A 144,179-nucleotide genomic window follows, 5' to 3' on the forward strand; every position below is an offset into this window, starting at 1 on the left:
TTCATTGGGATGGTTTTCGTTGCTGCCTCCTGTATAATGTTACGAGCCTCCATCCATAGTTCTTCAGGCACTCTGTCCACCAAATCTAAATCCTTAAACCTGTTCCTCACTTCCACTGTGTATTCATAAGGGATTTGACTTAGATTGTATCTTACCGGCCCAGTGGTTTTTCCTACTTTCTTCAGTTTAAGCTTGAATTTTGCTATAAGAAGCTGATGATCTGAGCCACAATCAGCTCCAGGTCTTGTTTTTGCTGACTGTATAGAGCTTCTCCATCTTTGGCTGCAGAGAATATAATCAATCTGATTTCGATGCTGCCCATCTGGTGATGTCCATGTGTAGAGTCGTCTCTTGTGTTGTTGGAAAAGCGTGTTTGTGATGACCAGCTTGTTCTCTTGACAGAACTCTATTAGCCTTTGCCCTGCTTTGTTTTGCTCTCCAAGGCCAAACTTGCCAGTCGTTCCTTTTATCTCTTGACTCCCTACTTTAGCATTCCAATCCCCTATAATGAGAAGAACATCCTTCTTTGGTGTCACTTCTATAAGGTGTTGTAAGTCTTCATAGAATTGGTCAATTTCAGTTTCTTCAGCACCAGTAGTTGGTGCATAAACTTGGATTACTGTGATGTTAAAAGGTCTGCCTTGGATTCGTATCGAGATCATTCTATCATTTTTGAGATTGCATCCCAGTACAGCTTTTGCCACTCTTTTGTTGACTATGAGGGCCACTCCATTTCTTTTACGGGTTTCTTGCCCACAGTAGTAGATATGATGGTCATCCGAACTGAATTCACCCATTCCCGTCCATTTTAGTTCACTGATGCCCAGGATGTCAATATTTATTCTTGCCATCTCATTTTTGACCACCTCCAACTTACCCATGTTCATGGTTCTTACATTTCAGGTTCCTATGCAATATTTTTCTTTACAGCATTGGACTTTCCTTTCGCTTACCTGCATTACTTTCAGTTAAATGCATGCTTGCAGATGTGCATCTTTGCCCCACGGCTATTCTCCGCATTCTGTTTCCCTGACTTGTGATTTGGATGACAAGCCGAAGTTGTTTAAGAATGAAAGCATGAACAGTACATTGCATTTATCCAATCTGAGCATGGGGTCTTATTATGCCCCCACACCCACCCTTCTTTACTGCATTACTATCAAATAAGAGTGGCGGCGGGCGGGAGGGGAAAGAGACATTTTGCGACTTAATGTTTTTAGTCATCTTTTCCGGGATAACTGTCAAGGAACTGACAATTCAGTCAAAGCTGTCAGATGAGTAATTGGATGAGCAGGGAGAGTGCAGGTGTCGGTACTAATTTGGTGATTTATTTACTTTTTATGAAGCCAGAGAATGGCATGACATAATCCTTAACACATGCATGACGTGCTTTATTTTCAAGAAAGGAAATTAGGTTGATTTCATAACGTTAAAGTCGTTAACTGTTGAGCAGCCTCTGTGAATGAGTTCAGGGAAGGAACACATTTCTTTTCTTTTCTTTTACAAGGAATGCATCCACTCAGAGTTCAAATCACAGTGTTTATCTCTTTGTTTGACTGAGTAGATTTCAGAGACTCCTAATAAAGCACATTCTCTAAGAGAAAGTAAGCTTAATGATAACACAACGGTACCATATAAATCCACAGTGAGATTAAAGATCTAACCAGCATAAATTTCATATCATAACCCAGAGGCAAGGAACCTGTGGCTCTACAAGTCTTCTGGTACTCAAAGTCACTGTTAGAATTCCTGCTCCATGATTGCAGTCATGGGATTGTTGTCTAGCACATGACGGTATATGTTTTGACTCCACAGAGAAGTAGAGGGAAGTGACGGAGACAGGATGTTTGTGTTACTGTGTTCCGTGAAGTGGGACTATTGTCCTTTGTTCTTTTTTTCTTTGCTGTCTGATGCTAGAGAGAGAGGGAGCCATATTGCAGTGCTCCATATATGTTTATATGTAAATAGAGTAGATTAGCCAAAATGCTGAGTTGCTGAGGTCTGTTACACAAGCTGTGAAGACTCTGCGGATCCCTAAGTGTGCCAGTGTCTGTTGGCATCAGTTGCTTTGATGTTTGGGCTGAAGAAAGCTTTTGAAGCTCCCGAATGATTGACCAGGAGGGAAAGAACATGCCAGTTGGGCATGTGTCTCTGCCAGGGTCCTACTCGAGTGTAGGACAAGCTCCTGACAGTCACATCAACCCCAGCCAGCATGACCTATGGCCAGAGATTATGGGCAGCGTAGTCTAACAACAACAACTAATCTGGAGGATACCACAACCACTGAGCCTCCATCATGTTTAGCAGAGAAGAAGAGTTTGGCAGTTGTGAAGTAGCCAGAAAGGAACACACCTGACTTTTTACTGTCGGTCACGAATTGTGCCTTGTGTATGCTGCTTTGCTTTGGAGGAAACCGCTGCTATTTTGAACAGTCACTCTGTTCCAGCTCAGCTTCTACGTTGTATAAATATGTAGCAATCACACAACACCGTCGGACTCTGGGACACAGTTGTGTTGCGTTAGGTACGGCTGATGGGAGCTGTAGTCCCGGTTAGCAAAGACTGTTGTATCAGCAGTTGTGGTGCTGAGGACTTTGGCGCTGCCACCAGTGGGGAAATTTGGACAGAATTGCTTTCTTTAAAAATAATATTTATTACTTTTAAAGCTTACAAAAAAGAAAAGGAAGAAAGAAGACAAAAGAACAAAAAGAACAAAAAAGAGAAAAAAACAATGCAATACATAAACAATACAAAACACAACCTTAACACATTAAACTAACACAATAAACTAAACCAAACAAAACAAAAACAATTTAAAAACATACATCATACCTTTTCCATATTCTATCTTTCATTCCCTTGCATCATTGACCTCCTCTCACCTCCCTCTTTGTATTCCACTTCCATTAATTGTTTCAGCAATTCCTTTCCATCTTTCTCTATTTTCTATCATATAAATGTCTTAACATATTTTTAATCTTACAGTGGTGCCTCGCAAGACGAAATTAATCCGTTCCGTGAGGCTCTTCGTATAGCGGTTTTTTCGTCTTGCGAAGCAAGCCCATTGACAGCTTAGCGGATTAGCACTATTAGCGGTTTAGTGGCTTTTAGCAATCAGCTGTTAAGCGGCTTATCAGCGTATCAGCTGATAAGCCGCTTAGCAGCTTAGGAAAAGGGGGGGGGCAGGAACTCGCAAGACATTTCGTCTTGCGAAGCAAGCCCATAGGGAAATTCGTTTTGCGAAGCGCCTCCAAAACGGAAAACCCTTTCGTCTAGCGGGTTTTCCGTCTTGCGAGGCGTTCGTCTTGCGGGGCACCACTGTATTTCCATTAAAATTAGTATACTTATTTAAGCTTAACTCCTTATAGCATTTCAGCTAAAGCCATAAAATTTCCTTCCAACATTTTTCTATCACTCATTAATTTTACAATATTTCTATATATAGACTTTAAATTTCCAATCTTCTTCCACCATCTCCTCTCCCCAGTCTCGGACCCTACCAGCCACCTCCGTCAACTCCATATAGTCCATCAACCTGGAGATCTTATGTCCGAGGCTCTTAACTCTTTTCCACGTCCCTTCTGCCAGTCTTCTTCATATTCTTTGATGCTGAAGAGCAGATCTCGGGGAAACTCCAATCCAACGATACTTTTATTCCTTCTTGACAGGTCAGCCAGATTTCCATAATTAAAACTAGGATCCATAAAGTATTTTCGGGCATGTTTCAAAATTCCTCCAAATCCAAAGGCCCCCAGAACTCCAATCTCCTCCTGACCCAAGTCCATATTCCAAAAATCAGTTAATCCCTGCATAGAGGGATCTTTCCAACTTTCCTTTTCTAGTCCAGGCCAGGCTCCGATCTTCAAAATCTGACTTTTTCTAGTCTCAATCATAAAGGGCCTCAACTTGTAGTCCTCAATTTGCCTCTGTAAGGCTAAGGCTCCCCCTTGTATTACTTTAGGTTTGACAACAGCAACTTTCTCCTCTTTTTCAGCAATTTGTCCTGTTGAAATGGATTCCTGTGCCAAATCCTGAATAATTTTTGTATTGGTGCTCACTTTTGGTTCCAAAATGTCAATTTTAGTAGTCATAGCATCCATCTTTTTAAGTGGCTTATCTTAGAAAATGCAGCCCATAAGGCTTCTCCTGTCGACATTCTTGAATATCCAAGGTCAATCTCTAGTTCTCACAGTTCTTATCAAGCAGCTGGAGATTTCCCAGCTCCACTCTTGTAACAGTTTCAAAAGCTCCCTCTAGAGGGGAACAGTCTCCACTTGTATCAATCTTTTCCAACACAGATCAAAAAGTAAAGATAGTTTCAATTTTCAGATACTTTCCCTCCCTTTTAAACGCAGAAGCGGACAATGGAAACAATATATTTCTCTTATTTAACTGACTGTCAACATCCGTTCTCTTCGCTGTCAATGAACTCTCCCAAAATGTCAATCACTGGGAGCCCGTTCCCAGGTTCAGAGCAGTGGTAATTTAATTTTAATCACTCTCTCCTGCAGGATACACAGTCCAAAATTCCCCCCCTCTCCTCCTGCTTCCAAGGGGGGTCTAATAATTTCAATCGATGGAAGTTTAATCCTTTACATAAGGCTTTCTGAGACCTTAACTTATAAGCTCTTTGCTTCAGTCTATTTACAAAAGGGGAAGGCGGACTTCCTGTTTTGCACCTTCCCTGTTTGATGCCAAATTAAGATATTTAAAGATCCAATTTTCCGTTTTACTCACGGGTTGTTGTTTAAAATCCAATTGTCCACAAGAAAAAGTCAGCGCTCTCCAGCAACAGCAATGCGGCTTCACTCCGTTAAAGAAGCGGTCAATTCAAAGCACCGCGCCGCTCACCCCACGTCACTCTGGATCCACAAAACAGGGTTTCCCTGCAAGTAGGGGAGGCACAAAAGGTGCCAGCCGAATCCCAGGTTCACAAGCTTCTTCTGCCTGTGATTTCAATGGGTCTCCGCCTTCGCCGTGGCGGTTCAGACCCAACTTTCCACAGAGCAAGTTCCTCCCGATCGGAGGAGCTCCGCCATTGCCAGGGGCACCAACCCGAAAGTCCAATTTGGACAGAATTGCTTAAACAAATAGCCATTATGTGTGACTCTTGTGGGAAAGGCAAATGTTATGTGAGGAATCATTAGGAAAGGAACTGAGAACAAAACTGTCAATATCATCATGCCACTATACAAATTCAGGCTTAGAATACTGCGAGGTACAATTCTGGTCACCTCCCTCAAAAAGTGGTGTTGCAGAGCCAAAAGAGGTTCAGAAAAAAAGCAGGTAAAAATGATCCGAGGGGATGGAGCAACTCCCCTGTGAAGAAACATTTGGAGCTGTTGGGTTTAGAGAAAATTTGGATAGGAGAGGACTTGATAGAGGTGTGCAAGAGATAGCTTGGTGTGGAGAAAGTGGATAGAGAATAGCTATTATCCCTCTCTCCTAACACTTGAACTCATGCACATCTGATGACGACCCCCAAGGGTCATCTAGTCCAAACCCCTGCAATGCAGGAATCTCAGCTAAAGTACCCATGACAGATGGCCATCCAACCTCTGCTTCAAAACATTGAAGGATGGAGAAGAGTTTGGAAGAAGAGTTTGGATTTGATATCCCGCTTTATCACTACCCTAAAGGTAAAGGGACCCCTGACCATTAGGTCCAGTCGTGACCGACTCTGGGGTTGCGGCGCTCATCTTGATTTATTGGCCAAGGGAGCTGGCATACAGCTTCTGGGTCATGTGGCCAGCATGACTAAGCCGCTTCTGGTGAACCAAAGCAGCGCACAAAAACGCCGTTTACCTTCCCGCCAGAGCGGTACCTATTTATCTACTTGCACTTCGTGCTTTCGAACTGCTAGGTTGGCAGGAGCTGGGACCAAAAGACGGGAGCTCACCCCGCTGCGGGGATTCAAACTGCTGACCTTCTGATTGGCAAGCCCTAGGCTCTGTGGCTTAACCCACAGCACCACCTGCGTCCCTAGGGAGTCTCAAAGCAGCTAACAATCTCCTTTCCCTTCCTCCCCCACAACAAACATTCTGTGAGGTGAGTGAAAAGTGAGAGACTTCAGAGAAGTGTGACTGGCCCAAGGTCACCCAGCACCTGCATGTGGAGGAGCAGGGAAGCAAACCTGGTTCACCAGATTACAAGTCTACTGCTCTTAACCACTACACCAATTCTGGGATAGTCCACAACTACCCAAAGGAATCCAGTCCACTGTCGAACAGCTCTTACCCTCTGAAAGTTTTTTCCGTATATTAAGTTGGGATCTCCTTTCTTTTCACTTGAAGGCATTGGTTTGAACCCTACCCTCCAGAGCAGGAGAAAACAAGCATGTTCACTCCTCTGTGTGCCCTTGAGATAGTTGAAGGTGGCTATTATATCTCCTCTCAGTCTCTACTTTTCCAGGCTAAACATGGAAGAAACTGCTTCACACAGCAGCGCATTGAGCGGTTGGGATTTCTTCCCACAAGAGATGGCCACCCATTTGGATGACTTTAGAAAAGGGTTAGACAAATTCACAAAAGGATAAATCAGTGCCACTAGTGACTGTGTACAGATAGGTAGCCGTGTTGTTCTGCCATAGTCAAAACAAAATAAAAAAATTCCTTCCAGTAGCACCTTAAATACCAACTAAGTTAGTTCTTGGTATGAGCTTTCGTGTGCATGCACACTTCTTCAGATACACCGAAACAGAAGTGAAATAGAAGGGTCTGATGACTTCTGTTTCAGTGTATCTGAAGAAGTGTGCATGCACACGAAAGCTCATACCAAGAACTAACTTAGTTGGTATTTAAGGTGCTACTGGAAGGAATTTTTTTATTTTGTTTTGACTAGTGACTGTGGTTACTCTACCTCCACTTTCAGAGCCTGTATGTCTCCAAATGCCCTTTGCTGGAAATAGCAAATACAAGAGGGCTGTTGCAAATATGAGAGTGTCGTTTCTGCTTGCAGGTTTCACACAGGTGTCAGGTTGGCCATTAGACAAGATGGACCTTTGGCCTGATCCAGAAGGCTCTTATGCTCCTATGTAAGGCTATGGCAGCTTGCTGTTTTGCAGTTCTGCCCTACATTTATTGACTGTTAACAGATCTGTTGGGTGCCATATGTATTGTGAATTCTTTCTGCAGCTCTTTGCTTAACAGTGAAAAAGCTTTTTATTTAATTGCCAGATCTGACAATCCAAACAAGAGTTTCAATGTCATGCTGATCCTTTTCCTGCCTTCTGCCTCATATAAATCATCAGTATTATGCAGTTCAGTTTGTGGATGCTTTTTAAACAATGTACATGGCTAAACAAGCTGCATTAATAATGAAGCTGCTGTAGATTAAAAAAAAAATATGTCAGGATTGGGGAAAAGAATCTCCGTGGTTTGAAGTGAGTTTGCAAACCATGGTTTGGAGGTTTGCACTAACTTCAGAAGCCTGATTTTGAAGTCACAGGAAACTATGGTCACTGCAAACAGGAAATAGAGGGTGGAATTTGAGTGAGAGGAGGGAGGGAAAGGATGAATGCGATTCTCCAAACAATGGTCTGTAAAAGAGCCTCTGAAGTGAACCAGAGAGGGAGAGAGCAAGAACAGAATAAAGAATGTGTATTAATGCCAGAAGCCTGCATAACAGAGGTCATATGCTTTAGTAAGTCCCTGGAGTGCTAGCATTGTCACTGTAGCAACCTGTAGACACTGCCCTATGAAGCACAGACATACCTTATTTGACCTTTCCATGGCCCTTGTGCATCTTCATCCCCAACCAGGGACAGCAATAACTGATGATACCTTTTTGCATGCAGTTACTGTTGCCTGCTTCACGCTAAACAGCATCCCTAAGTGCTCATGCACCGTGACATGTGAGGAAATAAGCATCATCCTTTGTCACAGGCTTTGTCTCATCAGTGCTTATTTGTCCCTAGATCCTGCAGCCAGAATAGCACAGCTCACATAAATCATAAATCATTGTAGGGTTTGAAGAGACCCCGAGGGTCATCTAGTCCAACCAGTGGCGTAGCGTGGGTTGTCAGCACCCGGGGCAAGGCAAGTAATTTGCGCCCCCTAACCCGTGGATTTTAGCACTCGAGTCTCTTCCACTAGAGAGCTGTGAGTGGGAGCGCCCCCCCCCCCGATGTTGCGCCCGGTGTGGCCGCCCCCCCCCCCCGCACCCCCCATGCTACGCCACTGAGTCCAACCATCTACAATGCAGGAATCTCAGCTAAAGCACCCATGACAGATGGTCATCCAATCTTTGCTTAAAAACTTCCAAGAAAGGAGAGTTTGCAACCTCCTGTAGCAGACCGTTCCATTGTCGAACGGTCAGAAAGTGCTCCCTGATGTTTAGTCGGAATCTCCTTTCTTGTAACTTGAAGCCAACAAATTCACCTAAACCCTGCTCACACAGCTTTTGTGGCTAGGAAAGTGATGTGAAAATGCACCAAAACGTGTGTCGTTGAGCTAACGGTTAACAGGAAGGCATATAACCACCTAGCAGAACAAAAGCTCAAAAGACATTGTCTAACCTCCGCAGAAGCATTGCGCAAGTAAGCAGTGGCGTAGCGTGGGGGGTGCAGGGGGGGGCCGGCCGCACCGGGTGCAACATCTGGGGGTTAGGGTTAGGGGGCGCAAATTACTTGCCTTGCCCTGGGTGCTGACAACCCACGCTACGCCACTGCAAGTAAGTCAGGCCGAATGCTTCAAAAGCAGGTCATCTGAGGGAGCCCAGAGTGAAGTTAATAAAGGCTATTGGCCTTCCTCATCCTCATCCGCCTTGCCTTTTTGTCTAGAATGGGTAACTTCATGATTAGCTTTTGCCTACAAATGAGAAGACCTGAGTTCAAATCCTGTTTCAGCCATGAAGCTCACAGGGCTGGTGTTGTGTGAATAAAAGGAATGTGAGTCACATTTACACCAGTCTGAGCTCCTTGAAGGGGAAGGATGAGCTATCAGAGCCATAAATGTATTATTTTAAATCATCCCTATTGCGCACTTGCTGTTGCCTGATTCTAAACTAATGTACTTTGAAGGAAGTTTAGCTGGCTTGATGGGATGTGCTCCTTGCTGCACATGGCAAGAAGCACAACTGACATCAGTGGGATTTATTTTCTAGTAAACATGAAGAGAACCAGGCTGCACATCCCATAAGGATTGGCAGGGGGTTGGACTCGATGGCCCTTGTGGTCTCTTCCAACTCTATGATTCTATGATTCTACCTGAGCCTGCCCTTCCGTGGGTTGGACTAGATGACCCTCACAGTCCCTTCCAGCTCTACAATCCTATGACCCTAGGCTGAATCAACAGAAGTCAAGGGAAATAACAGACCATTGGTCAGGCCACAACTGGAGTACTGTGTCCAGTTCTGTGCGCCACAATTTAAAAAGGATATTGACAAGCTGGAACGTGTGCAGAGGAGGGCGACCAGGATAATCAAGGGTGTGGAAACCAAGCCTTATGAGGAATGGTTGAGGGAGCTGGGCATGTTTAGCCTGGGGGAAAAGGAGATCCAGAATTGATATGATAGCCATGTCAAATACAGTGGTACCTCGGGTTAAGAACTTAATTCGTTCCGGAGGTCCGTTCTTAACCTGAAACTGTTCTTAACCTGAGGTACCACTTTAGCTAATGGGGCCTCCCGCTGCTGCCACGCCGCCGGAACACAATTTCTGTTCCCATCCTGAAGCAAAGTTCTTAACCCGAGGTACTATTTCTGGGTTAGCTGAGTCCGTAACCTGAAGCGTCTGTAACCTGAGATACCACTGTAGCTAAACAGGGAAGATGGGGAGCAAGTTTGTTTTCTCCTGCTCCGGAGGCCAGGATCCCAACCAATGGATTCAAGTTACAAGTGGGAAGAATTATATATATAAGTTCAATAAACAACAACAAGAGGGAAGATTCCAAGTCAATCTCGGGAAGAACTTTCTGACAGTAAAGCTCCGAAGGTGATGGACTCTCTTCCCTTGGAGATGTCTAAGCAGAAGTCGGATGGCCACCTGTCGTGTACAATCTGGCTGAGATGCCAGCCTCGCAGGGGGTTGGACTAGATGACCCTCGGGCAGTGGCGTAGCATGGGTTGTCAGCACCCGGGGCAAGGCAAGTAATTTGCGCCCCCTAACCCGTGGATTTGCACTCCCTAACCCGTGGATTTGCGCCCCCTAACCCTACCCCTAACCCTAACCCCCAGATGTTGCGCCCGGTGCGGCCGGCCCCCCCCTGCACCCCCCACGCTACGCCACTGCCCTCGGGACCCCTCTACTAGTCTGTGACAGCAAGAAAAGCGTGATCCAAACTGGAGAAAGACAAGCATGATCCAGAATGCAGAAAGACAAGTGTGATCCAGAATGCAGAAAGACGAGCTTGATCCAAAATGTGATCCACCGCGGCGGAGGCAGCAGCCGCAGCAGCCGTGGGCTCGTCCTGCCGCCCTCCGCTTTGGCGGGGGCTCCTCCGGCAGCGCGGCGTGGGGCTGCACAGTGGCGTAGCGTGGGGGGTTGCAGGGGGGGGCCGGCCGCACCGGGCGCAACATCTGGGGGTTAGGGTTAGGGGGCGCAAATCCACGGGTTAGGGGGCGCAAATTACTTGCCTTGCCCCGGGTGCTGACAACCCACGCTACGCCACTGGCACCGGGCGCAACATCTGGGGGTTAGGGTTAGGGGGCGCAAATCCACAGGTTAGGGGGCGCAAATCCATGGGTTAGGGGTGCAAATTACTTGCCTTGCCCCGGGAGCTGACAACCCACGCTACGCCACTGGCACCGGGCGCAACATCTGGGGGTTAGGGTTAGGGGGCGCAAATCCACGGGTTAGGGGGCGCAAATTACTTGCCTTGCCCCGGGTGCTGACAACCCACGCTACGCCACTGGCACCGGGCGCAACATCTGGGGGTTAGGGTTAGGGGGCGCAAATCCACGGGTTAGGGGGCGCAAATCCATGGGTTAGGGGCGCAAATTACTTGCCTTGCCCCGGGAGCTGACAACCCACGCTACGCCACTGGCACCGGGCGCAACATCTGGGGGTTAGGGTTAGGGGGCGCAAATCCACGGGTTAGGGGGCGCAAATTACTTGCCTTGCCCCGGGTGCTGACAACCCACGCTACGCCACTGGCACCGGGCGCAACATCTGGGGGTTAGGGTTAGGGGGCGCAAATCCACGGGTTAGGGGGCGCAAATCCATGGGTTAGGGGCGCAAATTACTTGCCTTGCCCCGGGAGCTGACAACCCACGCTACGCCACTGGCACCGGGCGCAACATCTGGGGGTTAGGGTTAGGGGGCGCAAATCCACGGGTTAGGGGGCGCAAATTACTTGCCTTGCCCCGGGTGCTGACAACCCACGCTACGCCACTGGGGCTGCACGTGGCTCCCCTTCCACTACTCCGGCGGCACATGCTTCTTCCGCGCCGGGCGCCCGGGCTCCTCCTCCTCCTCCCCCTCCCCGCTGCTTCGGCGGCTCCACGCGTTACGCGCCGGCTCACTCCCCGCTCGGCACGCCTCGCCCGGCGGACGCGGGGCAGTTTCCCCGCCCGTAGAGAGAGCTATCCCTAACTGTGTGTGTGTGTGGAGGAGAAGAGGAGGAGGAGGGCAGAGGAGGAGGAGGAGGAGGAAGGCGGGGGAGGCGGGCAGCCTTTTTGGGGGAGGCGGCGAGGAGCTCCCCCACTTGCGAATAAGACCCGATCCGCGCCGCCGGGCAGGAATGGCCAAGCCGGAGAAGGTGAAATAAACAAGCGGCTCCCCAGACGGAGGCTTTTCCAACATGATTCCGCCCAGCGACGCGACACGAGTCAGCCCGGAGGACGTGGAGAAGGAGCGCGACCCGGAGAGCCCCGAGCAGCCGCCGCCTTCGCCTGCCTCCACCACCAGCCAGGAATCCAAGGTCGGTCCCGCTCGCTCCATCCGTGGATCCCGATTCGGAGAGGGGATCGATCTCTCTCCATGGCTAGGCGCGCTTACGTGCCCGTCCTCCTTTTGCGCCTGCAAAAATGTCTTTAAGGTGGGATCTCGCCATTCACCTGGCGGAGCTGCCTGGGAAAGAGCGGGGGGGGGGGGCTGGGTTTTGGAATTAGTTTGTTTATTGCATTTATTTTCTGGAGGGAGAGGTTTCAAAGCACTCTGGCAGACCATTCCTCTGGTTGGCACTCCGGTTGCTCTGGCATCACGTGTTGATCCTCATGAAATAGGCTGTGACAGATTTATTATAGGAAAGTTGCCTGTGTGTGTGTATGTTAAAAAATGTCTTTCCAGGAACTTTGCCATTCAGCTGATAAATAGGTCAGGAGCTGAAGTCTAGCTGAAGAGCTGCTATTGTAGGGGAAGAACTGCCATCCATAATAATAATAATAATAATTTTATTGTCTGGTACCCCGCCCATCTGAGTGGGTTGCCCCAGCCACTCTGGGCGGCTTCCAACATATATAAAGAGCATGATAAACAGGACCACCCCCCTCTTGCCTCCCCAAAAATTATATTTTATTGGCCTGGTTTGGCTTACCTGATTGAGGAAAATGATGCTTCTGTTCTGCATTCCGTCCCTCAAAATTAAGTGATATAATAGGTGAGAAGTTTCTGAGTGGATTACCTGAATTAGAAACAAAGATCTGTAAGTGAGCAGAAGGAAGAGCAGATGAGCAGAACAACGGTGCTCTTTAACGGGAGCATGACGTAAGGGGCAGGAGTTACCTAAAACAACTTGTTAGCTATTAGTGTAGCTGCTGATAAACTCAATTTCTCATAGACCTTGTGCCCTGGTATTCAACAGAAGACCGACCCGCACATTTGCCATTTAGTGATCACATCACATTTAGTGATGTGACGTGCCACAATTCTCTGGCACGCCCTTTGAAAAGGATTGCAGCATCTTCCGAAATGCGCACCTTGCCATTTTACAGTCATCCCCTCCTGTTGAAAGTGGAATAGATTTGGAACGCTCCTCCAGAATAGTATTAGTAGGGTAAAATGGATAATAGTCGCTGTAGCCGCCTTGACAGGCCTTGGGCATCCTCGTGGAAGTTGATATGATCCTAACTGGCACTTCAAAGGTGGTACTCAGCAGGATGGAAGTTTGTGCTTTGAATGAGGAGGTCATGTGGACAAATGGACTTGCCACCATGCTGTCAAAGAGGGATTGTGCATTGCTTGTGGCTACAGCACCATACAGTCTTGATTATAGCTATTGATGTGTTACTTCCTTCCAAATCTATGGGAGATATATATGAGTCAGTGGCAAATGATGACAGGATTGCAGCCTAAACTCAGGAAATATAAATAGGGTTTCATTTTCTCCTTACCTTTTATAGTAACTAACTATGACAGGCATGAACAAAGTCCGTTTCAGGGACCTAATTCAGCTCGCTGGTCAGTTTAATCTGGCCCCTGTGGCAGTTTTTTCCCTGGGGTAAAATCCTTAAAAAACCTCAACAACTTCAATCCCAAAAAAAGCTCAACAACTTTTGGGGTAAAATAATTAAAAAGCTCAAGAACTTCAATCACTTCATCAAATCTGGCCCTCTTTGAAAAAAGTTTGGACACCACTGAACTATGATTTGATGTGGAGGGGTGTTCTGGAGTTTGTTTGTTATCAGGTGGGAAACCATGGCCTTTCTGAAATATCCATACTAGTTTTGCTTTTGGTAATTGGCTCAAACAAGCACACGTTGGGGTTGTACTATTAGTACACATCTGCAGCCATTGATGGCGAAGCTTTATATATGTTCATTTTATTAAAAATATTAAAGGGTGGCAGCCAGTCCCAGACTGGTGTCCTTTGATGTTATATCAATCAATCAATTTATTTATTATGGTCGTAGACCAGGCAGCCGGCACGGATGTCCCTTTTCACGGGAGAAGGCAAGCATGTTGCAAACGCTTGCACTCCACTCTGGCTTTCTGTGCCTTCGGGCAGCCCCCTTGCTCCTCACCTGCAGACCCTAGCACAGTAGGGGAAGGTTTCAGGAGAAGAGGAAAGGGAAAATGTGTCCTTTTTCTTCATCCATCCTGAAACTTTATCCACTCCATTGTGAACCCCAGAATGCTCTCCAAAGGCCCCTGTTCTATCTTGGCCAGGGGCATTCGTGTTAGAGGGTTGGAGATCAGAAACACGCCCCCCCCCAAAAAAAAATAATGTTTCAGATCCCTGCTGGTTACTGCTTAATCTGAAATTGCTTTATACTCCCGCTTTGTAGATAAATAATTAGGGCAGGGAAGAACAGTACACTGCTCCCTCTTCCCTACCCACAAGTGTAACAGGCAGATATCATAACTGGATGTTTTGTTTCCATGGGTGCAACACTCATGTGGCAGCTTTTGTTTCTGGAGTACAGATCCCAGGTTTAAGGGCAAAGTCAGGCAGTTTTTATACTGGTGCACTTTGTAAACACAGCACTAAGGTGGCGGCTCTTGCAATTCCGTGGCTGCCTTTTGGCCTTAACTCTGAGACCTGCCCTCCAGGGCAGCTGCTCCTACAGGTCCTTTACATGTGTGGTCCTAGCTCTGATTCATGGAAACATGTGAAAGCAACTGTTCTTGCAGATCTTCTTACTTCCTTCTGGCCTTAGAAAGAAGGCCGGGAGAGAGCCAAGAACACAGTGGGCACTTTTTCACTTTCTGAGAAAAGTTCTTTGAAATAAATGAGGCTTATTGCCAAGTACCTGTCATTTGAGAAGGGATTGCAAGTGATCCTTGGTGCAATTATTTTCAAATTACTGTTTAATGGATAGTTGCAATTGGACACTTTTTCATAACTCTTCCCTCACTCCTGCCCCATTCAGCTTACATCATTTATAATTAGATTTTCTGGATGTCTCTTGCGGGATCTAATCCCTCTCGAAGTCTGTGGACTTTCACTGTTGCATAGATTTGATCCTGGCCTAGTCAGGTATTCTAACCACTATACCATGCATAAGTAATGTGTGGCCCTTCAGATACGGTAGGACTACAACTATCAAACCTGACCATTGGTCACGCTGACTGGGGCTGATGGGAATTGAAGACCAACACATCTGCAGGGCTTCAGGTTCCCCATGCCTCCACTAAAAGGTAAAGGGTAAAGGACCCCTGGACAGTTAAGTCCAGCCAAAGGCAACTACGGGGTACAGTGGTCATCTCGCTTTCAGGCCAAGGGAGCCAGCATTTGTCCATAGACAGCTTTCTGGGTCATGTGGCCAGCATGATTAAACCGCTTCTGGCGCAACAGAACACCATGACGGAAACCAAAGCATACGGAAACGCCGTTTACCTTTCCATCACATTGGTACCTATTTATCTACTTGCACTGGTGTGCTTTCGAACTGCTAGGTTGGCAGGAGCTGGGACAGAGCAACAGGAGCTCATCCCATCACGCAGATTAGAACCACCACCCTTTCAATCGGCAAGCCCAAAAGACTCAGTGGTTTAGACCTCTATCCCTGCACTAAACCATAACAGAATGCCAATCAGCAGAATCAATGTATCGTAGAATTGTAGAGTTGGAAGGGTCATTTAGTCCAACCCTCTGCAGTGTAGGAATCTTTTGCCCAACATGGGGTTTGAACCCATGAGCCTGAGATTAAGAGTCTCAGGCTCTACCAATTTAGCTACCAAGTTTTTCACCAGATGAATCACGTCTAGCTGCAGTTAGAGGGTTTTAAGGTGGGTTAATACATCGATGCATTCAAACTCAAAGAGCATGCTGGCAAGAAACGTAAACTGGCCTCTCCTTTGCATTCCAGTTTTATTTTGTATAGTAAGATTTCCCCACTCCCTTCCAAACATGCACTCTCCAACTGTCAGTCTGCAGTCGAGATGAAGTGTTACTGCGTGATGCTGCTGGTTGTGAGAAATGGCTGTGAGTTACAGATCAGCTTGAACTGGGGTGGGAGGTGGGACTGAGTTGTGCTAATTGCACCAATCTGTTTAAAACTCGTTTTGAATACTGTATTTTTAAATTGCTGTAACTCACCCTAGTGAGTTTGGCCACTGCACTCCAGAAGTTTGCAAAGCTGAAGAGCCCAAGGCAAGGGCTGATGGGACACAAAGAAAGCTGGGGAGAATCAATGTGGCTTGCTTGCTCATCTGCAAGTTGTCTAAAACAAACCGTGGCTTAGGGTTACTTGCAAATGAAACCTATTGACGTTTGTTTTAAAACACTTGCAGCCTGCCTAGTTAAACTTGATCCTTTAAGGAAGCAATCCTAACCACACATACTTGGTCATTCTCCATCACCCTAAGCAAATGTGTCTTGGATTTAGGTATGAGTCTCCCAAAAATTACAGGCCAGATTCTACTACCCTTATTCAAATTACTGGTACTGTTTCGACATCTGATTAGCATTTCACACAACACGCCACCTGCTTCATTCTGAGTGCATTTATTAGTATTGACTCCAGCCCATAAAACTGCCAAGGGTCACACAACTTGATCTGCCTTAATTGGTTGAATGAAGTCTAACTTGCACTTCAGTGGAACAAGCAGTAACAGACACCCCTGAGGTTGCATGGTTGTACTCTGTTTACTATCACATCGTACCTTACTGCTGTATGTGATATATACCTGGCACACAAAACCTAAACCTAAAAAGCTGTGGTTTGCAGAAGCTAGGGAGGTGTTTGCCAATGGACACTTACTATATTAGAACTTGGTCAGCAGCCTTCACCACGGCAACTGTTGCATCGTAGCATAAAACCTGATCCTATGGAGACAGCATATTGGGCCATTTATATATCTGATCCCATTGCTAGCAACAATCCTGAATTATTTCTTTTAATTACTTTTATCTATTTCTTTGTCTGCCTGTCTGCTTCAGCTTATTATATAGGTGGTGGACTGGTCTTATCTATGTTCTATTGTATATAGGCATTTCTGCTATTTGACACGAATTCTTAACCTTTATAATATACAGTACTTGGGATATTTTTGTTGAGTTACTATTTGAAATGCAGTGTTGATCTTGGATAATATTTGCTTGCTGCTTGCTTGTTCCCTTTTTTAGTTTTCTCATGATAGTTTATTACATGATAGATTATAGATTTTACGGCTTGGTTTTGTGATTCTTCTAAATATTCTTCTATACATACAGTCCATGCTTTCGTAGAGTTTGATGGGTCCAGTTTGTATGTTTACCAAAATTCTTAGGGATGGAGCAAATCCTGACTTCTGGAAGAGTTTTCAACTTTGCTCTTTCAGGAGAGATTGGCCAGTTAATGCTTTCTCCTATAACATCTCATTCAAATCTTTCTACTTTTCTCTTCTGACTCCTGTCTCTTAAGCTTCAATATAAAAATTATAACCCAAGGAATCATAGAAATGAATTTATCTTGGCATTGTAATTATTGGAATGTAATGATCTGTTCACAATTGCAATTTAAAGCGGTTTCTGTAGAATCCTACTACATTCATGTCAAATTTATCAGTGCTTTACTATGATTCAGTCATCCTTTACTATGAGAAGGGAAAGGGGTATTTTATTCTAAGTGAAGTCATACTAGGCTCCATGTCTGTTGCTGGTATCTGTCTGTCTTGAGAGAGAATAGACCTCCAGGGTGAAGTCAAACCGCTGCTTTAGCAGCACAGAAGTGATCTCCCCGGGGCACAATCCTGGGCAGAGTGCATGGAAGTCCTGGGCTCCACTCTCGGCCTCACTGATGTCATCCAAAGGAAAGCAGAGCAATACGTTTAGCACCAGCTACAGGAGAAGGAGGTGTACAAAGCACCATCCAACCGTCTTAGGGACTGCACTCCCTAGCCTTTTCTTCTCTCAAAGATGACATACAAGGCAGGACCTGAATTTTCCTTCTCCTTGATGAGCTACCTTCTCGGGTTGATGAGCCCCATTTGCCCTCACTTCCCTCTTCCAGTGGCGTAGCGTGGGGGTGCAGGGGGGGCCAGCCGCACCGGGCGCAACATTTTAGGGGGGCGCGCTCACACTCACAGCTCTCTGCCCCTACTTGGCTCATTCACTCTCTCTCACTGCAGTGCTGGCTGTGCGAATCTGATCCGAGCTGCCGGGTCGCCGCCCACTGTGGAGGGGGAGGGTGCCAGGCATGCGTTGCGGTGCGGAGCGGAGCGGAGAGAGAGCGAGGGAGGGACTATCTGGGGGAGGGACAGTGCAGCGGCCGCCCAGCGCAGCGCTGAGCGCGGGAGAGAACCACACCCGACCAGCCCAGGCAGCAGCAAGAAGAAGCTGGCAGCGGCCGCAGGTTAGGGGTTAGGGGCGCAAATTACTTGCCTTGCCCCGGGTTAGGGGGCGCAAATTACTTGCCTTGCCCCGGGTGCTGACAACCCACGCTACGCCACTGCCCTCTTCAACCCATTCAGAAACCACCTTCTTGACCACTGGACCCACTCTTGGTCTTGTCCACTCCATCTGCCAGAGGCTGTCTTCACATGCAGGGGAAGTCTCTAACTCACAGAGAGTTTGAGACCCATCAGCCACCTTCACATGGTTTAGCTGGCCAGTCAAAGCTGTTCCCGAGGTGTGGCCGCTGTCGTATGCTGACAAGCAGGGGGCCTTCTCAGTTGTGGCGCCCGTCCTGTGGAACACCCTCCCGTCAGATGTCAAGGAAATAAACAACTATCTGACTTTTAGAAGAAGACATCTGAAGGCAGCCCCATTTAGGGAAGTTTTTTAATGTCTGATGTTTTATTGTATTTTTAATATTTTGTTGGAAGCCATCCAGAGCGGCTGGGGAAACCCAGCCAGATGGGCAGGGTATACATAATAAATTATTATTACAGTGGTACCTCGGGTTACATACACTTCAGGTTACATACGCTTCAGGTTACAGACTCCGCTAACCCAGAAATAGTACCTCAGGTTAAGAACTTTGCTTTAGGATGAGAACAGAAATTGTGCTCCGACGGCAGCGGGAGGCCCCATTAGCTAAAGTGGTGCTTCAGGTTAAGAAGAGTTTCAGCTTAAGAACTGACCTCCAAAACAAATTAAGTACTTAACCCGAGGTACCACTGTATTATTGACAGCTTCTGGGAGCTACAGGTGAGAGTTGAGTGCAGAGTCTTTAGAAAAATTCTAATCAAACTCTAACCAAGTGTTCTGTTTTGAGCTTCTAATATGGTGATGGGGAGCCTCCAGTGACCCTCAGGATATTGCTGGACTCCAGCTCCCATCAGCCCCAGTCATTGTGGCTAAAGACCAGAGATTATGGGAGTTGGAGTCCAGCAACATCTGGAAAGTTGCAGATTCCCTGCTTACATTTTAATGCTTCTCCTATTGCATAATATCAGGGTCTCCTTTCACAACATTTGCCTCTTCCTACCCCCTTGTGCAAAATCCTAAAGCTGGCTGCTGTGAACATTTGTGCACTACAGCATGTTCTGGTTTTTGTTATTTGCAAAGCAATAAAAGTGTCTGAGTTCCTCACTTGACTAGGTCCAATTCAAAAAACAGCATTGGAATGCCCTATGACTTCACTGCACCCTATATAACACCCACATAGCTCCCTCAGCAGGACACTTTCAGAGAGCAACTCCTGGAACGAGGGTTCAAGAATCATGCACTGACAGCAGCTCACTGCACACAGCCCTTTGGGAAGGATCACAGCTCAGTGGTAGAGCATCACTTTCCACACAGAATGTCCCACGTTCAGTCCCTGGAATCTCCAGGTCGACCCTGCGTGAGACCCCTGGACAAGACTACCCCTGGGTCAATCACCTGATGTCATACTGATGCCAGGTGATTGGCACCTGTCAAAGATTTGCGCAAAGCTTCCTAAAGCCCTATGCTCAGCACCTCCCAAGTGCAGCACTTCTGAAGGGCCTGGGCGTCAGCTGCTTGTTGAGCTCTTGGAAAGCAGAACACCAGAGGCTCTGCAGGCACCACCAACCAGCAGGACCTGCAAACCTGCTTTCAGTTGAGCCCCAGCCTTTCCTACCCCACAAGTGGGTGTGTAGAGCAGGTGGGTGGAGCTTGGCTGAAACAACCTTGCAGGCCAAAATTTGGTCCACCGGCTGGAAGTTGCCCATCATCGTGTTGGAGCAATTGAATTCAGACAAGGTGCAGTATTCATATACAGTGGTACCTCGGGTTACAGATGCTTCGGGTTACAGACGCTTCAGATTACAGACTCCGCTAAATCAGGAATAGTACCTCAGGTTAAGAACTTTGCCCCAGGATGAGAACAGAAATCGTGCGGTAGAAGCGGGAGGCCCCGTTAGCTAAAGTGGTAAGTAAAGGTAAAGGGACCCCTGACCATTTGGTCCAGTCGTGACCGACTCTGGGGTTGCGGCGCTCATCTCGCTTTGTTGGCCGAGGGAGCTGGCGTACAGCTTCCGGGTCATGTGGCCAGCATGACTAAGCCGCTTCTGGAGAACCAGAGCAACGCACGGAAACACCATTTACCTTCCCACCAGAGTGGTACCTATTTATCTACTTGCACTGGTGTGCTTTAGAACTTCTAGGTTGGCAGGAGCAGGGACCGAGCAACGGGAGCTCACTCCATCGCGGGGATTCGAAACGCCGACCTTCTGATCGGCAAGTCCTAGGCTCTGTGGTTTAAGCCACAGCGCCACCCGCGTCCCATCAGCTAAAGTGATACCTCAGGTTAAGAACAGTTCCAGGTTAAGTGCGGGCCTCCAGAACAAATTAAGTTCTTAATCTGAGGTATCACTGTATAAGCAAAGGGTGTTGAGGAGACATGGGAGAGAATCACCGCCATTACCCTTCGTAGCATTACCCTTCATAGCCCTTGCGCTGACCCATTACGAAGGGAGGGTCACTATTGTCTGTTCAGTTTCCTTAAACCTCAGAGGAAGTGCCAGGTCAACACAATCCTGTCCCTGCCAGCAAGCATGCGGATTTCTAAAGGATGAGCTGTTCCTGAGCCAAAGGGGATTCCATGAAAAAGCAGCTATAACTTAGCAGCTCAGCACACTTCCAATGAAAGTATGAGAAAGGTTCATTTACAGCCTATTGTAAACACTGACTTTCCCTAGACTGCTATGCATTTGTAGGCACACCCACCCACAAACCCATCCCCCCATACGCTTAATGGATAGTAAATACAGCCTAATAAAATTAAGTTTCCAATGTGCAGAGAAGACCCAGCCCTTGAGCTAGATTATCCAGCTTGCAATCCTATTGAAGCTAATTGGTTTTAAGTCATGGTGTGTTTGACCGATAGAGTTGCATGGAGATTTCCCCTGCATAATAGAATTAATACCTTTTGAGTCTCTATTGGTGACGGATAGGTTACCAGCTACTGAATATTTTAAAAGGGCAAGGAAATGGCATGCAGACTATGTTCATCCATCCTTCAGTCCGCTGAGTAAACATTCAGCATGCAAACTTCACTTTCAAGGAGGGAAGCTCTTTAAAAAATATTCCCAAAGAGGATTTGAAAACAGCCAGCTCTTCCAAAGCTGTTTTCCATACGTCTGCATAAAATGGTGAGTACACATTGTGCATAAATGAGACTTCTTATGCAGAGGAGGGGGTGAATTAGATACTAAACTGGACATACACACTGTGAACTTTTCAAGGTGTATCCATTCACCAAGCAAGGAAGAGCTGGTATTTATCTATGAATAACTGATTTTAAACTTCTGTCTTGATTGAGGTACCAGCGTGTAATGTATCTCCCCCTCTTTACTTGTACATATTGCCTAGATTCAAATATTGTCTCACTAGCGAATGTTTCCATTTTATTTTATTTAAATATATTTTCATTGATTACCAATATATAACAATTACAAGAAAAAGATGCAAAATCCCAACTAACCCTCCTCCAGGACAGATAAATCTTGTTAAGTTTGCCAAAGTTCAGTCTGTGGTTATACATCTTCGCATTAATCAGTTCTTAGTGCATTTCCCCATTCCTTTCGTCACTTGACAAAGTCTGTTTTTTTAAAAAAGAGAGAGAGAGTAGAAGTGTTTTACCAAAATACTTTAATCTACTTTAATGCACAAAGCCGAATTTTCAATATGCAATTGAATCCTTCCTACAAAATGCTGTAGTGAACCCATGTTTATAAGCTTCACACCTCTAGCAGATCTTGGTAGCAGCAAGGCAATGCCGTTGCGTTCATGGCTTTTTTGTCAGCTTCCTAGAGGCTGACAGCTGTTTGCAGCAAAATGTTGGATTAGATGAATGGGTACTCACAGGAGGGGGAGCAAGAGGAGGCAACCAGTGAACCTCCAGATGAACCATTATCACCAGAGTCCCAGATTTCTTACAAAATAAAAGTTTCTAGCATTTGTAGAACCTGAGATATGATGGAGGGGGGGGGGATGTACAGACACTATTCTTCTCAATTTTTGTGAGAAATCAGCCTGCTCCCCCTAGCTTCCCTATCCTTGTAATTAGAAACTCTAGTGCAGTAAAGCAAGTACAGTGGTTCGTTCTGGAGTTCCGTTCTCAACCTGGAACTGTTCTTAACCTGAAGCACCACATTAGCTAATAGGGCCTCCCGCTGCTGCCGCATGATTTCTGTTCTCATCCTGAAGCAAAGTGCTTAACCCGAGGTGCTATTTCTGGGTTAGCGGAGTCTGTAACCTGAAGCATCTGTGACCTGAAGCGTCTGTAACCTGAGGTACAACTGTACCTATTTTCACACAGGTGAACGTCCATTGGCAAGCCAAGCACTAATACATTGTGAGGGCACCAGATGTGCCGTGATACAAAATTTGTATCAATCATTCTCAAAGGGTTACTGTGGCTCAGATATTAAGATGCCCTTCAATGGTGCAGATACATAATTTTAAACTCTGGACTACATGGTCTTATGCTCCTCCACTCTTGCACGCCCCAACACTCAGACACACACAGTGTGCTTGGGGTTGCATTTGAACCCAGGCTCCTAGATAGCAATTTGAGGACAATTTTTCATGACTGAACACCCCTATATATTGTGTTATCCTCTGCAGCAGAAACCTATGCTGGCTCCTCCACCATGAGACAGTAGAACCCCAAAGCTCTTGGTGCCCGTTTTAATTTCTTTGGCATCACCACTGCTGCCAAATTCTCAGGGATCTTGAGGGCTATAGGAAATTCCTTGAGTTGAATCAGGCCCCCAGGCCAGGGTTTAGTCACCCCCCCGTACTGCTTTACAAAACTGTTTCTAAGTTCAAAGCTATTGTGTTCCAATGCAGTTGCCCCACTTGCCATCTTAAAGCAGAGCTGTGCCAGAATTTATCAGAATAAAAATTTGGGTAGGGGTAGGATGAAGTTATTCTGGCTATTGAAGTCCATTTTTGCTCACCCTTTGGATAGGTTGTGAATTTTAGCTATGACAGGTTAAACTGGGGGTGGGGGGCATGCATGTGAGGTGTGGTGTAGTGGTTAAGAGCTGTAGTCTTGTAATCTGGTGAACTGGGTTCGTGTCTCCGCTCCTCCACATGCAGCTGCTGGGTGACCTTGGGCCAGTCACACTTCTCTGAAGTCTCAGCCCCACTCACCTCACAGAGTGTTTGTTGTGGGGGAGGAAGGGAAAGGAGAATGTTAGCCGCTTTGAGACTCCTTCGGGTAGTGATAAAGCGGGATATCAAATCCAAACTCTCTTCTTCTCTTTTTTGAATGTGCTTAGAAACAGCCCTAATGTTAGGAAATCTTGATAAACAAAGATGCTCTCTCATGGGGAGGTTTCAAGATGTTTCCACTTCCAAAGTGTCACTATTTTGTGGGTGAGGTTCAAACACATGTCGGCTAATTCTGGTTGTGCAAGTGGTTCTGATGCTCTTGTGCAGTAAAACCACACACCCCCCCTCAAAAAAGGACATTTTGTGGTAAGGGAAATGATAGAGAAAGACACTGGATGGTGTGGGATTGCAGTTCCTTGATACTGCATAGCCTCCACACAAACAAATCAGAATGAAAGCTGAATAAACTGCGGACATTGGATAACGCCCCTCAAATATTGTGCAAACGGATCTGAATGAATGCTCAGTAAACAGTGGGTATTCTATAGCATCTCTGCAAACTCTGTGGATGAATGCCCAATATACAGGTTGTAAGTGCATTCAGTTGAATGCACATTAAAATCCCCTTCTGGTTACGCCTGTTACGTTAATTGCCCAAACATCTGAAGAGGAGCAGCTGGTGCAACCTAGGGATGTTGGGGGCAGGGCTTGGGTGACCCCCCCCCCAGTTTAACCCTCTGTGTGTTCATATGAACACCTGCGCACAACTTTTGTCTTAAAGAACCACATCCTAGGCTTCTTTTCTCTTCACAAGGTTGAAAGCGCTTTGCATCTTTCTACTTTGAGTTCCTTGCATGTGCAATAAACAAACTTGACAATGAGGGCTTCCATAGAAAACTAGGGGTTTTCCACCTCTCCTCCCTTGCTATAAACCTGGTCTGTATGCTTGATAAGGTTGACTTCAATGAAATTCAAATGGGTAAGGATTTGAATAGTTACCCAACGAACAGGTAGCGATTTGAAAAAGACTAGGGATAGGTGGAGCAGGAGGCGTCCTTGCTGCAGTCTGGAATTCCCATGGCATTTAAACAAACCTAATGTGAAGTTGTTGATGCAAATTAACAATCTTTCATGCAACCTTGTTATCCCTCGTCATGTAAACAAGCTCTAAAGTAGCTGTTTTATTAACTACTGCCATCAGGTTATTCCACCATCCTCAGGAGCTTTTGAGACACAGTTTGAATTCCTGAGTCAATCCTTTTTTATATATATATATAAAAGGAGTGTCAGCGGCAGCTCAGGAGATATCCTTTGCTTGATGTAGATAAGCTTTTAAATGGCATTGGGAAATGGAGCATTATTCATACCTAACATGCACACTGCTTTATTAATGAGGCCCGTTTCAGTAAAGTCAACCATTCTGAATGGAAAGCAAAATACTGCTGACCTGGTGCACATGCCAATTAGGCACAGACTTCACGGGAGTAAAATGCTCGACTCTGGCTGACGTACTCTTTAAGGCTATTTTTTTTAAATAAAAATAGGAGAACAATCCTTTCGTGCACTGAGGGGTGGGGTGGGTTTGTTATGATAAAGCAAGCCATAACCTCGGTCACAGCAAAATGATGGGGATGCTGTTGAAAATGGTTATGAATCTTATATGTATGACTTTCACACTTCTCCCCCCCCCCTCAATTAATCCATACAACAACCATGTGTGGGGATTTGAACCCTGGTTTCCCAGCTCCTAGTCCATGGGGAGGCAAACTAAGGCCTGGGGGCCATATCCGGCCCAATCGCCTTCTGAATCCGGCCCGTGGACAGTCCGGGAATCAGCATGTTTTTACATGAGTAGAATGTGTCCTTTTATTTAAAATGCATCTCTGGGTTATTTGTGGGGCCTGCCTGGTGTTTTTATATGAGTAGAATGTGTGCTTTTATTTAAAATGCATTTCTGGGTTATTTGTGGGGCATAGGAATTCATTCATTTTTTTTCAAAATATAGTCCGGCCCCCCCACAATGTCTGAGGGACAGTGGACCGGCCCCCTGCTGAAAAAGTTTGCTGACCCCTGTGCTAGTCTCACACTCTAACGCTGCACCATGCAGGTCCAACAATCTGACTCAGTATAAAGCAGCTTGCTATGTACTTAATAAAAAGAGATCAAAGCAATGAAGATTTGGACACTGTTCTAAACACCTTCCTATGAAGATGGAGACCTAATTCATACGTTACCAAAATGGCTTTCTTATGGGCTGGATCCTGTATCATTCAGGTAGTGTAAAGGGACCCCTGACCATTAGGTCCAGTCGCGGACAACTCTAGGGTTGTGGCACTCATCTCGCTTTACTGGCCGAGGGAACTTCTGGGTCATGTTGCCAGCAGGACTAAGCCACTTCTGGCAGACCAGAGCAGCACACGGAAATGCCGTTTATCTTCCTGCCGGAACGGTGCCTATTTATCTACTTGCACTTTGACGTGCTTTCGAACTGCTAGGTGGGCAGGAGCAGGGACCGAGCAATGGGAGCTCACCCCGTCCCGGGGATTCGAACTGCCAACCTTCTGATTGGCAAGCCCTAGGCTCTGTGGTTTAACCCACAGCACCACCCACATCCCATTTGCACTATTAGTTGCCACTTTAAGCTGATGCTTAAAGCTGATACCATGAAGAATTGGTAAGTCACCCCTCACATGCATGTGACAGATACACCCAAACACAACGCAGCTTTCATTTTAAACTAGGTTAGAATTACATGGTCCTCATAGACAAAACAGTGACTCTAAAGTTCATTTGTTTATATTAATTAAATTTGTATACCATCCTTCCTCTGAAGTTCCCAGGGCGATTCACAACAGAAAAAAATACAAAATGAGAATACAAAATATATAATAAAACAGAAACAAACTGATAACCACACACACATTTTAAAAAAAGCCATAGAATGTTAATCAGGAGAATGCCTAACCGAATATAAATGTTTTTCCCTAATGAAGGCACCAGGCAAGCCTCCCTGGAAAGAGCATTCCACAAATGGGGAGCCACCACAGAAAAAGCCTTGTTCTCGTGTTGCCACCCTCCAGATCTTTTGAGGCACACAAAGAAGTGTTTACATAGGGTAACATAGTACCTACTGTTATGTGATCCCATTTATCAGTTGCCATGTATCTCATTAAACCTCTGTTTGTTTGGGCAGTGGTGATCTCGGGTTTTTCTACAGAGCTTTATAGAAAACAGGGATGAGGTTTGCTTGTACGTTTCCCTTCAGCCTTGTTGAAAAGTTTGAAAAAGTGAGCAGGAGGGGAGCTTTGAAACTAGCCAGACTGCCGGGTACTCTTGTGGGCTTTATGCTAAATCACAAAATAGTTTCACAGGACTTAACTGCTGTGCATGTTTTCACTAGCTCACTGCAGTTAAGCTCAATTTTCAGTGTGGTGTTTTGGTTTTTTTCCAAATGACAAGCATACCTACGGTAATTCCCTGGGACCCATGTAGCCAAGTTCTAATCTAGGCAGTGGCAAACTCAGCCCTCCAGATGTTTTGGGACTACAATTTCTATCATCCCTGACCACTGGTCCTGTTAGCTAGGGATGGGAGTTGTAGTCCCAAAACATCTGGAGGGCCGAGTTTGCCTGTGCCTGTTCTAATCTGTCTCTCTTGCCTCCTCACTCTGTAGTCTTTATTCTCTTCTTTTTCTCACGCAGTGGGCATGGATGGATCCCTTGCAGAAAACAAAATTCCAAGTTCATGTCTTGTCAAGTGTCACGTAGCCTATAAAGAAGATGGATAGCCCTTTTTTAAATAGGAGAGGGATGTTTTATATGTGATTCTAGGCCTGCAGAGAACTGCCAGGCACAGTGGATGCCAAAGACTTGGCTGTTCTTTCTTACTTTTTTAAAACTGAGTCACGTATTCACGAAAAACAAATTGATGCTTCTGCCTTGCTATGAGCAAGGGGAAATCTATCTCTGCTAGATGTTTGCTGCCCAGTACTTAATGTTTGACAAAGAAGCAGCTTTTCTTTCTTCAGTTGTAACCTTTCTTTATTTCCCAGACATTCATACTGAAACAATTATACCTATTGTTTTTGTTGGTTGTTGCTTAGTACCAAATACTGAATAGATTAAGCAAGGGACAGGCACTAAAGCAGTATATACCATTCCCATGGAAATTGGATACGGGCAGAGAGAGTTTTAAGCGACCAGCATATAGCAAGGCATGCGATTCCTTTCCAGAGGAGATTGGTGGCAGATCAAAGTCCAATTAATGAATGTTGAGGAAGGGAGCTTATAATTCTTTAATTTGGTATAAAGTAATACAGTGGTACCTCGGGTTAAGTGCTTAATTCGTTCCGGAGATCTGTTCTTAACCTGAAACTGTTCTTAACCTGAAGCACCACTTTAGCTAATGGGGCCTCCTGCTGCCGCCGTGCTGCCGGAGCCCGATTTCTGTTCTTATCCTGAAGCAAAGTTCTTAACCTGAAGCACTATTTCTGGGTTAGCGGAGTCTGTAACCTGAAGCGTATGTAACCCAAGGTACCACTGTATATGCTACATCTATTTTTTCCTATACTTTGTCCCTACCAGCTTCTAAGAGACAATTCATTTAGCTGGGGGTTATTGTTGCTCCAAATCCTACAAAAAGTGAGATTCGTAGATCAGCAAAATTGTTGTTTGAGATGATGGCCCACATTGTCTCTCTGAAGACTGAATGTTTCTTTCCTAACTACTTGACCCAAAGAACAGAATGCAGCCCTGAAAAAAGGATAAGCATGTGGACAAGAGGTGCAATAATAGCAGTGGAGGGATATTCTGAATCAAACCAAAATGCAAAATGCTGCCGCAACAGATACAAAAAGTGTGTCCCTCCTTAAAGGAGAAGAGTTAGACCAGATTATGAAAATTCATCTCCCAACCACCATGATTTTAGTTTTGCGCTTGTAAACATTTCAGATTCAAATCTATAACTTTTTGCCGTTAGGCTTCAATGTAGGATTTGGAGAAACCCAACTGTGCTGTGAGCACGTTAACCTTAGCAGTTTCCAGACATGGGCTTAATACTGGAAATGGGTCGTGCAAATATCACAAACAGGTCATTTGCAACAGGGTTTTGCTTTTAACTTAGCAGCTTTTCCCCAGAAAGAGTAAATCTGGATGGGTAAATGGGTGTGCAGGAATACAGACTGGCACTTTTTATGCCAACAGCCATCATGTGGATGCTACAAAAATTTGTATGCATGAGGAGCACCCAGCACACAACACATGCCTTCATTGTTAGAGATATTTCCCACCCCTCTTCTTCCTGTTTCAATACAGTTGTTACTTTGCTTTACTTGTCCCTGTTCCCTGCGTTTGGTGGAACTCATCCACATCCAAGAAGAAGAAGAAGAAAACCAAGATGCTAGCAAAGACGGAATCGATATAAACAATTCTGTGTTGGTGTGCCATAGTACACATTAACTATACAAAGTGGCTCAGGAACCTGAATTAAGTATCTCAGTCAGTTTCAGTGACTCTTAGCACTAAACTCAGATTTCTGATAACACAAGAGCAAAACGTGCTACCAGGGGCATAAAATTACAGACATATATAAATTAAATCCTGTTCTCCATCCTACTTTACTCCTCCCCTGAAAACCATACTTTGAGGGAATTTCCATAAGTATCCTTAAAAGTTCTGCCTCTCTTTTTAGCAACAGACCCCTTTATAGTAATGACTGCTCTGCTGCTCTGTGTTTTCAAATGATACTCACTTTGGCTTCAGCTCCTGACCTCCATGGGATTGGCAGCAGTGCCAAATAAGCAATCTTGCTCTGCGTAGCTTGTATGAGGATAGGCTCATCCTCACCGCCAGAAACACCAGTTGCAGGATGTACCTGCTCACACTCGGCTCCTTGTTCAGATCTGATTCAGAACTCAGTCTCTTAGCAACTTCACAACAAAAATGCTTGGATTCTAGCCCTCTGCCCAAGTTGCAAGAAAAGGTAAAGGAACTAGAAATGAGTAAACACAAATCAACACTTTCGGAACTATATAAAGAAAGGGCAAATGTGGAAAATAAATGGGTGGTAGGGAAGAAATTTAATTTGGTTGCATTTAATGGTGAATCAATCTAATTTGCATTTTATGAATCAATACACGAACTGAAACAAAATCATCCTTTGACATTTGCACTTCTCCAAATTCTTCAGTGCTGTTCTCCAGACAAGTAATGTGTATAAAAATGCATATATTAGGAGTAATGCCCCAAATGCATATATTTGTGAGAATAAAAATAAGTTATACAGTGGTACCTCGCGTTAAGAACTTAATTCGTTCTGGAGGTCTGTTCTTAACCTGAAACTGTTCTTAACCTGAAGCACCACTTTAGCTAATAGGGCCTCCTGCTGCCGCCGCGCCGCCACTGCATAATTTCTGTTCTCATCCTGGAGCAAAGTTACTAACCCGAGGTAATATTTCTGGGTTTGCGGAGTCTGTAACCTGAAGCGTATGTAACCTGAAGTGTATGTAACCCGAGGTACCACTGTATTAGAGAGAACTGATTTGGAAAAAAATGAGTATGTTAGGCAAAATTGCATACAAAACTGTGTATATTAGGAAAGAGTCACTCTTAACTGCTGGTGAATTTTCATTGGATTAAAAACAATAATGATTCAGAAACTGATCTGAAAAGTGGAGAAATGAACTTAAGACTGGGAGAATAAGAAACTGAGAGAAACCAAAATTGCCTTCAGATATAATGGTATTATTTAGCTTGACTGCATTAGACTACGTTCTTAATCTCACACACTACTGTTGTGTTAATATTAGGGCTTCCCCATCTGTTAGGATATACTGTGGACACATAGGTAGTTAAAACAACACACAGCCCATAGACCAATTCAAATTGTTTTCTTTAGTGTAGTTTTGTGAACTACACCAGTGTACTTGGAATGCTTGAGGGCTAAGCATGCAGTACCAATGGCTGGCTGTTCACATTAGTAATATATAAAAGACCTGTTAACTGCAGTTGAATTGCTTCTGTGAGTTAGATGAAGAAGTCTGTTTTGCTCTTAGAAAGCCTAGCCCACTCTTCCGCCAGCTGGTGCCTCCCAGATGTTTTAGACTACAAATCTCTTCAGCACATGCTTGATCTTACCAAATTTATCTTACGGATGGACATAAGGGCAAGACATGTGTCGATAACAGGGGAGCCAACTTGGGCCCCAGGTTACGGGTGCCCAGTGTGCACAATGTCATGACCTCATGTTGCAACGTGACGTCACGACGTCACATGCCCCCCAGCCTCGGAACCTGTCTTCCAATGGCACTCGCAAGACCTCGGAAAGCACCCCCAAGGTCTTGCAATGCCTTAGAGATGCTTTCTGTGATCTTCCAATACATCAGAGGTGACTCCTGGTGCTTCACAAGGCACCAGAAGTTGCATTGGGGCCCCTGTGATGTGGGTCTGAGCACCCACAACAAAAATTTTGTGGGTGCTCAGACACCCAGACTTCCCTATAGTTGGCACCCCTGATAGTTAAGGAAGCCCTTTAGATAACTTGGTCCGGAATAATTTTGAGCTCCTTTTATCTTAGCTACCTTAGATGAAACGCAAAATGTTATAAAGCACAAACATAAGCCTCAGAAGCTGGGTCATTATTATTATTATTATTATTATTATTATTATTATTATTATTTTAGATAATATTTATTCAAAGTTTGAGAGTTACAAAAAGAAAAAAGAACAATACAAAATACAAAAAGAAAAATACAACAACAGAAAAAACAACAACAAAAATATAGAAAATGAAACATAAGGTAAAGGTAAAGGTACCCCTGCCCGTACGGGCCAGTCTTGACGGACTCTGGGGTTGTGCGCCCATCTCACTTAAGAGGCCAGGGGCCAGCGCTGTCCGGAGACACTTCTGGGTCACGTGGCCAGCGTGACATCGCTGCTCTGGCGAGCCAGAGCCGCACACGGAAACGCCGTTTACCTTCCCGCTGGTAAGCGGTCCCTATTTATCTACTTGCACCCGGAGGTGCTTTCGAACTGCTAGGTTGGCAGGCGCTGGGACCGAGCAGCGGGAGCGCACCCCGCCGCAGGGATTCGAACCGCCGACCTTTCGATCGGCAAGTCCTAGGCACTGAGGCTTTAACCTTTAGCGCCACCTGCGTCCCCTCAAAAATGAAACATACATTCACTTAAAAAATAAAAAGAACTGATTAAACCTTTACATAACTTTCTTCCTTAACTTGTTTCCTTGACCTCCTCTCACCTCCCAATTTTGTATTCTAATTCAAATAATAATAATAATAATAATAATAATAATAATAATAATAATAACCCACCCATCTGGCTGATTTTCCCCAGCCACTCTGGGCGGCTTCCAACTCTGGGCCTGCCCTTTCCTCCCATTTAGCGGGGCAGCACCTGGAGCCAGCAGCCCTGCTTCATGCCACCCAACTGGCAAGGCTCTTCACTTCCTCACTTTCTAGAGTGGAAGTGCCACCTCTAAAGCAGACACAAAAGCAAATTGTAAAGGAGGCATAATTTATACTACAAGTAATCATGAATTTAGGGTTTGTGTTGTTTAATGCAAGCAACAGCAAAAACAAGCACCTTACGGTTCTCTCTGGTCATGCATTTGCTCTCATGTCACATCCTCGAAAAAGCACACAGAGAATGCGAGCTGACCTAAGACAAGGAGTAAAAATGACTCATAAAGGGGATTGTGTACAGAGTATCTTTTTATGCAAACAGTTAGAAAGGAAGTGCTACAGAGTGGAGAATTAACACTCTCCCACTTCAAAGTGCAAGTAAAGGGCAAATGGGAAATAGCCTCATAAGCCCTCCTGGAAACAACAATAGCCACATGCTACAGGGTTATGTGGACGCAGGTGGCGCTGTGGGTTAAAGCCTCAGCGCCTAGGACTTGCCGATTGAAAGGTCGGCGGTTCGAATCCCTGCGGCGGGGTGCGCTCCCGCTGCTCGGTCCCAGCGTCTGCCAACCTAGCAGTTCGAAAGCACCTCCGGGTGCAAGTAGATAAATAGGGACCGCTTACCAGCGGGAAGGTAAACGGCGTTTCCGTGTGCGGCTCTGGCTCGCCAGATGCAGCTTTGTCACGCTGGCCACGTGACCCGGAAGTGTCTCCGGACAGCGCTGGCCCCTGGCCTCTTAAGTGAGATGGGCGCACAACCCCAGAGTCTGTCAAGACTGGCCCGTACGGGCAGGGGTACCTTTACCTTTACCTTTTACAGGGTTATGTACATCCTTGTTGTTTGGCTTAGACTGCAATATCCTCTGACTTACGCACAAGGCCACAAGGAAGAGGAGCCACAGGTTGCAGGGTAGGAAACACTATTGGCTGTCAGGTTTGTAATCTAGATTTCACGATTTGGGTTGGATGCCAAAAGACCTTTTTAATTTATATATCTATATCAGGAGGATTCTAAGGTTTTTCAGGAAGAAGACATTTTGAAAACTGGATTGGATTTGCATGCATCTCCCAGGAGGATCTTTCATTTAGACATTAAGCAAACTAGGATTGTTTTACCTGAAAGGGTATCACACATAGAAAAGAGCTGAGGGGCCACACAGATGCCCACGCCCCTGAGGTCATGTGATTCTTGGCCCAGCCCCTGCATTGCAGGGGGTCAGACTAGATCAGAGCTTTCCAAGCTTTTCACGTTGGTGACACACTTTTTAGACATGCATCATTTTGCAACACAGTAATTTAGTTTTATGGGACGCAGGTGGTGCTGTGGTGTAAACCACCGAGCCTTGGGCTTGCCAGTCAGAAGGTCACGGTTTGAATCCCCGCAACAGGGTGAGCTCCTGTTGCTCGGTCCCTGCTCCTGCCAACCTAGTAGTTCAAAAGCACGTCAAGTGCAAGTAGATAAATAGGTACCGCTCTGGCAGGAAGGTAAATGGCGTTTCCATGCGCTATTCTGGTTTCGCCAGAAGCAGCTTAGTCATGCTGGCCACATGACCCGGAAAAACTGTCTGCGGATAAACGGCGTCTACCTTGGCCTGTAAAGCGAGATGAGCGCCGCAACCCCAGAGTCGTTCGTGACTGCACTTAACTGTCAGGGGTCCTTTACCTTTTTAAATTAAGTTTTACTAGCAAACAGGTTAAACTAACACCTTTCCAGCCCTGGGAGGAGCATGGGGAGCGTTTGTGTGACACACCTAAACACTGCAGCCACACACTAATGTGTTGCGACACGCAATTTGGAAAGCTCTGGACTAGATGATCCTCTGGGTCCTGTCCAACTGTACAATTCTATGATTCAGGCATAGAAGGAACTTTTATTTTACCCTTTTCAAAATTGTTAATTGTCTGTTAAAGTGCTCTTTCCCATGCAATCTCATCCACTACATGAAACACACACCACTTTCCTGCTTACATCTCTTTCTCATGCTCAACAGAAGTGTTGGACTAGCAGGCAAGGAGGTAAGGAGTTTGTGTGCTTAGTGAGCTTAGAGTCTCAGTGCCCTCATTCCTTGCTGCTGCATGTTCTCACGTGCCTGGGCTTGGAGTGGCCAGCAAGATAGGTTAGCAGCAGTGCCAAACCATCTGCACTCCAGCCCAGGCCCAATAGCAGTACAACTGCAACTGAAGGGAATGGCAGAAAAAGTGGTTGGGGGGGGGGGAGGAAGAAATATAGGCTTCTGAGGGTGCACACTTCCTTCTGCTGTTGCTTGTGTTTTCCAGCACCCACCCAAGCACATATTGTTGAAGCTGGGCCTGTTCTGGGTCCTTGAGAGCCAGTGTGGTGTAGTGGTTAAGAGCGGTAGACTCGCAATCTGGTGAACCAGGTTCACATCTCTGCTCCTCCACATTCAGCTGCTGGGTGACCTTGGGCCAGTCACACTTCTCTGAAGTCTCTCAGCCCCACTCACCTCTAAGAGTGTTTGTTGTGGGGGAGGAAGGGAAAGGAGAACGTTAGCTGCTTTGAGACTCCTTCGGGTAGTGATAAAGCGGGATATCAAATCCAAACTCCTCCTCCTCCTCCTCCTCCTCCTCTTCTTCTTCTTCTTTTATTTAAATTTATTTTTGCCCATTACTCCTGTCAGTGCCACTGCTGCACGCAGTAAGCCTACTGGGAAAGGCCCACTGAGGCAGGTTGACCCATTAGGATAGGCCAGTGGGGGCCCATCTTTCAAACCTGTCTTTCCCTCCCTATGCTCCAAACCCGCTAACTGCTGCAATGAGATAGGACCTCCCAGTGATACTGAACTGCAACTCCCATCATCCTTGACACTTGTCCAGTGTCACCTAGAAGGGCAGTGGGTCCTTATCCCTGTTTTGCAGGTGGGTGGCTGTGCTGCAGAGAGTGGGGAAGGGAGAAAGGTTTCCATTAGGTCCTGCAAAGGTTAAAAAAAGGTAAAAGACCCCTGGATGGTTAAGTCAAAGGCGACTATGGACTTGCGGCACTCATCTCACTTTTCAGGCCAAGGGAGCCGGCGTTGGTCCACAGACAGCTTTCCAGGTCTTGTGGCCAGCATGACTAAATCACTTCTGGCACAAGGGAATACCATGACAGAAGCAAGAGCACATGGAAACACCATTTACCTTCCTGCCGCAGCAGTACCTATTTATCTACTTGCGCTGGTATGCTTTCGAACTGCTAGGTTGGCAGAAGCTGGGACAGAGCAACAGGAGCTCACCCCGCCGTGCAGATTAGAACCGCTGACCTTCCAATCAGCAAGCCCAAGAGGCTTAATGGTTTAGACCACAGCGCTACCCGCGTCCCTTAAGGTCCTGCAATGACCTTTCTGGAAGACCTCCTCGCCTCCCTCACTCATGCCTGCCCACTGTCAAGTAGCATGGCTCAGTAGAAGTATTGGTTACAGCTGCAGTGGCCAGCCACAGTGCCTGAGAGTGAACTACCCATCGGAAAAGAACCTGCACCCCCAGAGTAACCCCGCTCTTCCCCTTAGCTGCCCAGCTGCAGCAATTTTGGGAGCTCTGGCTGCTAGTACTGCTGGATCACTTGAGTTCAATCAGCTGTGAGAATGGGATGGAGCTCATCTATCAACCTCTATTTTCAATCTCGGCAGGAAAAAGATCTAGGTTACAAATCACTGCTCTACCTTTCAGGCAAGACCAGAGGTAATAGTAGTTTATATGTCAGTTCTGGAATGCTCTTGCATTTCTTTCCCCCGTATAAAGGAGATTTAGTCCTTGGTGGTGATGACCTGGCATTTTCAATCAGTCCCGATAGCTTAAAATGTGCCCTTCGTATGTATTTCCAGTTCCTGGTCCTTTTTCAGATCAGGAGTTGAGGTCTCCAAATTCTTAAGAAGTGCCCGTTTTTGGAAATTTCCAGGAAGTGAAATTTCTAATCTGGTTATGTTGTATAGTGTAAACACAAAATTTTAAGGAGTACATTGGATACATGCCCTCTTCTTCTGTCAAGAGCCCCTTTCAGTTGTTCAAAATCCACATGTAACAGACATTTATGATGGGAGATGGCAGGCTCCAGCCCTCACCATTGCACACTGAGTAGAACTTTGCACATGGATTAGGGTGGAGCCTCAGTTTCCTCCCCCAGCCTCTCTCTCACACACATGCATCATTATTCACAGATATCGAAGTCAGTGCGATGAACTCAGCGGGATGACTGGGTCTTGGGAGGAACATGAAATCCATAGTTTCCAATTTTATTTCTTTTATTTTTTTTAAAAAACAGCAGATTTTCAGAGCCAGTGCCAACACATTGCTGTTTGCTTGAGCAAAAATGTCAAAGGAGACGCTGCCGTGTTGTGTGTACAAACTAAGCGTACATTTCTGAGCCTTAATGGTCCCTTGGCCTGTGTCTCAGAACAAGCCACCTGGCTAAACATGATCACTTGATGGGCTTTATGCCATCATTTCCCCATTAAATTACTACGACATCAGAGCAAACATGTTTATATGACTTCCTGTTATAACAATTAAAATGTTTTTTTTCTACTTGTGTTCCATGATCCTATATTTGGTCTTAAACATAAAAAATGCTATTATTATTATTATTATTATTATTATTATTTACTTATAACATCTGGCCAGGCCTCCCCAGCCACTCTGGGCAGCTCCCAACAGAATATTAAAAACACGATAAAACATCAAACATTAAAAACTTCCCTAAAAGGGCTGCCTTCAGATGTTTTCTAAAAGTCAGGTAGTTGTTTATTTCCTTGACATATGATGGGAGGGCGTTTCACAGGACGGGTGCCATTACCAAGGTTAAACTTATAGATACCCCCCCTTAAACTGACAATTCAGATCATCAGCTTTCCATATGCAAGCTGTAGATGGTTTCAGGATGCCAACCAGGTGCGGGTATCTAACCGTGTCACTCAAGTGATTGCAACAGCAGAAGGATGAATTACACAAAATGAGAAGGTGGCCTTCTGAGCTACACTAGCAAACTGCAGCTAATCAGAGCACAGTGGGACATCAGCTCTCTTGAGGTTTCCTGAGCTTCATCCTTCTTAAAAAAAATTATTCAACTTCAAGCCAAGGAATCCAGCTCTTTCTCAGATTTCTATTTGGGTTTTTTGCTGAATGGAAGCCAGTGGCATTTAAATGTATTTTGATGTGAGGAAAGTTCTGCTCTGGAATACCCCTACCCAATACAGTGGTACCTCAGGTTAAGTACTTAATTCATTCCAGAGGTCCGTACTTAACCTGAAACTGTTCCTAACCTGAAGCACCACTTTAGCTAATGGGGACTCCCGCTGCTGCTGCGCCGCCGGAGCACGATTTCTGTTCTCATCCTGAAGCAAAGTTCTTAACCTGAGGTAATATTTCTGGGTTAGCAGAGTCTGTAACCTGAAGCGTATGTAACCTGAAGCATATGTAACCCGAGGTACCACTGTACTGGTCCACGTCACATGTAATACTAGGTCAAAGCAGGACTTAGTGCAAATAAGCAAACATGAGGAAAAACCATAGTCACTCCATGGATTCTGCTAATGCCTTTCTTCTGTGAGGTAAGCCATGATTTGGCTTAGCATTACATCCAGATCCAAGCTTCTCCACACAAACCATGAGCAGTGAGCCATAAAACAAGCCTTGGTTCATCTGGAGCAAAATCAATCTTAAGCCCAGATTCAGATATGAAACCGCAGAGCACGTCAGCTGTAAGACAGGACAGAACAAAGCAAGCTGCAGTCTTCTCTCCAGGAATCACATGTTTTCTCATTCCCACTAAACCATGGTTTGATTTAGCACTGGGACACTACAGTGTTTTCCTTATAGTTTTGCTGGCAGATTGGTGGAAGCTACCTCTTTGATCAACAGGTGAACCATAGGTGAGAATGGAATGAGTTTACTGCTTTCCTATTAAAGTAGGGGTGGAGAACATTTGCCCTCCCCAAATGTTGTTGAACTTCCAACTTGAATCTGCCCAGCCTGCAAGGCTAATAGCTCCTGTTATAAAACATCTGTGTGCTTTATTTGATCAACTTCTGTTCCTTGGTTGTTTTGGAAATACACTGCTGTGATCTGCTTTTTGCTCTGGTGTGTGAGTCTGGGGGCAGGGAATGTTTGAAGCTTCCTTATAGCATCTGGCTTCCTCCTGTAGCGTGGCTTGCATCTTTGTACCTGTTTTCCTAAGTGTACTCATTGTCTGATAAGTTGGTTCAGCTTTTGCCTGCTTGGTCTGCACAGTATCAACTGTGTCAAATGAGCTAATATCAGTTAGCAGGTCTAAAGCAGAGGCCTCACAGTGAACTGATCTAGAATGCTATTCAGGCCCGTTCTGTGATTACCTTTAAATCTTACCCATTTTTTCTTCTTTAAAAAAATATCTTATATTTACTTTTAGTTTTACATGAAGCTAATTCTGCTGTCTCCTATGCGTTACTCTCAGGTAGGCAGCACTCAAGGGACGCAGGTGGCGCTGTGGGTTAAAGCCTCAGCGCCTAGGGCTTGCCGATCGAAAGGTCGGCGGTTCGAATCCCTGCGGCGGGGTGCGCTCCCACTGCTCGGTCCCAGCGCCTGCCAACCTAGCAGTTTGAAAGCACCTCCGGGTGCAAGTAGATAAATAGGGACCGCTTACCAGCGGGAAGGTAAACGGCGTTTCCGTGTGCGGCTCTGGCTCTGGCTCTGGCCAGAGCAGCGATGTCACGCTGGCCACGTGACCCGGAAGTGTCTCCGGACAGCGCTGGCCCCTGGCCTCTTAAGTGAGATGGGCGCACAACCCCAGAGTCTGTCAAGACTGGCCCGTACGGGCAGGGGTACCTTTACCTTTACCTTTAGGCAGCACTCAGGAAACCCACCCAGATGGGTGGGGTATAAATTATTATTATTATTATTATTATTATTATTATTATTATTATAGACTGGGGAAAGCAACCTTAAAGTAACTCACATGCTGGCTGGAGCTGATGGGAGTTATAGTTCAAAACTTCTGGAGGGCACCAGATTGGCTTGCATGTATCATACTTTCCATCCATATTTTCATGCAATGCTGTGCAGTGTGACTTACAGCTTGTAAAGTGTGCTTAGGATTACAGCCTAAGATTCTCCTGCCTGGGGCAGGAGAGCTTTGAATGTACCACAGAACCACTGGCTAATTTTGAATGAGCCAGAATGAGCAGCACTGAACCTTGGGTTTGCATGCTCTCCACTCCCCTCACTTTCTCTAGCGTAGCCAAGAAGAGGCATTTGGAATCTCACACTTCCACTTTTGTCCGAACCAGCAAACTATTGTTAACTACAGTTTGGTTGAAACAGATAACTTCAAACCATGGTTTATGCATCTGGCTTGGTTAACCAGACCATAGTTAGCATTAACCGCAGTTTCTTGGTTCAAAAGTCACAACCAGCAAAGATTAAGGAGAAGCAGAAACACGACCCCATACCTTGCTGCAGCTCTTTTCCTAGTCATTCACATCACACTAAACTATAGTTTAAAACAGGCTATGGCCTACAGTTCCCATCTGTCCTGGTCAGCATGGTCAAGAATGATGGAGTTGAGCCCAAAACATATGGAGGGTGCCAGGATGAGGAATCCTGATTTAGAGTGGTGGCCAAACAGGACCTCTGTGTCTCTAAAAGGGATAGGTGAGTTAGAGTAACATTGGTGTATTAACAATTACCGTATTTTTTGTACCATAACACTCACTTTTTTCCTCCTAGAAAGTAAGGGGAAATGTCTGTGCGTGTTATGGAGGAAATGCCTACGGGTGGCATGCCTACGGATTTTCCTCCTCTAAAAACTACGTGCGTGTTATGGCCGGGTGCGTGTTATAGAGCGAAAAATACGGTACTTTAAATTGGAAATGCTTTAGTTTCCATAGTAATAAACTGTTTACCTGACACATTTCAAGCTTGCAGATAAATGTTGGTGTGGATTATTATTATTATTATTATTATTGCAATGCAAGATTCAGATTATTTTGCATGCATCTCAGAAAAGCTTAAAGAAAATAATGTCCTATCACTCAGAGGAGGGTGGACATTTAGCTGGCAATGGCTATAGAAATTTTTCAATGCTGCGTTTTTACTCTAAAAATCCAGTAAACAAAGCTGGCTTCTGGGGGGGGGGGAGAAGGAAAAGAAATGAGTGGGTGAGTGAATCCAATTTTCTTAATACCTTTCATTATTTATAATGCGTGAAATGTTATATCAATTTCATCGGAACAAACAAAATGAGGGGGTTTGACTTTAAATGTATTTGTTTTGAGGATACAGTGGGTGAGAAATTTAGACTGAGTTTGTTTCCTAATGGTTTGATATTTGGACATTTTAAAATCATAACAAGCGGTGGTTCCTGTGAAGATTTATGGAAAAATCTGTTCTGGTTATTTGATTCCAGATGACGGCTTCAAACGTTAGTGGTTGCTTAAACATGAACACTGTGGCCACTGAGCTTTCCCCCAAATAAGTGCTTTCCTCTTATGATTATTATTACTGACACTCTACCCACTAGACCACACTGACTATATATCTCTCTCTCACACACACACACACACACACAGTTATCTATAATGACTTGGATATCTCCACTAGTGTTTTCTTTTAGAGTTCTTTCGCAGTATGAAAATTCTTTCCTCTGTGGGATCTGTACTTTGTCACAAATGTGAGTCAAAACTAAGGTAGGGAGCGGGTGGCACTGTGGCCGAAACCACTGAGCCCCTTGGGCTTGCCGATCAGAAGGTCGGCAGATTGAATCCGCGTGATGGGGTGAGCTCCCGTTGCTCTGTCCAGCTCCTGCCAACCTGACAGTTTGAAAGCATACCAACATGAGTAGATAAATAGGTACCACTACAGCGGGAAGGTAAATGGTGTTTCCATGCACCAAAAGTGGTTTAGCCATTCTGTCCCTCAGACCCAGAAAACTGTACTGCAGCAAATGTTGGCTCCCTCTGTCTGAAGCGAGATGATCGCCACACCCCATAGTCAGGTTTGACCGGACTTAACTGTCCAGGGGTCCTTTGCCTTTACCTTCTTTACCAAGGTAGGGGAAGTTGATGGCAGGCTAGTGTGATGGCTTGGTGTAAGCATGGTGTTCTGCTGTCTGAATTCAGTCCTCTGCAAAGTTGGAAATAGAGTCCTCCCTTGTTTTCTGAAGCATAGGTTGCCTTGCTTACTTGCACATTGTTGAAACAGCACAGCAGGAGGATCCAAAGCCACATCTTTATTCATTGCCTGCCAATAATTCTGCTTGATCGCAGCTTTATCATTCCAAGATTGGTAAGCGACTCACTAGAACCCCACATTTTATTTTGTTAATAATTTAAAAAGGGAAATTTCCGCCTGGGGCACATACCGGTAAGGTCAAAGTGTGACTGATGTGCATCGCAGAGGAAAGCAAACCAGAAGAAAAATGGACAGGAAATATTATGAGCTTTCAAAACTTGATGATTTTTCTAGGATGGCGAGTCACGGGATTTATTTATCTATTTTTAATAGCAACCTCGGTAATAACACTTATTTATTTATTTAAAGCCTTTCCAGCCCATCTCATTCCATGCTGCAGACAGCTTAACAACCAAAACTGAAATCAAAACATTCCCTATTAAGGACAGCAAGTTAGAAAAGGAGAACGAGAACCTGAAGCAAATGTAATTCCCATCTTCGCCGATTTCAGCTTCCGTTTGACCAAAGATCACGCATCCCCTGCTGAATGCATGATCAGAAGTGTGTTTTGCAAAAATCTCCCCTACAAAGCCATTCTACAGCCCCAGAGCCTCTACCAATAAAGGCCTGCTCCTTGCTGGAGCTCAGTTCATACAGCTCTCAAAGTGATGGAACGGAGAGCCAAGACACCCAGTGCGGAATCTTAATCAGTGTGGGAGAATGTATGAGAGGCTGTCCTGAAGTGATTCAGGTACTAGGTTGTGGAGGCTTAAAGGTTATACCAAGGAACTCACTGCAACCCTTCCCCACTCCCGTAAGCTGCAGCAATGCAGGTGTCGAGAGGATGGCTCCACTGCTCTGTCCCACCTTCATCATCATCATCACTTTTAATTTGTGTAAAGGTAAAGGGACCCCTGACCATTAGGACCAGTCGTGGCCGACTCCGGGGTTGCGGCGCTCATCTCACTTTATTGGCCGAGGGAGCCGGCGTACAGCTTCCGGGTCATGTGGCCAGCATCACTAAGCCACTTCTGGCGAACCACAGCAGCGCACAGAAACGCTGTTTACATTCCCGCCGTAGTGGTACCTATTTATCTACTTGCACTTTGACGTGCTTTTGAACTGCTAGGTTGGCAGGAGCAGGGACCGAGCAACGGGAGCTCACCCCGTAGCGGGGATTCGAACCACCGACCTTCTGATCGGCAAGTCCTAGACTCTGTGGTTTAACCCACAGCACCACCCACGTCCCTTTAATTTGCATACCGCCTTTCTATCTTACAATACTCAAGGCGGTTTACAAGCTGAAGAAACAAAGAATGTACACCTTATCAAATACAATACAGAAATGTGATAATAAAACAGCTTTAAAATAAGCAATCTACATCAATTAAAAGTAGCATTCAACAATCATTAGAATAGTATAGAATAATAATATCAGCATATAAAAATTTAACAGAAACCCACTCTTAACAATTACAATAAATAATTTCAAAACTACAATCAATAAAACAATGGCAAGCCACAGTGCATAAAAGAATACAATACAAATTGAGAAGCAGAGACTGGAGGGTGGGGCAAGGCAGGTAGAAGAAGGCCTTGCCTGATGGAGTCTCTCCCCTCACCTTAACAGCAATTACTGGAGATGAAAGTACCTCACCCAGATATGCTTGAAGTTACTCTGACAGTGCAGTCTTTGAAACTTCACCGTGTACTATGTCAGGATTAACAGTTCGCCATTTAAAAAAAATGGCGGATGCTCTTAGCATTCTGCCAGGGGATCGAGGGCCAGGGTAGATCACTGCAGCCAGTTTGCTAGGATCACCTAATGCTTTCAAGTAGGATTTCTCTGTGTTCAATCCCCTCCCCGCCCCCATGATTATTCCTTTCAAATCAAACCCATGAACGGGAATGCCCCCAAATGTATATAACCCTGCTCTGTCACTACAAACAAGAAGCTTTGCTTACACCTGATCCCAGAAGCTTTGCTTGCCTCAAATCAAGCTTAACATTTCATCAGATTTCAAGGAAAGAAACAACAATCTGACTTTTAGAAGACACTCGAAGGCAGCCCTGTTTAGGATAGTTTTTAATGTTCAGTGTTTTATTGTATTTTTAATATTTTGTTGGTAGCCACCTATAATTATTTATTTATTTATTCATTTATTCATTTATTTATACCCCGCCCATCTGGCTGGGCTTCCCCAGCCACTCTGGGCCATTTCCAAAAAAATATTAAAATACTGTAATACATTTCAAACATTAAAAGCTTCCCTAAACAGGGCTGCCTTCAGATGTCTTCTAAAAGTCTGGTAGTTGTTGTTCTCTTTGACATCTGGTGGGAGGGCGTTCCACAGGGAGGGCGCCACTACCGAGAAGGCCCTCTGCCTGGTTCCCTGTAACTTGGCTTCTCGCAGTGAGGGAACCGCCAGAAGGCCCTCGGTGCTGGACCTCAGTGTAGAACAATGGGGGTGGAGACGCTCCTTCACGTATACTGGACTGAGGCCGTTTAGGGCTTTAAAGGTCAGTACCAACACTTTGAATTGTGCTCGGAAACGTACTGGGAGGCAATGTAGGTCGGCAGCTGCTCCCAGTCACCAGTCCGGCTGCCGCGTTCTGGATTAGTTGTAGTTTCCGGGTCACCTTCAAAGGTAGCCCCACATAGAGCGCATTGCAGTAGTCCAAGCGGGAGATAACCAGAGCATGCACCACTCTGGCGAGGCGGTCCGCAGGCAGGTAGGGTCTCAGCCTGCGTACCAGATGGTACCTAGAATGGCGGGGTAGAAATAATAAAGTATTATTATGATTATTATTGCAAGGAAATTTTTTAAAGCCACTCGAGGATCTGCTGTACTCCAATAAACCAATATAGTGGTACTTCTTTGGATACTATTCATCGTAAGTTTCAGGCAAACGAAACTGTATCAAAAGCAACATCCAGCTGGTGTCCTACTTTGAAGAAACTACCTTTTCTGCCTGTAAGAAAAGGAGTTAATTCATTAAACCACTGCACCCTTCAGTTGAATTATTTTTCAGTAACCATTTACTTAAGTGTCAGAAACTGCTCACTTGGGGAGAGACCCAAAGTAGTTAGTGGAAGCTGCCTTATATCCAGTCAAACCAATGGTTCATCTAGCTCAATATCGACTGACAGCAACTTTCCAGATAGAGAGCTTTGAGGCAGAGCCCATGGTTTGCGTGCTCAACATCCCAGGTTAACAGTCCCTGGCATATGCAGATTAAAGGGATCCTGGGCTGCTAGAGATGTGTGGAAGACCCAGGGAAAGACTCTACCATTAGGCAGACTGTGGCAGCCGATTTAGGCTGCCAGGAAGAGGCAGCACAATATTTACTTTACTGTTGTAATTTCACTCCCATGGAGAGGCAGTTGTGGGGTTTTACTGTCTCAGCCTTTCTTCTTCTTTCATTCAAGACTTGCTTCTCTACCTTGATATGGGAACTAGTCGCGCCATCTGCCTCAAGCAGCAAAATGTTTTGCGCTGCCCCTGGAGGTCACTTTCTTCCAGACTCCCCAGAGAGCCCATGCCAGCTAGAGTAGATAATATTGGACTAGGAGGACAATCAGCCTGACCCACTGTAAGGGAGCTTCCTAGGTCCCTCCCAGACTAGGTGTTCGCTCAGTTATCTCTGCACAGTGGAAATATTTGCACATTTCTCCCTTTCATACAAACCCAAGGCTGGCATGTGGAAATGCATGTACCCGAAGGTTTTCGGTTGCACCATGGGTAGACTGATGTACTCTTGATTCCAAAGACAGCTTTCGCTGATCAGGCGATTGCCAGAGCAGGCGGAGGCAAAGGAGGACTTCTACGCTAGGCATGTGCTTCCTGCTGGAAGCACATCACTTCTTGAAAAGAACTCATAAGAGAAAGAAGGGGGAAACCCAACACTAATTAGCAATGGGTCAGTTTTTGAAGTGCAGTGGTTTGGTGTGTTCTGTAGACGGGCTTTCTTGGCCAAGGGTCATTGCTACATAAAAGGGCATTGAGTGGCAACAGGGTCCTTGTTCTCAGGAACAAACTTCTCTGAGGAAGTTCTCTAAGGAAAACCTACTGGTAAATGGGTTCCTCCACCAGTGAGGTCAACCCTGGGCATCGTAATGTTACAGAAGGAAGAAGTGCAAGGCCCTCTGTCTACTGTTTCTCCACATTTCTATCTTGCTTCCACATCTCTCCACCCAGGAGATGTGCAAACTCTCCCTGTATTGGCGGCTTTTGCGTCCTTCAGATTAGTTTCTGACGGGGGGGGGAGTAACAGGAAGACTGGGTCCTTATGCTTCCCATCCTGTCCAAGTCTACAACCTGCTTGCAACTGAAGCAATAACTGACATGGTTGCCTAAAGCAGCCTCACCTGACCTGATGTCCATCAGGTGTTTTGGACTATAAGCCATGACAGATGGGGCTGAAGAGAATTGTAGTCCAAAATAGCTGGAGGGCACCGGTTGGCAAAGGCTGGCCTAAAGTAATGGGAAGGATTACTCTGATAGAAGCTATTGCGAAGATTAATCCATAGTCCATTTGCCCTGGTCCTCCTTTTGTGCCCAGAAACAACCTAGCCTTTTTGTACATTCGGGCAAATGGCTTCTGTGGAATTAATTAGCAAATCATGTTATGTCTGAAACTGAGCTTATAGCATTAAATTAGTTTCTCGGGGCCTATTGCTGAGCCAGCAAGAGGGTTGTTATTTAGAAAAACAAGCACTTAGTTGTACTGCTTAGTTTCGCTCCCTGGTAGAAGAAGAATAATGTTTACCACTTAATTAACCTCATGTGGCATGGTGGGAATGGATGGCAAATCAATAATGAATGTCACCTTGTGCAACTGCAATTCTGGTTTTCAAACGAGGGGGAATGATAATGAGTCTTGATTTCTGCAGGAGCACTTTCAGTGGTAGGCAGGTGATTAGTTATGAAGCTCAGCGCTCCCACTGGAGGAATGAAGAAAGCTGGCTGCAAAACTCTCTGAGAAGACGAGCCAAGGGACTGGAAACACAAGATGGAGGACACTGTTTATTGCCTTGTCCTATTATTTATTTTCATCTCAAAAATCCTTAAATTAAGAACTCAGTGGTGCTTGTGTGTTTAGGAAGGGAGTTAATGGGGTGTGTGATGCAGTAGACAGCATTTTTGAATGTGACCAAAAGTCCCTAGGAATGTGTCTCTTCCCATACTTGTGAACACATATGACACAGGAAGTTGTCTTAACTCAGTAAGACCATTGGTCCTTCTCTTACTCAGGACTGTCCACTCCTTGGCAGCAGATCTTCAAGGTTTCAGTCAAGAGTCTCTCCTAGGAATCAAACCTGGGACCTTCTGAATGCACAGCAATGCTCTACTACTGAACTATGGCCTTTCCCCTGTGACTTCAGAGGTGGCCATCATTACCTGCTTGATGTCATTTTGTCATGGAGAAGCATGACAAAATGGTGCAGGTTCTATTTCTGGCTATGTGTGGCCTCTCCCACAATAGAAAAAAAAAACCCAAATACCGTATTTTTCGCTCTATAGGACGCACTTTTCTCCCTCCAAAAATTAAGGGGAAATGTGTGTGCGTCCTATACAGCGAATGCAGGCTCCTTGGCTTCAGTGATAGCAACGCAAAGCCTCTGAAGTGCAGAGGGAGCGTTCCCTCCGCGCTCCTTGGCTTCGCGTTGCTTTTGCTGAAGCCTGGAGAGCAAGAGGGGTTGGTGCGCACCGACCCTCTCACTCTCCAGGCTTCAGGGATAGCCGCCTGAAGCCTTCAGAGCGCAGCGCGAGTTCCCGCTGCGCTCCGCAGTCTTCACGTTCCTTTTGCTGAAGCTGGGAGAGCAAGAGTCTCCTGGCTTCAGCAGATAGGGAGAGCTGCACAGCGCCCCTTCAGCGAGGCGGGAGGAGAAATGGAAGGGGAAGAATTTTTTTCCCCTTGTTCTCCCCCTCTAAAACAAGGTGCGTCCTGTGGTCGGGTGCGTCCTATAGAGCAAAAAATACGGTAATATAAAGAGCAAAATCCAACAGGAAAATCATCCCATTGAAAAGAATGGGAACTGCACAAGAGGAGACGACTCCCGTGGATTTCACTAAAATTTGCACAGTGAACTTCCCAGTGGAGTGTGTCACTTAAATCATAGTAACCATTTCTAAATTGGCACATATGCAATGCATTGTTGGGGCAATGCAAAGCTGCTCATCAGTCTGGATTGTATTCAAATTCCAGTAACTGGAATTACGTTCATTGTATGCAACTAAGGTCAGCAAGAATTGCATGTCATTAGGAATCTGATCATACTATGAGCTTTGCTATTTGAACAATGTTTTGTCGCATTGCAGCTCCAGAAACTGAAACGATCGCTGTCTTTCAAGACCAAAAGTTTACGGAGTAAAAGTGCAGACAACTTTTTCCAGCGGACAAACAGTGACATGAAGTTGCAGGTAGATTTGCTATCAGAAATCAGCCCCAGAACTGGTCAACTCTCAGCCTCTGAAAGTCAGACATCTACTCCCACCATAGTCCAACACCAACAGGAAAGCAACAAGACTCACGTTTTCCAGGAGCACATATTCAAAAAACCTACGTTCTGTGACATCTGCAACCACATGATTGTAGGTAAGAATTGTTTTGCTTCTTCCCAAGCACCTAATGTACAATGGTATTTTCCAGAATGTGATAAAGAAAACTTGGGCTGATTATTTGAATCTTTTAAAATGTGCATGCAAGACCTCTAGGCTAAATTTTGTCCAAAGGATCCATTTCCTTTTATGTATTTATCATGATAGAAGGGTTTGCTGTCCCTTGAGAATTCTAGAGCTCTGAGTCTTATAAGTGTGCAGAATAATATAAATAGGAATCTAATAACTATGTAAGCTTTTCATTATAATATCACATCTGAGGCTTAAGCAGCAAATGCTATCGGTCTGAAATTATTGCAAGCCTTTGGACCCAATCAAGCAGTTTGCACCAATTAAGATGTCACTTGAAAGCTTAGGCCTGTAGACAATATTTATGCAGTTTAATTTTCAGAAACATTCATGAAATTTAGAAATGAAATTTTTCAGATGCCTGGCTAGCCCACCCTTCTGTGACATCAGAGCATTCTAGACTAATCAGAGGTGTAATATTTATTTATTATGTATTTTACTTGCTAGACATCTCATAAACAAGTTCTTGAGCCATAGGCATGGTGGTTATGATATCTTTGCTGTGCAGATCAGCTGTTCGCCACTGGATGATTCTAATAGTTTCATACCCTAGTGGTTAAGATTTTGCTACAAGATGGCATAAAATATATTCTATTAATCTCCCCCTCGCTGACATGGGAGTCCATTGGACTAGTTAATGCATCTGATCACTCAAAACCATCTTCTGACTTAGATCATTGGCCAATTGTGACAAAGTAGAACCACTGTGCTCTTCCAAGGTGGGTGAGGAGCTGCATGAGACGTTGGATGGAGGTCATAATTGTATAGAGAAGGGGAATTATATAGGAATCATTATGTCATCTGTGCACTATGGTGTATCTGCATGTTAGCCAGAGCTAACCAAACATTTCTCCTGATAAACCTAATGATCTACAAATTCTGAAAATGTATTTCTATAGTCCTAGAACCTAAAGATTGTTAGAAGCTATGCTTCTATAGGAAAAGAATAGTATATGATATGGGAAAGTTTCATAGAGTTGTAATGATGTTGAAAGAGAGATGGAATCCACGAAGTGGTATCTGGCAGGAAGCTGGAAGAGGAACGATAAATATACTCTTGAAGATAACTGATACAAGGTTTCATAAGCAGATACTTCCTTCAGCATATTTTGGAAGTTCTCACACTGATAGGATTCATGTAAACAAATAAGTCTGTTTTCTGTACTGGTTAGGCAAAGATTGTTCTGTGATATGGTCTCACTGAATGGTCTTTTACCCTAACTAGGGAGGCAAAACTTTGCCCACTTATGATTTGTCTGCCAGCGGTAATGTGGAAATCCCAAAGTGCCAAACATCTTATGCAGCACTTATTTCACCAAGCTGTTCGTCAGGTGCTTTTCAAGTTGAGCAAATTAATATCAAGGGAATTCCGATCTTGGAGAGCATTTTGTAGACTTTCGAAAAACAAGAGCTACATGTCCCCCCACAACCCCCCATCCCCAAATATATATTGGGAAATTTGTACTTTTAACATATTTTCTGTATATTTAAGTTAATTTCAGCAACAGTGGAAGCGCATTTGAGTTTGAAATTTACAAAGATAAGAGGGCATACTTTTCCCCTATCCAAGTTTGAATAAAAAATGTATAAAACATATCCTGAATTGAAGTGTGCAATTTAAAAACTTGCAAGAGCTTTGGAAGACAAGGATATTTTCTTAGTATTCTTTTCAACCAAGATTCAGTGAATATCCAGAATATCCTTCTTACTCTTACCAATGTATAAATTTAGCTGGTGTCTTTCGGACTGCCGTTGGATCATTACAACAGTTGTTGGATAAACTGAATGGCAACCATGAGGCCTGGGGACAGAGGAGAAGATGCAACAAAATGCAGTGCTTTGATTAGTGCACTCTAAAAACCTTCAACCCCCCGGACCTTTACATACATGTGTCTGGAGGCATACTCAGCCCTTTCAAAATAAAACGCATGCACAAATATTATGGAAACTGGGGAAGATGTGGTGGAACAATAATGTTTTTGCAGAACCACCCCAAGCAAGCAGACAAACAGTAAAGTTGCACCAGTGGAGGCGAATGCTGGATATTTAACAATAAAGCACTTAAAAGGCTGCAAGTTAACTTCAATACGAAGATATAGGGCTGGATCTGGAGGCTACAGAAAGAAATGTATTACACACATGTAAAACCATGATGTTTGTGTAATTGTGTTTGTGCATGCCAACAAAACATTCTAGATCCCTGAATCAATTCCACAAGTGCTTATCTTTCAAAAAGAGTGAAAGCTTTTTGTTCTGGATTCTGCACAAGCTGTGTTTATTTAGGAATAAATTCTGGGTCTTCGTGCTATTAAATTCTCCATGCAAAATAGGGTATCAACATATCACCTGACCCTGCAGATGTTTTGGGATTCCAACTTTTACAATCCCCACCCAGCATGGCTAATGGCCAGAGATGATGAGAATTCCCCTTGAACATCTGGAGGGCCCTCCATACGTCATGTACTGACAAATATAATTGTGTGAAAAATGCAGTAGTGTAAACCTACCCTTTGTTTCAGAAAAAACTAAGGGTTTTCTTGGTTTTTCACCAGATATGTCCTTGCTGTCTAACCTACCCTAATAAGAGGCAGATACAATGAGAATGCTGTATTTAATATTTCCTGTACAAGATGTTGAGACCCTTGTTATGTACGGATTCAGGATACCACTGAGGCCTACAGATTATGCATGATGGTAACATTCCATGAAGCCGAGAAATATTCTAATTCCTCAGGCCGTTAGAATAGCTCGGTTAACAATAAGTATTCAGATTCTGGTAGTCAGCTGTGTTGGTCCAGTAGCACCTTAGAGACCAACTAAGTTTGTTCTTGGTATAAACTTTTGTGTGCATGCACACTTCTTCAGATACACATATATTTTGAATGAGTACAGTGGTACCTCGGGTTAAATACTTAATTCGTTCCGGAGGTCCGTTCTTAACTTGAAACTGTTCTTAACCTGAAGCACCACTTTAGCTAATGGGGCCTCCTGCTGCCGCTGGAGCACGATTTCTGTTCTCATCCTGAAGCAAAGTTCTTAACCTGAAGCACTATTTCTGGGTTAGCGGAGTCTGTAACCTGAAGCGTATGTAACCTGAGGTACCACTGTATTCAGTTTTTGCAAAGGAAAAAATTGAGAATCAGAGTATTTGCGGATGCAAGGCAGGTTCCAAAGCCCTGAATTTTTATGACCACTTGAGTCTTTTTCTCTTTTTTTCGCTGAAACTAGTTCTGATTTATTATGTGATTTATTTGTCGGCTAATAATATAGAACTTGCAAGGAATATAAAAGAGCAATGCTAATGATCATTCCCAACCACCTAGCCTGCCCTGTCCAACATTAGATCCAGTCTGGTTTGGTTTAGTTTAGTCATATTTTTCCATTCACCCTTGAGATAACATGTTAATGTATTTTCGGGGTGGTGAGGTAGGCAGGAGTCGAGATTCTTCAGGAAGATACAATTTAAGAGCCAGTCTGGGCTGAAACTGCAAAGCCAGCACATCAAAACATCAGGCTGTTACTTTGATGTGCTTCGGCCCCTTTTCTTTCCTTCTTTTTCTGCAGTGTTTTTATGTACAGACAGTTTTCCGCTGAAGAAAACAAGTGCTGAAAAAAATATATCCTTTTTTTAAAAACAAAAAAAACAACCCATGCTATTCCTGAAGTCCATTTCCTGTAGTGACTCGAATGGAAAAAATCTTCACTTTCCACACATTCTTTGCATACTGCGCCTCATCATTTGTGTCAAATCCCTAAAAACATTCCCTCCAATTTATTGTTAGGTTTTGGTGCACATCCGTCTACTCAAAACTGGTTAGAGCAGCAGAATCAGGAAGGAACTCAAAAGCAAAATTACATAATATATCTTGTTGCTTCGGTGAATGTTCTCTTGACACCCCTTAGCTGGAAGAGCAATCATTCACTTTACGTTTTGCAATGTAATCAATTGCAATTTCATTTCACTTTTATGCAATATAAATTAGATCTCCCTCCCCTCAAAATACAACCATCATTGAAAACTATCAGAGATGCATAAACCATTTTTCTCATGAAGACTGCAGGAGCCCTTAAGTATGAATATTTATCTGTGTTTTGAACTTGAACTCTATTCCTAATCCTTCTTCCCCTGCATTAACTGTTTCATGGGTGACCACATAGGCATCCTTGCACACAATCACAGGGCGCCACTGAAGTTTGAGAGCCCAGACTTACTGTGTGTGGCAGTACAGTGGTGCCCCGCAAGACGAATGCCTCGCAAGACGGAAAACCCGCTAGACGAAAGGGTTTTCCGTTTTGGAGGCACTTCGCAAAACGAATTTCCCTATGGGCTTGCTTCGCAAGACGAAAATGTCTTGCGAGTTCCTGCAGGTTTTTTTTCCTCCCCCCCCCCCTTTTTCTAAGCCGCTAAGCCGCTTATCAACTGATCCGATAAGCCGAGAAGCCGCTAAAAGCCGCTAAGCCGCTAATAGCGCTAATCCGCTAAGCCGTCAATGGGCTTGCTTCGCAAGACGAAAAAACCGCTACACAAAGAGAATCGCGGAACGGATTCTTTTCGTCTTGTGAGGCACCACTGTAAATCTCCAGCCCACCTTTGTAATCAGTCAAAAGCACTTTAATCAGTTAACTTAACTTAGTATTGCATTAACTCAGCATTGCATCCCCGAACTTTGAACAGAATAGGTGCTAACTCTACCTTGATGCAGGTGTTCTACTTTTGTCATAGAATTGTAGAGATGGAAGGGACCCGAGGGTCATCTAGTGCAGGGGTCAACAAACTTTTTCAGCAGGGGGCCGGTCCACTCTCCCTCAGACCTTGTGGGGGGCCGGACTATATTTCAACCAAGTATTAAAATACAGTGCTCTGTTTTTTGTTTTTTTAAATACATTTTTATTAATTTTAACATACAAATTATAAAACGTACCACACAAATTATTACAAATACACTTTTTTTGGACTTCCATCAGCACCTCCGATGATCTTCCATCTTAACCTCTTTTTATGCATTACTTAATTTTATATTGTCTTTACCTCTCTTAACTTATCATCTCCCCTTTTCCATTTTTACAATATTTCCAACAATACTCCTCACATAACTTCTTGCAAACCTACAAACGTCGTCTGATCATCACAAATACTTTTCATATAGTTCGTAAATTTACTCTAGTCTTCGGTAAATTTCTGGTCCCACCGGTTTCGAATCCTTCCTGTTAATTTGTCTAATTCTGCATAGTCCATAAAATACAGTGGTCTGTTAAATATTAAAAGCTTTTCTAAACAGGGCTGCCTTCAGATGTCTTCTAAAAATCTGGTAGTTGTTTTTCTCTTTGACATCTGGTGGGAGGGTGTTCCACAGGGCGGGTGCCACTACCGAGAAGGCACTCTGCCTGGTTCCCTGTAACCTCACTTCTCGCAATGAGCGAACCGCCAGAAGGCCCTCGGCACTGGATCATTTAGGGCTTTAAAGGTCGGCACCAACACTTTGAATTGTGCTTGGAAACGTACTGGGAGCCAATGTAGATTTTTCAAGACCAGTGTTATGTGGTCTCAGCAGCCGCTCCCAGTCACCAGTCTAGCTGCCGCATTCTGGATTAGTTGTACTCATTCTACTCATTGTACAGTCTACTCATGTAAAAACACACTGATTCCCGGACCATCCACTGGCCGGATTTAGAAGGTGATTGGGCCGGATCTGGCCCCCGGGCCTTAGGTTCCCTACCCATGATCTAGTGTAACCCCCTGCAATGCTAGAAATAATAATAATAATAATAATAATAATAATAATAATTTATTATTTATATCCCGCCCATCTGGCTGGGCCTTCCCAGCCACTCTGGGCGGCTTCCATAAAAACCAAAAATACAGTAAAATCACATGTTAAAAACTTCCCTGAACAGGGCTGCCTTAAGATGTCTTCTGAATGTCAGGTAGTTGTTTATCGCTTTGACATCTGCTGGAAGGGCGTTCCACAGGGTGGGCGCCACTACCGAGAAGGCCCTCTGCCTGGTTCCCTGTAGCTTTGCTTCTCGCAATGAGGGAACCGCCAGAAGGCCCTCGGCGCTGGACCTCAGCGTCCGGGCAGAATGATGGGGGTGGAGACGCTCCTTCAGGTATACTGGACCGAGGCCGTTTAGGGCTTTAAAGGTCAGCACCAACACTTTGAATGGTGCTCGGAAACAGAAATGTGCAAATGCTACTCTAAGTCTCTCTCCCTGTTTGCTGTCCTAACCCTTTTAGTTCCACATAAATTGATACAGTTCATGCCACTTTTGGCACTTTTTCTGCACTTTCATATTGTGTTTGTGTACGTGTGTGTGGGGGGGCAGTTGCTTACAAGAGCCATCTTCCTGCCTTCTTTAGTTACATGCAAGATAACAGTACACCTACAGTTTCAGATGTGGGGCAACTCTTGTGGGCCGGCTAGAAAGTCTTCTACAGCTGAAACAAGTGAGCTAAGCTATGCTGAAACTGATGGAGAGCAGCATAGGTTAATTGTGGGAAACTATTAGCGTTTGTTGTTGCTGCTGCTTTTTTCTTTCTTTTTTTTTAAGTCTCCAGAGAAGATAGCTCACTCCTAATGCTTCCTTTTTTAATGCTGTTTCCAAAGAAAGATATGTCCCTGGGAAATAAGTTCTAATTTTAAGCTTGTTTTTAGCATGCCTACATGCAAGAACACATTGAGTTGTTTCGACTGGGGATTTTTTTTTTTTTTAATCCATCAGGACCTAGAAGACACATTCTGGATGATAACTAATGATCACAGAATGGGAGAAAAAAACACAAATATGTTAGTTTTGAGAAATTTAATTTATAGGGTCAACTCCTTAGCTCTCCCAAAATGCCATGTCCCAGAAATTCCACCATTCAGAGGGACTGTGAGTTTAAAAAGACATGGCGATCATCCTAGGTGGGGGTTTTTTAAAACCCATGGTGTTATTGACTGTAGGCTCTGGCAGGCACAGCCATTTTCAGTAGATCCCAACTGACATCACCATTAGCCATGAACCCAAGTATCCACCTGGAAAAGCCAAGTGGGGACACCAGACCTACCATTACATTTTGCAATTCAGTGAAATGTGTTGTGTCGCTGTAGACCTGCCTATAATTCTTTATACTTGTTGCAATTGTTTAAATTGTTGAGAGGACTCCAAATCCAATTCTGTGTGTGAATACACACATTTACCTACCCTCTCCCTACAATAAATTTCTCTTAGGCTTGCTGTAAAAGCTTATGCTGCAATGAATCTGTTAGTCTTTTAGTTTGCTAAATTGCTCTTGCTGTTTTTGCTACAGCAGCCTAGCACACAACTTCTCCTGTGAGATGTCAGACTTCTGAGGCACTTGTATACTTTCTTATTGTTAAAAGAATGTGGCTGCACATTTAGAACTAGCTCAAATGATATTATTGAAAGAGCACGAGCTTTATTGATTTTCTCCATACAATTTTCTCCATACCTTGGGTGATTTCGTTCTTCGCTGCCTTAGTGGCACAATAGACTTTCCGTTCCTTGTAAATTTTTACAGCTTGCTTTAAAATCTCCTGCTACAGCTGCCTTAGGAGTCTTCCTCTCTTCCTTCCCTGCTGGATTAACAAAACTGCAGCATGGAATTTGTGCTTCCTGCAACATCACCAGCTAATTTATCTGAAGCCTGCTGTCTGAATCATACTGCTCTTCCCTACTGTCTAAAAATCCCAAAAGATTCACCTTCAACTGTTGCATCCAATTTAATGGCTATGGAACTCCACTTGAAATTCTGGCACTGAAAATTTCTACTGCTAATCTCACAGAGCAAGCAGATTTTCTGCCTTTTATGTCTTTCAAGTGAAATAGCCACAAATAGATGAAGCTCAAGGATGGCAGAAACAGGCCATATGTAGTATCATACAACAGCTATTAATTAACTGACCAATTATTAACAGATTATTATTATTACCCCCAGTGCTTTGGGGAATAAAAAAATGAGGTGACAGTATTCCTCTGTTGGTAAAAGATTCATAGATTGCCAACACAGTGGCTGCCGTAGACAGCAAAAAAGAAGAAGAGGTGAAGTGGTCTGAATGAGTGATTGCTGTCACACACAAAAACCTGTCTCCTATTGTTAGTTTGATTCAAGGAACCAGAAGCAAAGGAAAATAACCATTAGTGATGCTTCATAAGCTATACACACAGCAGATGTGTGTCCAGAATGCAGCAGCTAGACTGGTAACTTGGAGCGGCCGCCAAGACCATATAACACTGGTCTTGAAAGACCTACCCTGGCTCCCAGTACGTTTCCGAGCACAATTCAAAGTGTTGTTGCTGACCTTTAAAGCCCTAAACGACCTCGGTCCAGTATACCTGAAGGAGCGTCTCCATCCCCATCATTCTGCCCGGACACTGAGGTCCAGCTCCGAGGGCCTTCTGGCGGTTCCCTCCTTGCGAGAAGCCAAGTTACAGGGAACCAGGCAGAGTGCCTTCTCAGTAGTGGCACCCGCCCTGTGGAACGCCCTCTCACCTGATGTCAAAGAGAAAAACAACTGCCAGATTCTTAGAAAGACATCTGAAGGCAGCCCTGTTTAATGTTTGATCATGATGATGATCAAAAGCTGAAGGCAGCTTTTAATGTTTAAATAGGTCATTGTATTTTAATATTCCGTTGGAAGCCGCCCAGAGTGGCTGGGGAAACCCAGCCAGATGGATGGGGTATAAATAATATAATTATTATTATCATAGCACATACTCAGTTGGTGGAATTCATTGCCGTAAGAGGCAGCGATGGCCGCAAGCTTAGATGGCTTTGAGAGGGAGAGGTCTAAGGAAGTCTGTGACTGCTAGTCATAATGGCTGCTTGCTTCATCCAGGCAATGAGGAACAGCCGTGGGAGAAGACTGCTGCCTTCATGTCCCGCGCAAAGTTGGCTCAGCTTTTTAGGCAGGGTGAGGCCACTGCCTCAGGTGGGAGGAGCCACCCAAATGGCATGCCTGCGGGCACCCTGCCTGCCACACTGTCTCCGCCAGCAGCCAAGAAGCGATGCCACCAGCAGCACCATTTTGGGGCAACCCAGCCCCCCTGTCTGATACTCTGCTAGCAGCAACTTATGGAAATATATTGAGAAGGCACTCGCTGAATGCTGCAATCTGTCTTGAATCCGAAGGCTGGCAAGGAGTGAAACTATATATATAGCGGCTAGCATTGGTGCTCTGTGTTCCCTCAGGCGAAATGGCACTAAATTGTGGGCGTGTTTTGAACAATGAAAGCCAGTTATTAGCAAGGCCGTTCTCTACTTACGTGTGCAACGTGTATAGTATTTAAAATACATTAATACTAAATGATCATGATCACACAGAGGTAATACTTGGGTATAGGTGGACCAAACATAAAAGCAATAGTTTTCTCTAGCACTCAAGAGAGGAAGCCAGAGCAGAAATTCAGATGCTGGAATTCCATACTGTATAGCTTTGCCTTTAGGTCTAAGGACACTGCCTTGTGTTTGCAGATGGCTGAACTGATATGACTTCTGCTTTCGGTTGTAAGGGCATTGCATGCTTGTGTCGCTGGACTGGCCCTTCCAGCTGTGCTTTATGTTTGCCTTAGAGGGAATTCCACTGACAAGGATTGCAGGCTGCAAACCATCTGACTCTATCTCTAGAGGCTAGAGAAGAAGGTAGCTGACAGAGGGCTACCAGCTGGTGGGAGCTGTAGTTCAAAACACCTGGAAGGTCTCAGTTTGGGAAAAACTGCCCTAAGTCATTACAAATAAAAGGTGTGTCAGAAGTGTTTGCTAGGCACAACATCACGAATATTATAGCTGAATTTGTGTGCTGTGTCTTGGCCTTCTTGTTACATCCATTTTGACTTTCTAAAATTTCATCCCTTGTGGAAATTCAGGGACACTTATAAAGCAGGCACAAATATCAGCTTCTTGATGAGTCTCTTTTAAGTTTTTACTCTCAGGATTGAGATATATAATTGCTCCTAAATGCCTGTTAACACGCACACAAGCACAGCTGCATGACCGCACAGACATACAGAAGCAAGTGCAGACCACTAATTTTTAACCTAAAAACATTTTAATTTAAAATTGGATGGGACATATGATATGCAGGCTGGAAGAAGTTTATTTATTAAATCAAATAAATAAAAAGTACTCCATGATATAGCCAGCAAAACTTCATTATCCAAATTTCAATTAACCTAAATGTTATGCTAATTTTTTTGCAAAGAGCATTCCAGAAAGTCTCAGAATTGGATTGGAAAGGATCTGAGAGTTAAGGCTTGGGGCACATTGAGATTCGTGCTTTGCCTGCTCTCCTTTGACATCATAGAGACGATCTTGCCAAGAGCTGGATGTCAGTATGAAGAGAATCATCTCCAGGACCAAAACAAGTTGTCACATTTATTAATGAGTCACTGTTTGCTGTGGCCTCTCACACAATTTTAGGAACACCTCCAAAACATCCAGCCTCATGCTGAATTTTTAAGCCTTCCATTACAGTATGGGGGGGGGGGACATTTTTCACAGCAAACACCCACACACACAAAATACCCGTCCCTGTCTAACTATGTGCATTGTACCATTATTTGGCTGGCGAACTACATTGCAAAATTCAGAAAAGTGTGGATTTTGAAGGATGGCTTTGATTTGGTTCAATGAATTATTTTGAAAGGTGCGAATTAGGTAAATTCGCCTTTAAATGTGAACTGAGTTGAATTTCTCCCCGACTCTACTTGTGATCCTTCTATTCACATTTATTCAGAAAGAAGCCTCACTGAGTTGTATCTGAGTACGGTCTCAGAATGGACCCATTATAACTAAGCTAGTGATGTCCATTAATGTCAATCAATCTGCTGTGAGTATGATTAACATTGAATACAACCCACTGTGTTCAGTTGGGTTTACACTTGAGCAACTGTGCATTAGAAAGTACTTAGATGTGGATCATTGTCTTTAGAAGTCTTGTCGTCTTCAAAACATGCACCACTTACATTCTTGTAGTGCTTCAATCTTACAAAAGACATTCCATAAATTAAGTCAGGTCACATTTGTACTTATGTAAAATACAAAATAATCTCTTAAAGGTAAAGGGACCCCTGACCATTAGGTCTAGTCGCGGACTCTGGGGTTGTGGCGCTCATCTCACTTTATTGGCCGAGGGAGCCGGCGTACAGCTTCTGGGTCATGTGGCCAGCATGACTAAGCCACTTCTGGCGAACCAGAACAGCGCATGGAAATGCTGTTTACTTATATCTAACCAAAACACAAGTGCCATTGCTAAGTACCTTGAAAAAATAGGTTGCTTCTCTGGATTCCTTAGTGTAGATCAGAATGCCTGTCTTCAGGTCTATACTGGCCTCTGATTGTAGAACAAGCTGTAGGTGGAATGGTAAAGATCAGAAAACAGAACATAAACTGTAATCTGTACTACAATACATGAGACAGAATTTTTAGACATGAAGAAATGACAGTGATATGTAAACTATAGTATGGGGGAGCCAGGCAGACACATGGCAAAGGCTGATCTCAGGCTACATGGCTCGTGCTTCAGCCTGCACAGTTGGATAGGACAAAACCTCAATGGTTCAAGGAAACTCCATTTTAATGTACAAAGCTTGCCTTTGTGCCCCACGGTGCATGTGTGATGACAAGCCTCTCTCTGAAGCTGTTACGAACATATCCTCAGGTAAGAAACGGCAATAAGTAACAGAAATATAAAGAGGTCTGTGCATTTAGAATTCAGCCTGCCGAGGTCCTTGCAGCTTACTTCTTAAACGGATCTCTTTTCCCAAAAGGAAAAGGATGGTTCTGGTTTTGGAAGAAAGATGAGTGTGCACGGGTCTGTAGTGCTGCAGACACAGAGAGTGCAGATGGGTATTCCTCCCTGAAAGCAGTAAACACACAGCATTCTTTTGTTCCGTGATAAATTGCTGCTGCATTTGTGGTTATATGTGCTTCAGTTAGGAGAATAAAAAAGGATTGGCTTCTTCCTGTGATATCATGAACCTGTCATCTCACCCCAATCTCCAAAAGAGTTGGCTATTCCCGCCCCTGCCCCCCGGGGCATGAGTCATAAACACACTTACAAACATAGATGTGCCATTTAAAAACAATACTAAAATAAATGGCGGATAGGCTGCATGACTCACAAGGGGAAGACATGGGGCTGATTCAGCATTTGATTACCTACTGTGCTCATTACAAGTTGAAACTCCGGGGTTGGGGAGCACATACAGCAATCAATGAAGCCTCAGAAAACTTTTTTCTGACCTTCGTCCACTCAATGGTTGTGGGAGGACAAGGGTTGCAGCAGGCCCAGCTTCGACACGCATGCATTCCTTTGAATGTATAACTGTACACGTAGAGTGCTCTCTCCATTCAGAAAAAGCAGAGTTTTGATCACGCAGGGGAAAGCCTGGTGCTCCTAGCAGGGCTGCAAATGAATCCACAGAGGTCAGAAGTGAAGACAGCATTTGCCATCCTGTTTTCACCTCCTCTGTGCTTCAGTGAAGGTCTAAAAGGGGGTGGAGAAAGCTCTTGAAACTATGCCTCAGCCGTCATCTAGAGTTCCTTTTGTTACCTCTTCCTTCTTTTACAACAGTGCTTCTCAACCTGTGGGTCTCCAGATGTTGTTGGACTACAAGTCCCTTCATCCCTGAGCTCTGGCCTTGCTAGCTAGGGGTGATGGGAGTTGTAGTTCAACAACATCTGGGGACCCACAGGTTGAGAAAGACTGCTTTACGACATGGGTAGCAAACTAAGGCCTGGAGCCCAGATCCAGCCCAATTGCCTTCTAAATCCAGCCTGTGGACGGTCTAGGAATCAGCATGTTTTACATGAGTAGAATGTGTCCTTTTATTTAAAATGCATCTCTGGGTTATTTGTGGAGCCTGCCTGGTGTTTTTACATGAGTAGAATGTGTGCTTTTATTTAAAACGCATCTCTGGGTTATTTGTGGGGCATAGGAATTCGTTCATTTTTTCCCCTTCAAAATATAGTCCGGGCCCCCCACAAGGTCTGAGGGCAGTGGTCCAGCCCCCTGCTGAAAAAGTTTGCTGACCCCTGCTTTACGCTTACGTACTCACAGCTCTGGTGACCAGCACGCAGCGAACATACCAGAAGCACTTCTAATGTACACACATCAGAGTTAGTGGCACTGAATTCCACAAAGCATGGACGGGAGAACTGGGTTTCCAACTGTTAGGGGACAGGCAGGGGACACAAGGGAATCATGACTGCCCACACTTCCCTCATACCAGCTTGCTGTGCCTCTTATCAGTTTTGAGGATACCTCTCTCCTTCCTACTTGGCCTCAAGCCTGTCCAGCTGGTGAGCCACCAGCCTGAATTCAATCTGTCAGGCATGGATTGCCATTCCTCCTTTCCCTCCATCTCCAAGGAAGTAAGAGATTTGTCAGAGCCTCGACTGGGCTGCATTAGTCAGCCCCAACTGTGCAGGCCCCACTCTCTGGTGTTTGAGCACAATGCACATCAGTACATCAGAATCAGCACATGACCTCAAAGCATGCTTGCTGCATGAAGTATACCTTGGTTCTAAGACAAGCTTTGTATGGAAACATTTGATGAACAGGATTGGCTTAGATTTCATTTTTGACTTTAGCTCTATTCATTCAAAGCAATTATCAAGAGGTGGCTTTCAAGTAAAAAAGATACACTATTTTAAAAACACAGTTTAATAACAACTGCTCTAATTGTCTCTAGTGTGAGCCCATTCCACCTACTTGAAAGGCAAGGTAACCTCATCCCTGAAAACCATCCTATTAGTGAGGCTACCATTTCTTTAGTTATTTTCTGCTTGATAACCTCCCTCCCCGAAACCCTTAATTAGGTCTCTTATCTAGCTCTCTGAAATCCAGTACAGGTTAAGAGCTGGTTTTACAGCTGGTCAAATTAAAAAAAACCAACAACCAGCATGGTTGAATTTCAGAGGGAGCTTTAATAATCTCGTACAAATCCCTTCCTCCAATCTTGCTCTGTTCATTCAAGTGGGCTCCTTGCATTTCTGCAAGTAAGCGAGGCTGGTAGATTGCCTGAAGTAGCTCTGAGTAAAACCACATCCAAACAACCTCAGTAAGAGGGCGCCCATCAAAAAGCAATGGGGTTTGTATTCATATGTTCAGTCTTTTGATTTCATTACACATATAGAGTGGTTGGGGTGCTAAACCTGTTCCTGGAATATATTGCAAGGGTATAAAGGTAAAGGTAAAGGGACCCCTGACCATTAGGTCCAGTCGTGACCGACTCTGGGGTTGCGGCACTCATCTCGCTTTATTGGCCGAGGGAGCCGGTGTACAGCTTCCGGGTCATGTGGCCAGCATGACTAAGCTTCTTCTGGCGAACCAGAGCAGCGCACAGAAACACCGTTTCCCTTCCCGCCGTAGCGGTACCTATTTATCTGCTTGCACTCTGATGTGCTTTCTAACTGCTAGGTTGGCAGGAGCAGAGACCGAGTAACGGGAGCTCACCCCATCGCGGGGATTTGAACCGCTGATCTTCTGATTGGCAAGTCCTAGGCTCTGTGGTTTAACTCACAGCGCCATCTGCGTCCCTGTATTGCAAGGGTATAGTGCATTTTGAATCAAACCTTTATTGTTACAGTCAGTGACCAGCATAAAAAAGCAAAACAAAAACACATAATCCAGATATGTAATTTAGAGGAAAAGAAAGTAAAGAAAAGAAGCATAGAATAAAGTAACTAATCACCTCTTCTTCCCTAAGTCACCTCTCCTTGTCACATGATCTCTGTCACATGATATCAACAGCTGGCTGCTCTGAGCTATAATGAACTCTTCGACTTCTCAGACGTATGGGAAGGAAGAGGGTGTCTTGTGTGGTGTTAAGAGCACAACACAGATCTGAAGGCAAGTGCCAGAAGAGCCAAAATACTGCTTGCTCCTTCGTGGAAAGGGGCTTCAGAAAATATATTTTCATCGCAGAATTCTGCTTTATTACAGGAAGATTTATATATACAAAAGGATGCCACACCGTGTGTTGCCAGGGCAGCTGTGCCTGAGGGCAGTTCAACAGATGAAGCATCGTTATAAAGTTGAGGGAGCACCACCCAATGGATTTCTGACTTGGCATGCAAACGCTTATTTAGGCAGATCAGTGGGAACAGGGTACACCAGAGCTTCCTAAACTTTTCATGTTGGTGACACACTTTTTAGACCTGCATCATTTCGCGACACACTAATTCAGTTTTACTAGCAAACCAGAGGTTAAACAAACCCCTTTGCAGCCCCTGGAGGAGCGTGGAGAGTGTTTGCGTGACACAACTACACACTGCAGCCAACACACAGTTTGGAAAGCTCTGGGGTACACCTTTGAATACATAAGAAGGGCTCTGCTGGAGCAGACCAATTGCCCACATTCTCAAGCATCCTGTAGCCCACTACAGCCAACCAGACTGTCAGGATCTACGCTCGGCCAAGCTGATAAAGCTCATTTTCCTCCAGCTGAGTCTTTCGGAATCGCCTCCAACGTGATTATCGTATTTTTCGCCCTATGGGACGCACCGACCCATAGGACGCACCTAGATTTTTTTTTGGGGGGGGGGAATAAAGGGGAAAAAAATTATTTTCCCCCCCCAGGCGCGGGGCTGGGGTGGGGGAAGCCCAAGCTTCCCCCTCCCCCAGCCCCCAGAACGGGACCCAGAGCAATGTCGAAGCTGCGTGAAGCTTTGGCATCGCTCTGGGAGCTTGTGGGGCTGGAGGAGGGGGAAGCCCTCCGCCAGCCTTCTAACCAAGTCGGGGGACAGCGGGAAAGGCGCGCTGCGCCTCTCCCACTGTCCCCCCAGTTTGTGGGGCTGGCGGTGGGGCTCTCCTGAAGCCTGGAGAGCGAGAGGGATCGGTGCGCACCGACCCCTCTCGCTCTCCAGGCTTCAGCGAAAGCCTGCATTCGCCCCATAGGACGCACACACATTTCCCCTTCATTTTTGGAGGGGGAAAAGTGCGTCCTATAGGGCGAAAAATACGGTAACGACCTGAGCCTTTGATGAGGCCTCAGGCACATTCCCACCCAGCAGAGAATCAAAGCAGCACACGGAAGTGATGAGATTTATGGCTACATTGCAAAGAGTTTTATTTTCCTAACTACGCAGATGAAAAACACATCCTCTCTCTGTGAGAGCAGAGAGCAACTGAACAACAAAGGAACAAAGGAACAGGAAACCACTAACGTCACATCCGTCTCCTGTCTCCCGTGAGACTTCCAGCAGTATGGAATGTATGGAATGTAAACAGAGTCTTGTGACTCCAAAGCACAGCTCAGTGGCAAACAGAAACTAACACAGACGCCCGTCAGAAGCCCACAAACAGGGCGTGAAAGGCAATAGTCCTGTCATGCTGTTAATCCCCAGCACCTGGCACCGACAAAGGCATACTGTCTCAGAAATCTGGTGGATGCATATAGCCATAATGATTCATAGCCATTGGTGGCTTTTTGCCCACATGAAATTGTCTGATCCCCTTTTAAAAAGCATCTTTTGCCAGCCCTGGCTCTCTAATAACTCTCCCCATTAGTGCAGATGAAAGGTCCCACTTCCATCCATCAGATGCATATTCTCATACGGCAGCAGCTTCTTATGTGGATCCCAGTGGATTACTAATCAAGGGGCATGGCTGTCTTTGGAAAAGGAAAAATGGGAGAGGGAAGCTGCTAGTTGCCAAAGCTTCTTTATTCCATAAATTAAATGTTGGGGAGAACAGCAGTTCAATGGTAGAGCATGTGATTTGCCTGCAGATGATCCTCAGTTTAATCCCTGGCATCTGCAGTTTAAAGGATCAAGCAGCAGCTGCTGGGAAGTACCTCCACCTGAGACCCTGGCAAACACAGCCGGCCCTACCATTAGGCAAAGTGAGATTATCATCCCAGGCAACAAACACCAGGGAGGGGGGAGACAGAAGCAGCCCTCAGCTGTTGCTTCTAAGCCCCCCAGGTATTTCCCTGTTGCCACTTGGCCTGCCCTGCCCCAGGCTGGCCTGCTGTCTCAGGTGCAGCAAAAGGATGCTATAATCTCAAAAGTGTACAGTGCAGTCATCTTCTATATGTGGAATGAGGAGATGCCACCTTTATATCTTTTGCCTCAGGCAGCAAAATGTGTTGGGCTGGCCCTGCTGGAGAACCACTGGCAATCAAAGCATACAGTTCTGGGTTAGATGGAGAAATAATCTGGAACCAGTGTGCCAGGCCTCACCCCCTAAGCAAGACAGAGGGTTTTTGCTGTCCAGCATGTTTACAGGGATCTGGGAGGCTCTTAGGAGGCTCCTTTGGAGCCCAGTAAGCAAGGCAGAGAGCTTAAAAGCTCTTTCCACGCTGGGAAAACCCTGCACAAAAAGAGCTTTTAATCTCTCCACCTTCCATGCATTTAATGTGTGCGATTTCAACTGGCCAGTCCTCAGCTGCATAAAAGTTGAAACTGCACGTGTTAAACGTGTGTACATTGTGAGTTATCCGCACTCTTTGGTCGTGCTGCTAAGAGATACTTAACAGACCTGGCTTGAGGCGTTCCTGGCTGGAAGCATTAAGTTAATGGCATTAACTTTAGGAATCTCTTTTGCTAAAGAACCCCAGCTTAGAGACGTGAAACCACAGGCTCGGGAGGGGGACACCCCAAGGTGGCATCCAGACTGATAGATGTACACCCCAAATCCTGTAGCAAAGCAACCATTCTTCTTCAGGGGCAACAATTGCACAAAGCCACACAAAAGCAAAAGTTTGCCTGGCTGAATTAGTGTATTGACATTCGCCCTGAGGAAGATGATAGCTCAAATCTAAAAGTGCACAGGATTATAGGATCAATAATTTACAGCGCCCAGTGGCTCCCTCCCTGCCCCTCACACCCTCCCCATCCTTCCTGATTCAGAGACAGTCACACAGGACAAAAATATGTGCAAAGAACAATCCTTTGCCATGGCCCCAGAGATGGTATACAGATGTGCTTTTGATGGAGGAGAGCCTTTCTTCTGTACTGTGCAGGAGTGATGAGGATTAGCCATAGATACACCCTGTTCCAACTGAAAGATGTGACTCAAGAAGCACAGTGCATGGAATTTACAGAATCAATACCTGATCATGACCAGATGCTTCCTGTCTCTTTTGTGTCAGTAGACTCTACTGCTAAGAAGCCTTCCCTCTTTTTTCTTCTATTTCTGGATCAGGACCATGATAAATTAGACTGCAGTTCCACACACACTTATTTGGAAGTAAGCCCCATTGAACTCAGGTGGGCTTACCTCTGAATATTTTTATTTTATTTATTATTATTATCATCATCATTATTCCTTTCATTTTTATACTGCCTTATATCTTAAGAAAAAGTCTCAGAGTGGTTTACAACACATTAAAACATCAAATAAATCAACCCTGAACAAAGTCAAATATAAGGTATACATTCAAAACAACATAATTAACGGGAAACTAAAATATTACCTTAAGGATTTCAAAATAAAACATTACAAAGGAGGGCAACCAAAATATGCACGTTTAACGCAGCAAAATCAACAACAGAAAATTATCTTAAAGATTTCAAAAGAAATCATGACCTAAAGAAGTCAAATAGAAATTGCACATTTAAAACAGCATAATTAGCAAGAGAATAAAATATTATCATAGGCATATAATATATCTGCTGCCAATCCTGCCAGTGGTGGTTCACAGTGGCGTAGCGTGGGGGTGCAGGGGGGGCCGGCCGCACTGGGCGCAACATCTGGGGGTTAGGGTTAGGGGGCGCAAATCCACGGGTTAGGGGGCGCAAATTACTTGCCTTGCCCCGGGTGCTGACAACCCACGCTACGCCACTGGTGGTTCATGGCAGGCAACAGCTGCAGAAGCTCAGGCCCAATGACCTGGGTCTGCACTAAGAGACAGCCAAGCTGGTCTCTGACCTTTTCAGCAGCCTGAGCTTTTGTAGCTGGAGTCAGTCTGGGCCCCGCCCACCCAGGCCAGGTAGAAAAAGGCCTGCAGGGCATGGAGCTTATTAACGTTTATTTTTAAAAGTTGCTATCCATTCCTGCCCTTTAAGATACTCTGAATGCAGATATGATAAACTAAGGTATGCTGCCCAAGTACATCCGTTCTTAACATCACATCTGCAGCGACTAGATGTTCTAGGATTGAAGAAAGAGGGACAAAGTTAAAAACTGGATCACTTGGGCTATATTTTTTATAGTATAATCTAATATTGTATTCATTTATTACAACTATGTACAACTATGAAGCCAATTGCAAATCAAATCATGATTACAGCAATGCATATGACACAGGGTTGTGTTTTGAGAGGCAGTTATGATTTGCAAACAAGGAGATCTTTTTCTCAGCTGAGCTGTAGTGTATTCTTTTAGAAAATAAAGAGAAAGTAAACCATCCCATTGGGGGTGGGGGGGGGACCAGGCGTAGGTCTGTGGATTCTGCACAGTTGTATTAAGACTGGAGGTTTGTGAAGTACTGTAAGGCTGAGACCTGTTTGAGCTTTGCGAGAGGTCACTTGGATGCATGGAAACTATTGATATTCTGTAATTAAATTATTTCTGTTCCTCTGACAGGCACAAACGCTAAACATGGACTGCGCTGCAAGGCATGCAAGCTGAGCATTCACCACAGATGTGCAGAGAGCATTGGACAGCAACGCTGCATGGGCAAACTGGTAAGGCAGTAATTGGATAATTATATGTATATATAGAAGGCAGTAATTGGATCAAACACAGCCACAAACCAGACTGGGCAAGAGATATGGCCTAGCAGGTCCCACCTAATGTCTTGGCTGAATTGAAGAAACACACAGTGCTTAGAAAAAGATAATCTATCAAGAAACTTATTCTAGGCACAGATTCAAAAATCATACTCTGAACATGCCAATTCTAAGAAATATAGACTCTTACAGGCTCAGTTAAACAAGAGTTGTTGCTTTTCAGACAGGGCTAAAGCAGGGATGGCTTCAGGACTGGGCATTGTTGGACATTTGCCAAGGCCCATATTATCCCATAGTCTAGGCCCTACTTATCCCATAGTCTCCAGCTGCCCCCCAAATGCTGGGACCCATGCTGAAAACCCTTAAGCCATCATAGCTTCTCACTTTGTCATGCAGAGTCCCAGATTCCCAAATGCAAGCCTTTCCTACCGCCAACGGCCCAAAAAAACCCTCAAATCTTTCTCCACCTTTTCTTTCATTGCTCCTTCCATCTCTTGGCCAGAGAAAGAGCAAAGTAGCAACTTACTTTGGGTTCTCATTTGCACACTCTTGCAAAGCTGCTCAGCAACATTGCGCACAACGGGGATGGTCTGCTCTGTGTCCAAGCCTCTTAGGTCCCTGCCCCTATTTCTTTGCATTGCTCCCTTGCCTTCCATTGCCAGTTTCATTTGGGAACCTGAAGTGTCACCTCTGTGTGTAGCGAGCATCCTCTTTGGCTTCTGCTTTGAGAGAAATGCAGAGATCTGATCCTGTAGCTTGGCTCTCTCTGTGGCTTAAAATGAACTGGACTAGATTCCTAGAGAGGAAGGGGGGTTGAGGAGATGGGGAGGGGTCCTCCAGAGCAAAAACGCCTCCCTTCAAAACCCCTTCCTGCCTGGCTACTCCTGTGGATGGGGAAAATGGCATTTATCTTCCCCATGAGCTAAATTGATTTCGCCTTCTGAAATCCCATTTTGTCTCCCCATTTTGTGCACTTGGGTGCAGCTGATCCATCCAGGATTCACCACACCACAGAGTGGTTTTCGCTGGCAGAAAAGAAACACCTACTGCTTATACAGGGGATCTGCTTTGCATAATTAGTACCTAGTTAGTCAGATCTAATTTATTTGCTTTATAGCCTTAGACACCAAGTGAAGCATTTTTATACACTAGGCTCTTAAATCTTCTAATTCTGGCTGGTCTTTTTTTATTAGCTGTTTTGTATTTCTGGGTTATTAATGATGTTTTATTGGCACAATTGAGCATAAAAGCTTGCCACCCCACCCCACCCCCACAAAAGAGGACATCTACCAGGAAGGGGAAGCCTTCAAAATATTTCCAATTAAAAATGAAACATACTTCCCCTCAGTATGAATGCTAAAGTCCAAAAAATAATTTATATATTCTTATGATCTGGATTAGTGATGTATGGAAGTGAGAGCTGGACCATAAAGAAGGCTGATCGCCGAAGAATTGATGCTTTTGAATTATGGTGCTGGAGGAGACTCTTGAGAGTCCCATGGACTGCAAGAAGATCAAACCTCTCCATTCTGAAGGAAATCAGCCCTGAGTGCTCACTGGAAGGACAGATTGTGAAGCTGAGGCTCCAGTACTTTGGCCACCTCATGAGAAGAGAAGACTCCCTGGAGAAGACCCTGATGTTGGGAAAGATGGAGGGCACAAGGAGAAGGGGGCGACAGAGGACGAGATGGTTAGATAGTGTTTTCGAGGTTACCAGCATGAGTCTGACCAAGCTGCGGGGGGCAGTGGAGGACAGGAGTGCCTGGCGTTCTCTGGTCCATGGGGTCACGAAGAGTCGGACACGACTAAACGACTAAACAACAACAACAACATGATCTGGATCCCATGCAGATCCAGCAACAGGAAGGAACTTACTCTGTTCAGTTTCAGCTTTGCAGTAAAAAGTAAAGTTGCCCCAGTAAAGCAGGAATAGGGAACATGTCATTGCTGTTGAACTCCAACTCCCATCATCATGATTGACTCTGTTGGTTGGGACTGATGGGAATTTGAGTCCAACGACCTTGGGAGGGCCATAGGCTCCTGACTTCTGCACTAAAGAATTAGCGGATACAGTGGTACCTCACATTACAGACGCTTCAGGTTACAGACTCAGCTAACCCAGAAATAGTACCTTGGGTTAAGAACTTTGCTTCAGGATGAGAACAGAAATCGTGCAGTGGCAGCAGGAGGCCCCATTAGCTAAATTGGTACCTCAGGTTAAGAACAGTTTCAGGTTAAGAACGGACCTCCAGAACGAATCATGTTCTTAACCCAAGGTACCACTGTATACCATATTACTGTAGCTTCACTGTACCCCCGCTGAACCTAGCAACCCCATTGAACTGAATGGGTCATGATTGCCTTATATTCATTCTCTCTCTCACTCTCTCGTTTGCTCACTCTCTAGCCCAAAGGCTTTCGCCGCTACTACAGCTCTCCGCTACTCATTCACGAGCAGTTTGGCTGCATCAAAGAAGTAATGCCTATTGGTAAGTTCAGATAGAATCTTGTTTTCTTATTGGTCCCCGCCCCCCAATTCTGCAAGTTGTAGCGTTCATTGATATCGCAAAGGCTTCTGTGCCCTTTCGCAATTGATGCTTAATCACAGCAAGACCTTGACTGAGTCCCTGCCCAGGTAATTCCCTCTGGGAGAACAAAAACCTCACAAGGGTAGCACTAGCAAACATCATTTCTTTCCACAGAGCAAGAGTGGGGAATAATCATTTTCAGTCTCTCCAAGACAAGCTTCATTGGAGGCCACATGCCAGTGGTGGCTGGGGCCAAGGGCCCAAGTAGGCAGAGCAGCAAATGTCAGTTTCACCTTTGTGCAGTAGGCTAGTTTCTACAGACACTCCTCTCTAACCTCCACCTAGAGGCATTACCAGAGTTCACAGGTACATTCCAACCAGGCAAAAAGACACAGAGGTTGCAAGGCTCAGAAATAAACTTAATCAAATTACTGGGTAAGAAGCTCTAAGGTGTGGATTTCAAATGAATACAGAAGTCCCAAACCAAGGTGAGGTCTCAGGTGACAAATCTGGGGTGCCATTCCGAGTAAGAAACAGAACTGACCCTGGAGCACACACAGAATTAGTAGCGTTTCTGTTTTCTGCAAGTCACATTGAAACGAATAAGAGTCTACCAAGTGCACTAGCACTGTGAGCTTCGCAGTGGATTTGGGCCATATTGATCGGTGGGAGCAGTTAGCATTTAGATTTTTCCATCGCAGGCAACAGAATGTCTTGAGTCATCCTTCAATGAACTGAAAGTCAAAGATGAGTAGCAAGATATGGGTTGCCCATACAGTGGTGCCCCGCAAGACGAACGCCTCGCAAGACGGAAAACCCGCTAGACGAAAGGGTTTTCCGTTTTGGAGGCGCTTCGCAAAACGAATTTCCCTATGGGCTTGCTTCGCAAGACGAAAATGTCTTGTGAGTTCCTGCGGGGTTTTTCCCCTTTCCCCCCCCCTTTTCCTAAGCCGCTAAGCCGCTTATCAGCTGATCCGCTGATAAGCCGCTTAACAGCTGATCGCTAAGAGCCGCTAAACCGCTAATAGCGCTAATCCGCTAAGCTGTCAATGGGCTTGCTTCGCAAGACAAAAAAACCGCTATACGAAGAGCCTCACGGAACGGATTAATTTCGTCTTGCGAGGCACCACTGTATCTTGGCAAAATTAAAAGTAGTCACTGCACAAGCCTGGGACCCCCCAAGTCATCCAGTGAGTGCCCATTTGGACATTAGCATCCCTGATCCTATACTGACATTCTGATCGCTTACAACACATTTTGGGTTTGTTGTTATGTTTCTTATTCCCTCCCCCTCCCCCTCTTTCTTTTTTCTTTTCCTTTCTCCTCCTGCGATGAGGCTACATTTTAATATTTTAATGTTTCAATATTTTAATTTTGTTTTTAAGTTGTAGTCATTCAACTTGTTTTTATTATTGCTTGTTAACCGCCCTAAGCCCAGCCTTAGCTGGGGAGGGCGGGGTATAAATAAAAAATTGCTGTTGTTGTTGTTGTTTGTTTGAGCTACTTTGAGCACAGTTTTGCAGAAAACTGGCATACAAATAAAGAGGTGGTGCTGATAATGATCACATTGGCTCTCTTTTCAGTTGTTCGGCAGAGACCTGGTTCCTGGACTTGGACCCTCTGCTGAACATCTGTTTTGGTCCATGGCCCAGGTGGATTACTTAGTTTCCATCTTGAAAGGATAAGCGATGTTTTTCAAGGAGGAAGAAGAACACTGTAACGTCCTATCTTTTCTCCCTGCTTTTCTGCGTTTCAATTCTTTTGCAGCTTGTGGCAACAAGGTTGACCCTGTCTATGAAACGCTTCGCTTTGGAACTTCCTTAGCCCAGAAAATGAAGAAAGGCAGTTCTGGGAGCAGCTCAGATTCACCAAAGAGGAACTCAGTAAGTGTGCTGTTTTGGATTGTTGCCAGTTTTTTTTCTATATTATATCCACCTACTTTCACCAGAAAGGACTTGGGTGCCTGGTTACGTGCCACTTCTTACTATTAGTTACTAAACCTCTTCTGCAGGCACCTGATTTCTTTGGGAATGATATATACTGCTTCACTGCCTGTACCTTGGTTGGTAATTTAACATTCTCTAATAAAAAAATAAAGATCTGAGCATCCCCATTCATAATCACTCTGCCTGACACAGTGCTGATGGTGGTTTTTCAAACAGTGCCACCAATTTATAAGGGGTTCATAGTAGGCAAAAAAAGGAGACAAACCCTTGCCCCAATTTTAAAATATTGAAAAAAAGATGGGCAGCAGAAGAAAGGTACAGACAATGATAGTAAATCATTGAGCCAGCAAGAATGGGAGAGGCAATGGCAAGGAGGTGTTGATGTGAACAAATGCAGCTATTTGCACTCAGGGCTTTGGATTAAAAGGTTTGTGGAAAGGAGGAGGCATATGATAAAGAGAATGAGGTAAAGGTAAAGGGACCCTGGACCATTAGGTCCAGTCGTGGCCGACTCTGGGGTTGCGGTGCTCATCTTGCTTTACTGGCCGAGGGAGCCGGTGTACAGCTTCCGGGTCATGTGGCCAGCATGACTAAGCCGCTTCTGGCGAACCAGAGCAGCGCACGGAAACACCATTTACCTTCCCACCTATTTATCTACTTGCACTTTGATGTGCTTTCGAACTGCTAGGTTGGCAGGAGCAGGGACCGAGCAACGGGAGCTCACCCTGTCGCGGGGATTCGAACCACCGACCTTCTGATTGGCAAGTTCTAGGGTCTGTGGTTTAACCCACAGCGCCACCCGCATCCCAAGAGAATGAGAGGCATCACCATATAGTCACTCCGGGAGAGAATTCCATGCATAAGGGGCAGCAACTGAGAATGGACAGAATAATTTAAGATGTGAGATCTTCAGGTGGGTGAGGATGGTAGAGTTGATGGAACAGCACTGCCATCAGAAACACGAGTGGGCTTTGACGCAAATTCCACAGAATAAAAATCCACCCTCAATAGAATCTGGCTGGCATAGCCAGCAGAATGAAACAAAAGAACAGTCTTTAAATGACTCTGTAAGAGAGAGAGAAACAGAAACAGAACAGATGGGAAATCCCATTTTATGGGTTTGATTTAGAACACTGATAGGAAAACAAGGCCAGAACTATTTTTGATAATTATGGGGAAGCCAACAGTCTCAAAACACTTGAAATGCTTACTTCTGCAAAATGGATTCACTGTGCACTGCACAGGTAGGATTGTGAATGATCACCAGCATTTCTATTTAAAAAAAACCAAAAAACAAAAGCTTGGACCTACTATAGGATCACAGTGCTGGGGTCATGCAAAGCAGATGACTGCTTTAAAAATATTATTTCAGCAAACCTACCTTTGCATGTAATTTTGTTATGTACACTTATTTTTTAATTCTGTTGATTTTATGTCTATTTTAGTAATTTTTATGTGTATACTTATTTTTAGACCTTACTAATTTTATTGTGTTTTAATAAATATTTTATTGAACATTTTGTTAAATAAATGAAATAAAACTGGCTTGTCTAATAATCACCTAGCAGAGGATCTCTCAGTTGTCATCCCACTCTTCTGCCTGTGCTGAACTTCTCTTCTGTTCTTGAAATTTGGCATCAAATTTGGTGTGGCATGGGAACCACATACCTACGGGGCTGCCTCTCCTGGTATGCCCTGCGGAGGCCCTTAAGGTCCACAAATGACAACACTTTGGAGGTCCCAGGTCGCAAGGTGGTTAGATTGGTCTCAACTAGGGCCAGGGCCCTTTCAGTACTGGCCCCGACTTGGTGGAACGCTCTGTCACAAAAGACTAGACATCTTTCCGCAGGGCCTGCAAGACAGAGCTGTTCTGCCTGGCCTTTAGTTCAGACTCAGTCTGACCCTTAGGTTTCCCTCACCTTATGGTTTTGATCTATGGGCTACTATTAAAATGAGGCTGCATTTTAAATTGCATTTTAACCTGTATTTTAAATTGGTTTCCACACACCCCCCCTTATGTTTTTATTTTAATTTTACTGGTGTTAGCCGCCCTGAGCCCAGCTCTGGCCAGGGAGGGCAGGGTATAAATAAAAATAAAGTATTTTATTATTATTATTATTATTATTATTATTATTAAACATGCGTAGACTCCCTGGGGCTGGAACAGCATTAGCCCCTGAAAGCTCCTGAGGAACCAAACCCCTGAGCCAGCCCTTCCGTGGGTAGCCCACTGCCTCTAGCACCAGTGGAGAAGTGGCTCCAGCACTGGAACCTATTTCAGGCCAGATATTGCAGAGTGGACAAGAGCTGACCCAAAATCTGCAAGATCTGACCCAAAATTGGCACCAGTGCTGGGAGCAGAGGCAACGGTGCAGGTGGCACAGGCGGCAGCAGCAGGTAGGGTGGCACCTCATTTCGTCTTAAGCGGCAAAATGGGACCCACCACTCCTTACACACAAACACACTTCTTATTCTCCAGTGGAAAAAAAGTAGTGTTTGGAGGAGTGAATAGCTGGCCTGCGCATTCTTTAGCATTTCAACATGGCAGCAGTGGCAAGGCTGGATTCACCTTCAAACTAAATACACTCTAGAGCAGGGTCTCTGTTAAACTGGAAGCCCTAAATCTTCTGAAATTGCCTCTGTGTCAAAAAAAAAAGTGTGTTGTGCTCCATGAACTTGGCTACTTTGAAATTCCCTACAGCTTTCCATAAGATGGGTAGATTTCAAGTATACGCTGTGCAGGGCAAATATTTTTAACTCTATATTCCTAAGAACTAATCCATTTCTATCTACTTTCACCACAAGCTTTAATACCTTGAAATAGGAGAGATAAGCAGAAGAATAACACGTATACAGCTGTGGAAAACAGACGGGGGATTCCTAACTTTCAAGTTCCTCCAAATGCAAACCAATTGTACACTTAGGTTCATTCCTTGGTATGGCCTCTGCCGGCGTTCACTGCTGTTAAGGCATTGAAAATAAACCTCTCTAGTGACCAGTGAATGTTGAAATAGAGGCCCAAATGGTGTCTCTGGGCAGACTCCATTCTCACCAGCCACCCAGTTTACAGTTCCTCAGGAGTAAGCATGTACTTGTGTCTTCCATTGGGAAGAGCTTCTGTTCTGCAGGAATTCCACAGCTGCTAACGTTGCTGCTATTCCACTAAACTCATCTACATGGAAACCTTTGCGTATTCCTAGAGAAATGGCCCTATTATAAACCCTCACAACTTATGAATGTTGTGTTTCCCCAAAGCAAATGCTACCTTTGTTCAAACGTTGTGATCTTTCCTCTTCGTTTCTTTAGCTTGTCCACAGACCAGAATTTCCACAAATGTAATTGTTTCTTGTCAAATCAGTAAAGCTTTCTGTTAAGTAATAAATGATTACTCAAGCATGCAAAACAGGAACATATTGCCAGCTTGCCTTGAAATTTTGATCAGATGGGGAGTGGGTGTAAGTACAGAATGCAATACGTCGTGGGATTTACTCCTTGGCAAGTCAGGCTGTCAAGTAGTGGATTACGCATAAGTGTGTAGTACTTAAAACCACAGTCTTATTTGGAAGAAAACACATGAAGTTCAGATCACTTGAGCGTGGGATTTCAGGATCCATGAAGGTATAGAGCAGGCATGGCCAAACTTGGCCCTCCAGATGTTTTGGGACTACAACTCCCATCATCCCTAGCTAACAGGACCAGTGGTCAGGGATGATGGGAATTGTAGTCCCAAAACATCTGGAGGGCCAAGTTTGGCCATGCCTGGTATAGAGGGACCTTTTAAGCCACCAGTTGTTATTTTAAATCACTGTGATAAGACACACATTGATGGTGACGATTTTAATTTCTATGCTACCTTTCCGCTTCGATGTGTCCAGAGCTGCCTACAACACAGCAGTGATGCGAAATCAAGACAATGTATCATCACTGCAATAAACAGCTCTGGCGACCAATCCATTTCACATATAGCAATCCAAGCAATGATTTCATTTTGTTAATATTAACAGTGATATCCAACACCTTCCTAACAGCACTAGCCTTTGGGTCCCTGGGACTGTTCCTAAGACCTGTCAGTTCAATCAGTCACAATGGAGAGGCAGCTTACAAGTAAACAGACATGGGATAGAACTGTTCAACACCTACTGTGTATGCATCTATCAACCTCTACCTCTGTCCAAAAGCCAGTTCCCGATAATTTGTCAAGTTCTGATGTGACCACAAAAAAGAACGAGACTGTGCAGGCAAAGGGGTAGATCTATGCAAATGAAGTGATGTGCAGGTGAGCAGGTGGACTTAATTCTCAACAGATGCAATCAGTGCAATCTAGATTCCAGAGAACACCTTTTAGACCCCAGAGCATACCCTTTTAGGGAAAGGATAGAAATAAGGCACATGGTTGCAGTAGTGCAAAACCTGTCCGCTTCCCCAGGCACCAGATGGCTATACCAGACACTATACTCTCCAGAGGTCTTGCAAGATCTCCCTTCATGTGTGCTTCCTGTCATAAATACATTCTGTTGCATGATAATTTATGTTGTGCTGCTTCCTAGTTGTTACTGAGATGATGGAATTATAATCTACTGCATATGTAAACTCCAAAAACCACATGTCCTTTTCCCTTAACTCCATTTTCCTCTCCTGTGTAAACAAAGAGCCCTGTTTGAATTAGATTCAGCATCTAGGTCTACAGCGCATCTAAATGTCCTGCTATTCTCCCATCAAATATTTGAACTCCACCTCTCAATAACATTTTGTCTTCAGTGTTGACACTTCCTGATTCCTTCCACACCCACCACCAAGCTGTTGCCATGTGCTTCAATCTCTTGCGCATCTATTTCTCATTTTTGCTCATTTTCACGCTTTCAAACCCCTTCTCCTCCTTTCTTACAGACATCAGATTTGGCAGAAGTTCCTGAGGAAGGTGATAGTCCTGGAAGAGTATTGGACGTAAACAGGAAACGCAGCAATAGTGGTACGTGCACAGCTCAGGTGTTCAGTGGCCCCCAAACAATCTTCAAACCAAGGAAAAATAATTACCATATTTTTCGCACCATAGGGCGCACCGGAAATCAATTAAAAAAATGGATCCCGCTGGCTGCCTTGGCTTCCTCTTTAGCCCTGCTGGGAGAGGCTGCGCAGGGCTAAAGAAGCCATAGCCCCGTGCAGCCTCTCCCTGCCAGAGGGGTTGCACGCGGCTATGGCAGAAGCCTGCATTCGCTCCATAGGACGCACACACATTTCCCCTCAATTTTTGGAGGGGAAAAACTGCGTCCAATGGAGCGAAAAATATGGTATAATCCCCATTAAATGTTTTCAGATCCCTGTTTATCATTCACCTGTTCTACCTTTAAAAGAAACTGTTGCCTGACTTGGCCTTGTATGAGTAACTTGTTGACAGATCTGACTGTGTGTGCCCCAACAAACACCAGCGGCACATTAACCATTCCTTTGAACAGCATCGGATTTCTTTACAGTCAGAAGCTCAGCACATAAATTATACTCCCTCTTAGAATATTTACTGAATTGCCCATGCTGTCTGCACAGACCTTTTGTCATGTTCCTGAAGTTCCCATGTCTCCAAGGCTTCTGGCATGCGGACATATGAAAAGGAATATACTTCAGGGCCAATGTTCTAGTTCAGTGGGCTTATTAACCATACTTACTCTGCGCTTTCCAGGCGCTTTAAAGCTCTGTGTCAAAGTGCGATCTCTCTGTGTAGCTTTCCCTGCGAAAACCGCTCTTTAAAGTTGAATTGGAGCAAACAACAATCTGCGGAAAACCCAACTTGCAGTTCGTTGCACTTCAGCTTTAAAAAGCAGGTCTTTGCAAGGAAACCTCTGGAGGAAAAAAAAAGTGCTCAGACATGGAGCTTGTGGAAAGAGCTGTGTCCGTTAAGAGTTTGAGTGTAATCTTCGATACCTCCCTCTCTATGGAGGCGCAGATTGCAGCTATAACAAAGGCGGCATTTTTTCATCTCCGCCAAGCTAAGCAGTTGGCTCCTTATCTCTCTCGCCCTGACCTAGCCTCTGTGATCCACGCGACGGTCACCTCCAGACTGGATTATTGTAACTCGCTCTACGTGGGGCTGCCCTTGAGACTGACCCAGAAACTCCAGCGGGTGCAGAATGCCGCAGCGAGACTCCTTATGGGGTCTTCACTGCGAGATCACATTCATCCAGTACTATACCAGCTGCACTGGCTCCCGGTGGAGTACAGGATCAGGTTTAAGGTGCTGGTTTTAACCTTTAAACCCCTATATGGCTTAGGACCCTCGTATCTACGGGACTGCCTCTCCTGGTATGTCCTACAGAGGAACCTACGGTCTGCAAATAAAAACATCCTGAAGGTCCCAGGCCACAGAGAGGTTAGGCTGGCCTCAACTAGAACCAGGGCTTTCTCAGCTGCGGCTCCAATCTGGTGGAACGCTCTGTCACAAGAGACAAGGGCCCTGCAGGACTTGACATCTTTCCGCAGGGCCTGCAAGACAGAGCTGTTCTACCAGGCCTTTGGTCAGTGCGCAGCCTGACTCTCTCCTCTGGCAATCTGCACAGAATTTTGCTTAACGGTTGCCATCAATTTGATTTTAATTAATTTTTATAATGAAATGTTTTTAGAATGTTGGATTATTTGATTGTTGTTAGCCACCCTGAGCCCGGCTTCGGCTGGGGAGGGTGGGATATAAATAAAATAAAATATTATTATTATTATTATTATTATTATTATTATTATTGTTATTATTATTATTAAAAGCAGGGCAAAAGTGCAGATAAGCCCAGTACAAGGGCATAACCTATGTCATATATCTTAGGTGATATTGGGATTTGGCTTGCGTCAAGCAGTCAACCCTGCTGTCGGGTACACCCCTGTCTTCACCCACTGCATTTAATATTTCTATAGACTGCACAGTTTGTCCATGAGTGTAGACACATGTAGACTCCTATGCAAACATGAAATCCAGTCCACAAGTGATAAATAGGGCTAGGGACAGAATGGGCATTCCATGGCAGGTCTCTTACGAAAATTGGTCCATCTAGTTGAGCGTATTCTACACAGACCTTTCTCAACTGTTCCTGGAGACAACAGGAATGGAACTAGGGACCATCAAGGCAGATGCTCCAACACTTGAGCCACAGTCCTTCTCTTGTTCTTATGTCTAACGCTTTTGCAAGACACATCATGTGGCCCGATGGAGTTCAATATTCAGCGCAGGGGAAGGTAGCCTACAATTGCTGATTCCTGGTCTTTTTGGCTACATGAGAAAATACCATCTTCCTTAGCTCAAAGCCATATTGTAGCAGATCAAATACTAAAACAAATTTAGTTTGTGTAATTTTCAAGATCCTCTTGCACGTGAGCATCATTTCCATTTTGTTTGTTTTTTAAAATCTCCCATCAAGAGTTGTTACATGAGCCAGTTACTGGGGGGTATTCAATAATGAGGCTGGTCAGGCAGGTGTTCATGGTCGCAGAAAAGCTGTATTTGCCGCCACATGTGGCAAGAAGTCATCCAGCATTACAAAGAGCTAATGGAAACATTTCACACCAGAGACACAGTATGCAACTGCCTTTGATTATGGAACTGTTCTTTGAGATGACAGGTTGATGCTATTAATAGTGTGGGTGCTATTCATAGATGATATTAATAGCTGCTGCAGTACTTTGCATATAAAACCCCAAGCAGGGTTTAGCACTACCAAGGATTCACCAGTGGTGGAGATGTAGAGTCGAGATGGCTAAGAGCAACGTGATGACAACTGCTTTGCTATTTCATTTGCAGAAGGTGCTGCGCATTATGAGCGAAGTTTCAAAATGACAAAATGAAAGCAGATAGCATTGGAATAAAAGAAACACATGAAACAAATGGCTGACTTGTTTGGCAGCTAGGATTTTGGTCCTAATATTTGTTGTCCCCTTAATTACAGTGTTCACATACTCAGTAAATGGTACCGCGGACTTTGGAGATGAACCGAAGAAAATAAACTCCATGCTACAGGTGATTTGTTTTAATGTGACAATAAAGCTGCAATTTTGTACCTACTTTCCTGGGAGTAAGCCCCATGGGATTCAATGGGACCTACATTTAAGTAGGCATGTATATATACTGTGCTGTAACAAATCCGAAATTAAATTTCACATTCCTATGAAGAAGGTGGTTTTTACATATAGGGCAGTTTGGGATCACATAGTAGCAAAGTGACTCCTATGAGCGTCTATGAATGAGGCCTTATTTATGCCCATGACAAAGTGATTAACAGATTCTAAAGCATGGAGCCCACTGCCAAAATCCAGAAATCTGGCAGCTTGTTAATTCTGTTTCAAAATTAGTCTAGAGACCGCGAAATAATAGATTTTCCTCATTTGGGTTCTCCATCCGGAAGTCGGGTTAAGATAAACACGGCAGTATATTTGGCTTGAACTTGACTATTACTCCCAATTGCTGTATCAACAAAACCACCCTACATCAAATCAGTACCTCATTTTCAGAGTGCATGTGGTTCAATTTGTCTATAGCTTTGTTCTATACATAACGCTACTGTTAAACAGATTCCATATCTCCTCTTCTTTCTTTCTTTCTCCACGCTGAAGGGATCTCTCAGTAAAGATGCAGTACAGACAGATGCCTATGTTGCCTTGTACAAATTTGTACCACAAGAGAATGAAGACTTGGAAATGAGGTAGACTTGTGTATTTTATTAATGGGAATTGGGAAGAACGCAGATCTGACCTGCTGTGTAGATGTGTTCGTGTAACAGCAGGGCCAAGCCAGCCCAAAGGCCACAATTCCTCGAGGGGAACACCAATAATGAGCAGAACGCCAAAGGAAAAAGTAGGTAGGGACAGAAGCCAAAGTGGACAGAGCGAGAGTAAATTCATGCAGTAGGCTGTATTCCAGCCACGCTTTCTACAGACATGTCTCTCTCCATCTTCCAGACAAGGAAAGCAAGAGGTATTATCAATGTTCAAGGACCCATTCCTGCCAGGAAAAGCACTTAAGGAGCGTTGGTGTGAGTTGTGGCCTTCAAGGAGGTTAGTGAAGGCTGAATTGAGAGGCTAGATGGCATTCCTCTCTACCTCTGCAGCTATTCAGGCTCCATCCACCACAACATCCCCGGACAATTTATTCACAGCATGTAAAAATAGAACCTGCAGGACAATACCTGACTGTGTGGCAGAAATGGATTGGTTAGATAAAAATAAAAGTTTTTTTAAAAAAGAAGTCTATTCTGTGAAGTGCCAGGCTGTCACTCAGGGCATCATCTTGCTCCTTCTTCGCCGAAAATGACAAGACCAATGAATCCAAGAGAGCCACTTTTTGTGACGATGGTTTCATATACAAATGACCTAACGAAATGCAGAAGAAATGCAGAAGTAGATAAACAGCCCCCTTTAAAACTGCAGAAAACTTTCAGGAGGAGACACTTAGGAACAGAGAAGCAGATTGCTTCCCTCTTTCTCTAGCTTACCCCAACAAATTCATTTTGGGATTTTGTGTTTGGCCTCCGGCTCAGGCATCCTGTCACTCTCGCAATCCCCATTTCCTGTGCCCAAAGAGCCATTTATCTGCCATCAGAGATGCTTGGATGTAATGTAAATCCCAGCCCCAAGTTAGATAAAATCTTTGTCTTCAGAGCTAGAGTCATCAGGTGAATCACTCTGGCAACTACTCAGCATTAGACTCCCGTCACAGTTGCCACCACCCACCTTGTCCTGCCGCTTCATCACCCCAACCATGGCAGCTGCCACCTCCTGACCAGCTGGAGAAGGAAAATTGGGCCTGAGGAACAAGTCTTGTGGTTGCCTAGTCACCCCCTCCATGCTTCCACCTCCCTTCTTAAATGCTCTCCCATCAAACAGGCCCCAACTCAAACCTCAGACTTTTACTCTTAGCTAGAAATGAGCAGCAGTTGCAGGAAATATGCCAGAGTGTTTTCCTGAATCAAGAAGGTGAAGCAGGTGTTTAGCGTTTCAAAAATCTTGATATCAAGGCAGTTCCCCTTGATGAAGAATTCCTCCCCCTCCCCCCCCCCCCCCCAGCAACCAGTAGTATCCATTTTGGCAACCATTTAGGAGAAAGTATTCACCTTTCTTTCCAGTGAGGAGCACTGGCCCAGATAGATGTTGTTGTTGTTGTTGTGATCCTCGCATGAACAGTCCCCACCATGACATTTCAACATGTATATTTTTTAATTTCCAAGTGCCCAGCTGTGCTCCTCCCTGACTATAAACAGATTACATGGGGCGTACGTGATAAGAGTTTCCCCAACATTTCTTTAACTGACATTTGATGGTGATGACCATGTCAAGAACAAGGTGCTAACCCAAAAACTAGACATGTATGAAGAATGGCGTTTTGGAATTGACACAGGGTCATCTTTTATTTGTCACTGCTGCTCTAAGTTTGGCTAAACCAACAGGCATATTGGAGCGACTTGGATTTTACTAAAGCTTCCTCACGAGGTGCTTAGGAACCTTGCAATAGGGATGCACCTAGATGTGAAAACGACAGAGAAAATGGAGATAATTGTTCACTGGATCTAGAGAGGGCATCAAAGGACTCAATGATTTCCACCCTGCTAGAGTTAGCTTCTTAACTAAGTCCCATCAAAAGCTCTAGGCAAGAGCTGGAGGACCTTTCTCAGCCTGAGGGGTTCTGGGTAACCTCCCACAGGCCAGTGTTGGGCAGGACCAAAAGTAGGAAGAGAAGATGTGGTCTGGGGAGAGTTCTGAGCCCCAGGCAGAGAGACCTGGTGGGCCACATTTGGTCCCAGGCCTGAGGTTCCCCGTCCCTGCTATAGGGCCTAAGTTAATCATGACCAGCTTATTCCACTGGCTTCACAGTGGGAACTTCAGCTGGTTCATTTAGACCAGTAGGTTTGAATCCCAGAATCCCAGATAAAACAGACAAATCATCATTAAAGTCACTTTGGGGGACTGAAGAAATTGTGGAATTCATGGGTGACATTACACATGAACAAGCCTAGCTTTCTATTTTTCTTCAAATTATCCTTGGGCTGCTTGCATAAGCTTTACAAAGCAGCTGACAATTTATCACCATTTAAAACTCAATAAAGCCAGCTAATAGTAATGTAAATTAACACAGAAAATATTGACAAACTGTGCCTTTTAACATGAAAATAAAGCTTTTAATGTTTGATGCAGGATTCCCCCCCCCCTTTGTATTTTGTTGGAAGCTGCCCAGAGTGGCTGGAGTAACCCAGTCAGAAGGGCAGCGTTTAATTTATTTTGTTGTTGTTGTTGTCATTTGGGTTATTGGTGTGTTTTTGTTTTTGTTTTATTATGTATTTTATGTTCTCATTTTGTATTTTCCCTGTTGTGAAGCGCCCTGGGATGTTTGGATGAAAAGCAGCGTACAAATTAAATGAATGAATAAATAAAATTTTGCTGAACTGAACTCAAACAAAATGCCCAATGTAATACATATTCATTTATCTAAACAACGTGTTCCCAATGCTTCTGTCTTCTGACTGTAGGCCAGGAGATAGGATCACACTTCTGGAGGACTCAAATGAAGACTGGTGGAAGGTACGATCGCAATTACCCAAGTAATGTGGAAAGAAAGAAAATGAACATTGCACGTGTGTGTGTTGGTCAGTAGTGCTGATGCACCGACAGCACGTTCCTTTGCTTCAGTGTGTTGGAGCAACATTCTGTGTGCTTAACTCTGGTCTAAGGGAACACTTTTATTCCTTGGTAGCTGCTCAATAGCTGATGTAAAGTAGTACTTTACTGGCAGTGTGGACAGTTCCCCCGCATAGAGCACCGAGTCGAGAGGGCACATAATGAATAAATAGTAATACCACCTATATTTATATGGGTGCTGTAATGGTTCTAGGGGTTGCTCGTGCGTAAGTCGTTGCCACACCTGGCTGAGTCACCTGGGTGAACCCTTTCTGTCCGGACGGCCACCCATCCGTGGCTGTCTCAATCGCTGGCAGAATCCGTCAGTGGGCGTTTCTTGAACTTCTTCCAGCAAAGAAGTTCTTTGATGCCAAGTCTCCGCCTACTCTCCCTGCGCGGAAGTCTTCTGCACAGGGAGGGTGTGGGTAGTGGAGGACCCGTGCTTTCCCCGCTGGTCTCCGGCGAGGAGTCATGGAGCCTCCTCACCGATTCCCCCATCTGCCCCCCTTCTCCACTGGTGCTACGCTGATTTCCTTCCCCCGCAGATGGGCTGCCTCTCTCCCTCCTGGGACGCTCTCCGGCATCCCTCTGGAGCCCTCCCTCCTCCTCTGGCTCCGATGGCAGTTCCCTGACAGGTATCTACTGAGAAGATCCACAAAAAGCAACTGTACCCAAAAGAATTATTGTGAAAATTAGAAATATTGGGGGGGGGGATTTTGTCCTTGCTCAGGGCGCCATATTACCAAAATCTGGCCCTATTATTGGCATTCTAAGGAAGCCTTTGCAAGGCACAGCAGCAGCAAGAAAGGGACATTGGTTGATGGGAGGATAGAAGGAAATCAAGCTTGCCAGCAGTAACCCCAGAGGCAACTTGAACTGCAACCACATGCCCCCAACTCCCAAACATCAGCACTGCCTTGTTGGCAAATTACTGCAGCAATTTAAGGGCTCTTCCCTTCTTTCTCAATCTGGGGTGCTGATTCAGAGCAGTACAGTGGTACCTCGCAAAACGAATGCCTCGTAAGACGAAAAACTCGCAAGACGAAAGAGTTTTTCATTTTCTGAGTTGCTTCGCAAGACAAATTTCACTATGGGCTTGCTTCGCAAGACAAAAACGTCTTGCAAGTTTGTTTCCTTTGCCTTGCAAGTTTGTTTCCTTTTTCTTAAAACCGTGCATTCAGGGGGTGCAGTTGCAACTTGACTTCGAGGAGCAACTCATAGCACGCAGTGTGGTAGCCTTTTTTGAGGTTTTTGAAGACTTCGGTGATTTTTGAAGCTTTTCCAAAGTCCGTGCTTCACAAGACGAAAAAATCGCAAGACGAAAAAACTCGCAGAACGAATTAATTTCGTCTTGCGAGGTACCACTGTAGCTGGAACAGAAGGATGCAATCAACCCCTCTGCCTATTTGGTGGGGGCATTATCATAACGTGAGAGACAGTGTGGTGCACCAGTTAGAGTCTCTGGAGAAATTCAGGTTCAACTCCCCACTAAGCCACATAGCTGACTGGGTGGCCTTGGACTGGTCACTGTCTCTCAGCTGTAGCTGCCTCACAGGGTGGTTTTGAGGATAAAATGGGAGGAAGGAGAACTACGTACACCGCTTTGAATGCCTTAAAAGGTAAAGGTAAAGGGGACCCTGACCGTTAGGTCCAGTCACAGACGACTCTGGGGTTGCATCGCTCATCTCGCTTTACTGGCCAACGGAGCCGGCGTTTGTCCGCAGACAGTTTTTTCCGGTCATGTGGCCAGCATGACTAAGCCGCTTCTGGCGCAACAGAGCATGGAAACCATAGCAGTGCATAGAAATGCCATTTACCTTCCCGCCAGAGCGGTACCTATTTCTCTACTTGCACTTTTTGGCGTGCTTTGAAGCTGCTAGGTTGGCAGGAGCTGGGACTGAGCAATGGGAGCTCACCTCGTTGCAGGGATTTGAACCACCGACCTTCTGATCGGCAAGCCCAAGAGGCTCAGTGGTTTATACCTTGGAGGCTAAAAATGTAATATATACAAAACAAAATGCAGTGCTGCAGCCATGCAGTCCCAGGGCAGTTATGTACCACTCAATACAATGTACTTTGTAAATATTAAATGGAAGGGACACCCCCCAAAGGCCCATGCAAATGGACCAGATGTCGTAAGGTATACAGTGTGGCCAAACCTCAGAACAGAGGTCATTTCGTCATCTGGGGGCACTACAGAAAGACCCTCTCACATATCACCCCACGAACTTCATAGGATGGCAGAACTGCCAAGAGGGCTCTCTCCATATCTATATAGGAGTAGTAACTCCTTCAGATATTTGGGCTGCATGTCATTTAGTGCTTTCTGCAACAGCATAAATAACTTGAATTTGGCTCAGAAGTCTTTTAAGATCAGGCCACTGCCTTCTGTACCAGTAGCAGCAGCTTCCAAACCATCTTCATGAGCATTACAGCAGCCCATGACTCTTCTTCTGTCATTTCACCTTCTTCACAGGGGAAAATAGAAGACCGAGTCGGCTTTTTCCCAGCAAATTTCGTTCAAAGAGTACAACAAGATGAACATGTCTTCAGGTGTATCAGAACGTTTATTGGATGCAAGGAGCAGGGCCAGATAACACTGAAAGAGAACCAAGTGAGTAAACCTGGAATTCCTTCCTGTGCATTAAAACATTGCAATCACACCTCTACTTTTCTCATGCTCCATCAAATCCCATGGTACGTACTTCCAAGAGAATGTATTATGATTGGAGATTCGAGATCGCGATACATACCTATGAAATAAATAGGCAAGCTCACACAGTCATGTTCTCCCCTTGATGTTTACAGCACCCATGATAAATTGCAAAATGGATGTCGCAGATTAAGCACCACAAGGGGAGCACTGTTACTGGACACAATACTTTCCACTAGAGACAGTTTTGTGATCTGTGGCATGTGCAAATCAGCTGTTCGTTCCAAGGAAGAGGGCTTACATTGAGTCGTAATTGAATTGGAAGTGACTACCATGGCAAATTATATGGACCTGGGTTTTTTAAATTACTGTTGCTTCCTACTAGCCCATGGCAGTCCAGCCTATGCCAGGCAGTTAAGCAGATTAATAGAAAACTAGTCTATAATAGGACAAGAGTCGTTCACGGTCTCCGTTAATTAAAAGCAATGATTAAAAAGCCAGTCCATCTTGCTAGCACCTCCACTGCCTCTCAGTCACAGCAAGTGAAAGTAATTTTTCTTCCTTTTTTTAATATTCATACAAAAAAAAAAGTCAGTTAAGTCAAAATAATGCTATTGGTTGATGCTATTAATGGATTTTGGGGAGGCACTGAGTAAAATGACAAGTACTCTGCCACTACCGTGGGAAGGAGGAGTACACAGGACATCAGGTAAGACCATTGGTCAATCTTCTAGCCCTTTTGGGAGGATACCAAAGTGCAGGGATTGCTGATGGGAAAAAAAATGCAGAATACTGCTGCGCACCAAATCAAGCCTTTGGTCCATTTAGCTCAGCATCTGCACTGACTGGTCGTAACCCTCCAGGCTTTCAAACAGAAGACTTTTCCAGCCACACCTGGACACTGGACCTGGGATGTTCTGTGTACAAAGCAGGCACTCTGTCCTTAAAGATGAACTTGTGTGATGTGCTCAGAATTTAGGGTTGCCATGTTTCAAAAAGTGAAAATCCAGACACAAAAATTGTTGAGCTTCTTTTGACAAAGTTGTTGTTTTTCTCTTTTTTTTTGGCCAAAAATCATAATAATGAAGTTTTTGAGCTGTTTTAAACGAAATTCACCAAAATCGACACCTCCGGCATGGATTGCCATACATCCGGATTATCCTAGACATTTCGGCGATTTCCTCCCAGGCACTGTTTCCAACTGCCAAATCCCAGCTATGCCTGGGGGATTCTGGATGTATGGCAACCATAGCTGTCAACCGTCCCTTACTTGGCAAGAAAGTCCCTTATCCCAGCACCGTATCCCTTATTGATGATGTCCCTTAAATTTCCCGTGTTTCAAAGGAAGCAGCTCCTCTCCCTCCCTCCCTGCCAGCCAGGGAGGAGGGAGGCTCCAACTGTGTTGCTTGGCTGCGTTGCTCACCCAATAAGGAGTCTAAGAACGACTGGGGGGTGGAGCTTGCATGCCTTGAGCCGATCAAATCGGCCGCGTTGCCTGGGGACTCGCCCTTGCTCAGCGCTTCCCAGCGGAGAGGTGACGGTGGTTTTCCTTGCTGCATCCCCTTTGCCGGGTTGCTGTTCTGTGGGAACCACCGCTCGAGGCTTTGTTTGGCTTCTGGCTGGGCTTTCTGCCTTTGGCTCGGAGGGGCTCAGAAGTTGAACATACCTGTGCTTGGAAAATCCCTTATTTTGGCTGCTGATCCTTTCGAGGCTGCTGGTCCCTTATTTTCAAATCTGTAAGTTGACAGCTATGATGGCAACCCTATCAGAATTTGGTGCATTCATTTCATGCACCAAACGTACTACATAGTGCTGACCAGCTTGCAGACCCTGTGCACGGGCGGATCATTGCCTGTGTCAGCTGCAGGAGGCCCCATGTGGTGGATCTCAGCTGGCTCACATGTGACAAACCCATCTGACCACGTTGCACACATATGAATTTACAGTACGGAGCTGCTTTCTCTTTCTTTGATACAGACATTAGACAACGAAATCACTGAACCAAACTGACTGCTAGGAACACTCATTTGCTAAGCCTGAGGTGGAGTTCCTTTGTATTTTAAAATGGCCCTGAACGTCACAAACAGGAATGTATCCTTGCTCCTTCTTACACAAACTCGCCAGCACATTAATGAGGGTTATATATGTATGGCAAGACGTGCACATACAAACCATAAAATGCCCATTGCAGGAAATGAGGAAGTTTTTATGCACAATGTTATATCAACAGCAGCAATACAAAACATCATTCAGACAGGCAGAGATATTTTTAGTGCCCTCCTAATGCATGCCGGGTCGCTTTGCCCAGACAGCAAAGCACTTTGTGTTTATATAGCTTTGTACCCTTCTGCTTTCAAGTAGATAATATAAACCCTTGGAACAAAGCTGGAGCCTGAAAGGGGTGGAAAGGAGCATGGCTTGCCCGTCGACTTTAGGAGGGCCTAGGGGAGAAATGGCACAAAGAACTCCTTCAAAACAAGTGAGCGATGCTCTGAGCTGCCCAAACACTGCAGCCACAAATAGGGACCAGTTCTGCACTAGATCCCCCTGATGTTGTGCTGGGAGTTAAATGCATGGCAGATGTGGGAAGAAAGGAAGTGCTGAGCCCAAAGCATGGGGAGATCCAGGGAGGTGGTGCAGAGAAAACTTGATTGGCTAGGGGAGATGGGGGGGGCTCTTTTAGACTGAGGCCCACATTTCCAAGGGCCACAGGCCAGTGGTAGATGAGGCCAGAGACAAAACTGAGCAGAGCAACTGGTGTGGCTTACCACTGCACAGCAAGCAACATTCCAGTCAAGCAAAAGCCAGAGGTTTCAACATACTCAGGAAATCAGACAAGGAGGCCTTTGAAGACTGCAAGAGATTTCAGGCCAACTCATTTAGGCCTGTTTTGGATTCAGGTGTCCACACACACACACACACACAAAATGCAAGGAGCCTCATGAAACTTGCTTTTCTCTAATCTCTACTTAAGGCACACAGCAGTGTTAGAATGGGTGGGAGGAAGGAGAAAATCTTGCATCATGAGGCTGAATTGGAAAGCACACATTACAAATTTTGCCTGATGGACAGCTGATTACTAAAGTGGTATTATGCAGGACCCATTGCTTCTTGTGTGGATGGGAATCCCATTGTCATGGGCTTTGAAATTTGGTTGTCTGTTTCTTTCTTTTTTTAATGAATATTTATTGGCATTTTCAAAAACCACACAAAGAAAAAATTGGACAAAAAATAACAAAAATACAGAAATCCAAAACTTAAAAAAACAATTAAAAAAAGAACACATAAAATTTCAATTACTTATTTTCATTTAACTTGTTTCTCAGACCTCCTCACACCTCCCCTCCTTGTATTCCAATTTAAATTATTAATTCAACAAATCCTTATATCCAAGCTTAAACATCAATACTTATACATCATTGCTCAACCTTAAACATTTTTCCTAAAGTCGACCAAAATTTCCCTTCCACGGCTTTCCCAAATTCCATACAGATAGCAAAACAAAGTAAAAAACAAAGCAAGTTATAGTTATATACCCTTTGGATTCCCAGACTCCACCCACCCCTTTCCTGGTTTCAGTCCCCAACAAATGTTCATTAGTCTAATATACTGTTTAGCCTGGAGATCTCACGTCCGAGGCTCTTAAATCTCTTTCAATTCCTCTCTGCCGGCCTTTTTGATAGTCCTTAATGTTAGACCCCAAATCTTGGAGAGGCTCCGGCCCAACAGGATCCATATTTTTTCCAGCCAGCCCTCCATACTTAAAGGTAAAGCCTATGGGGTACTCCAGAAATTTGGTTGTCTGTTTCAGCTCAGACCTTACAGCCACAAAGCATCGCCTATATCTATTTGGGTTCCTGAATAGAAGTGGTTTTTGAGTGTGGGATGTTTAAACTTTTCTCTCTATTCTTTGTCTACAGATCTGTATTACTTCAGAAAAGGAACACGACGGATTTATCAAAGTGTGCAGTGGAAAGAAAAAGGGCTTTGTCCCTGTAGATGCCCTAGAAAACATCTGAGTTTTCCCTGTTCAACCACTGCAGTTGTGATGTTTTGCTGGCAAGACCTGCCTGCCTCATCTTGCAATGGTAACCCCCATCGAAGCTGTCTTGCAGATGACCAAGGAAATCATATGACAATGATCAGTTGATATCAGACATTTAAGCAACAAGAGATGGCTGGTCAACAACAATCAGGAATGGAGCCAGACAAGAGTGGTATGAGGCTTAGGAAAGGAATAGCTTGTTTACTTTTTAAAATAAGTGAAAAGTTAAACTGGATAATTTTTTTGAGCAAGGCTGCTAACTATTACACTGATGGGAACAGACAACTAAACTTAGATTTGCACCCTGTTCACGTGTCTTAAGAAAACTGTTTGGGACTTCTTTCTCGTTTGAAGTGTGATTGAATGAGTAAGGGTTCAGACCTTTTCCTTGTATTACTACAGCTTGAAGTATATAGTGTGAGTCTGGTCCTAAAATGTTGTCTATGGTTTTAGCGAATCGGCATAATGTTTGGTTCTGACTTTTTTCAGTTTCAGTAACAAGGCAGTTTGGATGAATTGTGGAGCTGCTGGTTTAGGAAACAGTTTGTGGTCTGGACTTCTCTGTGATTTTTGATATATGTTGCTGTGGCGATCTTGTACGTCCTTTGGGTTTCTTGTATACAAGCAAAGATTTTAGCACATGTTGGATGTAAATGTTTAAACAGCTGATGAACAAACACTGTTTCCCCAAAGCAGGCCTACTCCAAAATAGTCTTTCCTTTTCCTTCTGTAGGAAAGAGTCAGCTCTCAGAAACAAGAAACTGGGTTGCAGAATTTTTCTATTTTTCTGATATTGTTTGAGCATATTTTTTAATATATATGTGTATATAGCATGTTCCTGTTTATATGGTTAACCAATTTCATTTCACAACAGGGGGAAACAGATTCTAGCTGACAAAAAACAATGAGTGGAATAAAAACGTACTGAGCTAATACATTTGTGAACAAAAACAACCAAATTCAAAAGGCCAAAGGTGTTAACAATTCACCTTGAAGCACATGCCAGAAGCAAGCCAACATAAAGTTAGGCATATTTCAGCTTATTGACTTACAAGACTTAAGCACGCCTAGTTTTGGAATCTGGCCACAGATGGAAACTGTAGCTATAAAACCAGAATTTCACCCACTGTTTCAAAATGTGGTTCAACGAGCAATCTAGTGAGACGTTCTGTTGGCATCAAGGAATTATCCTTGAAGCTGTGCAGAATTTATGTAGGTGTAGGTACAAGGTACACAAGAATTCAGAGACTTAAGTAACAAGGAATCTATTGTTGCCCAACATTTACTGTTTTAAGAGTTCCAAGCCCCTCTCGTTCTTCTTTTTATAAATCAACTATCTAGAAATTCCCCTTTGAACAAGTTTTATCAGCATGTTTAAAATGTGCACACAGTCTCAAAGGCAATATAAACATAAGGGAAGGAAAAGAAGGTGGTGAGAGAGTTACACTTGTAAAGGATGAAAGAGTTGCAGACAATGGCAGTTTCCCCTTAGCCAACTGACCTTGGTATCGTGTGTGACAGCTCCACAGAAAATCATGTGCCGCCCTTAAAACACTTCAGCTCTTTGGCTGAAGAACAGGGTTGGCTAACCTGAGGCCCAGGAGATATTGCTGGACTGCAACTCCCATGATCTCAGACCACCAACTCTGCTGGCTGGGGCTGATGGGAGTTGGAGTCCAAGAACTTCTGGGAGTTAGCCACAGGTTAACCACCCCTGCTGATGAAAAACAACAACTCCACAGTTGTACACTTTTGAAAACTGCTTAGCTGGCAGCTCTTAAGCAAGAAGCACGTAGCTGTATTCCAGTACCTCTAAGTACATCTGTTCAACCTTCACCTCTTGCCTTGCACTCCAATCTGTGGCTGAAACCCAGTGCGTATTTGCTACCAGAGATGGTGCAACTGGGAAGTTCATGGCCACTTTTTTGTACTTAGCAAAGGGCTCCTGTGTCTAGCATATACTCAACTCTGCATCCCGATCCTGCAGTTACATTTGCCGACATGGAAATGCTGAATGTGTGCATGGCTCATCCGTACAACAGGAGCCATATGTGGGCTTATAGGTCCATGTATATATTTGAGTAGCTTGAAGAAGTTTGCCTATCACTGTATGGAGTAGAATTGGACACTGATGACAACCATTCCATCCATTTTCTAGCTCTTGAACATGTAAATAGTAAAGCCATCCCTAAAAAGAGAAGGGGGATTCAGCTTCATATCTTTTAATATATATACTATATATATATATATATATTTGCAATTCCTTTTTTTTTTTTGCATAGGAAAACCAGGCAACTTAAAATGTAATCCTATGCATGTCTGCTCAGAAATTAAGTCTGACTGAGTTCAATGAGGTTTACTCCCAGGTAAGTGGCTATGGGATTGCAGCCTTAGTGTTAGGAAACAAAAGTCCCTTATAACAAAGGGGAAGAACAGCAGGCACATTATCGACACAGCCTCTTTTATGTCATGGCTTTATTTGACATTTACTGATCTGAGCAAAATGGGGTCCTGCAATGCTTGCCGAAAAATCAAACTCAGTGCTATAGTTAGTGTCTTCTGATCCGCAAAGATTAGGTCAAATTATACATCCATCCATACATGCTACTGTTTACTTGAATGCAACATACTGTTTTTCTGTCCTGTTTCAGAGGCTTCTGTTAATTTCAAGTTCCTCCTTCAATCCTGCTTCATAGGATAAAGATGAATATTAATTTCAGTTCACAATAGCCTTTAATCAACGTCTCATTTCTTTTGATACTAAGCAATAAAATAAAGATTTTTTTAAGAAAAAAATTCCTGAATTAACCATACTGTTATAAACTGATGCATATCACTGTTCTCATGTTCCTTTGGTTCATCAAAGAGGCTTGTATTAGGTAAAGGGACCCCTGACCATTAGTTCCAGTCGTAACCAACTCTGGGGTTGTGGCGCTCATCTCGCTTTATTGGCCGAGGGAGCCAGCGTACAGCTTCCGGGTCATGTGGCCAGCATGACTAAGCCACTTCTGGTGAACCAGGGCAGCGCACGGAAACGCCGTTTACCTTCCTGCCGGAGCGGTACCTGTTTATCTACTTGCACTTTGATGTGCTTTCGAACTGCTAGGTTGGCAGGAGCAGGGACCGAGCAACGGGAGCTCTCCCCGTTGCAGGGATTCGAACCACTGACCTTCTGATTGGCAAGCCCTAGACTCAGTGGTTTAGACCACAGCGCCACCTGCGTCTAATGTGCACATCAACGTACACAGGAAAAATGGATCTGTGTGATGCACATGCACATTAACACACTGGTGTGTGCCCAGCCCTCGTGTGTCCCCAAGGCAAATGCATATAGAGCACCAGGATGTACACATTGGTCCTTGGTAACATTGTAAATTAGTGCCTCACAGAGGGTTTTATTCTCTTCCCTTTGCCCTGCATGTGTGCAGTTACAACAGATATAGCACTAACAAGCTGATTAGTTTTGGATAGACGAGCTTTTGTGTGACACTGGATCACAGGAAAAATTAATTTCAGAGGCTAGATGTTCGCATCTAATTTAATATGCTGTTTAATAAAGAACCCACAGTCACTGGAAAGAGAACATGCACTTTGTCCTCTTCCTTAGATAGGAGAGTTCTCATACAGTGCACATTGCCACCTCCTTCCCTGAAGAACACAGAATACATCTTCCAGCTCTAAATGCTGCTGAACCTGTTTTTTCTCTCACTGAGTTTTGTCATAGTGTGGGCCTTTGGTACATGCAACCGAACATGTTTCAACTGAGCTGCTCAATTTATATCGGCACATTTTGCTTAAGTAGCCACAAAGGACCCCCTTTTACAATGAACTTTGCAATGCACAATTAAGATGGGGACATGTGTTGCTGCTGTCACTATGTCACCCCAAAAGGCTGAATTCTTTGCCAAAATACTTTGTCCTTACCTAGTGACATCAGCTAAGGTCCACTTTGTAACATACTGTCTACTGTCTACATCTGTCTACATCATCAATTAGCAGAGCAATGATAATGGATGCTCTGATCAAACATGTATACATCTCTCTTTTAGGTTCTGCTCGTTTTCAATTTACAGGGTGTGATGATAAACAAAACACATTAGCTTTTTCTTAGGCATAGTGTTTGGCATACCCTATCGCTTGATAGATTGTGAAGCTGAGGCTCCAATACTTTGGCCACCTCATGAGAAGAGAAGACTCCCTGGAAAAGACCCTGATGTTGGGAAAGATGGAGGGCACAAGGAGAAGGGGACGACAGAGGACAAGATGGTTGGACAGTGTTCTCGAAGCTACCAGCATGAGTTTGATCAAACTGCAGGAGGCAGTGGAAGACAGGAGTGCCTGGCGTGCTCTGGTCCATGGGGTCACGAAGAGTCAGACACAACAAATCTCTTGATAATCTCCACAATCTAACCAGGGCCAGTGTCAGAGAATGAGCCACCTGAATCACTGCTGTCTTCTCTTCATGATGATGGTGGCTGATCTCCATGTCTCCCCCTCACAGCTTACTTTCCCTAGACCCACTCCATGACTTTTCTTCTCGCTTATATCATACCCTCCAACATTTCTCCAATGAGGTAAAGACACCTGACAGTTAAGTCCAGTCGCTAATGACTTTGGGGTTGCAGCACTCATCTCACTTTACTGGCGGAGGGAGCCGACGTTTGTCTGCAGACAGGTTTTCCAGGTCATGTGGCCAGTATGACTAAGCCGCTTCTGGCGAAACCAGAGCAGCGCACAGAAACACCATTTATCTTCCCGCCAGAGTGGTACCTATTTATCTACTTGCACTTTGACGTGCTTTCAAATTGCTATGTTGGCAGGAGCTGGGACTGAGCAACAGGAGCTCACCCCATCGCGGGGATTTGAACCGACGACCTTCTGATTGGCAAGCCCTAGACTCAGTGGTTTAGACCACAGCGCCACCTGCGTCTAATGAAAATAGGGGTGTCCTATTCCTTATTATTGTTATTACCCTGCTCATCTGACTGGGTTGCCCCATTTTCCAACATATATAAAAACATAATACAACATTCTGGGATCAAATCAGAAACCGGGATGGCTTCTGTAAATCCAGGACTGTCCCTGGAAAACAGGAACATTTGGAGGGTCTGTTATATGACAGCATATATGACAGCAGCAGTGGTGAGGCCCTCCATCATCTCACTCTAGAAAGCGCCAAAAGGCCCCTTTTTGGAGCCACCAGCCTCCGCTTCTGCCTCTGATTCTGAACTGCTCTCTGCCACAGCCTCTTCCTGCTCACTAAACCCTGTTACCTCTTCAGCTTCTGACCCTTCCTCCTCCTTGTCTGCTTCCTCTTCTCCCTCTGACCACTCTCCTGGCTCTGAGCCTTCTTCCCCTGCAGCTCAGGCCTCCCATCACTCCTCTGCATCTAGCCAGTCCACGACATATACAGCGGCAAAGTTGTGAACAGACGGAGTGATTTTTAAGAGGGAAATCAGTGAGAGGAGAGGTGGTAGTTTTCTTCAAATGCTCTCCCTCTAACTGTGATTCCAGAAAATGTGGTTGCTCTTCCAAGGAGCCCCCAGCTGCCTCCACTGATGTTTAGAAATTTCACATGCTAAATTAAAATATTTTGTACATCTAACAAAAAGACTACGAAACCTTCCCAAAACCAAACATTTCTGTTTCAACTGTGGTATGTTAATTTAAATGAAGATCCCCTTTATGTCTTCATAGTGTCTCAGTACTAAAATGTTACGTTGTTGGCACAAACCAGTTAGCACATTTTAACACATACTCCATTTGCCATATTTCAGCAAAGTATAAAATGCTGGACAAATAATCATTTTCCTAAGTGGAATGTACTGTCAGCACATCCTCCATGGTTAACTACAAAAATAAATCATCCAGCAAGACACCAGCCCATTGTTATTTTGAATCCATTTATAAACACTGATAAATAGCAGCAAGTAAAGTCTACAACTGAGCCAATGTTGTTCAACAGTCTTCTAAAAGTGGGATGTGATTGGGTCAATTAGAGCTAAAAGCCAGAAAGAAAGCCAGAAGAGCAGAGATGGAAAAGGATAGACTTAAGAAAAAAGGATACACACAACAAAAGCAAAAGCGTCTAATTCTGTGTATTCAATTGCATGCCCAAATCAAAAAATCCCCATTTCCCACCCACCAGCTGCAAAAGACTATCTTTATGGTGAATGCCTATCTGGGTCACCATACAAGGAATACCTCAGTGAATCCCCCCGATGATTAGGGATTTGTGCGTGATTGGAATGTCCCTGCTAAACAGGGACATCCCCTGAATGTTCTTTCGGATACAAGCCTTGATAGCTCAGATGGTGTACAGCATGAGACTTTTAATCTCAGGGTTGTGGGTTGGAGCCTCACGTTGGACAAAAAGTTTCCTGCATTGCAGGGGCTGGACCAGATGACCCTTGTGGTCCCTTCCAACTCTTAACAGTTCTCTGATTCTAGGTATTCTTTCAAAGCAGCTTGAGTAGACATAAAACATCTGCAGGAAAAACAAAAGGCAGACGAAAATGGGCTTCCTGCAGTATAAAGTAAAACCTAGATAGCTTGTAGTAAGCACAAAATGGGACCTGCAACAAAATCTATCCATTAGGGATGCTTCCTTCCAGGATTCTGGCCAGCCAGTTGTTGCTTTTTCTTTCTTTTTTTAAATAATTTTTATTAACTGGCCAATCACATCAAATTAAATCACATCACATAAATTCCAAATTACAAAGCCAAATTTTTAAATTTTGTTGGGGGAACCCATACTTCAAGATCCAAAGGGGGATTCAGATCATCTTCTTATTACTGCATTAATGTCCAAATCAGTCCCAATCAGTCCAGACAAAGTTCATAATTCTATCCAGTCTTATCTTGGTGTTTCCACATCATATCTTGTTCATATAATTTCTCTTTTCCCTTTACGATCTCTTCTGTTAGTCTCCTTAAGCCGGTAAGCAAGTATAATGATCCTGTGTGGATTTCCCGTTCCTCCAAACTAGGTGCAGATGGTTTCCATATATCTCCTTCGTAGAGAACATCGCTCTTTCCATCATAAATTAGGCATTGTCACTCTTAAGTCCCACTGAGAAGTTGATTTCTCTCTTTCTCCTCCCAGACCCAAGAGCTCCATCAGTGCCTCCCAAAATGGCGACGGCATTTTTAACTGCGTCATTCCAAAACTCTTAGCTTTCCAGCTTCGTCTTGAAACATTGCTTTGGTTCGAAAGTTTGTCTCCACACAGTCTTAAATCCACAGCTTAAGTCCTTAATTTCTGACTCATTAGGGGAGGGGATTCTTGTTTAATCACATAAGAAAAGGAAAGGCAGGTTTTTTCCCCTCCCCCCTCAGTCATTTGTCGTACCGTATCTTGACGTATCTTCTCATATTTTATTTGTCTTGTTATCAGAGATCTCTTCTGTCAGCAGTCTTTACTCCCCCTTTTTCCTTGAAGTATGTGCAATTTATCTCGTCCAAATTGTTTCTTTTGAAGATTGTTGCAACCAGAGGCGCGGATCAGAGACGGCATCGAGGAGTGCCGGAATCCCACAGGAGGGCTTTGTGCCTAGTGCCCCCACCCCCACAAATTCGGGGGTGGTATAGGGCACAGCAGGCAAGGGCCGTCCCACCACAATCCTGGGGGGGTTAAGGAGGCTAATTACCCCCATCATAGCCTCCAAATTACCTCGTGTGGGTCGGAGAGATGTTATTGTCAGCCATCTTCCGATGCGCCACCTAGTGCCCCCCCCCCCCCAGTTGTTGCTTTTTTCAGGACAAACCATTTCCCGTCCCCAGCTTTCAGGATTTTCTCCTCCTCTCCAACAGCATCTCACAGATGCTTAGGACAGTGAAGTCAGTGGGTTCCATTCACACAGCAGATTTCTATTTGTACATAGACTTTCCCCTTGCTGCCTCTGCAGCCCTGGAGCAGATTTTGAGGGTACGTGAGGAAAGGAGAGGAGGAGGAGGCCCAGTTGCACAAGCAGCATTTTCATGCAGCATTGGGTATAGCTCTATACAGGGGTGCCAACTTGAATAAAATATTGTGGGGGGGCCAGGTAAGCCCCACCCTGCATAATCGATCACAAGATGCTGTGCACACACATCATATGAATGGCAGTGCCCATCATCTTTGGAAGAGCCCGACCCCCTCAAATATTTTATTGGGGGGGGGTGAAGCCCCACAGGCCCTAGGAGTTGGCTCCTATGGCTCTATATTTGAAACGGGGGGGGGGGGGCGTGTTGCCCTCCTGTCCTTTGCTTCTGACCTTATAGCTCTATGTTTTCCTATATCTTTGTGCTACTCTAGGACCATGGCCTTTGCAGGGAGTGAGACTGCTCAAAATATTAATTACGTGACAGCAAAGAGCTCTGGGCTGCTTTCTCTGTTTAGAAAAGCCATCCTTTGCTGTGCTATAGGTTAAAAACTTTGCTTAAGGTTTGTTTGTTTCAATCCTACATTGTTCTGCCTTAATATTTAAAAAGCCAAGCTCTTCAGAACCCTGCAGGCATTGAGGCTGAGAAAGGCTCATGGGGCTTGAAGGTAGCAAAGACTGCCCTAGACCTCTGGAGAGAAAGAACAACACATCCAAAATTGATTGGCAGGCAGAAAGGCAATTCATGGCTCTATATGCCTAGGGGGGCTTAAGGTAGCGGTCAGCAAACTTTTTTCAGCAGGGGGCTTGTCCACTCTTCCTCAGACCTTGTGGGGGGGCGGACTATATTGGGGGGGGGGAATGAACAAATTCCTATGCCCCACAAATAACCCAGAGATGCATTTTAAATAAAAGGACACTTTCTACTCATGTAAAAACACATTGATTTCTGGACCGTCCATGGGCCGGATTGAGAAGGCAATTGGGGTGGATCCGGCCCCCGGGCCTTAATTTGCCTACCCATGGGCCTTAAGCAAACCAGTAAGAGGGTTGTTTTGTGTTGTGTGAGTTGCATGGTGGACAGGGGGAGGGCGGGGGGGAGAGAGAGCTGAGCTCATGTACTGACGGAAACTTCAAGAACTTATCTCCGGGATTTAAAAGTCTGTAAACTGCTGGCATCTATTCTCCAACTACCTGGGGGATATTTGAACTTCACACAGAGCAGTGGAGCCAGCTGTCTCCCTGCACCACCGGCAGGGTGCAAATTTAATTAATAGACCTCTAAGCTTGGAGGATGTAACAAGGAAGGAAGCTTGGCATTTCCCTGATCAAACAGATATGAGCATCTGTGATGAATGGCTGGGGCTCCAATTGTGGTGGAAAATGTACAAGGCAACCTGGGACACATAAAAGGCAAAGTGATGTGTCAATTTGTAGTCAAGTGTGAGCAATAAAGTCTGACAGACCATTACTCAGCTTAGATGGTACCGGAGAGTGGAGAATCCTGATTTTTGCCTCAAAGGGGGGACAGGGAAGAGGAGATAGAGAAAGGGCATGTAAATCAGTCACATTCCATTTGTAAAGAGGAAGATCATAATTACTATGGTCCTTTTGCCTGCTCTTTGCAGCTGGCAGAGAGCGCTGCCGACAAACGGCCAGGGGCAATAAAACTCATCAGTACTAAATCGATTAGAACCACTAATGCAGCGGACTGAGAGCAAGCATGAGGCACCAGTGAAACAGGGTCTAACATCCGCATCAGAGCTCATGCACCACCATGACAGGCAGCCAGTAATATACGACAGGGTTCAGGCGATGCTCAGGGAATGCTGTAACTCTGTTCAGGGCTACCAGGACTTCATGAGCAAGGTGGCTTTGAGAACATATACACAGATTTTTAAAATTAGATTTACACTCCAGCTTTTCCTGCAAAGGGACACGGGTGGCACTGTGGGTTAAACCACAGAGCCTAGGACTTGCTGATCAGAAGGTCGTGGTTCGAATCCCCGCGACAGGGTGAGCTCCCGTTGCTCGGTCCCTGCTCCTGCCAACCTAGCAGTTCGAAAGCACGTCAAGGTGCAAGTAGATAAATAGGTACCGCTCCGACGGGAAGGTAAATGGCGTTTCCGTGCGCTGCTCTGGTTCGCCAGAAGCGGCTTAGTCATGCTGGCCACATGACCCGGAAGCTGTACGCCAACTCCCTCAGCCAATAAAGCGAAATGAGTGCCGCAACCCCAGTGTCTGTCACAATTGGACCTAATGGTCAGGGGTCCCTTTACCTTTACCTTTCCTGCAAAGAGCTGAAGGAATGGTACATTGGTTTCTTCCCTCCCCTTCCCTCACTATCCTCAAAACAACCCTAGGAGGTAGGCTGAGGCTGAGAAGGAGCAACTGGACCAAGGTCACCCAATTCGCTCCTTCTTTGCTGTTCTATGGCTTTTTGCCATCACATTTTTAAACTTATCCTGCCAAGCGCAAGCACTAGAAACTTTGCTGGTACTGAGCCTCTCAGGATTCGAGCAAGCATGTGGGGTGGCTTAGTGGTTGGAATAGGACCATGGTTTGAATTCCCGCTTGGGCAGGAGGCTCCCTGGGTGATCTTGAGCCAGTCACTGTGTTCAACCCACCTCACAAAGCTGTTGTGCAGTTAAACAGAGGAGAATCACATATGCTAGCTTTAGCGCTCCTTTTGAGAAAAGGGACTATATAGGGACTATATAGGGACTATATAGGGACGCAGGTGGCGCTGTGGGTTAAAGCCTCAGTGCCTAGGGCTTGCCGATCGAAAGGTCGGCGGTTCGAATCTCTGCGGCGGGGTGCGCTCCCGCTGCTCGGTCCCAGCGCCTGCCAACCTAGCAGTTCGAAAGCACCTCCGGGTGCAAGTAGATAAATAGGGACCGCTTACCAGCGGGAAGGTAAACAGCGTTTCCATGTGCAGCTCTGGCTCGCCAGAGCAGCGATGTCACACTGGCCACGTGACCCGGAAGTGTCTCCGGACAGCGCTGGCCCCCGGCCTCTTAAGTGAGATGGGCGCACAACCCCAGAGTCTGTCAAGACTGGCCCGTACGGGCAGGGGTACCTTTACCTTTACCTTTTACTATATAGGTAAGGATTCTGTTGTAATATTTATAGAGAAGCAGTAAACCTGAACTATGCTGGAATTTCTAGCAAAGAAAAGTAGGCTCGTTTTTAACCACCCATTAATGAAATCTAGTTTTGCCCTGTAGCCCCATTCTGAACGAAGAATAAAGTCTTTTCAGTTATTCATTTAATTTGAAGCAACCCATTTAATTAACATTTGCTACCAACACATCTGAGTTTTCTTGAAGAACTCAGAAACATTCATTACTCTTTCCTTTCGTCCTGGAATGACTGAGGTATATGGAAGGCTAGATGAAAGATCTTTGTTGGGGCAACTTATTACTTTCCTGTCTGTCACGGTGGTCAAGGGAATGAAAAGTCATTAATCACCTATCAAGGAAGAGGATTAGAGTTGCCAAGGATTTTAAAAGGGATCATCAAACCATGGCAATTAACTAAAACGAATAAGACAACGTCAGGCTGGTTTTTGAAAACCAAAGAGCAAGTGATAGGTAACAGATCTTGGCTGATAAGAAGAAAACTGATGCAAGACATTTCCTTGCTGAATAAAATGGGGAAAGGTGAAATAAGATGGGGTGAAAGAAACATGAGTAGTACTTCTGCTTCTCAACCTCTTTGGCGTCTTAAAACAATCTGCAAGGGAGTGCTTATTCCCCAAAGTAACTGAGGAAACCCAGCCAGATTGGCAGGGTATAAATAATAAAATATTATTATTAAATTATTAAAGTTACCCCATGAATGTTATCTATTTATTAAACGTATACCCACCCGTCCTCCAAAGAGCTGAAGGCAACAAAACACTCTACCCGTTGTTTATACTCAATAACAATCTTGTGAGGTAGGTTAATCTGAGATGTCATGACTGACCAAGCTCCCTCAGCATCCTTCATGGCTTACTGGGGAGTTGAACCTGGGTCTTCCTAGCCCTAAACTATCACTCTAACCACAACCATCTGTGAGCAGCCACGAAGAACCACGTCAGCCATCACCAGGGAGTACAGCATTTGCCCCAGCCCTTGAACAAGCAAGACAGAAATTCACATGCCCTTGTTGATTTGAGAAATCAATTGCCCTATTTGTATATGATGGCACGTTTACATTATGATGCATATTCAAATGCAAAAGAAAAGATGGAGGCAATGTGCAGTATCTCATCTGACTTGCAAGGTGGATACAAATGCACTAGAGATGGATGCAGATTCCCGGTCTCTAAATCTTAGTTGTATGCAGAGGCTATTTGTTGCCCATCTGCATCAAGCTTATAGGACTATCTGTCCAGGGCTAGTTCAAGACATTTCAGTACTCTGGACAGAGGCCTAACACTACTAGCCTGGCTTTAAGCCTTTCTCCATCACCATCCTCTGCCTCAAAAGAGCAACAAGATTTAATGAGCTTTGAGGTACTTTCCGTTACTCAGCAATTCCACCCAGATACTCCAGTGTTCATAGCAAATCCATGTTCCTTAGGTGAAATCATTCCATTCAAGAAGTATTGACTTAACCCTTGATATTCAAATGCAGTTCTTCCCACACACAAATGCCAGAAACACTTGATTGCACAAATTAAATTCACAAATTAAACTACTTATGAGACCAATTTTGTAACTATGGGGGTGGCAGATGGATGCATCAAGAGCTAAAACAGGCACATTAATTCCCATTCATTGCCATAAAAAGCATCCACTCAAGTGAGTTTTGTTCAGTGATAAGTTCTGCCTTTTAGTACATATTTGGCTGAGATTGTTAGGCATTACAGGAAGAGAAATTAACAAAAGTGATTATAAACTTTTCCAATATGCAGTGACTGCGGCTAGAATCCTAATGGCTCAAAAATGGAAACAAGAAGAATTACCGACACTGGAAGAGTGGAGGCTGAAACTTATGGACTTTGTGGAATTAGATAAAATGACTGGAAAAGTTAGATACCAGAAAGATCACAAGTTCACTCAGGACTGGAGAAAGTTTACGATATATCTGGAAAATATTTGTGATGAACAGACAACGCTAGTTGGATTTAAAGAGGCTTTGTGATGAGAAAGGGTATTGTAAAGAGAAAAAGAGATGTAAAGATATTATAAATTGGCAATATATTATAAAGGAAATGCGGAATAAATATTAAAATATGAGGATTGTGGGGGGAGCTGGTGGAAGTCAAAAAAATTGTAAATTGGAAAATATGGTTGTATTCGAACAAATTTGTAAAAGAAAATTTCTTAATAAAAAATTATTAAAAAAAAGATTGTTAAGTCTTAGGCAACTGGGTTCCAGCTCCAAATCCAGCCAATATCTGCATCATAGATTGGAAAATGATTGAGCAGCCTAAGAACCAAATCCTGGACCATGAGCATGTAATATTCAGCTACACTTTTCCTTACTACCTGATGGCTGTGAAATAACAGGGTCATTTGGAATAAATCTCATCCTCTAATCAAAGTTCAATATTTGGCACAAGGAAGTTAGTGAAAAATTATCCTGCTACTGTTATCTGGAGCACACAGACCCAGGATGTGCATAGCATCAATCTTAAAGAACTGGGGGAGTTATAAGCAAGGACTGTGTCACATTTCCACTAGGAAATTAAGTAATGACATTTCTGCATGACTTGGCTCAGTCCAAACTCTGAAAGGCCAATAACAAGCAGGGCTACTGTGATTAGGGATCAGACATTGTCATTCCAGGGACATTAAGCTAATTACAATCCTGCTAGCTCCTGATTGTTCTGTTAGTGTTTGAGGCAGACAGCCTGTTGCTGCAACAGATTTTTAAAGTAACCCTTTGAAGTTTCTTTCAAAGCCAATGTAACTGGGATTTTTTTTTTAAAAAAAATCTGTATTCATTTATGCACCACATAGTAGTGTTTCGAGAAGGTAGTGTTGGCATCTGCTGCAGCCGAAGCAATGAGTCTTGTGGGTTTTTAAGACTTATCAAGGCTAAACCTTATCATATGCACGAAGTGTAAAAAGTAAAGGTAAATGTATAAATACACACATGGATGCAAAAAAGGCATGTGCGTGTAAAGGTTGAGGTTAAATGGCAATGGCATGCAGAAAGTACAGTCTGTGGCAAGTGCTCACCTGTATGCAAAATGACCTTCACAGCAACAGTAACTGGTGATGATGCAAACATCTGAATCATTGCTGAGTAAATTTAACATCTTCAGTGGGAAAGGAAACCATTGTCTCTATTCAGACTCCAGTGGATAAAACTGAATGTTTTCATAAATTGCTATTCAGCAGCTTCTGACACCTCTTGCATTATTTGACTTTACATTATTTTACTTTCTTAAAAAACAAAACAAAAAACTCATCTCTGTATTATATATTTAACCACTTCCTTGACCGCCATGCAACAAAGTGGGCATTCTGCTCCACCTGAAAGCTTATACAAGAACCTTTAAGATGTCACAAGACTCTGGAGTTAGCAGTATTTGTTGTCCAAACATCACTGGAGAATGAACAAACCACCTCTATACTGTGATGTAACATAGATTTAAAATTGCAACTGCATGTTGTTATCAACCATGAAGCTTAGCTTTATGAGGTCAAAAAGAAGTTATTGAGCCACACATGAATAATATGTGAAGACTTTCAAGTCCAGGGCAAAGTCAATTCATCATACTGGTACATATTTTCCGAGCATCTATTACTCACATCTTTCATATCATGTCCCTGCTTCAAAAAGATTCAAGAACAGCCAGAACAGAGATTTTCCCTCCCCCTCTCTAGATAGCAACATCACATCCCTCCTGAAAGACATTATTTCTAAAAAAAAGAAAAAGGATGAATGAGCGCTGCTGATTCTCAAGGAATCTCCCATTAAAAGAAATGCCCCTCTATTGAGTTTCTCAATATATCTCAATGAAAAGCCAAGAACAAGCCATTTTATTATCTGGGAGTGAAAAATTGAAATGCTTTCTATTGACGCTTTTAACAAGACAAATGCTGGCAGAAGGTTTGAACCACAAGATATTTCACTTGTCTAAACAAAGTCAATTTTATTCTTAAAAGCTATTGTTCACCTGGAAGAATAAATCCAGGAAAAGAGAAGAGGTGTATATACATACATATATATTAGTTTACATTTAGGCTGGGTTTTTTATTTTTAAAACCCCATGATACATAAAGGACTACATTACTGAATCCATAGTATATGTCTATACCTTCAAACGTTTCTGACACAGAACCCACTTTTAACCCAAACATGCATTTGAGAACGCACCAGTTGAAGACCTATGTTCTAGGTGAAATTCTCATGCAAAAGAAAATTTTGTTGTTTAGTCGTTTAGTCGTGTCCGACTCTTCGTGACCCCATGGACCAGTGCACACCAGGCACTCCTGTCTTCCACTGCCTCCCACAGTTTGGTCAAACTCATGCTGGTAGCTTCGGGAACACTGTCCCACCATCTCGTCCTCTGTCGTCCCCTTCTCCTTGTGCCCTCAATCTTTCCCAACATCAGGGTCTTTTCCAGGGAGTCTTCTCTTCTCATGCAGTGGCCAAAGTATTGGAGCCTCAGCTTTAGGATCATTAGTTTTGTTAATTAATTAATTAAGTAGTTAGTTAGATGATTCAGCAGCTCAGTGATGGAATAGGTCATATGTTCTGGACATAAATCCTTGGTAACTTATTAAAGCATTACATGATAGCTCAGCTGGTTAGAGCGTGGTGCTGATAATACCAAGGTCGCAAGTTTGCTCCCCGTATGGGACAGTGGCATATTCCTGGATTGCAGGAAGTTGGACTAGATGATCCTCAGGGTCCTCCCAACTCTACAATTCTATTATTCTATGCAGCAACCCTGAAGACGACCTCAGAGAGCAGCTTACAGGCAGTGTAAACACCTTTAGGCTAGAACAGAGGTGAGCTTAGGCTCAAATTTCAGGCAACAGATATACTATCCCAACACCGCACATGTGCACACACACACACACACACACACACCTGATGGCCATCTCACAACATAATCCTCCAGTTTCTGGATGTGCACCTCATGGGGGGAAATTTAACTTAGATACTTTTTCCCCTCCTAAGAGTGCTCAGCAACCAAATGTGCCCTACATTTCAAGTATTAGTTGGTGCCAATGGTCTGCAGCTTACATCTATAAAGCAACTAGTAGCTGCATAGAATAGTCATTTGGAAGTAGCAAACAACCACAACACTGAACATGACAGAGAAAGGGCAGCCTCTACTTGCTTTCCAAAGACTTCCTGCCCTGGAAATGGGTAAGGTCACATAAAGTGCAAGCTGCTTCTCTATGTAAAGAGTGGATTTTCATCTGTCAGCGGTGCACAATGTACAATAAGGAATAAGTTTGCTTGCAACATGAACCCTCCAATATTACTGTTCACACAAGACATGACAACCACAAAGGCAGAACAAGAGCCTCTCATAGCGACTCAGGTGTGTCAGGCTACAAAGGAAGAGGCCTCTTGTTCTCTTTTCTAATTTTCGCCGTGTCCCCAGAGAAACCATCAATTAGTAAAAATGCCTTTATTATTTTGTTAGCACTCTAGTCCTTCAGGGAAAAATATGAGACAGGCTTCCTCAATTACGTTTTATTTCAAGGCTCTAGAAAAGCAGACTGGAGAGAAAATGAAACTGGGCAACACAAAAAGAGTTCTGTATGACGAGCAATGCACAAGGTTCAAAGCTAATCACTCAACCTGAAAGCCATGTCTGGTTCACTGGACTGCTTTAAAATGCCAGACAATTATTGCTTGGATGTTTGCTCTGCTCCTGCGTCCCCTTCCGTTGGTCTCCTGCCAGCCAAGGTGCCAAGGGTGGAGGGAAGAAAAGGGAATAATTTTCTGACTGTGGCACCTCAAGTATGAAACAGTCTCCAGCAAGGGAGGTTCATCTGGCTGTTCTTTGCTCTTAAGACTCTTTTGGTGTGCATTTTTTCAATTTGAGACCCTAGTTCAGGTGTTTTTATCTGGTATTATTAGTGTGCTTCCTTGCACTGTTTCACCACTGTCATGGATTTCTTGCTGTTGTAATTTTATACTTTTAAGTATGTCTTTGGCCTAGAAAGGTGGGGTATAAATACTGAAATAAATAAACAAACCTGCCATTCCACTCTTATCAAAATTAGCCGAGTTTACTTCTAGGTGTGCATAGCATTTGGGGTGCAAGATTTATACATAATTAATAAATCCCAACAAAGGTCCATATAGTTAAAGCTATGGTTTTCCCAGTAGTGATGTATGGAAGTGAGAGCTGGACCATAAAGAAGGCTGATCACCAAAGAATTGATGCTTTTGAATTATGGTGCTGGAGGAGACTCTTGAGAGTCCCATGGACTGCAAGAAGATCAAACCTCTCCATTCTGAAGGAAATCAGCCCTGAGTGCTCACTGGAAGGACAGATCCTGAAACTGAGGCTCTAATACTTTGGCCACCTTGTGAGAAGAGAAGACTCCCTGGAAAAGACCCTGATGTTGGGAAAGATGGAGGGCACAAGGAGAAGGGGACGACAGAGGACGAGATGGTTGGACAGTGTTCTCAAAGCTACCAGCATGAGTTTGACCAAACTGCGGGATGCAGTGGAAGACAGGAGTGCCTGGTGTGCTCTGGTCCATGGGGTCATGAAGAGTTGGACACGACTAAACGACTAAACAACAACAACAATAAATACCAGTCCTAGACCAAATTTTTATGTATGACAGTGGTAGCCAAAGTGGTGATGTTCCATCAGCCCTAGCCAGAATGGTCAGTGATCAGGGATGAGGAGGAGATATAGCCCACAACGTATGTTGGCTACCCCAATGTACAAGCTTTTTTTGGGGGGTATCTATTAGGCATGTGGACTGACTGCAAGATTTGGTTCACACTCTAATTCAACACAGAAAGTAGCCCAATCCAATTGTTTGATTCAGTTCAAGGTCTGAAGTAAAGGCTTCTTTAGGGAAAAAAAGCAAGGCTTCATTTCCACCCTATTCACTCTAGGAAAATAAAAAACCAGATCACAAATTCATAAAAACCTTGTTGGGTGATTTCATTATACACAATGAGATCTCTGAGCTAGCTTCCTGGACAAGAGGGCAGCTTTTTGAATAGCTTTGCGGCCAGTAGTTGGCATTTGATGAATTCCATTAACCTGCACTCACCTCGATACAGCCCTCTAATTAATGTTTTTAGCTCTTCAGAAAACTTGCAGTTGAAATTATCTGCCTTTTAACTTTCACAATTTTGCAAACCTTTAAATATTAATAAACTCTTCTTTTGCAGCTGAACCCTACTATACACGTCTACTGAAATGCAAGTCCCACTGGATTTAACTGGGCTTACTCCCAGGAACAAGTACCACTGGATTCAGTGGGTCTTACTTCTAAATGGACATGAATAGGACTGCAGCAAGAGTCTCAAAAAAAGACCTCTCTCTCTCGCAGCTTGATTGGAAAAACTGTGACCCAAAGCAATAGCACAGACATGTATAGATCACAACAAGGAAAGTTCAGATCCAAGCATGTGGCTTAGTCTTGAATATTTGAGACATATCCCACCATCAGATCTATCATCAATATTCCTTCTCATGACAAATTTATTGCTTTCTAAAAATACAGGGAATGTCTTAGTTTATTTAAGTAAGGTGCAGGAACTCAATCCTCTTTTATGTTTGGCCACCTGAACCAACACTTTAAGGAAACTTGCAAAGTATTTGGGATGCGGGTGGCGCTGTGGGTTAAACCACTGTGTCTCTTAGGCTTGCCGATCAGAAGGTCGGCAGTTCAAATCCCTGCAACGGGGTGAGCTCCCGTTGCTCGGTCCCAGCTCCTGCCAACCTAGCAGTTCGAAAGCACGTCAAAGTACAAGTAGATAAATAGGTACCACTCCGGCGGGAAGGTAAACGGCATTTCCGTGTGCTGCTCTGGTTCACCAGAAGTGGCTTAGTCATGCTGGCCACATGACCTGGAAAAACTGTTTGCAGAAGCAGACAAACGCTGGCTCCCTCAGCCTTTAAAGTGAGATGAGCGCTGCAACCCCAGAGTTGTTTGCGACTGGACTTAATTGTCTGGGGGTCCCTTTACCTTTACCTTTTTACAAAGTATTTAAAGTAGCTTTAACTATAGAACCTCTATAAACTATACCTTTAACTACAGAGCCATTCAAATACATTAAAACTAACAGCGAATGACTGAATGGCTACAGCCCCTTTGGACCACATCAGTGAGGCTGGGGGAGGGGTGCTTTCATCTGGGATCTCCATACATACCACCCAGGCTTGCACCCCAGACAGGTCACTTTGGTGCTGCTATATATAGTGCTGCTATATATATATACATATATAGAGATCGAGATAGATAGTAGACGCATGACCAGGAGCCAACACAGACTGGATCTACATTGATCTGTAAAGACGCTTTGCAGTATAACATTATATAACTCTCAAAGCAGTTTTCCATTTCAAAGGCACGCTGCTCTACAGCGCCCTCTGGTGCCACATTTTTATAACGCATTTCTAACATTATAACCAACGAGTGTAGATGAGCCCATAGCCTTAAATGATATACCTGCAGTGATCCTATAGCACTGCTTGGGGAACAGTCCAGGTTTTTATGGCAGGATTTGCTAAGTTGCCTGTCATCCAGTACTCCCTGGCAAAGGATCTAAGAAAAAATATTTCAGAAGATGTGATTCAGTTCCCTGAACCCCACCAAATTATGGGCCCCATAGATTTCCAAAACACTGGAAAGGTAAGGGAGGGAGGGTTAGGCCTCCTGCCCCCTCTACTTCATTCATAGCCTACTATTCTTGACATATATTTCTTCTCATAACCTCTGAAACAATCAAGTGTTAGTAACTCTGTAATCTCTTTAGTACTTCATGCTACCAGCATCAATCTTTTTGTTCAGCTCAAAGGATTTCCCCAACATTTAATCTAAATCTAACTTTTTGCTATCTAAATCCTTTCTATCTTGAGCCCCTCTGCACAGAGTGATTTCTGCTAATCTTAAAATAATGCTGACAAAACAAGTAGGCCCAGTGTAATGACATCCCTCCCCCCCCCCCCCCCCCGTTCTCATCAGTATGCAAATCCAAGGTAAAACATACTAGGTTTTAGTTTCTCCATCAAATGCTTCAGTGATTTTTCTCTCAAAGAATAATATCTGATTACAACTCAGGGCCACCCAAGCAACACCGCAATGAGAGATCCTCATGCAGGCAATAAGGGGAAAGTAATTGTCAAGAGAACAAGAAAAGCCGTCTTTAGGGTTCAGCAGAGTTATTACAGCCATGTGATGGTGCTCCAACAAATATCTCTAAACTTCTCAAAAACACTTAAACTCTGTAGTGCAAGTGCAGATGGACTGAGCAGAACCCAAAGAACTTATGCATTCATTTAGAAAACTAAAGATGTCACTAAAACTTCATTATAAGTATGAGACCTTTTATCAAATGTTAGTCATCCTCAGAGTAGACCCATTTAAACTTATGGGTATGACTAACTTTCAGATAGGATTGCTATAATGTGCCTCTGTGGAGACTCATACCTAATGAGTCAGCATTTCCACTTAACAAAGAGCGTTAACTCCTTGATACCCACAACATGCCAACATCATCATTTCGCCTCAACACTAAAACATACTGGGCTGGCCCTGGTTGGAATTCCATAATGCAGGCAAGATTAATGGAAACACATCTTAAGGGGGACTCTTCTGCTCATCAGAAAGCAAGCCAAAGTCAGAAGCTCATCCATACCACTGCAGGTGGGCTGGAAAAACCACCCCAGAACCACAAATGCCACTCCTTTCTTTTTGCTAAGTTGTGGGTGAACATATCAGACGACACAGCGATTCTTCAAACAGCTCTTGTTTATTCACAGGCCAGAACAGAACTGAACTGAAGGGTTCAGCCAGCCTGCTTATATAGAGCTCCACTAGAACGCAACAGTAACCATTTTCTGTAACTATCCAATCACTGAACGTCACTTTCGATCCCTTATTTGCATATATGGACCTGAACTATCTACAGTATCCCCCTGCTGGCCCAGGGTGAGAACTTCAGTACATAACACATACCACTGCAGGTGGGCTGGTAAAAGCCACTCCAGAACCCCAAACGTCACTCCTTTCTTTTGCTATCTTGCTTTGCTCAATTAACCAAATAAAACAAGAAAATAGTGACCCAGAGAGCAGATTTTGACGGGAAGCAATTTCAAAACGGCCGGTTCAAAGATGCTACCTGTAACCCAGGTGAAAACCTTTACAATATTCCCTGATGAATCCCGAACCAATTTATTTAACAGAAGCAGACCCCGATCACACAAGCTTCTCGTCTTTTCTGGAATGCAAATGCCTTTCAACTCACATCTCCTTATTTTACCGATCCGTTTTCCAATTACAGAGGGGGGTAAAAGAAATGTAATACTTATTATAATTGAGTTAAGATTATCTCCTTTCCCTGGTGAGAAATGAAATCATAAGAGGTATGGAAATTTTAGGCAAATAATGTGAGATTGGAAAATATATTGTATGCAGGGAAATGACTTGGCACCCACTGCCCCCCACCCCTCAGTGTAAGTAATAAGTCAAAATATTACTATTGGAAGATCCAGCATACTAAGAGAACCTAGCTTCTTAAAAACATTTAAGGCTCATTTTTAAAAACACCTAGGAAAAAGCAGTCATTTCTAGAAAGTTGTGCATCTGCATACAGTGTGTTTTTGGAGGAATAAATTAGGTTTTTTAAACTGGAGTAGCTTTGCCTGTTAGCTAATGTTTTCCTAAAAGTACATAACAAAACCCCTTTGACAGAGTCTTCCCTCTAGTCACTGCTTAGAAGATCTGCAGCTGCTTCAAGGCGTAAACACAGAACGTATTTCTTGACACAGCGAGCAACCAAAGGGGTAAACCCATCTGCACACAAGCCTTGAGTGATCGGCTGGAGGAGCCATTGACAGAACCAGCCCTTCTCTCTCCCTGGAAGCCACAGCTCAAAACCTAGAAGGCCCCATATCTGCCAGGCTCATGACCCGGTGGCAATTTCATCAGATGCACTGCACAGCTGTGAGCCTGCTCAGCAGGGAAAGGGAACCCAAATGATGAATGAGACAGGGGGACAACAGGACAGCTCAACAGGTGGCTCCCTTGGAAAGGCGAGCCAAAGAAAATGCAGATTTTTGTTATGTGTTTTCCATAAACACACACACAGTGACACATCATAGGGGTGTCAGCAGTTTTTTAAACTTTTCCAGGAATGCTAGCAAAGTCCCTGAAGCCATCAAGAGCTGTACTCTCCCAATGTCTTTGTAAATCAAGACACCCCTTATTGAAGTACATAGCCCTAGGGACATCAGCCTTCATTAAAATGGGCGTCAAACAGAGATGGCCAACTATGGCCACCAAAGCAACTTTATCTGGTACTCACCCAATTTTAATCAAGATATAGGAGCAGGGGGAAAGGCCACTCGTTTCCACTCAAAGCACAGGTAGGCAAACTAAGGCCCGGGGGCCGGATCTGGACCAATCGCCTTCTAAATCAGGCCTCCAGACGGTCCAGGAATCAGCGTGTTTTTACATGAGTAGATGTGCTTTTATTTAAAACGCATCTCTGAGTTATTTGTGGAGCCTGCCTAGTGTTTTTACATGAATAGAATGTGTGCTTTTATTTAAAATGCATCTATGGGTTATTTGTGGGGCATAGGAATTCATTCATTTTTCCCCCCTCCAAAATATAGTCTGGCCCCCCACAAGGTCTGAGGGACAGTGGACCGGCCCCCTGCTGAAACAGTTTGCTTTTCGGGGACTTCTTTTAAATGCTGGCGGTGGGGAGCAAAGCCTTTCGCCCCCCTCCGGCCTTCAGAAGAGGTCCAGGAAGGCCGGCGGGGGCCGGAAGGCTTTGCTCCCCACCGCCAGCATTTTAAAAGCGGTCCGGGATAGCAGGAAAGCGTCCTGGACCTCTTCTGAAGGTCGGCGGGGGGCAAAAGTCTTTGCTCCCCCCTGCCTGCCTTCCCAGGATAGCGGAGAAGCACAGCGCGTTTCTCCGCTATCCCGGATGGCTTTTGAAGGCAGGCGGGGGGGAGCAAAGACTTTCCCGGGGGCCCCCGCTGTCCCGGGGACTTTTAAAATGCTGGCGGTCAGCAGCAAAGCCCTCCTGTCCCCGGAGCTTGCGGGGTGGGAGGTGGGGAGAAAAGCCCTTGTCCCCCCCCCCCAGCCTTCAGAAGAGGTCGGGGGACAGATTGTCCCCGGACCTGGTCTGAAGGCGGTTTCCATAGGAACGCATTGATTGATTTTCAATGCATTCCTATGGGAAACCGTGCTTCGCAAGACGAAAAACTCACAAGAAGAAAAACTCGCAAGAAGAAAAAACTTGCGGAATGAATTAATTTTGTCTTGCGAGGCACCACTGTATCATCTGCTTTGTATGCATAGGATGTACACGTTTTCACTTTACTGTTTCATGTGCATTTTGGAAAGACAACAACCCTTAACCCATCTGACTCCTGAGGGGATACTTCTGGCACAGGCAAGGCTGTGTACATGCCAGACATTTAAATCATATCTTCCCATAAAGAATCCCTGAAATGCTAGTTTACCCCTCACATATCCGCAATTTCCATCATATTCAACAATCTCATAGGATTATTGCCAAGGTCAACATGGAGAAGAGACCCATACTGTGATATGGAAATATGTTGGCAATTGAGTAATTAATACATATTAGGCAATTGATAATGGAAATACATTCATTTCTCAGCTTCCTGTCCCCCGTCCCACCACCAAAAAAGTAGACATTCAACAACTTTTTCTCTATTCATATGATGGCCTTATTTTACAACCTGAGCATCCACTGAGCAAGGACATATTGTTCTGGCTTCCAAATTAGCATCTGGGGAACAGTTGCAACTGAAAATAAAAATACCATCTATCCTTGCCATAGTTAACATTTAAAATCCCAACAGTCTTTATAAAAAAAGATTGGTTCTCCCTTATCCATAATTCTACATTTCTTGTTCACTAATAAAAAATATTATCTCTTCAATCAAAGCAAAAAGTCCTTTGATAATAGCAGGACACAAATAAAGGGAACACTCAAGAAATTACAGCTCTTTAGTATCACCTGAGCCACTCAGAATCTCTATCAAGCCACCGTCTAATAGCCCTGTGCTAGAGCTGAAAACAACATTCAAATTTTGAATGTAAAATCTCAGATTTGAAGTTCTAATTTTGAATGTGAAAGTTTACCTCAAAATTTGACCCATCCTTATTGTTTTCAGTTTGCTGGTATAAAATCTGAAATAACATTGTATATCAGTTATCAATTAATTTAAAATACTAAATGCCATTAAATATTACTAGATTTCATATACTGGTTTGGTGATTGGAAGGTCAGCGGTTCGAATCGGTGCGATGGGGTGAGCTCCTGCTGTTCTGTCCCAGCTTCTGCTAACCTAGCAGATCAAAAGCATACCAGAGCAAATAGATAAATGGGTACCACTGTGGCGAGAAGGAAAATGGTGTTTCCATGCACTCTGGTTTCCGTCACTATGTTCTCTTGCGCCAGAAGCAGTTTAGTCATGCTGGCCACATGACCCGGAAAGCTGTTTGTGGAAAAATGCTGGCTCCCTTGGCCTGAAAAGCAAGATGAGAAACCCATAGTCATCTTCTGCCGGTTAAGTTGTTGACGGCTGATTTATTGTCCTGTGAAAGAAAGCCTTCTGTTTCGACCGCCAAACCTTTCAGGGGAGCATTTGCAACCCTTGGGCGCTAGTTTTGAGTGAATTGCCGAAAGTCATATTTTTTCTGAAATTATGACCCCGGGGCTTAGGGATTTTTTGAAAAAAAAAATTCTGCCGGGTAAGTTGTCAAGGGCTGATTTCTTGTGCTGTGATAAAAAGCCTTTGGTTTCGACCGCCCAACCTTTCAGGGGAGCATTTGCAACCCTTGGGCAACAGTTTTGAGTGAATTGCCGAAAGTCAGATTTTTTCTGAAATTGTGACCCCGGGGCTTAGGGATTTTTTTAAAAAAATCTTCTTCCGCCGGTTAAGTTGTCGATATCTGATTTCTTGAGCTGTGATAAAAAGCCTTCTGTTTCGACTGCCAAACCCTTCAGGGGAGCATTTGCAACCCTTGGGCACCAGTTTTGAGTGAATTGCCGAAAGTCAGATTTTTTCTGAAATTGTGACCCCGGGGCTTAGGGATTTCTTCAAAAAAATATTCTTCCGCCGGGTAAGTTATCAAGGGCTGATTTCTTGAGCTGTAATAAAAAGCCTTCTGTTTCAACCGCCAAACCTTTCAGGGGAGCATTTGCAACCCTTGGGCAACAGTTTTGAGTGAATTGCCGAAAGTCAGATTTTTTCTGAAATTGTGACCCCGGGGCTTAGGGATTTTTTGAAAAAAAAAAATTCTGTCTGTGAAGTTGTCGAGGGCTGATTTCTTGTACTGTGATAAAATGCCTTCTGTTTCGACCGCCAAACCATTCAGGGGAGCATTTGCAACCCTTTGGCACCATTTTTGAATCAATTGCTGAAAGTCATATTTTTTCAAAAATTGTGACCCCGGGGCTTAGGGATTTTTTGAAAAAAATCTTCTTCCGCCGGTTAAGTTGTCGATGTCTGATTTCTTGTCCTGTGAAAGAAAGCCTTCTGTTTCAACCGCCAAACCTTTCAGGGAAGCATTTGCAACCCTTGGGCACGAGTTTTGAGTGAATTGCCGAAAGTCAGATTTTTTCTGAAATTGTGACCCCGGGGCTTAGGGATTTTTTGAAAAAATTATTATTCTGCCTGTTAAGTTGTCGAAGTCTGATTTCTTGTGCTGTGAAAGAAAGCCTTCTGTTTCGACCGCCAAACCTTTCAGGGGAGCATTTGCAACCCTTGGGCACCAGTTTTGAGTGAATTGCCGAAAGTCAGATTTTTTCTGAAATTGTGACCCCGGGGCTTAGGGATTTTTTCAAAAAACAAATTTCTGCCGGTTAAGTTGTCGATGTCTGATTTCTTGTCCTGTGAAAGAAAGCCTTCTGTTTCGACCGCCAAACCTTTCAGGGGAGTATTTTCAACCCTTGGGCACCAGTATTGAGTGAATTGCCGAAAGTCAGATTTTTTCTGAAATTGTGACCCCGGGCCTTAGGGATTTTTTGAAAAAAACCTTCTTCCGCCGGGTAAGTTGTCAAAGGCTGATTTCTTGTGCTGTGATAAAAAGCCTTCTGTTTCGACCGCCAAACCTTTCAGGGGAGCATTTGCAACCCTTGGGCACCAGTTTTGAGTGAATTGCCGACAGTCAGATTTTTTCTGAAATTGTGACCCCGGGGCTTAGGGATTTTTTGCAAAAAATCTTCTTCCGCCAGGTAAGTTGTCAAGGGCTGATTTCTTGTGCTGTGATAAAAAGCCTTCTGTTTCGACCGCCAAACCTTTCAGGGGAGCATTTGCAACCCTTGGGCACCAGGTTTGAGTGAATTGCCGAAAGTCAGATTTTTTCTGAAATTGTGACCCCGGGGCTTAGGGATTTTTTAAAAAAATTATTTTTCTGCCTGTTAAGTTGTCGAAGTCTGATTTCTTGTGCTGTGAAAGAAAGCCTTCTGTTTCGACCGCCAAACCTTTCAGGGGAGCATTTGCAACGCTTGGGGACCAGTTTTGAGTGAATTGCCGACAGTCAGATTTTTTCTGAAATTGTGACCCCGGGGCTTAGAGATTTTTTGCAAAAAATCTTCTTCCGCCAGGTAAGTTGTCAAGGGCTGATTTCTTGTGCTGTGATAAAAAGCCTTCTGTTTCGACCGCCAAACCTTTCAGGGGAGCATTTGCAACCCTTGGGCACCAGTTTTGAGTGAATTGCTGAAAGTCAGATTTTTTCTGAAATTGTGACCCCGGGGCTAAGGGATTTCTTCAAAAAAATATTTTTCTGCCGGGTAAGTTGTCGAGGGCTGATTTCTTGTGCTGTGATAAAAAGCCTTCTGTTTCAACCGCCAAACCATTCAGGGGAGTATTTGCAACCCGTGGGCACCAGTTTTGAGTGAATTGCCGAAAGTCAGATTTTTTCTGAAATTGTGACCCCGGGGATTAGGGATTTTTTTAAAAAATTATTTTTCTGCCTGTTAAGTTGTCGAAGTCTGATTTCTTGTGCTGTGAAAGAAAGCCTTCTGTTTCGACCGCCAAACCTTTCAGGGGAGCATTTGCAAAGCTTGGGGACCAGTTTTGAGTGAATTGCCGAAAGTCAGATTTTTTCTGAAATTGTGACCCCGGGGCTTAGGGATTTTTTTCAAAAAAATATTCCGCCGGGTACGTTGTCAAGGGCTGATTTCTTGTGCTGTGATAAAAAGCCTTCTGTTTCAACCGCCAAACCATTCAGGGGAGTATTTGCAACCCGTGGGCACCAGTTTTGAGTGAATTGCCGAAAGTCAGATTTTTTTCTGAAATTGTGACCCCGGGGCTTAGGGATTTCTTAAAAAAAATATTTTTCTGCCGGGTAAGTTGTCGAGGGCTGATTACTTGTCCTGTGAAAGAAATTCTTTTGTTTCGACCTCCAAACCTTTCAGGGGAGCATTTGCAACCCTTGGGCACCAATTTTGAGTGAATTGCCGAAAGTCAGATTTTTTCTGAAATTGTGACCCCGGGGCTGAGGGATTTTTTTCAAAATAATATTCCGCCGGGTACGTTGTCAAGGGCTGATTTCTTGTTCTGTGATAAAAAGCCTTCTGTTTCGACCGCCAAACCTTTCCGGGGAGCATTTGCAACCCTTGGGCACCAGTTTTGAGTGAATTGCTGAAAGTCAGATTTTTTTCTGAAATTGTGACCCCGGGGCTTAGGGATTTTTTGAAAAAAATCTTCTTCTGCCGGGTAAGTTGTCAAAGGCTGATTTCTTGTCCTGTGATAAAAAGCCTTCTGTTTCGACCGCCAAACCATTCAGGGGAGTATTTGCAACCCTTGGGCACCAGTTTTGAGTGAATTGCTGAAAGTCAGATTTTTTCTGAAATTGTGACCCCGGGGCTTAGGGATTTTTTGAAAAAAATCTTCTTCCGCCGGGTAAGTTGTCGAGGGCTGATTTCTTGTCCTGTGAAAGAAATCCTTTTGTTTCGACCGCCAAACCTTTCAGGGGAGCATTTGCAACCCTTGGGCACCAGTTTTGAGTGAATTGCCGAAAGTCAGATTTTTTCTGAAATTGTGACCCCGGGGCTTAGGGATTTTTTCAAAAAAAAAAAACATTCTGGAGGTTAAGTTGTCGAGGGCTGATTTCTTGCCCCGTGAAAAAAAGCCTTCTGTTTCGACCGCCAAACCTTTCAGGGGAGCATTTGCAACCCTTGGGCACCAGTTTTGAGTGAACTGCCGAAAGTCAGATTTTTTCTGAAATTCTGACCCCGGGGCTTAGGGATTTTTTCAAAAAAAAAAAACAACATTCTGGAGGTTAAGTTGTCGAGGGCTGATTTCTTGTCCTGTGATAAAAAGCCTTCTGTTTCGACCGCCAAACCTTTCAGGGGAGCATTTGCAACCCTTGGGCACCAGTTTTGAGTGAATTGCCGAAAGTCAGATTTTTTCTGAAATTGTGACCCCGGGGCTTAGGGATTTTTTGAAAAAGATCTTCTTCCGCCGGGTAAGTTGTCAAAGGCTGATTTCTTGTGCTGTGATAAAAAGCCTTCTGTTTCAACCGTCAAAACTTTCAGGGGAGCATTTGCAAACCTTGGGCACCAGTTTTAGTGAATTGCCGAAAGTCAGGTTTTTTTCTGAAATTGTGACCCCGGGGCTTATGTATTTTTTCAAAAAAATCTTTTTTCCACCGGTTAAGTTGTCGATGTCTGATTTCTTGTCCTGTGAAAGAAAGCCTTCTGTTTCAACCGCCAAACCTTTCAGGGAAGCATTTGCAACCCTTGGGCAGCAGTTTTGAGTGATTTGCCAAAAGTCAGTTTTTTTCTGAAATTGTGACCCCGGGGCTTAGGGATTTCTTCAAAAAAATATTTTTCTGCCAGGTAAGTTGTCAAGGGCTGATTTCTTGTCCTGAGATAAAAAGCCTTCTGTTTCGACCTCCAAACCTTTCAGGGGAGCATTTGCAACCCTTGGGCAGCAGTTTTGAGTGAATTGCCGAAAGTCAGATTTTTTCTGAAATTGTGACCCCCGGGGCTTAGGGATTTTTCCAAAAAAATATTTTTCTGCCGGTTAAGTTGTCGATGTCTGATTTCTTGTCCTGTGATAAAAAGCCTTCTGTTTCAACCGCCAAACCTTTCAGGGGAGCATTTGCAACCCTTGGGCACCAGTTTTGAGTGAATTGCCGAAAGTCAGATTTTTTCTGAAATTGTGACCCCGGGGCTTAGGGATTTTTTGAAAAAAATCTTCTTCCGCCGGGTAAGTTGTCAAAGGCTGATTTCTTGTCCTGTGATAAAAAGCCTTCTGTTTCGACCGCCAAACCATTCAGGGGAGTATTTGCAACCCTTGGGCACCAGTTTTGAGTGAATTGCCGAAAGTCAGATTTTTTCTGAAATTGTGACCCCGGGGCTTAGGGATTTTTTGAAAAAAATCTTCTTCCGCCGGGTAAGTTGTCAAAGGCTGATTTCTTGTCATGTGAAAAAAAGCCTTCTGTTTCAACCGCCAAACCTTTCAGGGGAGCATTTGCAACCCTTGGGCACCAGTTTTGAGTGAATTGCCGAAAGTCAGATTTTTTCTGAAATTGTGACCCCGGGGCTTAGGGATATTTTCAAAAAAAAAAAACATTCTGGAGGTTAAGTTGTCGAGGGCTGATTTCTTGCCCCGTGAAAAAAAGCCTTCTGTTTCGACCGCCAAACCTTTCAGGGGAGCATTTGCAACCCTTGGGCACCAGTTTTGAGTGAACTGCCGAAAGTCAGATTTTTTCTGAAATTCTGACCCCGGGGCTTAGGGATTTTTTCAAAAAAAAAAACAACATTCTGGAGGTTAAGTTGTCGAGGGCTGATTTCTTGTCCTGTGATAAAAAGCCTTCTGTTTCGACCGCCAAACCTTTCAGGGGAGCATTTGCAACCCTTGGGCACCAGTTTTGAGTGAATTGCCGAAAGTCAGATTTTTTCTGAAATTGTGACCCCGGGGCTTAGGGATTTTTTGAAAAAGATCTTCTTCCGCCGGGTAAGTTGTCAAAGGCTGATTTCTTGTGCTGTGATAAAAAGCCTTCTGTTTCAACCGTCAAAACTTTCAGGGGAGCATTTGCAACCCTTGGGCACCAGTTTTAGTGAATTGCCGAAAGTCAGGTTTTTTTCTGAAATTGTGACCCCGGGGCTTATGTATTTTTTCAAAAAAATCTTTTTTCCACCGGTTAAGTTGTCGATGTCTGATTTCTTGTCCTGTGAAAGAAAGCCTTCTGTTTCAACCGCCAAACCTTTCAGGGAAGCATTTGCAACCCTTGGGCAGCAGTTTTGAGTGAATTGCCAAAAGTCAGTTTTTTTCTGAAATTGTGACCCCGGGGCTTAGGGATTTCTTCAAAAAAATATTTTTCTGCCAGGTAAGTTGTCAAGGGCTGATTTCTTGTCCTGAGATAAAAAGCCTTCTGTTTCGACCTCCAAACCTTTCAGGGGAGCATTTGCAACCCTTGGGCAGCAGTTTTGAGTGAATTGCCGAAAGTCAGATTTTTTCTGAAATTGTGACCCCCGGGGCTTAGGGATTTTTCCAAAAAAATATTTTTCTGCCGGTTAAGTTGTCGATGTCTGATTTCTTGTCCTGTGATAAAAAGCCTTCTGTTTCAACCGCCAAACCTTTCAGGGGAGCATTTGCAACCCTTGGGCACCAGTTTTGAGTGAATTGCCGAAAGTCAGATTTTTTCTGAAATTGTGACCCCGGGGCTTAGGGATTTTTTGAAAAAAATCTTCTTCCGCCGGGTAAGTTGTCAAAGGCTGATTTCTTGTCCTGTGATAAAAAGCCTTCTGTTTCGACCGCCAAACCATTCAGGGGAGTATTTGCAACCCTTGGGCACCAGTTTTGAGTGAATTGCCGAAAGTCAGATTTTTTCTGAAATTGTGACCCCGGGGCTTAGGGATTTTTTGAAAAAAATCTTCTTCCGCCGGGTAAGTTGTCAAAGGCTGATTTCTTGTCCTGTGAAAAAAAGCCTTCTGTTTCAACCGCCAAACCTTTCAGGGGAGCATTTGCAACCCTTGGGCACCAGTTTTGAGTGAATTGCCGAAAGTCAGATTTTTTCTGAAATTGTGACCCCGGGGCTTAGGGATTTCTTCAAAAAAAAAAACATTCTGGAGGTTCAGTTGTCGAGGGCTGATTTCTTGCCCTGTGAAAAAAAGCCTTCTGTTTCGACCGCCAAACCTTTCAGGGGAGCATTTGCAACCCTTGGGCACCAGTTTTGAGTGAACTGCCGAAAGTCAGATTTTTTCGGAAATTCGGACCCCGGGACTTAGGGATTTTTTTTTTAAAAAAAAAACATTCTGGAGGATAAGTTGTCGAGGGCTGATTTCTTGTCCTGTGATAAAAAGCCTTCTGTTTCGACCGCCAAACCTTTCAGGGGAGCATTTGCAACCCTTGGGCACCAGTTTTGAGTGAATTGCCGAAAGTCAGATTTTTTCTGAAATTGTCACCCCGGGGCTTAGGGATTTTTTCAAAAAAATCTTCTTCCGCCGGGTAAGTTGTCAAAGGCTGATTTCTTGTCCTGTGATACAAAGCCTTCTGTTTCGACCGCCAAACCATTCAGGGGAGTATTTGCAACCCTTGGGCACCAGTTTTGAGTGAATTGCCGAAAGTCAGATTTTTTCTGAAATTGTGACCCCGGGGCTTAGGGATTTTCTGAAAAAAATCTTCTTCCGCCGGGTAAGTTGTCAAAGGCTGATTTCTTGTCCTGTGAAAAAAAGCCTTCTGTTTCGACCGCCAAACCTTTCAGGGGAGCATTTGCAACCCTTGGGCACCAGTTTTGAGTGAATTGCCGAAAGTCAGATTTTTTCTGAAATTGTGACCCCGGGGCTTAGGGATTTTTTCAAAAAAAAAAAACATTCTGGAGGTTAAGTTGTCGAGGGCTGATTTCTTGCCCCGTGAAAAAAAGCCTTCTGTTTCGACCGCCAAACCTTTCAGGAGAGCATTTGCAACCCTTGGGCACCAGTTTTGAGTGAACTGCCGAAAGTCAGATTTTTTCTGAAATTCTGACCCCGGGGCTTAGGGATTTTTTCAAAAAAAAAAAACAACATTCTGGAGGTTAAGTTGTCGAGGGCTGATTTCTTGTCCTGTGAAAAAAAGCCTTCTGTTTCGACCGCCAAACCTTTCAGGGGAGCATTTGCAACCCTTGGGCACCAGTTTTGAGTGAATTGCCGAAAGTCAGATTTTTTCTGAAATTGTGACCCCGGGGCTTAGGGATTTTTTGAAAAAGATCTTCTTCCGCCGGGTAAGTTGTCAAAGGCTGATTTCTTGTGCTGTGATAAAAAGCCTTCTGTTTCAACCGTCAAAACTTTCAGGGGAGCATTTGCAACCCTTGGGCACCAGTTTTAGTGAATTGCCGAAAGTCAGGTTTTTTTCTGAAATTGTGACCCCGGGGCTTATGTATTTTTTCAAAAAAATCTTTTTTCCACCGGTTAAGTTGTCGATGTCTGATTTCTTGTCCTGTGAAAGAAAGCCTTCTGTTTCAACCGCCAAACCTTTCAGGGAAGCATTTGCAACCCTTGGGCAGCAGTTTTGAGTGAATTGCCAAAAGTCAGTTTTTTTCTGAAATTGTGACCCCGGGGCTTAGGGATTTCTTCAAAAAAATATTTTTCTGCCAGGTAAGTTGTCAAGGGCTGATTTCTTGTCCTGAGATAAAAAGCCTTCTGTTTCGACCTCCAAACCTTTCAGGGGAGCATTTGCAACCCTTGGGCACCAATTTTGAGTGAATTGCCGAAAGTCAGATTTTTTCTGAAATTGTGACCCCCGGGGCTTAGGGATTTTTCCAAAAAAATATTTTTCTGCCGGTTAAGTTGTCGATGTCTGATTTCTTGTCCTGTGATAAAAAGCCTTCTGTTTCAACCGCCAAACCTTTCAGGGGAGCATTTGCAACCCTTGGGCACCAGTTTTGAGTGAATTGCCGAAAGTCAGATTTTTTCTGAAATTGTGACCCCGGGGCTTAGGGATTTTTTGAAAAAAATCTTCTTCCGCCGGGTAAGTTGTCAAAGGCTGATTTCTTGTCCTGTGATAAAAAGCCTTCTGTTTCGACCGCCAAACCATTCAGGGGAGTATTTGCAACCCTTGGGCACCAGTTTTGAGTGAATTGCCGAAAGTCAGATTTTTTCTGAAATTGTGACCCCGGGGCTTAGGGATTTTTTTCAAAAAAATCTTCTTCCGCCGGGTAAGTTGTCAAAGGCTGATTTCTTGTCCTGTGAAAAAAAGCCTTCTGTTTCAACCGCCAAACCTTTCAGGGGAGCATTTGCAACCCTTGGGCACCAGTTTTGAGTGAATTGCCGAAAGTCAGATTTTTTCTGAAATTGTGACCCCGGGGCTTAGGGATTTTTTCAAAAAAAAAAAACATTCTGGAGGTTAAGTTGTCGAGGGCTGATTTCTTGCCCCGTGAAAAAAAGCCTTCTGTTTCGACCGCCAAACCTTTCAGGGGAGCATTTGCAACCCTTGGGCACCAGTTTTGAGTGAACTGCCGAAAGTCAGATTTTTTCTGAAATTCTGACCCCGGGGCTTAGGGATTTTTTCAAAAAAAAAAACAACATTCTGGAGGTTAAGTTGTCGAGGGCTGATTTCTTGTCCTGTGATAAAAAGCCTTCTGTTTCGACCGCCAAACCTTTCAGGGGAGCATTTGCAACCCTTGGGCACCAGTTTTGAGTGAATTGCCGAAAGTCAGATTTTTTCTGAAATTGTGACCCCGGGGCTTAGGGATTTTTTGAAAAAGATCTTCTTCCGCCGGGTAAGTTGTCAAAGGCTGATTTCTTGTGCTGTGATAAAAAGCCTTCTGTTTCAACCGTCAAAACTTTCAGGGGAGCATTTGCAACCCTTGGGCACCAGTTTTAGTGAATTGCCGAAAGTCAGGTTTTTTTCTGAAATTGTGACCCCGGGGCTTATGTATTTTTTCAAAAAAATCTTTTTTCCACCGGTTAAGTTGTCGATGTCTGATTTCTTGTCCTGTGAAAGAAAGCCTTCTGTTTCAACCGCCAAACCTTTCAGGGAAGCATTTGCAACCCTTGGGCAGCAGTTTTGAGTGAATTGCCAAAAGTCAGTTTTTTTCTGAAATTGTGACCCCGGGGCTTAGGGATTTCTTCAAAAAAATATTTTTCTGCCAGGTAAGTTGTCAAGGGCTGATTTCTTGTCCTGAGATAAAAAGCCTTCTGTTTCGACCTCCAAACCTTTCAGGGGAGCATTTGCAACCCTTGGGCACCAATTTTGAGTGAATTGCCGAAAGTCAGATTTTTTCTGAAATTGTGACCCCCGGGGCTTAGGGATTTTTCCAAAAAAATATTTTTCTGCCGGTTAAGTTGTCGATGTCTGATTTCTTGTCCTGTGATAAAAAGCCTTCTGTTTCAACCGCCAAACCTTTCAGGGGAGCATTTGCAACCCTTGGGCACCAGTTTTGAGTGAATTGCTGAAAGTCAGATTTTTTCTGAAATTGTGACCCCGGGGCTTAGGGATTTTTTGAAAAAAATCTTCTTCCGCCGGGTAAGTTGTCAAAGGCTGATTTCTTGTCCTGTGATAAAAAGCCTTCTGTTTCGACCGCCAAACCATTCAGGGGAGTATTTGCAACCCTTGGGCACCAGTTTTGAGTGAATTGCCGAAAGTCAGATTTTTTCTGAAATTGTGACCCCGGGGCTTAGGGATTTTTTGAAAAAAATCTTCTTCCGCCGGGTAAGTTGTCAAAGGCTGATTTCTTGTCCTGTGAAAAAAAGCCTTCTGTTTCGACCGCCAAACCTTTCAGGGGAGCATTTGCAACCCTTGGGCACCAGTTTTGAGTGAACTGCCGAAAGTCAGATTTTTTCGGAAATTCGGACCCCGGGACTTAGGGATTTTTTTTTAAAAAAAAAAACATTCTGGAGGATAAGTTGTCGAGGGCTGATTTCTTGTCCTGTGATAAAAAGCCTTCTGTTTCGACCGCCAAACCTTTCAGGGGAGCATTTGCAACCCTTGGGCACCAGTTTTGAGTGAATTGCCGAAAGTCAGATTTTTTCTGACATTGTGACCCCGGTGCTTAGGGATTTTTTGAAAAAGATCTTCTTCCGCCGGGTAAGTTGTCAAAGGCTGATTTCTTGTGCTGTGATAAAAAGCCTTCTGTTTCAACCGCCAAACCTTTCAGGGGAGCATTTGCAACCCTTGGGCACCAGTTTTAGTGAATTGCCGAAAGTCAGATTTTTTCTGAAATTGTGACCCCGGGGCTTAGGGATTTCTTAAAAAAAAATATTTTTCTGCCGGGTAAGTTGTCGAGGGCTGATTTCTTGTCCTGTGAAAGAAATTCTTTTGTTTCGACCTCCAAACCTTTCAGGGGAGCATTTGCAACCCTTGGGCACCAATTTTGAGTGAATTGCCGAAAGTCAGATTTTTTCTGAAATTGTGACCCCGGGGCTTAGGGATTTTTTTCAAAAAAATATTCCGCCGGGTACGTTGTCAAGGGCTGATTTCTTGTTCTGTGATAAAAAGCCTTCTGTTTCGACCGCGAAACCTTTCAGAGGAGCATTTGCAACCCTTGGGCACCAGTTTTGAGTGAATTGCCAAAAGTCAGATTTTTTCTGAAATTGTGACCCCGGGGCTTAGGGATTTTTTGAAAAAAATCTTTTTCCGCCGGGTAAGTTGTCAAAGGCTGATTTCTTGTCCTGTGATAAAAAGCCTTCTGTTTCGACCGCCAAACCTTTCAGGGGAGCATTTGCAACCCTTGGGCACCAGTTTTAGTGAATTGCCGAAAGTCAGATTTTTTCTGAAATTGTGACCCCGGGGCTTAGAGATTTTTTCAAAAAAAAAAAAACATTCTGGAGGTTAAGTTGTCGAGGGCTGATTTCTTGCCCTGTGAAAAAAAGCCTTCTGTTTCGACCGCCAAACCTTTCAGGGGAGCATTTGCAACCCTTGGGCACCAGTTTTGAGTGAACTGCCGAAAGTCAGATTTTTTCTGAAATTCTGATCCCGGGGCTTAGGGATTTTTTCAAAAAAAAACAACAACATTCTGGAAGTTAAGTTGTCGAGGGCTGATTTCTTGTCCTGTGATAAAAAGCCTTCTGTTTTGACCGCCAAACCTGTCAGGGGAGCATTTGCAACCCTTGGGCACCAGTTTTGAGTGAATTGCCGAAAGTCAGATTTTTTCTGACATTGTGACCCCGGGGCTTAGGGATTTTTTGAAAAAGATCTTCTTCCGCCGGGTAAGTTGTCAAAGGCTGATTTCTTGCGCTGTGATAAAAAGCCTTCTGTTTCAACCGCCAAACCTTTCAGGGGAGCATTTGCAACCCTTGGGCACCAGTTTTAGTGAATTGCCGAAAGTCAGATTTTTTTCTGAAATTGTGACCCCGGGGCTTAGGTATTTTTTCAAATAATCTTTTTTCCGCCGGTTAAGTTGTCGATGTCTGATTTCTTGTCCTGTGAAAGAAAGCCTTCTGTTTCAACCGCCAAACCTTTCAGGGAAGCATTTGCAACCCTTGGGCAGCTGTTTTGAGTGAATTGCCGAAAGTCAGATTTTTTCTGAAATTGTGACCCCGGGGCTTAGGGATTTTTCCAAAAAAATATTTTTCTGCCGGTTAAGTTGTCGATGTCTGATTTCTTGTCCTGTGATAAAAAGCCTTCTGTTTCAACCGCCAAACCTTTCAGGGGAGCATTTGCAACCCTTGGGCACCAGTTTTGAGTGAATTGCCAAAAGTCAGATTTTTTCTGAAATGGTGACCCCGGGGCTTAGGGATTTTTTGCAAAAAATCTTCTTCCGCCTGGTAAGTTGTCAAGGGCTGATTTCTTGCCCTGTGAAAAAAAGCCTTCTGTTTCGACCGCCAAACCTTTCAGGGGAGCATTTGCAACCCTTGGGCACCAGTTTTGAGTGAATTGCCGAAAGTCAGATTTTTTCTGAAATTTTGACCCCGGGGCTTAGGGATTTTTTGAAAAAAATATTTTTCTGCCTGTTAAGTTGTCGAAGTCTGATTTCTTGTGCTGTGAAAGAAAGCCTTCTGTTTCGACCGCCAAACCTTTCAGGGGAGCATTTGCAACGCATGGGGACCAGTTTTGAGTGAATTGCCGAAAGTCAGATTTTTTCTGAAATTGTGACCCCGGGGCTTAGGGATTTTTTTCAAAAAAATATTCCGCCGGGTACGTTGTCAAGGGCTGATTTCTTGTTCTGTGATAAAAAGCCTTCTGTTTCAACCGCCAAACCTTTCCGGGGAGCATTTGCAACCCTTGGGCACCAGTTTTGAGTGAATTGCTGAAAGTCAGATTTTTTCTGAAATTTTGACCCCGGGGCTTAGGGATTTTTTGAAAAAAATCTTCTTCCGCCGGGTAAGCTGTCAAAGGCTGATTTCTTGTCCTGTGATAAAAAGCCTTCTGTTTCAACCGCCAAACCATTCAGGGGAGTATTTGCAACCCTTGGGCACCAGTTTTGAGTGAATTGCCGAAAGTCAGATTTTTTCTGAAATTGTGACCCCGGGGCTTAGGGATTTTTTTCAAAAAAATATTTCGCCGGGTACGTTGTCAAGGGCTGATTTCTTGTTCTGTGATAAAAAGCCTTCTGTTTCGACCGCCAAACCTTTCCGGCGAGCATTTGCAACCTTTGGGCACCAGTTTTGAGTGAATTGCTGAAAGTCAGATTTTTTCTGAAATTTTGACCCCGGGGCTTAGGGATTTTTTGAAAAAAAATCTTCTTCCGCCGGGTAAGTTGTCAAAGGCTGATTTCTTGTCCTGTGATAAAAAGCCTTCTGTTTCAACCGCCAAACCTTTCAGGGGAGCATTTGCAACCCTTGGGCACCAGTTTTGAGTGAATTGCCGAAAGTCAGATTTTTTTCTGAAATTGTGACCCCGGGGCTTAGGGATTTTTTCAAAAAAAAAAACATTCTGGAGGTTAAGTTGTCGAGGGCTGATTTCTTGCCCTGTGAAAAAAAGCCTTCTGTTTCGACCGCCAAACCTTTCAGGGGAGCATTTGCAACCCTTGGGCACCAGTTTTGAGTGAACTGCCGAAAGTCAGATTTTTTCTGAAATTCGGACCCCGGGGCTTAGGGATTTTTTCAAAAAAAAAAAAAAAACATTCTGGAGGTTAAGTTGTCGAGGGCTGATTTCTTGTCCTGTGATAAAAAGCCTTCTGTTTTGACCGCCAAACCTTTCAGGGGAGCATTTGCAACCCTTGGGCACCAGTTTTGAGTGAATTGCCGAAAGTCAGATTTTTTCTGACATTGTGACCCCGGGGCTTAGGGATTTTTTGAAAAAGATCTTCTTCCGCCGGGTAAGTTGTCAAAGGCTGATTTCTTGCGCTGTGATAAAAAGCCTTCTGTTTCAACCGCCAAACCTTTCAGGGGAGCATTTGCAACCCTTGGGCACCAGTTTTAGTGAATTGCCGAAAGTCAGATTTTTTTCTGAAATTGTGACCCCGGGGCTTAGGTATTTTTTCAAATAATCTTTTTTCCGCCGGTTAAGTTGTCGATGTCTGATTTCTTGTCCTGTGAAAGAAAGCCTTCTGTTTCAACCGCCAAACCTTTCAGGGAAGCATTTGCAACCCTTGGGCAGCTGTTTTGAGTGAATTGCCGAAAGTCAGATTTTTTCTGAAATTGTGACCCCGGGGCTTAGGGATTTTTCCAAAAAAATATTTTTCTGCCGGGTAAGTTGTCGAGGGCTGATTTCTTGTCCTGTGAAAGAAATTCTTTTGTTTCGACCTCCAAACCTTTCAGGGGAGCATTTGCAACCCTTGGGCACCAATTTTGAGTGAATTGCCGAAAGTCAGATTTTTTCTGAAATTGTGACCCCGGGGCTTAGGGATTTTTTTCAAAAAAATATTCCGCCGGGTACGTTGTCAAGGGCTGATTTCTTGTTCTGTGATAAAAAGCCTTCTGTTTCGACCGCGAAACCTTTCAGAGGAGCATTTGCAACCCTTGGGCACCAGTTTTGAGTGAATTGCCAAAAGTCAGATTTTTTCTGAAATTGTGACCCCGGGGCTTAGGGATTTTTTGAAAAAAATCTTTTTCCGCCGGGTAAGTTGTCGATGTCTGATTTCTTGTCCTGTGAAAGAAAGCCTTCTGTTTCAACCGCCAAACCTTTCAGGGAAGCATTTGCAACCCTTGGGCAGCTGTTTTGAGTGAATTGCCGAAAGTCAGATTTTTTCTGAAATTGTGACCCCGGGGCTTAGGGATTTTTCCAAAAAAATATTTTTCTGCCGGTTAAGTTGTCGATGTCTGATTTCTTGTCCTGTGATAAAAAGCCTTCTGTTTCAACCGCCAAACCTTTCAGGGGAGCATTTGCAACCCTTGGGCACCAGTTTTGAGTGAATTGCCAAAAGTCAGATTTTTTCTGAAATGGTGACCCCGGGGCTTAGGGATTTTTTGCAAAAAATCTTCTTCCGCCTGGTAAGTTGTCAAGGGCTGATTTCTTGCCCTGTGAAAAAAAGCCTTCTGTTTCGACCGCCAAACCTTTCAGGGGAGCATTTGCAACCCTTGGGCACCAGTTTTGAGTGAATTGCCGAAAGTCAGATTTTTTCTGAAATTTTGACCCCGGGGCTTAGGGATTTTTTGAAAAAAATATTTTTCTGCCTGTTAAGTTGTCGAAGTCTGATTTCTTGTGCTGTGAAAGAAAGCCTTCTGTTTCGACCGCCAAACCTTTCAGGGGAGCATTTGCAACGCATGGGGACCAGTTTTGAGTGAATTGCCGAAAGTCAGATTTTTTCTGAAATTGTGACCCCGGGGCTTAGGGATTTTTTTCAAAAAAATATTCCGCCGGGTACGTTGTCAAGGGCTGATTTCTTGTTCTGTGATAAAAAGCCTTCTGTTTCAACCGCCAAACCTTTCCGGGGAGCATTTGCAACCCTTGGGCACCAGTTTTGAGTGAATTGCTGAAAGTCAGATTTTTTCTGAAATTTTGACCCCGGGGCTTAGGGATTTTTTGAAAAAAATCTTCTTCCGCCGGGTAAGCTGTCAAAGGCTGATTTCTTGTCCTGTGATAAAAAGCCTTCTGTTTCAACCGCCAAACCATTCAGGGGAGTATTTGCAACCCTTGGGCACCAGTTTTGAGTGAATTGCCGAAAGTCAGATTTTTTCTGAAATTGTGACCCCGGGGCTTAGGGATTTTTTTCAAAAAAATATTTCGCCGGGTACGTTGTCAAGGGCTGATTTCTTGTTCTGTGATAAAAAGCCTTCTGTTTCGACCGCCAAACCTTTCCGGCGAGCATTTGCAACCTTTGGGCACCAGTTTTGAGTGAATTGCTGAAAGTCAGATTTTTTCTGAAATTTTGACCCCGGGGCTTAGGGATTTTTTGAAAAAAAATCTTCTTCCGCCGGGTAAGTTGTCAAAGGCTGATTTCTTGTCCTGTGATAAAAAGCCTTCTGTTTCAACCGCCAAACCTTTCAGGGGAGCATTTGCAACCCTTGGGCACCAGTTTTGAGTGAATTGCCGAAAGTCAGATTTTTTTCTGAAATTGTGACCCCGGGGCTTAGGGATTTTTTCAAAAAAAAAAACATTCTGGAGGTTAAGTTGTCGAGGGCTGATTTCTTGCCCTGTGAAAAAAAGCCTTCTGTTTCGACCGCCAAACCTTTCAGGGGAGCATTTGCAACCCTTGGGCACCAGTTTTGAGTGAACTGCCGAAAGTCAGATTTTTTCTGAAATTCGGACCCCGGGGCTTAGGGATTTTTTCAAAAAAAAAAAAAAAACATTCTGGAGGTTAAGTTGTCGAGGGCTGATTTCTTGTCCTGTGATAAAAAGCCTTCTGTTTCGACCGCCAAACCTTTCAGGGGAGCATTTGCAACCCTTGGGCACCAGTTTTGAGTGAATTGCCGAAAGTCAGATTTTTTCTGACATTGTGACCCCGGGGCTTAGGGATTTTTTGAAAAAGATCTTCTTCCGCCGGGTAAGTTGTCAAAGGCTGATTTCTTGCGCTGTGATAAAAAGCCTTCTGTTTCAACCGCCAAACCTTTCAGGGGAGCATTTGCAACCCTTGGGCACCAGTTTTAGTGAATTGCCGAAAGTCAGATTTTTTTCTGAAATTGTGACCCCGGGGCTTAGGTATTTTTTCAAATAATCTTTTTTCCGCCGGTTAAGTTGTCGATGTCTGATTTCTTGTCCTGTGAAAGAAAGCCTTCTGTTTCAACCGCCAAACCTTTCAGGGAAGCATTTGCAACCCTTGGGCAGCTGTTTTGAGTGAATTGCCGAAAGTCAGATTTTTTCTGAAATTGTGACCCCGGGGCTTAGGGATTTTTCCAAAAAAATATTTTTCTGCCGGGTAAGTTGTCGAGGGCTGATTTCTTGTCCTGTGAAAGAAATTCTTTTGTTTCGACCTCCAAACCTTTCAGGGGAGCATTTGCAACCCTTGGGCACCAATTTTGAGTGAATTGCCGAAAGTCAGATTTTTTCTGAAATTGTGACCCCGGGGCTTAGGGATTTTTTTCAAAAAAATATTCCGCCGGGTACGTTGTCAAGGGCTGATTTCTTGTTCTGTGATAAAAAGCCTTCTGTTTCGACCGCGAAACCTTTCAGAGGAGCATTTGCAACCCTTGGGCACCAGTTTTGAGTGAATTGCCAAAAGTCAGATTTTTTCTGAAATTGTGACCCCGGGGCTTAGGGATTTTTTGAAAAAAATCTTTTTCCGCCGGGTAAGTTGTCAAAGGCTGATTTCTTGTCCTGTGATAAAAAGCCTTCTGTTTCGACCGCCAAACCTTTCAGGGGAGCATTTGCAACCCTTGGGCACCAGTTTTGAGTGAATTGCCGAAAGTCAGATTTTTTCTGAAATTGTGACCCCGGGGCTTAGAGATTTTTTCAAAAAAAAAAAAACATTCTGGAGGTTAAGTTGTCGAGGGCTGATTTCTTGCCCTGTGAAAAAAAGCCTTCTGTTTCGACCGCCAAACCTTTCAGGGGAGCATTTGCAACCCTTGGGCACCAGTTTTGAGTGAACTGCCGAAAGTCAGATTTTTTCTGAAATTCTGACCCCGGGGCTTAGGGATTTTTTCAAAAAAAAACAACAACATTCTGGAAGTTAAGTTGTCGAGGGCTGATTTCTTGTCCTGTGATAAAAAGCCTTCTGTTTCAACCGCCAAACCTTTCAGGGGAGCATTTGCAACCCTTGGGCACCAGTTTTGAGTGAATTGCCGAAAGTCAGATTTTTTTCTGAAATTGTGACCCCGGGGCTTAGGGATTTTTTCAAAAAAAAAAACATTCTGGAGGTTAAGTTGTCGAGGGCTGATTTCTTGCCCTGTGAAAAAAAGCCTTCTGTTTCGACCGCCAAACCTTTCAGGGGAGCATTTGCAACCCTTGGGCACCAGTTTTGAGTGAACTGCCGAAAGTCAGATTTTTTCTGAAATTCGGACCCCGGGGCTTAGGGATTTTTTCAAAAAAAAAAAAAAAACATTCTGGAGGTTAAGTTGTCGAGGGCTGATTTCTTGTCCTGTGATAAAAAGCCTTCTGTTTCGACCGCCAAACCTTTCAGGGGAGCATTTGCAACCCTTGGGCACCAGTTTTGAGTGAATTGCCGAAAGTCAGATTTTTTCTGACATTGTGACCCCGGGGCTTAGGGATTTTTTGAAAAAGATCTTCTTCCGCCGGGTAAGTTGTCAAAGGCTGATTTCTTGCGCTGTGATAAAAAGCCTTCTGTTTCAACCGCCAAACCTTTCAGGGGAGCATTTGCAACCCTTGGGCACCAGTTTTAGTGAATTGCCGAAAGTCAGATTTTTTTCTGAAATTGTGACCCCGGGGCTTAGGTATTTTTTCAAATAATCTTTTTTCCGCCGGTTAAGTTGTCGATGTCTGATTTCTTGTCCTGTGAAAGAAAGCCTTCTGTTTCAACCGCCAAACCTTTCAGGGAAGCATTTGCAACCCTTGGGCAGCTGTTTTGAGTGAATTGCCGAAAGTCAGATTTTTTCTGAAATTGTGACCCCGGGGCTTAGGGATTTTTCCCAAAAAATATTTTTCTGCCGGGTAAGTTGTCGAGGGCTGATTTCTTGTCCTGTGAAAGAAATTCTTTTGTTTCGACCTCCAAACCTTTCAGGGGAGCATTTGCAACCCTTGGGCACCAATTTTGAGTGAATTGCCGAAAGTCAGATTTTTTCTGAAATTGTGACCCCGGGGCTTAGGGATTTTTTTCAAAAAAATATTCCGCCGGGTACGTTGTCAAGGGCTGATTTCTTGTTCTGTGATAAAAAGCCTTCTGTTTCGACCGCGAAACCTTTCAGAGGAGCATTTGCAACCCTTGGGCACCAGTTTTGAGTGAATTGCCAAAAGTCAGATTTTTTCTGAAATGGTGACCCCGGGGCTTAGGGATTTTTTGAAAAAAATCTTTTTCCGCCGGGTAAGTTGTCAAAGGCTGATTTCTTGTCCTGTGATAAAAAGCCTTCTGTTTCGACCGCCAAACCTTTCAGGGGAGCATTTGCAACCCTTGGGCACCAGTTTTGAGTGAATTGCCGAAAGTCAGATTTTTTCTGAAATTGTGACCCCGGGGCTTAGAGATTTTTTCAAAAAAAAAAAAACATTCTGGAGGTTAAGTTGTCGAGGGCTGATTTCTTGCCCTGTGAAAAAAAGCCTTCTGTTTCGACCGCCAAACCTTTCAGGGGAGCATTTGCAACCCTTGGGCACCAGTTTTGAGTGAACTGCCGAAAGTCAGATTTTTTCTGAAATTCTGACCCCGGGGCTTAGGGATTTTTTCAAAAAAAACCAACAACATTCTGGAAGTTAAGTTGTCGAGGGCTGATTTCTTGTCCTGTGATAAAAAGCCTTCTGTTTTGACCGCCAAACCTGTCAGGGGAGCATTTGCAACCCTTGGGCACCAGTTTTAGTGAATTGCCGAAAGTCAGATTTTTTTCTGAAATTGTGACCCCGGGGCTTAGGTATTTTTTCAAATAATCTTTTTTCCGCCGGTTAAGTTGTCGATGTCTGATTTCTTGTCCTGTGAAAGAAAGCCTTCTGTTTCAACCGCCAAACCTTTCAGGGAAGCATTTGCAACCCTTGGGCAGCTGTTTTGAGTGAATTGCCGAAAGTCAGATTTTTTCTGAAATTGTGACCCCGGGGCTTAGGGATTTTTCCAAAAAAATATTTTTCTGCCGGTTAAGTTGTCGATGTCTGATTTCTTGTCCTGTGATAAAAAGCCTTCTGTTTCAACCGCCAAACCTTTCAGGGGAGCATTTGCAACCCTTGGGCACCAGTTTTGAGTGAATTGCCAAAAGTCAGATTTTTTCTGAAATGGTGACCCCGGGGCTTAGGGATTTTTTGCAAAAAATCTTCTTCCGCCTGGTAAGTTGTCAAGGGCTGATTTCTTGCCCTGTGAAAAAAAGCCTTCTGTTTCGACCGCCAAACCTTTCAGGGGAGCATTTGCAACCCTTGGGCACCAGTTTTGAGTGAATTGCCGAAAGTCAGATTTTTTCTGAAATTGTGACGCCGGGGCTTAGGGATTTTTTAAAAAAATTATTTTTCTGCCTGTTAAGTTGTCGAAGTCTGATTTCTTGTGCTGTGAAAGAAAGCCTTCTGTTTCGACCTCCAAACCTTTCAGGGGAGCATTTGCAACGCATGGGGACCAGTTTTGAGTGAATTGCCGAAAGTCAGATTTTTTCTGAAATTGTGACCCCGGGGCTTAGGGATTTTTTTCAAAAAAATATTCCGCCGGGTACGTTGTCAAGGGCTGATTTCTTGTTCTGTGATAAAAAGCCTTCTGTTTCGACCGCCAAACCTTTCCGGGGAGCATTTGCAACCCTTGGGCACCAGTTTTGAGTGAATTGCTGAAAGTCAGATTTTTTCTGAAATTTTGACCCCGGGGCTTAGGGATTTTTTGAAAAAAATCTTCTTCCGCCGGGTAAGTTGTCAAAGGCTGATTTCTTGCGCTGTGATAAAAAGCCTTCTGTTTCAACCGCCAAACCTTTCAGGGGAGCATTTGCAACGCATGGGGACCAGTTTTGAGTGAATTGCCGAAAGTCAGATTTTTTCTGAAATTGTGACCCCGGGGCTTAGGGATTTTTTTCAAAAAAATATTCCGCCGGGTACGTTGTCAAGGGCTGATTTCTTGTTCTGTGATAAAAAGCCTTCTGTTTCAACCGCCAAACCTTTCCGGGGAGCATTTGCAACCCTTGGGCACCAGTTTTGAGTGAATTGCTGAAAGTCAGATTTTTTCTGAAATTTTGACCCCGGGGCTTAGGGATTTTTTGAAAAAAATCTTCTTCCGCCGGGTAAGCTGTCAAAGGCTGATTTCTTGTCCTGTGATAAAAAGCCTTCTGTTTCAACCGCCAAACCATTCAGGGGAGTATTTGCAACCCTTGGGCACCAGTTTTGAGTGAATTGCCGAAAGTCAGATTTTTTCTGAAATTGTGACCCCGGGGCTTAGGGATTTTTTTCAAAAAAATATTTCGCCGGGTACGTTGTCAAGGGCTGATTTCTTGTTCTGTGATAAAAAGCCTTCTGTTTCAACCGCCAAACCTTTCAGGGGAGCATTTGCAACCCTTGGGCACCAGTTTTGAGTGAATTGCCGAAAGTCAGATTTTTTCTGAAATTGTGACCCCGGGGCTTAGGGATTTTTTGAAAAAAAATCTTCTTCCGCCGGGTAAGTTGTCAAAGGCTGATTTCTTGTCCTGTGATAAAAAGCCTTCTGTTTCAACCGCCAAACCTTTCAGGGGAGCATTTGCAACCCTTGGGCACCAGTTTTGAGTGAATTGCCGAAAGTCAGATTTTTTCTGAAATTGTGACCCCGGGGCTTAGGGATTTTTTCAAAAAAAAAAACATTCTGGAGGTTAAGTTGTCGAGGGCTGATTTCTTGCCCTGTGAAAAAAAGCCTTCTGTTTCGACCGCCAAACCTTTCAGGGGAGCATTTGCAACCCTTGGGCACCAGTTTTGAGTGAACTGCCGAAAGTCAGATTTTTTCTGAAATTCGGACCCCGGGGCTTAGGGATTTTTTCAAAAAAAAAAAAAAACATTCTGGAGGTTAAGTTGTCGAGGGCTGATTTCTTGTCCTGTGATAAAAAGCCTTCTGTTTCGACCGCCAAACCTTTCAGGGGAGCATTTGCAACCCTTGGGCACCAGTTTTGAGTGAATTGCCGAAAGTCAGATTTTTTCTGACAGTGTGACCCCGGGGCTTAGGGATTTTTTGAAAAAGATCTTCTTCCGCCGGGTAAGTTGTCAAAGGCTCATTTCTTGTGCTGTGATAAAAAGCCTTCTGTTTCAACCGCCAAACCTTTCAGGGGAGCATTTGCAACCCTTGGGCACCAGTTTTAGTGAATTGCCGAATGTCAGATTTTTTTCTGAAATTGTTACCCCGGGGCTTAGGTATTTTTTCAAAAAAATCTTTTTTCCGCTGGTTAAGTTGTCAATGTCTGATTTCTTGTCCTGTGAAAGAAAGCCTTCTGTTTCAACCGCCAAACCTTTCAGGGAAGCATTTGCAACCCTTGGGCAGCAGTTTTGAGTGAATTGCCAAAAGTCAGATTTTTTCTGAAATTGTGACCCCGGGGCTTAGGGATTTCTTCAAAAAAATTTTTTTCTGCCGGGTAAGTTGTCAAGGGCTGATTTCTTGTCCTGAGATAAAAAGCCTTCTGTTTCGACCTCCAAACCTTTCAGGGGAGCATTTGCAACCCTTGGGCACCAATTTTGAGTGAATTGCCGAAAGTCAGACTTTTTCTGAAATTGTGACCCCCGGGGCTTAGGGATTTTTCCAAAAAAATATTTTTCTGCCGGTTAAGTTGTCGATGTCTGATTTCTTGTCCTGTGATAAAAAGCCTTCTGTTTCAACCGCCAAACCTTTCAGGGGAGCATTTGCAACCCTTGGGCACCAGTTTTGAGTGAATTGCCCAAAGTCAGATTTTTTCTGAAATTGTGACCCCGGGGCTTAGGGATTTTTTTTTTAAAAAAAAAAATTCTGCCGGTTAAGTTGTCGATGTCTGATTTCTTGTGCTGTGATAAAAAGCCTTCTGTTTCGACGGTCAAACCTTTCAGGGGAACATTTGCAACCCTTGGGCACTAGTTTTGAGTGAATTGCCGAAAGTCAGATTTTTTCTGAAATTGTGACCCCGGGGCTTAGGGATTTTTTGAAAAAAATCTTCTTCCGCCGAGTATGTTGTCAAGGGCTGATTTCTTGTGCTGTGATAAAAAGCCTTCTGTTTCGACCGCCAAACCTTTCAGGGGAGCATTTGCAACCCTTGGGCACCAGTTTTGAGTCAATTGCCGAAAGTCAGATTTTTTCTGAAATTGTGACCCCGGGGCTTAGGGATTTCTTCAAAAAAATATTTTTCTGCCGGGTAAGTTGTCGAGGGCTGATTTCTTGTCCTGTGAAAGAAATTCTTTTGTTTCGACCTCCAAACCTTTCAGGGGAGCATTTGCAACCCTTGGGCACCAATTTTGAGTGAATTGCCGAAAGTCAGATTTTTTCTGAAATTGTGACCCCGGGGCTTAGGGATTTTTTGAAAAAAATCTTCTTCCGCCGGGTAAGTTGTCAAGGGCTGATTTCTTGTGCTGTGATAAAAAGCCTTCTGTTTCGACCGCCAAACCTTTCAGGGGAGCATTTGCAACCCTTGGGCACCAGTTTTGAGTGAATTGCCGAAAGTCAGATTTTTTCTTAAATTGTGACCCCGGGGCTTAGGGATTTTTTGAAAAAAAATCTTCTTCCGCCGAGTACGTTGTCAAGGGCTGATTTCTTGTGCTGTGATAAAAAGCCTTCTGTTTCAACCGCCAAACCTTTCAGGGGAGCATTTGCAACCCTTGGGCACCAGTTTTGAGTGAATTGCCGGAAGTCAGATTTTTTCTGACATTGTGACCCCGGGGCTTAGGGATTTTTTGAAAAAGATCTTCTTCCGCCGGGTAAGTTTTCAAAGGCTGATTTCTTGTGCTGTGATAAAAAGCCTTCTGTTTCGACCGCCAAACCTTTCAGGGGAGCATTTGCAACCCTTGGGCACCAGTTTTGAGTGAATTGCCGAAAGTCAGATTTTTTCTGAAATTGTGACCCCGGGGCTTAGGGATATTTGAAAAAAATCTTCTTCCGCCGGGTAAGTTGTCAAAGGCTGATTTCTTGTCCTGTGATAAAAAGCCTTCTGTTTCGACCGCCAAACCATTCAGGGGAGTATTTGCAACCCTTGGGCACCAGTTTTGAGTGAATTGCCGAAAGTCAGATTTTTTCTGAAATTGTGACCCCGGGGCTTAGGTATTTTTTCAAAAAAATCTTTTTTCCGCCGGTTAAGTTGTCGATGTCTGATTTCTTGTCCTGTGAAAGAAAGCCTTCTGTTTCAACCGCCAAACCTTTCAGGGAAGCATTTGCAACCCTTGGGCACCAGTTTTGAGTGAACTGCCGAAAGTCAGATTTTTTCTGAAATTCTGACCCCAGGGCTTAGTGATTTTTTCAAAAAAAAAAAAACATTCTGGAGGTTAAGTTGTCGAGGGCTGATTTCTTGTCCTGTGATAAAAAGCCTTCTGTTTCGACCGCCAAACCTTTCAGGGGAGCATTTGCAACCCTTGGGCACCAGTTTTGAGTGAATTGCCGAAAGTCAGATTTTTTCTGACATTGTGACCCCGGGGCTTAGGGATTTTTTCAAAAAAATCTTTTTTCCGCCGGTTAAGTTGTCGATGTCTGATTTCTTGTCCTGTGAAAGAAAGCCTTCTGTTTCAACCGCCAAACCTTTCAGGGAAGCATTTGCAACCCTTGGGCACCAGTTTTGAGTGAATTGCCAAAAGTCAGTTTTTTTCTGAAATTGTGACCCCGGGGCTTAGGGATTTTTTTCAAAAAAATATTCCGCCGGGTACGTTGTCAAGGGCTGATTTCTTGTTCTGTGATAAAAAGCCTTCTGTTTCGACCGCGAAACCTTTCAGAGGAGCATTTGCAACGCTTGGGCACCAGTTTTGAGTGAATTGCCAAAAGTCAGATTTTTTCTGAAATTGTGACCCCGGGGCTTAGGGATTTTTTGAAAAAAATCTTTTTCCGCCGGGTAAGTTGTCAAAGGCTGATTTCTTGTCCTGTGATAAAAAGCCTTCTGTTTCGACCGCCAAACCTTTCAGGTGAGCATTTGCAACCCTTGGGCACCAGTTTTGAGTGAATTGCCGAAAGTCAGATTTTTTCTGAAATTGTGACCCCGGGGCTTAGAGATTTTTTCAAAAAAAAAAAAACATTCTGGAGGTTAAGTTGTCGAGGGCTGATTTCTTGCCCTGTGAAAAAAAGCCTTCTGTTTCGACCGCCAAACCTTTCAGGGGAGCATTTGCAACCCTTGGGCACCAGTTTTGAGTGAACTGCCGAAAGTCAGATTTTTTCTGAAATTCTGACCCCGGGGCTTAGGGATTTTTTCAAAAAAAAACAACAACATTCTGGAAGTTAAGTTGTCGAGGGCTGATTTCTTGTCCTGTGATAAAAAGCCTTCTGTTTTGACCGCCAAACCTGTCAGGGGAGCATTTGCAACCCTTGGGCACCAGTTTTGAGTGAATTGCCGAAAGTCAGATTTTTTCTGACATTGTGACCCCGGGGCTTAGGGATTTTTTGAAAAAGATCTTCTTCCGCCGGGTAAGTTGTCAAAGGCTGATTTCTTGCGCTGTGATAAAAAGCCTTCTGTTACAACCGCCAAACCTTTCAGGGGAGCATTTGCAACCCTTGGGCACCAGTTTTAGTGAATTGCCGAAAGTCAGATTTTTTTCTGAAATTGTGACCCCGGGGCTTAGGTATTTTTTCAAATAATCTTTTTTCCGCCGGTTAAGTTGTCGATGTCTGATTTCTTGTCCTGTGAAAGAAATCCTTCTGTTTCAACCGCCAAACCTTTCAGGGAAGCATTTGCAACCCTTGGGCAGCTGTTTTGAGTGAATTGCCGAAAGTCAGATTTTTTCTGAAATTGTGACCCCGGGGCTTAGGGATTTTTCCAAAAAAATATTTTTCTGCCGGTTAAGTTGTCGATGTCTGATTTCTTGTCCTGTGATAAAAAGCCTTCTGTTTCAACCGCCAAACCTTTCAGGGGAGCATTTGCAACCCTTGGGCACCAGTTTTGAGTGAATTGCCAAAAGTCAGATTTTTTCTGAAATGGTGACCCCGGGGCTTAGGGATTTTTTGCAAAAAATCTTCTTCCGCCTGGTAAGTTGTCAAGGGCTGATTTCTTGCCCTGTGAAAAAAAGCCTTCTGTTTCGACCGCCAAACCTTTCAGGGGAGCATTTGCAACCCTTGGGCACCAGTTTTGAGTGAATTGCTGAAAGTCAGATTTTTTCTGAAATTTTGACCCCGGGGCTTAGGGATTTTTTGAAAAAAATCTTCTTCCGCCGGGTAAGTTGTCAAAGGCTGATTTCTTGCGCTGTGATAAAAAGCCTTCTGTTTCAACCGCCAAACCTTTCAGGGGAGCATTTGCAACGCATGGGGACCAGTTTTGAGTGAATTGCCGAAAGTCAGATTTTTTCTGAAATTGTGACCCCGGGGCTTAGGGCTTTTTTTCAAAAAAATATTCCGCCGGGTACGTTGTCAAGGGCTGATTTCTTGTTCTGTGATAAAAAGCCTTCTGTTTCAACCGCCAAACCTTTCCGGGGAGCATTTGCAACCCTTGGGCACCAGTTTTGAGTGAATTGCTGAAAGTCAGATTTTTTCTGAAATTTTGACCCCGGGGCTTAGGGATTTTTTGAAAAAAATCTTCTTCCGCCGGGTAAGCTGTCAAAGGCTGATTTCTTGTCCTGTGATAAAAAGCCTTCTGTTTCAACCGCCAAACCATTCAGGGGAGTATTTGCAACCCTTGGGCACCAGTTTTGAGTGAATTGCCGAAAGTCAGATTTTTTCTGAAATTGTGACCCCGGGGCTTAGGGATTTTTTTCAAAAAAATATTTCGCCGGGTACGTTGTCAAGGGCTGATTTCTTGTTCTGTGATAAAAAGCCTTCTGTTTCGACCGCCAAACCTTTCCGGGGAGCATTTGCAACCTTTGGGCACCAGTTTTGAGTGAATTGCTGAAAGTCAGATTTTTTCTGAAATTTTGACCCCGGGGCTTAGGGATTTTTTTGAAAAAAAATCTTCTTCCGCCGGGTAAGTTGTCAAAGGCTGATTTCTTGTCCTGTGATAAAAAGCCTTCTGTTTCAACCGCCAAACCTTTCAGGGGAGCATTTGCAACCCTTGGGCACCAGTTTTGAGTGAATTGCCGAAAGTCAGATTTTTTCTGAAATTGTGACCCCGGGGCTTAGGGATTTTTTCAAAAAAAAAAACATTCTGGAGGTTAAGTTGTCGAGGGCTGATTTCTTGCCCTGTGAAAAAAAGCCTTCTGTTTCGACCGCCAAACCTTTCAGGGGAGCATTTGCAACCCTTGGGCACCAGTTTTGAGTGAACTGCCGAAAGTCAGATTTTTTCTGAAATTCGGACCCCGGGGCTTAGGGATTTTTTCAAAAAAAAAAAAAAACATTCTGGAGGTTAAGTTGTCGAGGGCTGATTTCTTGTCCTGTGATAAAAAGCCTTCTGTTTCGACCGCCAAACCTTTCAGGGGAGCATTTGCAACCCTTGGGCACCAGTTTTGAGTGAATTGCCGAAAGTCAGATTTTTTCTGACAGTGTGACCCCGGGGCTTAGGGATTTTTTGAAAAAGATCTTCTTCCGCCGGGTAAGTTGTCAAAGGCTCATTTCTTGTGCTGTGATAAAAAGCCTTCTGTTTCAACCGCCAAACCTTTCAGGGGAGCATTTGCAACCCTTGGGCACCAGTTTTAGTGAATTGCCGAATGTCAGATTTTTTTCTGAAATTGTTACCCCGGGGCTTAGGTATTTTTTCAAAAAAATCTTTTTTCCGCTGGTTAAGTTGTCAATGTCTGATTTCTTGTCCTGTGAAAGAAAGCCTTCTGTTTCAACCGCCAAACCTTTCAGGGAAGCATTTGCAACCCTTGGGCAGCAGTTTTGAGTGAATTGCCAAAAGTCAGATTTTTTCTGAAATTGTGACCCCGGGGCTTAGGGATTTCTTCAAAAAATTTTTTTTCTGCCGGGTAAGTTGTCAAGGGCTGATTTCTTGTCCTGAGATAAAAAGCCTTCTGTTTCGACCTCCAAACCTTTCAGGGGAGCATTTGCAACCCTTGGGCACCAATTTTGAGTGAATTGCCGAAAGTCAGACTTTTTCTGAAATTGTGACCCCCGGGGCTTAGGGATTTTTCCAAAAAAATATTTTTCTGCCGGTTAAGTTGTCGATGTCTGATTTCTTGTCCTGTGATAAAAAGCCTTCTGTTTCAACCGCCAAACCTTTCAGGGGAGCATTTGCAACCCTTGGGCACCAGTTTTGAGTGAATTGCCCAAAGTCAGATTTTTTCTGAAATTGTGACCCCTTGGCTTAGGGATTTTTAAAAAAAGAAAAAAAATTCTGCCGGTTAAGTTGTCGATGTCTGATTTCTTGTGCTGTGATAAAAAGCCTTCTGTTTCGACGGTCAAACCTTTCAGGGGAACATTTGCAACCCTTGGGCACTAGTTTTGAGTGAATTGCCGAAAGTCAGATTTTTTCTGAAATTGTGACCCCGGGGCTTAGGGATTTTTTGAAAAAAATCTTCTTCCGCCGAGTATGTTGTCAAGGGCTGATTTCTTGTGCTGTGATAAAAAGCCTTCTGTTTCGACCGCCAAACCTTTCAGGGGAGCATTTGCAACCCTTGGGCACCAGTTTTGAGTCAATTGCCGAAAGTCAGATTTTTTCTGAAATTGTGACCCCGGGGCTTAGGGATTTCTTCAAAAAAATATTTTTCTGCCGGGTAAGTTGTCGAGGGCTGATTTCTTGTCCTGTGAAAGAAATTCTTTTGTTTCGACCTCCAAACCTTTCAGGGGAGCATTTGCAACCCTTGGGCACCAATTTTGAGTGAATTGCCGAAAGTCAGATTTTTTCTGAAATTGTGACCCCGGGGCTTAGGGATATTTGAAAAAAATCTTCTTCCGCCGGGTAAGTTGTCAAAGGCTGATTTCTTGTCCTGTGATAAAAAGCCTTCTGTTTCGACCGCCAAACCATTCAGGGGAGTATTTGCAACCCTTGGGCACCAGTTTTGAGTGAATTGCCGAAAGTCAGATTTTTTCTGAAATTGTGACCCCGGGGCTTAGGTATTTTTTCAAAAAAATCTTTTTTCCGCCGGTTAAGTTGTCGATGTCTGATTTCTTGTCCTGTGAAAGAAAGCCTTCTGTTTCAACCGCCAAACCTTTCAGGGAAGCATTTGCAACCCTTGGGCACCAGTTTTGAGTGAACTGCCGAAAGTCAGATTTTTTCTGAAATTCTGACCCCAGGGCTTAGTGATTTTTTCAAAAAAAAAAAAAACATTCTGGAGGTTAAGTTGTCGAGGGCTGATTTCTTGTCCTGTGATAAAAAGCCTTCTGTTTCGACCGCCAAACCTTTCAGGGGAGCATTTGCAACCCTTGGGCACCAGTTTTGAGTGAATTGCCGAAAGTCAGATTTTTTCTGACATTGTGACCCCGGGGCTTAGGGATTTTTTCAAAAAAATCTTTTTTCCGCCGGTTAAGTTGTCGATGTCTGATTTCTTGTCCTGTGAAAGAAAGCCTTCTGTTTCAACCGCCAAACCTTTCAGGGAAGCATTTGCAACCCTTGGGCACCAGTTTTGAGTGAATTGCCAAAAGTCAGTTTTTTTCTGAAATTGTGACCCCGGGGCTTAGGGATTTCTTCAAAAAAATATTTTTCTGCCGGGTAAGTTGTCAAGGGCTGATTTCTTGTCCTGAGATAAAAAGCCTTCTGTTTCGACCTCCAAACCTTTCAGGGGAGCATTTGCAACCCTTGGGCACCAATTTTGAGTGAATTGCCGAAAGTCAGACTTTTTCTGAAATTGTGACCCCCGGGGCTTAGGGATTTTTCCAAAAAAATATTTTTCTGCCGGTTAAGTTGTCGATGTCTGATTTCTTGTCCTGTGATAAAAAGCCTTCTGTTTCAACCGCCAAACCTTTCAGGGGAGCATTTGCAACCCTTGGGCACCAGTTTTGAGTGAATTGCCCAAAGTCAGATTTTTTCTGAAATTGTGACCCCGGGGCTTAGGGATTTTTTCAAAAAAAAAAAAAATTCTGCCGGTTAAGTTGTCGATGTCTGATTTCTTGTGCTGTGATAAAAAGCCTTCTGTTTCGACGGTCAAACCTTTCAGGGGAACATTTGCAACCCTTGGGCACTAGTTTTGAGTGAATTGCCGAAAGTCAGATTTTTTCTGAAATTGTGACCCCGGGGCTTAGGGATTTTTTGAAAAAAATCTTCTTCCGCCGAGTATGTTGTCAAGGGCTGATTTCTTGTGCTGTGATAAAAAGCCTTCTGTTTCGACC

The 144,179-nt window shown here is 44.2% G+C and overlaps 1 protein-coding gene across 1 annotated transcript; it reads left to right on the forward strand.

Moving 5' to 3' along the window:
• Positions 1-11,737: 11,737 nt before the first annotated feature.
• STAC (SH3 and cysteine rich domain) lies at positions 11,738-92,858 on the forward strand (the record flags this gene model as incomplete). The annotated part of the gene is made up of 11 exons (XM_079948257.1): positions 11,738-11,857; positions 47,204-47,480; positions 67,108-67,208; positions 69,661-69,742; positions 71,549-71,664; positions 76,615-76,696; positions 79,647-79,717; positions 80,311-80,399; positions 83,217-83,268; positions 85,841-85,978; positions 89,938-92,858. 11 exons carry the CDS (start codon positions 11,738-11,740, stop codon positions 90,034-90,036), a joined length of 1,227 nt encoding a protein of 408 aa, XP_079804383.1. The 3' UTR covers positions 90,037-92,858.
• Positions 92,859-144,179: the final 51,321 nt, after the last annotated feature.

The sequence above is a fragment of the Podarcis cretensis genome, assembly GCF_951804945.1.
Source record: "Podarcis cretensis genome assembly, chromosome: 12".
NCBI lineage: Eukaryota > Metazoa > Chordata > Lepidosauria > Squamata > Lacertidae > Podarcis > Podarcis cretensis.